General features: G+C 42.9%; 1 protein-coding gene across 1 annotated transcript; it reads left to right on the forward strand.

The window, feature by feature from the left end:
* The first annotated feature begins 22,972 nt into the window (after positions 1–22,972).
* Positions 22,973–110,162, forward strand: SMPX (small muscle protein X-linked). Its single transcript, XM_040423659.1, has 5 exons — positions 22,973–22,996; positions 52,039–52,096; positions 62,706–62,792; positions 89,246–89,399; positions 109,875–110,162. Exons 2-4 carry the CDS (start codon positions 52,058–52,060, stop codon positions 89,384–89,386), a joined length of 267 nt encoding a protein of 88 aa, XP_040279593.1. The 5' UTR covers positions 22,973–22,996; positions 52,039–52,057; the 3' UTR covers positions 89,387–89,399; positions 109,875–110,162.
* Positions 110,163–144,179: the final 34,017 nt, after the last annotated feature.

Here is a 144,179-nt window from a genome sequence, read left to right on the forward strand (position 1 = left end):
GTTGCCTCTGTTCTTTAATGGCACGGCCACCATTAATAATGTGTCACCTATTGGAAGCCAAGGAGAACTGTGGACTATTACTACTACTACTACTACTATTACTACTACTACTAGCTGGAGGGCTGGTGCCGCTACTAGCTACATTCTGACTTTTGGATAATGCTGCATGGGTCTTTCATTCTTTACTCTTTCTTTTCCAGACATTTTATTATGAGACCTATAAATGAAAAGTCACAGGTTTGGTAAACAGAATATGGCTTAGGCAGGGTGCTGAATCTGCTTAAAGAGACCAGTCCTGTATGGAGACTTACTGGAGGTACTCAATGGTATGGAGACATATTGACAATGCTCCATTGGAAATAATTATGCAAAGAGGTATTGCCCAAGCAAGAGGATTTTGACTTATAGGGAGCCACTTCAAATGAATGGAGTCGGTGAGTTGGTTCTCTTTCTGGGGACATACAGTGGATATAAAAAGTTACACACTCCTGTTAAAATGTCAGGTTTCTGTGCTGTAAAAAAATGAGACAAAGATAAATCATTTCAGAACTTTTTCCACCTTTAATGTGACATATAAAAACAAACTGAAAACTTTTAGGTAAAGGGAAGAAAAAATATAAAAATAAAATAATATGGTTGCATAAGTGTGCACACTCTTAGGCCTCATGCACACGACAATTGTTGTGTTCCGTTCCGCAAAATGTGGTTCCGTTGTTCCGTGATCCGTTTCCGTTTCCGTGTGCCTTCTTTTATTTTTGGAGGACCACCAGACATAAAGGAAGGTAAAAAAAAGTCTAAGGCCTCTTTCACACTTGCGTTGTTGGGATCCGGCGTGCACTTCCGTTGCCGGAGGTGCCCGCCGGATCCGGAAAAACGCAAGTGTACTGAAAGCATTTGAAGACGGAACCGTCTTCCAAATGCTTTCAGTGTTACTATGGCAGCCAGGACGCTATTAAAGTCCTGGTTGCCATAGTAGGAGCGGGGAGCGGGGGAGCGGTATACTTACAGTCCGTGCGGCTCCCGGGGCGCTCCAGAATGACGTCAGAGCGCCCCATGCGCATGGATGACGTGTCCATGCGATCACATGATCCATGCGCTTGGGGCGCCCTGACGTCACTCTGGAGCGCCCGGGGAGCCGCACGGATGGTAAGTACACTGCTCCCCCGCTCCCCACTGCACTTTACCATGGCTGCCAGGACTTTAGCGTCCTTGCAGCCATGGTAACCACTCTGAAAAAGCTAAATGTCGGCTCTGGCAATGCGCCGAAACAACGTTTAGCTTAAGGCCGGATCCGGATCAATGCCTTCCAATGGCAATGCCTTTCACACTAGCGTTTTTCTTTTCCAGCGCTGAGTTCCGTCCTAGGGGCTCAAATCTGGAAAAGAACTGATCAGTTTTATCCCCATGCATTCTGAATGAAGAGTCAGTCCTTCAGGATGCATCAGGATGTCTTCAGTTCAGTCTTTTTGACTGATCAGGCTTTTCAGAAAAACGTAGCATGCAGTATTTTTACCTCCGGCCAAAAAGCCTGAACACTTTGACTGAACGCGGATCAGGCCTTTTTCCCATTGACTTGCATTAACGCCGGATCTGGCGCTGTGTGTTCAGTCAAAACGGATCCGGCTTTTGCATGTTAAACCCGAAAAATGTGAAAAAAAAGTTAAAGTCCATAAATGGCGGATCCGTTTTTTCCAATGCATTTTTTCATTGTGATCAAAATCCTGATCAGGATTCAAATGTAATCCGTTTTCACACATTTTTCCGGATCCGGCGGGCAGTTCCGGTGTTGGAATTGAACGCCGGATTAAAACAACGCTAGTGTGAAAGTAGCCTAAGACAGGTTTGCCATGCAAATGATAGGAATAAAACGGACACGGACGCGCGGGCGCGGATGACAATCTTGTGTGCCTCTGCGTTTTTTCAGCATGGCACATTTTGACTTGGCAAGATTTGCCCACTCTTCTTTGCAAAAACACTCCAAATCTGTCAAATTGCGAGTGCATCTCCTGTGCACAGCCCTCTTCAGATCATTTTCAATCGGATTCAGGTCTGGGCTCTGACTGGGCTATTCCAAAACTTTAATCTTCTTCTGGTGATTTGGATGTATGCTTTGGGTCATTGTCATGCTGAAAGATGAAGTTCCTCTTCATGTTCAGCTTTCTAGCAGAAGCCTGAAGGTTTTCTGTCAATATTGACTGGTATTTGGAACTGTTCATAATTCCCTCTAACTTAACTAAGGCCCCAGTTCAATCTGAAGAAAAACAGCCCCAAAGCATGATACTGCCACCACCATGCTTCACTGTGGGTATGATGTTCTTTTGGTGATGTGCAGTGTTGTTTTTGGGCCAAACATATCTTTTGGAATTATAACAAAAAAGTTCAACCTTGGTTTCATCAGACCATAACACCTTTTCCCACATGCTTTTGGGAGACTTCAAATGTGTTTTTGCAAAATGTAGCCTGCAGTAAAATGTGTTTGAACTACACGTTATAATGCAGTAATAGAATGCATTCACTTAGATGGGTATAATAATGCAATTTTTGCAGTAGATGTGTTTGAACTACACGGTATATTGCAGTAATAGAACACTTTCACTAACACAGTTATAACAATGCAATTTATGCATTTAAATGTGTTTAAACTACAGAGTATATTGCAGTAATAGATTGTGTTCACTTATACGGATATAACACTGCAATTTTTGCAGTAAATGTGCTTGAACTATATGGTATCTTGCAGTAAAAAGAACATGCTTTTTGGAGTAAAAATAAAATACAATGAATAACATGGGTATAAAAGTGGTGTTCTTATAATTATGCTTTTGCCGTAACTACCCATTATCTTGTAGTAATATGCAATCCGTTAAATAGCACGCGTATAGAGATATCATTAACATAGTATTACTTTTGCTGTAATACACAATGCGTTTAATAACACAATTATAAAAATGGCGCTATTGCTGTGCTGTAACTACCCATTATAATGCAGTAATATTTAATGCATTTAATAACACAGGTATAAAAATGGCATTATTGCAGTATTGCTCTTTGCTGTAACTACTTATTCTCTCGCAGTAACACATTTGATAAAACAGGTATAAAAATGATGTTATTGCAATACTGCTTTTGTTGTAACTACCGGTGTCTTGCAGTCATATGCAACACATTCAGTAGCATGAGTATAATGCACTGATATGCCCAATTACAAATGGTACACAGATTTTTACAAGAAAATGCGCAACTACTCAACGTTTGGAGCAGAATGTATGCTTTTGGGGTGTTGTAATATACCTATGAACTATAGAAACTGGAGGTGTTATGCAGAAAAAATTAGTTTCTTTTTTTGTCTTACAGGATTTTGTAATGCATTACTAGCCGCCAGCAGCTGTATTAAACACACACTTTCTCTATATGCTTTCCCTGATCAAAGACCCTAAAATATACCCAATTATATCTCCCTATTCTCCCCTATAGTGTCCCTATCACACTACATTACTGGCTTATTTTAGTAGTAGCTTTTTGTTAGACACTGACACAAGAAATCCTTCTAGGTCGCAAGCTACACCAATTAGGGAAAGTCCTCCCTCCACTTCCTCCCATTGTCAAGTGTTCCTCCATCTTCTTCCTCCCTCCTGGTTTTTCCCGCCAATTTTCACAGCAAAATGGCTCTGGGCACCATTTTTACATCATTTGTCCAAAGCGAATCTCTAAATCTCATTTGCTGGATTACTTTTTCTGAAATTCGTAACAAATCCAAATTGTTTAGAATTTATTTGCTGATCTCTCTTCCCTTGCTTCAGCATAGATTGTGTCCCCAGGCGGCATGTGATTGCTGAGCCTCAGTGGTCATGTGCCTCTCGGAGGTAGGTGACCACTGAGGCCAGTGAATGGTTGGATCGATCCAGGCAATCAGACCTGAAGCAATGGGGAGTCTCCTGTCATTCACTAATTTTTTTCTTTTTTTTGTTTGTAACTTTGTAACTCCGTATAATAAAGTCATATTTCTGACCTTTGTAAAGTTATTATATGATATATATTTTTCAATGAATTAACAGAGAATTTATTCAAGGTATTCACTTTCAGGGGACACACTTTGGATTCTTTGGATTTTAACATTTCTAGAAGCAAATCCTATAGCTATGAATTCACGTGGACTGTAAGAGCAGGTGGCAGGTCTACAATAGGCCAGTATGAAGAAGTGACTGCTGTGGATATTGCAGTTCATTGCAGCCTCAGGCTGTTTATTTGACATATGTACATATAGGCATGGATGTTTTCCATAGAGTTTGATCATGTAAAGCCTCACAGCTGAAGCACCACGAGGTACATGAGAATGGTTCTATTTATCAAACATCACAAAGAGGAAAAAAATACACAGCAAACTAATGGGCTTGTATATCTTTCATACTACAATGGCAAACAACTTTCTCCCTGATATGCTAATCTGCTGAACAAAATGCAAGACTTTTTCCATGAATTCATTCCATAATGGTGCCATACACTGAAGCAAATATAGCAATCTGCAACGGCAAAGATGGAAAGCTCCTTATAGCAGAAGTATGCTTGTATGCCTAGAATATTGTGTTGCCAGCAAAGGTCAAACTGAACCAAGTGATGAATTCATTAAACATTATTTTTTGGATCATATTTCCCACACAGCTGTGAAGGGGCATTTTGCTAAGTCACAGCTATAAAAAGCCTGAGGATTAAGCGTTTCTTCAATAGTGAAACAAGTCTGGATAGCTCTACAGGTTCTCGATGAATCTGGGACTTACTCATATTTCACTTCATTGCAACATGATGTGGGTGGCAATGTACCCTTTAGGCTGAGTACTTTTGGATAGGAACGTTTAGAGCTAAAATTCAATTTGTGCCATCTGATGCCTAGAACAATATTAGTGGGTATCACATGAATCAACAACATGCAGAAAAGGCATTAAAATAAATGAAAATTGGGAACGTGCGGTAAAGTTAATGTCCACTTTTTATCAATATGTTGTTTTTTTTATTCAAAAACTCTGTGCTGATTAAAGGGGATCTCAAAGACCAATGGTCAGGGGGCCAGATATGGTGCAAAAAAAAAAAAAAAGTGTTCCAGAGTTCCAGCTACAGCATTGAACTTCCACCTCCTCTGGTCTCTGCTGGACTGGAAGTGTAAACAATGTCTTTTTTTTCTTTTGCCCAGCCCCCTGACTATTGGTTGTCTTTATAGCAATCTGAGGTTTTTTTTTCTGACACAGAGCTTCAAAGTCCTGGCACAGACATAGAATTTGAAGATAACATTCAGCAGCCCGTAGATGGAGCATGGACGCTTACTGCCCACTGCATACTATTGAGTTCAATGTACAAGCAGTAAGCTCCAAAGCTCCCTCTAGTGGTGGCTGCTGTTAGCTAGCATGTTGTGTTCTAGATTGATACTCATGTAAAAGATTTGGAACTCTGTATAAATGCTATAAAGATGATTTACAGTAAAAATAAAAATAAAGAAACCATAATCACCCTCACTAATCTCCTGCTGCTGCCGTTTAAAGACGATCTGTCACCACAAAATGGGGTGCTATCTGCAGGCAGTATATTATAGAACAGGATGAGCTGAGCAGATTGATATATAGTTTTTGGGGAAAAGATTCAGTAAAACCTGTAATTTTTCCATTTATATCTCTGCTTTTTCTACCTCCTGTGAAGAGCTATTGGTACAGGAGCTATTGGCTCAGCTTTTCCTGCTCTGTAACATGGTGCTTTCAGACTGCACTGCATTTTGTGGTGACAGGTCTTCTTTAAATGTTCTACAGTGTAATTAAGATGGCTCCAGTTCTCTTATTAAACTTTGGTAGTGGTGCTGCAGTAATGCAGCGGTATTGCACAGCTGCTCACAAAGTGGTATACAAGTTATACTGTATTTATTTGTTACTGTCCTTCACTTTTTTCCCACACTTATGCTGTTTCATCTGATCAGCGCTGCAATGTCCCAACTCCGTAATACCAAACCCTATTCTAATCTTACCTATCTCCACTGGGCTGTTTTCTTCCCTATCTCGGTATGATGACGGAGTCGTGCCCCGGCCTGTGGCACTTCTCCTCTTGTATTGTTATTTACGCTTCTCAAGTGCACAGTAGTGTTACTTGTAACAGGTAACAGGTACCAACTGAGGCCAAAATTGCAATCCGACGCATTTCGGAAAGAAGCGCGTCCTTCATCCGGGATCTCCGACACCATACCGAGATCTCTGAAGAAAGTTATAAGAACCCCTTGGAGGGAAATGGCAGACGAGCACACTCATCTGGATACACGTGCAAGAAAACATCTCCGTGGAGCTAGGTAAAAACTATTAGAATAGTGTTTGGTATTACGGAGTTGGGACATTGCAACACTGATCGAATGAAACCGCATAAGTGTGGGAAATAAGTGAAGCGCAGTAACAAATAAATATAACTTGTATACCTCTTTAAATTTTTCAGCCCCTCTTGCTCTTCACTTCTTGGCCCTGGCTTGACATTTCAGAAATGCCAGGAAAGACCCACTAATGGTGACCTGCCTTAGCCAGTGATTGTGCTGAGCCAGGACCAGGAAATGAAGAGAAGCCAAGACTGGGTTAGCATCGGAACGGCAGCAGCTGGGGATCGATGAGGGTGAGAGTAGTTTATTGTGGCCCATTTTACTAATGTCTTTCTCCAGAAATAAATGAGCACGGAATTTTGAACCAATTAAGAAAAAAAGGTATTGGACATTCACTTTAAGGTCCCATTGAGACAACCATAACAGCTGAATGTTAGGATCTGTATTAGGGCTCATGTGCACGACCATATGTATTTTGAGGTCCTCAAAAACGGATCCGCAAAAAATACGCCCAAATAGAACAGTCCTATCCTTGTCCGTAATGCGGACAATATTAGGACATGTTCTTTTTTTTTGTGGAATGAACATATGGAAACAGAATGCACACGGAGTTACTTCAGATTTTTTTCGCGTACCCATTGAAATGAATCCGCATACGGTCCGCAAAAAAACCTGAACAGACACGGAAATAAAATACGTTTGGGTGCATGAGCTCTTAAGCCTACAACACATGGAACCCATATGATTCTATTACATGGAAGTTAGTTTACCATAGAACCCTATATAGCCTGGGCCAGTTTGGGGGCATTTTAGCATCCTAAAAAATATTCATTGACAGTTATGGAGACCTGTGTTGCTGAAGGGCACTGTGTGAATGTATAGGGCAAGAGTTTGACTTTCAAATGTCATATATAATCAGTAACATTAGTATAGGGCCAGTAATGCATAGTGTTGGGTGCGAATATTCGTATAGTGAATATTAATCGCGAATATCGTCACTTCGTAAATTCGCTAATATTTAGATTTTTTTTTTTCCATCAGTAACCTCCCTTCTTGCTTGTGGGCCAATGAGAAGGCTGCAATGTCTTTGTCTGAGCTTAGCAACATCCCTAGCAACCAATAGGAAAGTTGCCTACCCCTTACTATATAAGAACCTCCCCAGCAGCCATTTTCTGCAGTATTTTGCAGATCTGAGAGAGACAGCAGTGTTATTGCCGTGCTCTCTGCTTTTCTGTGTCATTACATTAGTTAGTTAGTTAGTTAGCTTATATACAGTGGGATGCGAAAGTTTGGGCAACCTTGTTAATCGTCATGATTTTCCTGTATAAATCGTTGGTTGTTACGATAAAAAAATGTCAGTTAAGTATATCATATAGGAGACACACACAGTGATATTTGAGAAGTGAAATGAAGTTTATTGGATTTACAGAAAGTGTGCTATAATTGTTTAAACAAAATTAGGCAGGTGCATAAATTTGGGCACCACAAAAAAGAAATGAAATCAATATTTAGTAGATCCTCCTTTTGCAGAAATTACAGCCTCTAAACGCTTCCTGTAGGTTCCAGTGAGAGTCAGGATGCTGGTTGAAGGTATTTTGGACCATTCCTCTTTACAAAACATCCTTAGTTCATTCAGGTTTGATGGCTTCCGCGCATGGACAGCTCTCTTTAAGTCACACCACAGATTTTCAATTATATTCAGGTCTGGGGACTGAGATGACCATTCCAGAACGTTGTACTTGTTCCTCTGCATAAATGCCTTAGTGGATTTTGAGCAGTGTTTAGGGTCGTTGTCTTGTTGAAAGATTCAGCCCCGGCGCAGCTTCAGCTTTGTAACTGATTCCTGGACATTGGTCTCCAGAATCTGCTGATACTGAGTGGAATCCATGCGTCCCTCAACTTTGACAAGATTCCCAGTCCCTGCACTGGCCACACAGCCCCACAGCATGATGGAACCACCACCATATTTTACTGTAGGTAGCAGGTGTTTTTCTTGGAATGCTGTGTTCTTTTTCCTTCATGCATAACGCCCCTTGTTATCGCCAAATAACTCCGTTTTAGTTTCATCAGTCCACAGCACCTTATTCCATAATGAAGCTGGCTTGTCCAAATGTGCATTAGCACCACCTCAAGTGGCACTTTTTGTGCTGTGGGCGGAGAAAAGGCTTCCTCTGCATCACTCTCGCATACAGCATCTCCTTGTGTAAAGTGCGCCGAATGGTTGAACGATGCACAGTGACTCCATCTGCAGCAAGATGATGTTGTAGGTCTTTGGTGCTGGTCTGTGGGTTGACTTTGACTGTTCTCACCATTCGTCGCTTCTGTCTATCTTAGATTTTTCTTGGTCTGCCACTTCGATCCTTAACTTGAACTGAGCCTGTGGTCTTCCATTTCCTCAATATGTTCCTAACTGTGGAAACAGACAGCTGAAATCTCTGAGACAGCTTTCTGTATCCTTCTCCTAAACCATCATGGTGAACAATCTTTGTCTTCAGGTCATTTGAGAGCTGTTTTGAGACCCCCATTTGCTACTCTTCAGAGAAAATTAAAAGAGGAGAGAAACTTACAATTGACCCCCTTAACCTCTTAAGGACATAGGGCGTACAGGTACGCCCTTGTGCCCTGGTACTTAAGGACACAGGGCGTACATGTACGCCCTGTGTATTTTCGATCACTGCCGTGCGGCTGGCAGTGATCGGAACCCGGTGCCTGCTCAAATCATTGAGCAGGCACCTAGGCTAAATGCGCGGGGGGGTCCCGTGACCCCCCCATGTCGGCGATCGCGGCAAACCGCAGGTCAATTCAGACCTGCGGTTTGCTGCGATTTCTGAAGTTTCTGGTCCCCGCGGTCCCTGACCGCGGGGATCAGAAACTTTATATGCCTAAAAAAAAAGTTTTATTCACCCCCCCCCTGCACCCCCGAATGATTTTTATGGTGGCGGGAGGTGCAGGGGGAGGGTTGCGGGCGGTGCGGGAGGCGGGCGGTGCGGCAGGCGGGATCGCGATCCCCCGCCCGCCTCCCCTTGTATAATCGTTGGTGTCTAGTGGGGATACCAGGGTGCCAGCACATTGCTGGCACCCTGGTATAAACGGCTGACATCTGCGATGCGATGTCAGCCGTTTAACCCTTTCCATACAGCGGTCCGTACGGACCGCTGTATGGAAAAGGTTAACAGCGCAGGGAGCTCCCTCCCTCTCCCATCGGGGTGCTGCTGTGCCTTTGCAGCCCCCCGATGGGGAGGGAGAGAGCCCCCCGAGAGATCCCCTCCTTACCCTTCCCCGTCTGCGAAGTTCTGAGCAGTACTGAGCAGACAGGGAAGGTTCCCATGGCAACAGGACGCCTCTCAGGCGTCCTGCTGTCCATGGTGCTGAACAGATCTGTGCTGAAAGGCATAGATCTGTTCAGTGTAAGTAAAATACAGTGCAGTACAATATATATTGTTCTGTACTGTATTATACAGACATCAGACCCACTGGATCTTCAAGAACCAAGTGGGTCTGGGTAAAAAAAAAGTGAATAAAAGTGAAAAAAAAGTAAAAATCAAAAAACACATTTATCACTGATAAAAAATGAAAAAAATAAAATTCCCTACACATGTTTGGTATCGCCGCGTCCGTAACGACCTGATCTATAAAACGGTCATGTTACTTTACCCGAACGGTGAACACCATAAAAATAAAAAATAAAAAACTATGATGAAATTGAAATTTTGCCCACCTTACTTCCCAAAAAAGGTAATAAAAGTGATCAAAAAAGTCGCATGTACGCCAAAATTGTAACAATCAAACCGTCATCTCATCCCGCAAAGATCATATCCTACCCAAGATAATCGCCCAAAAACTGAAAAAACTATGGCTCTTAGACTATGGAAACACTAAAACATGATTTTTTTTGTTTCAAAAATGAAATCATTGTGTAAAACTTACATAAATAAAAAAAAAGTATACATATTAGGTATCGCCGCGTCCGTATCGCCCGGCTCTATAAAAATATCACATGATCTAACCCCTCAGATGACCACCGTAAAAAAATAAAAATAAAAACGGTGTAAAAAAAGCCATTTTTTGTCATCTTACGTCACAAAAAGTGTAATAGCAAGCAATCAAAAAGTCATATGCACCCCAAAATAGATGCCAATCAAACCGGCATCTCATCCCGCAAAAAATGAGACCCTACTTAAGATAATCGCCCAAAAACTGAAAAAACTATGGCTCTTAGACTATGGAGACCCTAAAACATTTTTTTGGTTTTAAAAATGAAATCATTGTGTAAAACTTACATAAATAAAAAAAATTGTATACATATTAGGTATCTCCGCGTCCGTGACAACCTGCTCTATAAAATTACCACATGATCTAACCTGTCAGATGAATGTTGTAAATAACAAAAAAAAAAACGGTGCCAAAAAAGCTATTTCTTGTTACCTTGCCGCACAAAAAGTGTAATATAGAGCAACCATAAATCATATGTACCCTAAACTAGTACCAACAAAACTGCCACCCTATCCCGTAGTTTCTAAAATGGGGTCACTTTTTTGGAGTTTCTACTCTAGGGGTGCATCAGGGGGGCTTCAAATGGGACATGGTGTCAAAAAAAACAGTCCAGCAAAATATGCCTTCCAAAAACCATATGGTGTTCCTTTCCTTCTGCGCCCTGCCGTGTGCCCGTACAGCTGTTTACGACCACATATGGGGTGTTTCTGTAAACTACAGAATTAGGGCCATAAATAATGAGTTTTGTTTGGCTGTTAACCCTTGCTTTGTAACTGGAAAAAAAATATTAAAATGGAAAATCTGCCAAAAAAGTGAAATTTTGAAATTGTATCTCTATTTTCCATTAAATCTTGTGCAACACCTAAAGGGTTAACAAAGTTTGTAAAATCAGTTTTGAATACCTTGAGGGGTGTAGTTTCTTAGATGGGGTCACTTTTATGGAGTTTATAATCTAGGGGTGCATCAGGGGGGCTTCAAATGGGACATGGTGTAAATAAACCAGTCCAGCAAAATCAGCCTTCCAAAAACCAAACGGTGCACCTTTCACTCTACGCCCCGCTGTGTGGCCGTACAGTAGTTTACGGCCACATATTGGGTGTTTCTGTAAATGGCAGAGTCAGGGCAATAAAGATACAGTCTTGTTTGGCTGTTAACCCTTGGTTTGTTAGTGGAAAAAATGGGTTAAAATGAAAAATTAGACAAAAAAATGAAATTCTCAAATTTCCTCCCTATTTGCCAATAACTCTTGTGCAACACCCAAAGGGTTAACAACGTATGCAAAATCAGTTTTGAATACCTTGAGGGGTGTAGTTTCTTAGATGGGGTCATTTTTGGGTGGTTTCTATAATGTAAGCCTCGCAAAGTGACTTGAGACCTGAACTGGTCCCTAGAAATTGAGTTTTTGTAAATTTCGGAAAAATTTCAAGATTTGCTTCTAAACTTCTAAGCCTTATAACATCCCCAAAAAATAAAATATCATTCCCAAAACAATTCAAACATGGAGTAGACATATGGGGAATGTAAAGTCATCACAATTTTTGGGGGTATTACTATGTATTACAGAAGTAGAGAAACTGAAACTTTGAAATTTGCAAATTTCTTTAAAATTTTTGTTAAATTAGGTATTTTTTGGTGCAAAAAAATTTTTTTTTTTACTCCATTTTACCAGTGTCATGAAGTACAATATGTGACGAAAAAACAATCTCAGAACGGCCTGGATAAGTCAAACCGTTTTAAAGTTATCAGCACTTAAAGGGACTCTGGTCAGATTTTCAAAAAATGGCCTGGTCCTAAGGTGTAAAAAGGCTGTGTCCTTAAGGGGTTAAATACTCTTTCTCATAATTGGATTCACCTGTGTATGTAGGTCAGGGGTCACTGAGCTTACCAAGCCAATTTGAGTTCCAATAATTAGTTCTAAAGGTTTTGGAATCAATAAAATGCCAACAGTGCCCAAATTTATGCACCTGCCTAATTTTGTTTAAACAATTATAGCACACTTTCTGTAAATCCAATAAACTTCATTTCACTTCTCAAATATCACTGTGTGTGTCTCCTATATGATATATTTAACTGACATTTTTTATCGTAACAACCAACAATTTATACAGGAAAATCATGACGATTAACAAGGTTGCCCAAACTTTCGCATCCCACTGTATATAAATATATTACAGATAGTTAGTGGGAGATAGTCAGTGTGGGTTATATCCTGATATAGTGTAGCTGATAGGTTCTGCTGTCCATATATACATGCTACATACATAGTGCTGTGATGTCACAAGTTTACAACAATACTTAGTGCACCAATCAGTAATAAGTAGTCAGACCTGTTAAAATGGGAAGTTGCACGTATTGCGCCAAAATATTTGCATCATTAGTGCCGATTTCGCAATCATGAATACATTGGAGCACTCTATCTGCATATAAAGCTATTGTAATGTTCTGCCGTGCCAACCATTTTCTCCAGTCTCAGGAAACTTCTAGCAGCTTGAAAAATGTAGCTATAGCGACCCACGCCTGTATTTCGCTCGCATTACGCGAATATTACATTGCCGATTTTTCGCGAACAAGAAAATAATCTCGAATTCGCAAATAAATGATGAATATTCTACCAAATTTTTGTGAAATATCATAAATTCGAATATTGCCCCTGCCGCTCATCACTAGTAATACACTGTGTAGTTTCTACCAAATATACTTTTTTATTTTAGTTTTTCTTTAACTGTCTCTTTAACTTTCTTTAACTGTCTCTTCTTGTGGATGTGTTTACATCTAAGACAACCCATATTTGTACTAAGTAATATTATCAAGGGGGTAAATACTTCCAGGGGTATTCTTCAATCTCCAGCTCATATCTAGAACTAGAAAATTTATAGGAGGTCCGTTGGGGCTGCAAATATATTTCTATCACAGCTTAAAGGGTTTGTATCATCTCAGACAATAGGGGCATATTGCTAGGATGCAAGCACGGTGTGCTCCCATTTATCTCGGCATCATCCATTCATCTCGGCATTTTCGGCGGCCCCATAGAAATGAATAGAGAGCGGCCGCGCATGCAAGATGAATGGGAGCACACCGTGCTTGCGTGGACTACGCTCCCATTTCTATGGGGCCGACGGAAATAGCAGAGTCAGTGCTTGGATATTTTTCGGTGGCCCCTCAGAAATGAATGGAGGGCGGCTGCGCATGCCAGATAGAGGGGACCCACACCTATCAGACAATGGGGGCATATCCTAGCAATATGCCCCCATTGTCTAAGATTTGAATACCCCTTTAAGAAAATACAATAGTATGATACAGTATAAAGGGGTTGTCTCATCTCTGCCTTTCATTGCAGAGATGGGAATAATCATTTGTTTGGCCATTTCTGTGACCCCTACTTCCCTGGCCAGTGTTTACTATGGTTATTCCTATCTTAGCCATGAAAGGCATAGATGGGACAAACCCTCTAAAGTATATTACTCAAACTGTAACTCAAAATTGTACTCAATGTACAGTCAGGTCCATAAATATTGGGACATCGACACAATTGTAACATTTTTGGCTGTATACACCACCACAATGGATTTGAAATGAAACGAACAAGATGTGCTTTAACTGCAGACTGTCAGCTTTAATTTGAGGGTATTTGCATCCAAATCAGGTGAACGGTGTAAGAATTACAACAGTTTGCATATGTGCCTCCCACTTGTTAAGGGACCAAAAGTAATGGGACAATTGGCTTCTCAGCTGTTCCATGGACTGGTGTGTGTTATTCCCTCATTATCCCAACTACAATGAGCAGATAAAAGGTCCAGAGTTCATTTCAAGTGTGCTATTTGCTTTTGGAATCTGTTGCTGTCAACTCTCAAGATGAGATCCAAAGAGCTGTCACTATCAGTGAAGCAAGCCATCATTAGGCTGAAAAAACAAAACAAACCCATCAGAGAGATGGCAAAAACATTAGGCGTGGCCAAAACAACTGTTTGGAACAATCCTTAAAAAGAAGGAAGGCACCAGTGAGCTCAGCAACACCAAAAGACCCGGAAGATCACGGAAAACAACTGTGGTGGATGACCAAAGAATTCTTTCCCTGGTGAAGAAAACACCCTTCACAACAGTTGGCCAGATCAAGAATACTCTCCAGGAGGTAGGTGTATCAAAGTCAACAATCAAGAGAAGACTTCACCAGAGTGAATACAGAGGGTTCACCACAAGATGTAAACCATTGGTGATCCTCAAAAACAGGAAGGCCAGATTAGAGTTTGCCAAACGACATCTAAAAAAGCCTTCACAGTTCTGGAACAACATCCTATGGACAGATGAGACCAAGATCAACTTGTAACAGAGTGATGGGAAGAGAAGAGTATGGAGAAGGAAAGAAACTGCTCTTGATCCTAAGCATACCACCTCATCAGTGAAGCATGGTGGTGGTAGTGTCATGGCGTGGGCATGTATGGCTGCCAATGGAACTGGTTCTCTTGTATTTATTGATGATGTGACTGCTGACAAAAGCAGCAGGATGAATTCTGAAGTGTTTCGGGCAAAATTATCTGCTCATATTCAGCCAAATGCTTCAGAACTCATTGGACGGCGCTTCACGTTGCAGATGGACAATGACCCAAAGCATACTGCAAAAGCAACCAAGGGAAAGAAGTGGAATGTTATGCAATGGCCAAGTCAATCACCTGACCTGAATCCGATTGAGCATGCATTTCACTTGCTGAAGACAAAACTGAAGTGAAAATGCCCCAAGAACAAGCAGGAACTGAAGACAGTTGCAGTAGAGGCCTGGCAGAGCATCACCAGGGATGAAACCCAGCGTCTGGTGATGTCTATGTGTTCCAGACTTCAGGCTGTAATTGACTGTAAAAGATTTGCAACCAAGTATTAAAAAGTGAAAGTTTGATTTATAATTATTATTCTGTTCCATTACTTTTGGTCCCGTAACAAGTGGGAGGCACATATGCAAACTGTTGTAATTCCTACACCGTTCACCTGATTTGGATGTAAATACCCTCAAATTAAATCTGACAGTCTGCAGTTAAAGCACATCTTGTTTGTTTCATTTAAAATCCATTGTGGTGGTGTATATAGCCAAAAATGTTAGAATTGTGTCGATGTCCAAAACATCCCCCAAAGGTGCACAACCCCTTTAAGCTTACTCTAGTGATCTCTTCCTACATCATCATGTCAGCAATCTCCAATCTATATTCAGAGGATGACTGCAAAGGGTCAATTACTGCTAAAAGGGTTAATTGAATGTTACCAAGTTGTGATTTGTTGTCAGAGCACTTACCTTTTTTTTAGCACTAAGTAAATCTAATAGCAATGTATAGGCACTCAAACGGTTAATATTGGCAGATTGGTTAGGTTACCAGGTGATGGACTTGGTCCAGCCCTGGTTATATAGTTAGTCTAGTTTGAGTAGAGCTACAGGAAGGACATGTGTGTGAGAGTTCCTGCAGACCAGACCCAAGTCCAGGGAATCTCTGTTACTGAGCCTTTAGCTGCCAAGGAAGCAACTTTACAACCAGAGTAGCCCTGGGATAAGGAGATAAGGGAATATTGCTTTAGCATCTGCCATATTTTGAGACGGACTGGTCATCCTGATCTTACATCTGCACCCCTCAATCAGGGAATTGCAGAAAGGTTTAACAAGAACAGTATAGCATGCCTAGGGTTACTTGAAGAGACTGTGAAGAAAGAGAGAGACTGTGAGTACTACAACTACCATCATTGTTGCTGCCTATACACAGCTGTTGGAAAAATGTAACTCTGTGAGATACTTTGGAACAGTGCCTTTTGCTTCTATATGTTCTACTACTCATACCAAACTGATCGCCATCAAGAGCACCCCAACTACAACCAGGGTGCTCCCCAAGGGAAGAAAGAGTGTGCTATCTAGTCACTGCATGGCGCTAGGGAGCAAAAGGGTGGAGCTAGATACCGCAAACTGTGAGTACTACTGCCATCATCTTAGCCACTACCACTCCTCTCACCCTCCCCTCTCCTCCGGGTTGCTGCACATCTTAAAACGGCCAGCCATAGGCTCTAATAATTCTGGCAATTATATTCATGTGCCGATCGCAATTCACATTCAGCCTCTTTAAGTGCTTCAATGTTTATTGTTCATTGAAGCAAATACTTAGGGGTCACTCAAAGGAGCGTCTGTGTGCTGTCCGAGTGTGGAACAGGCAGCACACGTACTAAATACTGACACATTAACGTCAATGGGCCAATTCACATGTCTGGTTTTCTTCACGGACCATCGGCCAGTGCAGAGAAAATCACAGCAAGCGCTATTGTGGTTGGGTTTTTATGCTACACTATGGGTCTTGTGCTTTCCATTTTGCATGAATGGTTGCAAGGAAAGCTGGATGAGCATGAAAAACAGATGACATAGTGATTCCAGACAAACAGGACACTGACTCCCAAATTCATTTTCAGCAGACGGCACATGGACAAGTTTTACATTGATTGTCTGAATGAGCCTAAAACTGAACAGTACATCTAGCATAGGCCAAATGCAACACCAGGTTGTTGGAAAGTGACCAAAATCATTCATAAGTAAGTTGCTTTTCCTGACACTCATATATTGTACAAAGTGGGGAGGTGCAGTGGTGTAACTATAGGGTGTGTGGAGGTATTAACCAAATCTGGACCCCAGAGCCTGAGGGAGCCCATTTGTATCCTGAATGGTGTGTGATATCTCTGTACAGGTTCTTAATAAATATACCGTTTGGCCTGAAGCCCATCAAGTATTAGGCTAGTTTCACACTAGCGTTGTGAGATTCGGCAGGCTGTTCTGGTAGGGAACAGCCTGCCGGGTCTCTGGATCCAGCATTGCAAGAAGCCACAGCATTCACGACTGGCCCCATTAAATTATAATGAGGACTGGTGGAGATCCAGCCACAATCCGGCAAATATGCCAAGAATCGGCTGGATGAAAACAGGGTTGGACCTCCATTTTAGTCAGTTCCGTCTGAGATCCGTTATTTTTGACTTCCCCCATAAAAAATATTGGATTTTTGACAGAAAAGGTTAAAACCTTTGCAAAATAAGCAGAACTAGTGCTCAAAATAAAGGACATTTTTTTTTTTTTTATCTCTGTAGTTGGGCAACTTTTGCTAGAAAAGCAAAGGTAAAGTGCGCACCATAGGGTAGTATGTTCACAACTTAATTAGAGTCATTTAGAGCAAACAAAATGAAGGCTCACCTTATCAAGTTGTGCTACAAATAGGCACAACTCTACCGTGCGTTTGTGAGTAAGGCGTGTCTGGTTCGGTGGATGCTGCCCCTGTATCCAGAAGCTTCAGGAGATAGAGCCCAATACTTCTCCAAAGGGATATATGTTATATAGTCGCTGGATCACAATTGGCGCAAGAAACCACCTCACCAAGCACTCATGTAGAGAATGAAAATTTTTCTTCTTTATTGCATATTCTTTTTGCCGTGTAAAAACAACGCGTTTCGGGGGTCTAGAGCCCCCTTCATCAGGTTAAAAGGCTTAAGGCTAAAAGGTTTATAATTTTTTGTCCTTCTGACAAATCAGAAGAAACTAGCCTGAACAACAACTGGAGTTACTACACTGATAAATCCATATAGCCTCAAAATCCACAGCTTCACAAAGTACATGAAAAAAGGGATTCATACAGAATTAATTTGCATAGCCAACTGTATAACATTCCCTAGTTATGCGAAGAACAAGGGCAAAAAATAATTATGAGCAAAGTTGAAAGTGCCACTGAGCTTAAAAAAACTTTTGATATGTCATAGAGACATATCAAAGATTTTGATCAGTGGGGGTCTGAGTGCTGAGTTCCCCACCAATCGTCAGAACGAGGAGAGACAAGCACTTTAATATCACGCTTTATTTCCTTGCTGCAGGAAACTGAATTGAGATGGACTCAGACTTCCTATTGGGCACGTCTCCTGCAGCAAAGTGATAGTGTGTGCTATGTGAGCACTTTTCTCTCTCCTTATTCTATTGGTCGTGGGGGTCTCGCCGCTTAAAGCCCCACTGATCAAAACTTTTGGTATGTTGGTATGACATATCAAAAGTTTTTTGAAAGCTCGGTGACCCTTTAAATGGTTTGTCCAACCCCCTCAGCAATTATAATTATGGTCCCAAAAATTCTCAGCTTAGAGAAAAAAATTTTTTTTCACAGAGGCACTATTCTAGCACCCAACGCTCCCTCTCCCAACGCTCCGCTCTCCCCTCCTCTTTCTGTTTCAGCACCGGCACCATCCAGCACCGTCCTCACCAGGCTCCTGCGATCCCCCCCGGTCGGCACCCATCACCCTCCTGCACCCATCACCCTCCAGGTAGGTTAGGGTCAGTGTTAGCGGTTTTTCTCAGGCAGGTTTATGATGGTTATATGATGAGGCATCAGACCTCCAACCCGTGAATATTTCCCTGTGCAATGAATATCCGGTTTGCTTCTGATCAGGAGATAAATTTCAACCCAGACTGAACTTAGGTTGTTAAATATCTGAAATCTTTATTTCCCAGCACATATTTATAGGGCTTATTGGGGATGGGCGCATATTGTCTCTCAAGATCCAATTGGAACAATCCTGGTATTTCTTAGCAGGCCTTGGGAACATGTTTGTCAAGATACAGTTGAAACTTTGTTAAACAATACTGGTATCTGCTATATACAATACATGAAAGGGTTATCTTACATTGAACAGGTTTACTCTACATGCTAATAAGTTGAATAGGTTATCATAGTTTTCTGTCATTGTATGTGAGGTGAGATGTTAAATAGCCTTTTGTTCAGGGAACCTGCTATTGTGTCCAGCACTGGCAGGGTGTGAGATATGTAAATTCGAGGTACTGCATTCCACAAGAGATGAGGTTTGTATAATCTATGTCTAATCTGTGATGTATCAAAAGTAAGATTTATGAAAAATCCCTTTCAGTCAGTGAGGGAGAGGCACCGTTAGGCAGGGATAGAGGGGAAAAGTTAGTTAGGAAAAAAAAAAACACTTTATCTAAATGTATTCTTTTCTAGCCATGAGACCCTAGACCCCCCCTGCCACTTGTATAATCCCCAACAGTCCCCTAGAGAACATAAAAAACTATGGCTCTCAGACTTTGGAGACACGGAAACAATTTTTTTTTACAAAAATATTAGTTTTAATGCAGGCATCCTCAAACTGCGGCCCTCCAGATGTTGTAAAACTATAACTCCCAGCATGCCCAGACAACCTACAGCCATCAGCAGGGCATGGTGGGAATTGTAGTTTTACAACATCTGGAGGGCCGCAGTTTGAGGATTCCTGCTTAGTGTCTCCAAAGTCTGAGAACCATACATATTGGGCATCGCCGCGTCTGTAAAAATCTTCTCTATAAAAATAACATTTAACCCAACCCCCCCGGATGAACAGCGTTAAAAAAAAAAAAAAAAGTGTAAAAAAAAAAAGACATTTTTTGTCACCTAACATCACAAAAAGTGTAATAGAGAGCGATCAAAATGTCATATGCACCCCCAATTAGTGCCAATAAAACCGCCATCTCATCCCGCAAAAAATGTGCCCCTACGATAGATAGTCGCCCAAAAAAAAAAAAAACTATAGCTCCCAGGCTATGGAGATACTAAAATAATTTTTGTGGGTTCCTAAAATGATAATATAGTGTAAAATCTAAATAAATTTTTAAATGTAGACATATTCGGTATTGCCGCGTCCATAAGAATCTGCCCTATAAAAATAACATTTGACCAAACCCCTCGGATAAACAGCGTTAAAAATATAAAATAAAAACGGTGTCAAAACACCAATTTTTTGGGCAAAATTTCCATTTGAATCCTTTTTTTCCGGTAATAAAGCAAGGGTTAACAGCCAAACCAAACTAAATATTTATTTCCCTGATTCTGTAGTTTGCAGAAACACCCCATATGTGGTCGTAAATGGCTATATAGCCACACGGCAGGGCATAGAACAAAGGGAACTCCATATGGTTTCTGGAAGGCAGATTTTGATGGACTGGTTTATTTACACCATGTCCCATTAGAAGCCCCCCCCCCCCCCCCCCCGATGTAGCCTAGACTAGAAACTCCAAAAAAGTGACCCCATCTAAGAAACTACACCCCTCAAGGTATTCAAAAGTTACTTTACAAACTTTGTTAACCCTTTAGGTGTTCCACAAAACTAAATAGCGAATGTAGAAACAATTTTAGAATTTAAATTTTTTGTTACCTTGCCTCAAAAAAGTGTAATATAGAGCAACCAAAAATCATATTTACCCTAAAATAGTCTGAAAACAACAACCACCTTATCACGTAGTTTCCTAGATGGGGTCACTTTTATGGAGTTTCTACTCTAGGAGTGCATCAGGGGGCTTGAAAGGGTACATGGTGTAAATAAACCAGTCCAGCAAAATCTGCCTTCCAAAAACCATATGGCGTTCCCCTTCTTCTATGTCCTACAGTTTAGCCAAATAGTAGTTTACGACCACATATGGGGTGTTTCTGCAAACTACAGAATCATGGCAACCCATCTTGAGTTTTGTTTGGCTGTTAACCCATTTTTTCCAGTAATAAAGTAAGGGTTAAAATGGAAAATTTTCCAAAAAATAGAAATTCCAAAATTGTTTCTCTATCTGCCATTAACGCTTGTGGAACACCTAAAGGGTTAAAAAAAAGTTTGTAAACCCAGTTTTGAATACCTTGAGGGGTGTACTTTCTTAGATGGAGTCACTTTTTTGGAATTTCTATTCTAGGGGTGCAACGGGGGGCTTGAAATGGGACATGGTATAAACAAAACCAGTCCTGCAAAATCTGCCTTCCAAAACCCATATGGCGTTCCCCTCTTTCTATGTCCTCCCGTTTGGCCAAACAGTAGTTTAGGACCACATATGGGGTGTTTTTGCAAATGACAGAATCAGGGAAACCCATATTAAGTTTTGTTTGGCAGTTAACCCTTACTTTATTACTGGAAAAAATGGGTTAAAATGGAAAATTTTCTAAAAAATTTAAATTCCAAAATTGTTTCTCCATCTGCCATTAACTCTTGTGGAACACCTAAAGGGTTAACAACGTTTGTAAACCCAATTTTGAATACGTTGAGGGGTGTACTTTCTTAGATGGAGTCACTTTTTTGGAATTTCTATTCTTGGGGTGCAACGGGGGGCTTGAAATGGGACATGGTATAAACAAAACCAGTCCTGCAAAATCTGCCTTCCAAAACCCATATGGCGTTCCCCTCCTTCTATGTCCTCCCGTTTGGCCAAACAGTAGTTTAGGACCACATATGGGGTGTTTCTGCAAACTACAGAATCATGGCAACCTATATTGAGTTTTGTTTGGCAGTTAACCCTTGCTTTGTTCCTGGAAAAAATGGATTATATTGGAAAATTTTCCCCAAAAAATCGAAATTCTTGCATTTTATGTCCATTTGCCATGAAGTCTTGTGGAAGACCTAAAGGGTTAACAATGTTTGTAAAATCAGTTTTGAATACCTTGAGGGGTGTAGTTTCTAAAATGGTGTCATTTTTGGATGGTTTCTATTACGTAAGCCTCACAAGATGACTTCAGACCTGAACTGGTCCATAAAATGTAGGATTTGGAAAATTTCAGAAAAATGTAAAAATTTGCTTCTAAACTTCTAAGCTATCCCCAAAAACAGGGCCGGTACAAGGCAGGGGCCGAAGGAGCGGGTGCCCTGGGCGCTACCATTTGCGGACAGGAGGGGGGCGCAGGTGAAGTGCCAGCAGTGTACAGCTTCACTGTACCACATTAGCCAAGCGCCACTTGCTGTGCTTGCTGTGCTGAGTGCGCTCCTGCACCCGCCTACACCGTCCACACCAGCCATGTCAGCGCTGCTCCTTCTCTCCCCCTATGAATTTTGTGCCGACTGCGCTCCTGGCTCGGGCTCCCTTTCCTCCTCTGCGTTTCCTCGCCCCCCCCCCCCCCATGGAGGATTCATTTGGTTGATACCACCGGCGTGCGCCGTGTGACGTCACGCGGCTCACGCCGGAGGCGAGGTGTGAGGTGAGAGAGGGAGGACTCGCGCAGCCTACAGGGAGCTGTGTCGGCGCGTGAAGAACAAGCCACGAGGAGCCTGCCTTCACTAGCTGCTACTCACACACAGACTGTAAAAAGTAAGAAAATAATGTAATACAAATAACAAACTAATTTTTTTCTTAAAAACGGGGGGGGGGGGGGGCGCAGTTTGCCATCTTCGCCCTGGGCACCAAATGGCCTTGTCCCAGCCCTGCCCAAAAACATCCCCAAAAAATAAAATATCATTCCCAAAATGATACAAACATGAAGTAGACATATGGGGAATGTAAAGTCATCACAATTTTTGGGGGTATTACTATGTATTACAGAAGTAGAGAAACTGAAACTTAGAAATTTGCTAATTTTTCCCAATTTTTGGTAATGAAAAGGAAGCAGCTCTCACATGGAGCACCACCTCCTCTTCAAACAACTGATCAGCGGGGGTTCCGAAGGTTGGACCCCCGCCGATCAGATATTACTGACCTATCCTGAAGATAGTTCATTAAAACCCTGGCACGACCCCTTAACTTTGTTATTTTTCCGTTCACATAGATGTATGAGGGGCTGTTTTATTTGCGGGACAAGTTGTACTTTCTAATTGCACCATTTACTATTTCATATGATGTAGTAGGAAGCTGAAAAAAAGGAAAACTGACCTGTTACCTTCATTTTCCAGGTCAGTTCAATTACAGTGATAGCACATTTTTATAGTTTTTCTTGTGTATTAATACTTTAAGACTTTGAGAAAAAGAAATATTTTCTTTGCTTCGCCATTAGAGATGAGCAAAGTTTAGAAAAATTTGATTCGTTCGATTCACCGAAGTTCACCATGAAATTCGAAGTAATACCCAAACAACTCTGCCTAATCATATTCTACTCACTTGGTGGTCCAATCTCAGTGTGAAGGCAGCGGGTGCCATGGCCACCAGGTGTCTGCGGTTTTAAAGAGCAGACACCCTGCACTAATGACTTTTAACCCTTCAGATGCCGTGGTCATCTGGGTGTGCTCCGGCTCCCCCTGGCGGGGATCTGGGGAACCGGGACATGTATGCAACAGCCCCTGTCCTCCTGTGTGATGGTACCAGAGATGGTACACAGCATTTAGGCTGGAAAACCTTCCTCAAAGCTATAAAATTGAGAGATTCACAACGGGGATGACCATAATGCCATGTGGATCCCTCCATAGTGTCCGGGATCTCTCCATAATGTCCGGGATCCCTCCCTACTGTGAACCTAATGCTATTTTGCTTTTAAAATTATTAGGGTTAAAACCAGATTCCGAACATGGTGGATAGATCAAACATGGCCACTGGATTATTGCAGCAACACTGTCCCTAGCAAATGAGCGCTTGCCATGTTTCTCCCTATGCTCAGCTCACAGGACAATTGCGAAGACCATGCCGGATGAGACTTCTATAGGGCTGTCACATCACAGGTGATGGCTACCTGTGGATTGGCTAGCTGCATGGCATTATGGGTGATCTTGTGTTCCTGGGCTTCTTACATTCACTTTGTAACAGGTGCAGCCACTATTTTCGGAAAACCTGATTCGTTACCACAAAGCGCAAGGAAAGTTGGCTTTCTTGCGAATCAACGTTTTCCTAAACTTCAGACCGAATTCCACTTCTAATGCTTCGCTTCGTTCAACACTAATCGCCATATTTTGACCCCCATAGCTTTTATATATTTATGCCTAGAGAGCTGTGTGAGGGCTCATTTTAAGCAGGGTGATCTGTAGTTACCATTGATGCCATTCTGGAGCAAAATGGCCTTTTTTTTTTCTGTTACGCCGTTATGCTGTTTGACACTGCCCATATGTCTCTGACATAATGGCATCAGTACAAATCATTACAGTTGAGGTCGGGCAGAGGCACCCATCATTATAAATTATTATAATGCTGTGCGGTCCAGTCAAAGGAACAGTGTTCGTACAGAAATTCACGCTCCCACACGGATGATGTGCAACTGTCACGCTTCGGTGTGGGAGGGAAACACCACACCAAGCATAGGAGGGAAGGGGGAAACAGGGAATCAGACCTGAAAACTAGGGAAAGAAGATGGACACCTCCTAGTGAAAACCCTAACCAAAATCCTGACTGACTACCAGTATGAACAGACCCCAAAGGTAGGTGAGTTCATATGCAGGAATACCTAGAGTCCTATCTAGCCCTATGGGACCCTAGTACTAATGGCAGGGACGAGACTACCTCTTCTTCCAAAAGGAAGGACGAACAGGAGTCTACTTAAGGCCTAATACAAACAATAGGGAAATGCAACACACAGAACCCAAACAAAATACAAAAGGGAAAGGAAAGACGTAACTTCAGCGAGGCTATGGAAGCACCAGGAACTCAGCCGAGATCAAACCACAAACAATCCACAGGCACAAAAGCTATAAACCGCACAGCATAGTGGGAGAAGCAACTATACGGAAGGTTAAATGACCACATAAGCAACACCTGGAGGCAAGGGGTGTGGCCATTAACAGAAACAACACAGACACCTGTTGATCCACAAGGAAAACCTGTCAGATTAAACCACATGTCACAGATCTCCTGCCACTCATTGTCCCGGGGAGGCCATATGTCTCGGTATGTCCTAGACAGTAATGTAGTGAAGACGCTCATCTGAAACTGGCTAAGGGAGCATTTTTTGCGGCTCGGATGCACACCCATTAACTTCAGTGGGGCCGTTGCTCTGTTCCGAGGCCCTGCAAAAATTATAGATCATGTCCTATTCTTGTCAATTTTGCAGACAAGAATAGGCATTTCTATAATGGGCCGCCCATTCCATTCCGCAAATTGCGGAAGGCACACGGGTGGCATCAGTGTTTTGCGGATCCACAATTTGCAGACCCTAAAACACGGCACGTTTGTGTGCATGAGCCCTAAGGCAAAGGAAAGGCCTGAAGGGTTGCCTCACAGGTGTTAGTCATGTTCACTCTTTCTATTATTTTCTTGAGGAAATACAGCTTAAGTTGTTTAACCCCTTCAGGACCAGGCCATTTTTTGCAAATCTGATAAGTCACTTTATGTGGTGATAACTTTAAAACGCTTTTACTTATCCAAGCTATTCTGAGATTGTTTTCTCGTCACATATTGTACTTCATGACAGTGGTAAATTTGAGTCAAAATATTTCATTATTATTTATAAAAAATACAAAATGTACCACAAATTTGGAAAAATTTGCAATTTTCAAAATTTTCATTTCTCTGCTTTTAAAACAGATAGTGATACCTTCTAAAATAGTTATTACTTTACATTTCCCATATGTTTGCTTCATGTTTTGGATAATTTTGTAAATGACATTTTCTTTTTTTGGGGCGTTAGAAGGCTTAGAAATTTAGAAGCAAATCTTAAAAATTGGGTTTGGGAAATTTTCTTCAAAATTTTAAGGACCAGTTCAGAGCTAAAGTCACTTTGTGGGGCTTACATAATAGAAACCACCCATAAGTGGCCCTATTTTAGAAAGTACGCTCCTCAAGGTATTCAAAACTGATTTTACAAACTTTGTTAACCCTTTAGGTGTTCCACAACAATTAAAGGAAAATGTAGATGAGATTTATGATTTTCACTTTTTGGGCACATTTTCCATTTTAATCCATTTTTTCCAGTAACCAAGCAAGGGTTAACAGCCAAACAAAACTCAATATTTATTACCCTTATTCTGTAGTTTACAGAAACACCCCATATGTGGTCGTAAACTGCTGTATGGGCACACGGCAGGGCGCAGAAGGAAAGGAGCGCCATATGGTTGTTGGAAGGCAGATTTCACTGGGATAATTTTAAGTTGCCATGTCACATTTGACTGGTGCACCCCTAGAGTAGAAACTCCCAAAAAGTTACCCCATTTTGGAAACTCCGGGATAAGGTGGCAGTTTTGTTGGTACTATTTTAGGGTACATGTGATTTTTGGTTGCTCTATATTACACTTTTTGTGAGGCAAGGTAACAAAAAATAGCTGTTTTGGCATTGTTTTTATTTTTGTTTTTTTACAATGCGACAATGCGGACGTGACAATGCCAAATTTTTTTGGTTGTTTGTTTCAGTACTATTTTAGCGTGCATATGACTTTTTGATCGCTTGGTATTACACTTTTTGTGATGTAAGGTGACAAAAAACGGCTATTTTGACACTTGAGGGGTTAGGTCATGTGATATTTTAATAGACCTGGTTGTTAAAGGGATTCTGTCACCTCGTTTTAGCTTATAGAGCTGCGGACATACACAGCTAGATCGCCGCTAGCATGTCCACAATAAAAGCATTGTCCTTTTATTGTGCTTAAATTTTTGTAGAGCCGGTCGTTACGGATGTGGCAACACCCAATATGTCTAGTTTGGAAAATTTTATTTTTTTCTTGAAACTTTTTTATTATGGAAAACACCTTTTTTTACTTTTCTTTTTACTTTTTCTTTTTGCCCCACTCTGGGACTTCAACTTCTGGCGTCTGATCCCCTCTGCAATGCATTACGATACAACTTTTATTGTAATGCATTGGCTGTCAGCTTTTATGCTGACAGCCTGCCTGTGAGACCCAGCCTAATGGCTGGATCTCACAGGCTTCCATAGAAGGCAAGCTCTGATGCCTATGGAAGGCAACGGGCTTGCCTTCTCTGCCATTGGGTCCATGCCACTGCAGCGTGGGAACCCGATGGGGAAGCAGAGGGCACCAGTACCCTCTGCATGCCGTAGTCAGCTTTGACCGCGGCATACAAGGGGTTAACACGCCGGCATCTGTGTTTTCACCCATGCCAGCATATGCAGCAGGGGCCCAGCTGTCAGTGTCTGCCGGCTCTGTGCCGCTGATCGGGCATGTCCACCAGCGCTGTACATGTATGGCGCGGGTCCTCTACGGGTTAAATGGGTTGGTCCATGAAAAAACATTTATCGCGTATCCACAGGAAAGGTTATAAATGTGTGATTGCGGGAGTTCTGACTGCTAGAATATGAACGTGGAGCCTGTGTCTGCCGTTTGAATTGACTAGTGATCACGTATGTGAACCACCACTCAACCAAAGTGCATTATTATTTAACATTAGGAAATATGGAACGGCAGTTTCCACTATTTTGTCCATTTTACAGAAATAAAAAGATAAGGCTGGTTTCATATCATGTTTTTACCATTTATTTACTGTATGCAAAAAGCGTATATGTCAACGGATGCCATGCAGTGGTATCCGTTTACCATAGAGTTCCAGTGTAGAGTTGCAGGATACAAAAGTGTGGTGTGCTTTTGTATCCTATTTTTTTTACAACGTATATGTTAAACGGATGACAAAAACATGATGTGAACCCAGCCTACGTTTTTACCAGATTTGTAATATAATTACCCAGTCTTGGGCAGTTAAGGAAAGCAGATTACTAGGAAGAAACCCACTCAAGCACAGAGAGAACATACAAACTCCTAGATGGATTCCAAACAAGGACCCTAATACTTCAACAGTCCTATGCACTTAAATACTGTCCTACACTTTGCTCAGGATCCAAAAGTCCAAAATCCACCTTTGACCACTGTTTATGAATCAATGCTCATACTTAATGGACCGTAAAACCAGTAAATGTATCAGGTCACAATCTACTGGAGTTTCATATCTTCACATTTCATACTGGATAAATGAATTGGTTTCAATGTTACCAGCATTAAAGCTTCAAACTAAACTTCAAATTAAGGCCATAAATCTCAGCACCTTGTCTGAGACACTTTCTCCTTCACTAGATGAAGGTGTCTTTTTCCTGGCTTTCAATGTTCTCAGGAAGGTTGCTTGCTTCAGGGTGATCAGCGCACAGCTCCTTTTCCTTCTTTTATTATTTTACACATTGTCATCTTGTGGCAATAAAAACAATGAAGGAGGTTTATGGATAAATTCCATAAGCAAATGAGATGCAATTTACCCAAATAATGACTGATACCCTAAAAGTTTTCATTCCAGTGAAAGGAAGGCATCAAGTGTTAAAGAACTGAGATACAGATAACAAATTTCCTATTCAGTAACATCTGCACGTAGTATAAAAATGATCTAATGTACAATAATAATAATGTATGTGTAGTTACTATAAATGCCTTAAAGAAGTTGTCTGAGCTACAGATATAGATGACCTTTCCTTAGGATAGGTCATCAGTATCAGATCCATGGGGTGGGGTCTGACACCTGGCACCCCCACCGATTGGCTGTTTTGGGCAGCTAAGGCACCAAAAACTATACAATGTACGGAGCAGAAGCAGAAAGCTCCACACACAGTATAGTTTCCAACTATGATGTACTGCAGCTCAGCTGATCGGAGCGAGTGCCAGATGTAAGATCCCCACTGATGTGATATTAATGACCTATCCTGAGGATAGGTAATCAACAGCTGTAGCCCAGAGCAATCCTTTAACATTAAAAGGGCTGTGCATTTCACACAGCAAAACCAATAACCAATAACCCATGGCAAGTACAGATGAAGCACATTGAGGGACATTCATCACGTCTGCTACGCCAGTTTTGTGGCATAAAATGATGCCTGTGTGCAACATTTGGTCAAATTTTGCAACATGGTGATCCTCACCGCTTTTAGAAGTGTAGTGAAAAGTAGGTCAGGATTAGGACATCTTTAAGTCTCATTTATGATGTGCAACTTTTTAAAAAGTTGCATCTCCAGGGCAGGCAACCCCTTGATGTACTTTTACAGACATAGGCATACACCACGTTGCACTTGCGCCAAATATATTATTACTAGACATGAGCGAAGTTTTAAAAAATTAGATTCAGCTGAAGTTACCGAAGAAATTTGATTCGTTATGAATTAATCCATCATGAATTGCTATAAATCAGGTATACCCAGGCCACTCTGCCTTAGGGTACGGCCACACGGATCGGTCATGCTGCGTAGAAGAACCGCGCGGCCAATTAGCCCGCAGCTGCCTTTCATGTAATAATGAAGACCCCATTTATAGTCGGTCTTCACTGTTGATGACCATGCAGCACCTTTTAAAGCACCTTTAAACAGGGGCTGTACCCACTTCTCCAACCCCAGTGGTCTCCTGTCCTACAATTGGGAGCCTTTCTTTTACCATTCGCTTTTCCTCCTTTTCCAAATCATCAATGAGAATATGTCATCTGGAACATCCAGCTCCTTCTCTCTCTGCATCTTGCTGAATTTTCTAGGTCATGGAGACTTTGAAGGATGATTTGGAAGAAGTAAAGCCAGCAAATGAGGAGGATGGTCATCATTAAGACCCGGCCCCTCCTAAGGGGTGCCGAATGAATAGTATTGGTTGTCACGCTGGCACTGGAATAATGAAGGCTTTCATCTTATTGGTATTGAATTACACTTACAGCTGATGTAGGAATAAGTAAATGTAGGAATAAATAAATAAAACTGATGCAGAATAAATCTCCCTGCAGTCTCCCTGCACTCTCCCTGCACTCTCCCTGCACTCTCCCTGCACTCTTTCTCTCCAATATTCTCCTATTACTTGTTTTCAGCAACACTGTCCTTAGCGCATGAGCATTTGCCACGTCTCTCCCTATGCTCAGCTCACAGTACAATGATGGAGACCGCGTGGGATGAGTGTTTTATAGGGCTGTTAGAGGGGACGGCTATCTGCAGATGGGCTGGTTGCACGCCATTATGGGTGATTTAGCGTTCCCGGGCTTCTTACTTTCACTTTGTAACATGCGCAGCCACCATTTTACGAAAACACGATTTGTTACTACGACGCACGAGGAAATTTGCATTTGTTACGAATCTAAGCTTTCCTAAAATTCCGCTTCAAATGCTTTGCTTCGCTCAACACTAATTATTACTGTGCGCCATGTCATAAATTTGGCTCAGCTTCACAAAGTGAAGACAAAATCACTGCTAATGATAAATTACGCCCATTGTGTTTGTGTTTTACCTGTACTTGCCATAGATGTGAGGCATTTCAGCCAAACCACGTACATTCCATAAAGTACAGGAATATTAGATGTCACCAAAAAGTCCAGTGACTATATGGGTCACAAAGGGGGTGTGTTAATGACTGTTATGCCGTTTTAATAGGGCTACCATATGCAGAGATCCGCAGAGGGAGAGCTGTGAGGAGAAAGGAATGGAAGTTGTAGCACAGATAGGAGTAGTAGTGGTTCACTGTGGCTCACTCCAACGCTCCCTGGGGCCTTGCAGCAATGAGTGGATGGTGCACTCTTTCATCTCTCGGAGCATACTCTGCTATTAGGGTTCCTGCCTAGTGTTAGAATGGGTGCCCTTGATATTAGGAAGATGGGGTCATGGCAGGAGGACAGAAGAAGGGGCCGGTAGGTGGATGGTGGAGTCGATGACCAAGCCCGTTTTGTTGCAATAAGCTCTTTCTTTACTGAATAGATAATGGGAGTATTGGTTAGTATAGCAGCAAAAGGCACAGTTCTGTGGTATGTTACAGAGTAGGATTCTCCCAATAGTTGTGTATAGGCAGGAGCAATAATGGTAGTAGTATTCTCACTTTAAACACACTTTGCAGCTTATCAAATAACCACAGGCATGCAATTCAACTCTCTTTGACTCTTTCTGCAGTTCTTAGACTGTGGGGTGCAGATATTAGATTTGGATGGCCAGTCTGACTCAAAGTGTGGTGGGTTCCAAAGGCAATTAACCCTTTCCACTAGCAGTAAAGTCTTAAAGAGGTTATCCAAGAGTATAAAGTGTCCCCCCATGTGCCGGGCCCCCTACATGGAAGATACTTACCCTGCTCCCCGCGTCGCTCCTGGTCCCCGCACCGCCGCTGCTGGTCCCTGCACCGCCGCTGCTGCTTCTCCCCATACATGGATAAAAACATCCAGGCGGGGGGGAGCAGCCAATGGCAGGCACGTACGGAGATGAGCCCCCCTAACATCGCGGATGACGCTAGGGATACTCGTCCCCATCCCTGTCTGCCATTGGCTGCTCCACCCCCCACCCCCCCCGGCACCAGATGTTTTCATCCATGCACGGGGAGAAGCAGCAGCGGTGGTGTGGGGACCAGGAGCGGGGTAAGTATATTGCATGTGGGGGGCCCGGCACATGGGGGGACACTTTATACTCTTGGATAACCCCTTTAATGCCATAAATGAGTGGCACCTTACCGACTAAATCCAGTGCATGGCATTGATGGTTCTTTACCTTCAAAAATGTCTGTTCTCTTTCTCTCAGGGGTAGTCTCCTAGTTAAGATTTTCTCTGATAGCTTTTCAGTCTCAGGAATAGTGTTTTCTGTACGAGACTTCTGTCTGTTTTCTGTTTGATTCCATAAATTGTGGCATGCTCCATTGGACCTCTATGTGCAGAGGTATTCACCCCTCTAGCCTCTACGGCAGAATATGACCATTCACACGGAATTTATGTCTGTACATCAGTGCACGGAAGTTGTTTGGCTCCATGCTAAATATAATGTACTGATAATGTGTCCTGGTGCTGATGCTTTGGGAGACTATTATAGCTAGCTCTCCTGCCTGACTACTACATAGCTCACAAACCACCTATATATCTATTCTATTTTTCTTGCTGAGATCATCAATGTGTCCAGATATGAGATTAATTATTGTCACGTTCTGGATTAACAGATTACCTGCCACAAAAAAAGTCCTCAACATTGCAAATAGGTAGTGAACTATCATTACAGGTGATACAAGCTTACCTATGAAATATTATGGGTAGAAATTAGCAAAGTTTTCTAAAATGCGATTTTCAAAAAAAAAAATTGCTTTGTGACTAATTACTTCAAGCGCATTTATAGCGGGTGCAATGACAGGGAAAGGCCTAAACCCTAAGATGCTACGTTCATGGCTGATCTTGGCAACTGAGATCCAAATTAAAGCATTTTAGTATTTGTAATTAAAAAAATTAATAAATTGTACTTACCTCATCCATTTGATCGCACTGGCCACTGTGGCCATCTTGCTTGAAGATCCAGCGCGAAATCTCAAGCGGCGCGTGATCGAATCAGCCGGCATGGTGACGTCATGCATCACCGTGCACAGGATCTTGAGCGGGATCTTCAAGCAAGATGGCCACGGTGGCCTCTTTACGATCAAATGGATGAGATAAGTACAATTTATTTATAAATTTTTATCGCCATTTCAGGGAAAATTTATTCATTACCATGAAGCACAAGGAAATTTCTAATTATGGTGTTCTGCTTGCCATTGACTTCTAGGTGGTAATTATCTAATATTTGATTTCTTCATAGTCCTATCTGATTCCCAGAACTCAATATTGGTAATTTAGGCCTCCTTCACATGCTGCTTTTTTTGTTAGTTTTGCAGTTGTTTTTAAAGTTCTATTGAGAAGCCTATGGAGAAATATACCTGCAAAAATACCAGACCAAACTCATCAGAGCCCAAACGGTGAGCTGTCAGCAGCCAACAAAGCTAGAATTAGAAAGCTCCATTCACTGTGTAGTGGCTGTGCCTGGTTACTTCACTTCAAGTGAATGGGAGCTGAGCTGCAGTACCTGAGAACGGCCACTACACAGTGGACAGAGCTGTCTGCTTGCGGCTCCATTGCTCACTTAGAACAGCTGATCACTGGGTTGCCTGGTATTGGACTCATCCTCAACTGGTCTGATTGTAATAATAAGTCATTACTATTTAGAGCTGGGACACCCCTATAACTATTGACTTTCAACTAACATCTGGCTGAAAAAAAATCTCAAAATCCACATAAAACACAGCTAGGTGTTGTTTAACACTGTGTAAAACAGGCCTAAATGTGCACTGATTCCCAATATCATTAATTACTACAAAATGTTCATAAATGGACTTTAAAGTAGATCTCATTCATTTAAAAGGGATTTTAATGTAATGGATGATCTATTGCCCCATGGATGATGGATGTGAAAGATGATAATGACACATGAGACCTGCCGTCCCGGTGAGTTCAGTGTTCGACAACAGATGTTTCTTCATTCTGCTATTTTCCACATTGAACTCCGCAAGACAAAGGATGAAAACTGATATGATGGATGAAAACTCTTTCGCTGCATTCATATTTAATCATTTGTCATCTGTTGCAAAAAAAAAACAGCACGGAGGCTCAGTGGTTAGCATTGTTGCCTTGCAAAGCCAGGGTCTTGGGTTTGTTGGGGGAATTTTTCATCCCCTGTGTGCAGAAAAGTGGCATCAAAAAGTCACAATGTTTTGTGTAAGCAGTGCACTATTTGTGCAAACATGTTGTGACTTTTAAGGGTTTTATACCACCTTAGCCAATTTTTTTCTAAAGTGGGTGGAGCTTAGCCAAGGAGTGTGGCCTCCACAGCCCAGTAATTCTACTCTAATTTGCACCAGAAACTGGCATATACTTTATTATACCTCACCACAGTAACTATTTCTTTGATCTCCTTTCTGATTTAGGGTCCATTCAGATGTCCGTAGGTGTTTTGTGGTCCGCAAATTGCAGTTGCGGACAAGAATAGGACATGTTCTATTTTTTTCGGGACTGGAATAGCGGATCCTGAAATGCGGATGCGGACAGCACATAGTGTGCTGTCCGAATCCGTTCCGACCCTATTGAAAATGAATGGGTCCGCACCCGTTCCACAAAATTGCGGAACGTATCCGGACCCAAGTTGCGGACGTGTGAATGAACCCTTACTTTGATGTCCGACATGCCAGGTATCCTAACCCTGAGACACTGGAGGAGACATAGTTAAATAGTTAATACGGTTCAACCAAGGGATAGGTGGGGATGCGAATCCCAGAAGGGAGACTGAGATTTCTACACGTTTTCATAAGCATTAATGTTGTTTACTTTCAAGAATTCATCTAAGGGTACTTTCACACTAGCGTTTTTCTTTTCCGGCGCTGAGTTCCATCCTAGGGGCTCAAATCCGGAAAAGAACTGATCAGTTTTATCCTAATGCATTCTGAATGGAGAGTAATCCATTCAGGATGCATCAGAATGTCTTTAGTTCAGTCTTTTTGACTGATCAGGCTATTCAGAAACCTGAATCCTGAACACTTTGACTGAATGCTGGGTCCGGTCTTTTTCCCATTGACTTGCATTAACGCCGGATCCGGCGCTGTGTGTTCAGTCAAACCGGATCCGGCTTTTGCATGTTAAATCCAAAAAATGAGAAAAAAAAGTTAAAGTCCATAAATGGCGGATCCTTTTTTTCCAATGCATTTTTTCATTGTGATCAAAATCCTGATCAAGTTTCAAATGTAATCCGTTTTCACACGTTTTTCTGGATCCGGCGGGCAGTTCCGGTGTCGGAATTGAACGCCGGATTAAAACAACGCTAGTGTGAAAGTAGCCTAAACCCTTTTTAAAACCGTCCACTGTTCCTACTGTGACCACGTCCCGAGGAAGTCTATTCCACAGATTCACAGTTCTTACAATAAAGAAGTTTTGATGCTTCTGGAGACTGAACTTTTTCTTCTCCATTCGGAGGCATTGCCCCCTTGTCTTTTGAGGGCATTTTACATGGAACAGTTTTTCACCATATTTTTTGTCCGGCCTATTTATATATTTGTACAGAGCACAGTCAAACAAACAGGAGGGCGAGGGCGCTATTTCTAGAGGAATGGGGCAAAACTATTGCCCTCATTGAGTCCAAACGGAGAGACTGTATATAAGACACAGATCCACTTCGTCTCTTTTTGGCCCAATACCATCCTCCAATTTCCTCCTCTAGGCAAAATGATCACCCGAACAATTCCTCTAAAGCGCAAGAGGGATCCGTCAGAGTTGTGTTTATTTTTGAAATGCCTTGCCACCATCTGCAGTTGTGTCAGATCTTCCTCATCCTTGGCTGATTCAATTGATAGAATGTGTTCTCTAATCCTCCTCCTAAACTGTCTTGATGTCAAGCCAACATAGATAAAGCTGCATGGGCAAATTGCCCAATATATTACCCCAATTGTGGTACATGTAATTGGGTGCGTGATTTTATATTCCCTATCATGTGCGGAATCCCAAAAATTTGCAGCCCTATCCATGTTGGTACAAGCCACACGTTTACCACACTCCTTATCACCCCAAGAGATTCCCATGGTTCCAAAGAGGCCTGGTTCATTACGGACATAGTGACTCTGGACCAAATTATCACGAAGATTCCTGGCTCTCAGATAGGTGATAGACGGATGCCGCGGTATAAATTGTTGTAACTGAGGATCAATTCTTAGGATCTCCTAATACTTATTGAGAGCCATACGCACCTCTTTCCACTTTTTATTAAATCTGGTAATAAACTGTATTTCATCGGTGTATTGCTTGCTTGCTTTCTTGTGGAGAAGATCAGATCTCTTAGAGGACCCTGCTCTCTGGTAGGCCCGTTCGATGCATCGTGCACCATATCCTCTTTGCTGGAACCTACAATGGAGATCCTCAGCATGTAATTCAAATGATTCCTCAGTTGAACAGATTCTCCTAGCCCGTAAAAACTGTCCAACCGGTATACTCTTAATGAGGTTACCTGGAGGTGAGGACTGTGCATGTAAAAGGGTGTTTACCGAGGTTTGCTTCCTATATAAGTCCGTTCCAATTCGTCCTTGTGAATCCACCCAAAAGACCACGTCCAAGAATTCCATGTCCGTTCGACCCACCTTTAAAGGTGAGTTTTATATTTTTGTCATTTTTGTTGAGTTCTTGTATAAATCGTCCAAGCTCCTCCTCGGTCCCCTGTCAGATGATCCGAATGTCATCAATGTAGCGTCCCCAATATTGGACCCTACTTGCCATCGGCAGGGGATCTGTCTGGAGGATCTCCCTCTCCCACAGCCCCAGGAACAAATTTGTATATGAGGGCGCACAAGTTGCCCCCATTGCAGTTCCTTGGAGCTGTAGGAGGAAGGACCCCCCAAACAAGAAATTATGAGTGAGGACATATTCCAACAAAGACAAAATTAATTTCCATTTTCTGTTACCCATACTGATGGTATGTAGAAAAAATTATGCCGCCTTGAGACCATCATGATGTCTAATGGATGTATAAAACGATTCCACATCGCATATAGCGATGATCATATCTGGTTCTAAATGGATATCTTCCACCTTCTTAAGTATGTCTATGATGTCTTTCAAATACGAGGGTAATTTTTCCACCAGTGGGTGTAGGAAGTGTACATATTTGCAAATGGGGTCGTTCAGACCATTCATTCCTGATTCAATTGGTCTTCCGGGTGGGTTCATCAAGTCCTTGTGCACCTTAGGGAGAAAATAAAGAGTCGGAATTACTGGTTGTGCAGACAAGATGTGGGAACATTGTTTCTCTGATATGATTCCTTCTTCCACTCCTTGATGGAATATCCCCTCCAATTCCTGTTTGAATTTTATCAGAGGGTTGAAGGTCAATATTCTGTAACAATCATTTTATTTAACTGTCTGTAGGCCTCCTTCTCATACATCCTAGTTGGCCATATAACAATGTTCCCACCCTTATTTGCAGGTTTCACCACCACATCCTTCCAGGGTTTCATCTCCCTCAGTGCTCTTCTCTCCCCCTCCGTACAGTTGTATATTCCACCCCCGCTGGAGATCTTTGATAATTCTGAAACAACAAGTTGAACAAAAAGCTCAACATTGGGGTAAAGTGACAGAGAGGGAAACTTTGTTGATTTTGGGGTTAAGTTTTTTGGAAACTCACCAGGTGAACTCATTTCCTCCTGTTACTCCAAAAGTGCGGTAAGTGTAGCCAGGGCCTCTTGTTCAGATCGGGTAGTGAAATTCGGATCTATTTTACAACTGAAAAGTTTCTTAAAAACAAGCTTTCTTGCGAAGAGATGTGTATCCTTTACTGTACAGAAAAAAATCTAAATTACATGTTGGTGAAAAGGATAGTCCCCTACCCAGTATCATGATTTGATCCCGGGTGAGCTGCTGGTTGCCCTTTGGGTGTCTCTTCCCTATAGGTTGCTGGGCATCGCCCATTTTACGCTTGGTAAATCTTTTAGGATATATACCTACTCCCTGAACAGGAAGGCCGCCATCCTCACTCATTGATGTCGTTGACAAAATTGATGTAGAGCGCATTCTCGCACCATTTTTCCAACAATATATATGGTTATTTTCCATATCCTGGAGATAGTGCTGAAATTTCTTCGTTTTAATGGTTTTAATCTGTCTCTTCTTATATCAAGAAGGCATCTTCCATCTCTTTCTTGTATTCCTCCAATTCCCCAGGGGTAAACTTCTGAGAAAGTTGTTCCTCAGTGGTAATAATTTCCGACTCCAACTGTGTCGATGTTTTCGTATTCAGTTCAACAATAAGACTCATTAGGGCAACTGAGCATAAACTGCAGGCTATCTCCCATTTTTTACAGAACTCCTCGTCATCTCTCCCATATGATTGGACTGTCTAAACCCATAAGCCTCTAGGTATCAGCCCCTTTAGAATATATTTCTCCAAGGTGGCTTTATTCCACCATAATTTCATCCTCCTGTGTAACATATGTTTTAACCACGCTCTTAGCTCCACAGTGCTCATCCGGCCCGGGTCACCACCCACCACAGCACCACCTGCAAACACTGCATCAACCTGGGAAGGGGTCCTTCTTCCTACAGCTCCAAGATACTGCAATGGGGGCATCTTGTGCGCCCTCATATGCAAATCTGTTCCTGGGGCTGTGGGAGAGGGAGATTCTACAGACAGATCCCCTGCCGATGGCAAGTAGGGTCCAATATTGGGGACGCTACATTGATGACATTCTGATCATCTGGCAGGGGACCGAGGAGGAGCTTGGACGATTTATACAAGAACTCAACAAAAATGACAAAAATATAAAACGTACCGTTAAGGTGGGTCGAACGGACATGGAATTCTTGGACGTGGTCTTCCTTATATAGGAAGCAAATGCCCTATAACATGCACAGTCCTCACATCCAGATAACCTAGAGTATACCAGTTGGACAGTTTTTACGGGCTAGGAGAAACTAAGGAATCATTTGAATTGCAGACTGAGGATCTCTGTGGTAGGTTCCAGCAACGAGGATATGGTGCACGACGCATCGAACGGGCCTACCAGAGAGCATGGTCCTCTAAGAGATCTAATCTTCTCTACAAGAAAGAAAGCAAGCAAGACACCAATGAAATACGGTTTATTACCGGATTTAATAAAAATTAGAAAGAGGTGCTTATGGCTCTCAATAAGTATTGGGAGATCTTAAGAATTGATCCTCAGTTACAACAATTTATACCGCGGCATCCGTCTATCACCTATCAGAGAGCCAGGAATCTTCGTGATCATTTGGTCCAGAGTCACTATGTCCGTTATGAACCAAGGTAATCCCTTGGGGTAATAAGGAGTGTGGTAAATGTGTGGCTTGTGCCAACATGGATAGGGCTGCAAATTTTTGAAATTCCACACATGATAGGGAATATAAAATCACGCACCCAATTACATGTACCACAATTAGGGTAATTTATTTGGCAATTTGCCCATGCACCCTTATCTATGTTGGCTTGACATCAAGACAGTTTAGGAGGAGGATTAGAGAACACATTCTATCAATTGACTCAGCCAAGGATGAGGAGGATCTGACACAACTGCAGACAGTGGCAAGGCATTTCAAAGATAAACACAACTCTGATGGATCCCTCTTGCGCTTTAGAGGAATTGATCGGGTGATCATTTCCCCTAGAGGAGGAAATTGGAGGAAGTTATTTTATTGGGCCAAAAAGAGACAAAGTGAATCTGTTTCTTAAATACAGTCGCTCCGTTTGGACTCAATGAGGGCAATAGTTTTGCCCCATTCCTCTAGAAATAGCACCCTCACCCTCCTGTTTGTTTGACTGTGCTCTGCTCTGGGTGGTCTCCCGGCATGGGTCTAGGCCTGGCATTTTTATCTTAACAGTTTATATTTTTATTATGAATTTACTGTATTTTGATTTTAACTGGTCTTTCATTATTCTTGTATCCTGTCACGGCCACGGTTTTGGCCGTGACTCCTTGGGAGCCGCATACTGTTGCCCGCGGTTTTGGGTTGTTGTGTCAACCGCAGCTTGAGGCATAATGTAGTTGGCCTCAGGTGCGGTTGCCGCGGACAACAGCTATGTGTGCGGTTTCCTAGGAGTTGTGTGCGAGTATGAATGCACTTTGGTATGTCTGTGTACACTCTGTGTTATGTCTGGTGTGCACGTACATCTTCCCCTCACTGTGGTTGCCCGTGGCAACGTATGGTCGTTGTTGTACATGTGGTGGCAGTGTCCCAGCCTTCGGGCTGACTCCCTGGACATGAGTGCCACCCATGTCGTTGCCTGCGGCAACAGCCACAGTGTATGTGTTGTTTGGACACTTTTCCTTTTTATGTGTGTTTCCCTTCTTTGGTGCTGGAAGGGTTAACTTCCTTCCCAGTGTGTGTGTGTGTCTCACTGGGTGTGTCCGACGGTGGGGTGTGGCTTCTTGGCCTATAAAGCCTCACTGCTTTTGCAGGTCTGCAGGTTGCTTCAGCCATGCTTAGCTGAAAGCAGCCTCCTGTCTTTACTACCTGCCAGTAAGAGCCACCCCTGTGGTCATACTGTCACGGCTGAGGATGGGGGAAATCCTCAGCCGTGTGGAGCCCGGTGATGTTATGGCTGCTTGGCCATGAAGACAGGATTAGGGAGCAGGTCACCTCCTAAAGGCATCCCTAACCTGACCCTGACTCCTAGCTACATGAGCCAACCTTGATGGTAGGAGGGCTCATGCTCCGGAACCTAGAAGTCCCTGTTAGCCCTCAAGATGGCCCTAAACTAGGAGCTGAGTAAGACAACCCACTCCTCCTAGACACGCAGGAGCAGGAGTCTCAACGGCCAAGCTGCTGGAAAAGGGGAGACATAAACAGCTCTATGGATATGGCAGGTGAACAAAGAGTTCCACCTACCTGCCACAGCCTTGCTGACTGGATCCCTGTGTAGGCAGGGTGCAGATCACAAACGCATCCCCACACAGGGACCCAGATCCATAGCTGCACAAAATCACATGTAAAACATCAAACGGACATCACACATAACTAGAAATAAACTTAATGAGACATTATGGTTATGACCACAGGGGTGGCTCTTACTGGCAGGTAGTAAAGACAGGAGGCTGCTTTCAGCTAAGCATGGCTGAAGCAACCTGCAGACCTGCAAAAGCAGTGAGGCTTTATAGGCCAAGAAGCCACACCCCACCGTCGGACACACCCAGTGAGACACACACACACTGGGAAGGGAGTTAACCCTTCCAGCACCAAAGAAGGGAAACACACATAAAAAGGAAAAGTGTCCAAACAACACATACACTGTGGCTGTTGCCGCAGGCAATGACATGGGTGGCACTCATGTCCAGGGAGTCAGCCCGAAGGCTGGGACACTGCCACCACATGTACAACCACGACCAAACGTTGCCACGGGCAACCACAGTGAGGGGAAGATGTACGTGCACACCAGACATAACACAGAGTGTACACAGACATACCAAAGTGCATTCATACTCGCACACAACTCCTAGGAAACCGCACACATAGCTGTTGTCCGCGGCAACCGCACCTGAGGCCAACTACATTATGCCTCAAGCTGCGGTTGACACAACAACCCAAAACCGCGGGCAACAGTATGCGGCTCCCAAGGAGTCACGGCCAAAACCGTGGCCGTGACATATCCCTTCAGCTAACACCTTTTGCTATATTTCAGAATTTTGGGCTTTACGCTATTATTACGTCCCTGGGACGTTAAGATAGGAGTGCCTGAGACAAGTTATGAGCTATCCAGCTATGTATGAGCAGTCAGATATTATTGGAGGGCCCCTCATGGTGTGGCCATTGGATTCGAACATTGGGGAATAGCGGGGAAGCGCTTCTGCGCGCCATCGGCCTGGGTCGTTTCTGATAGGATTAAACGTTTCTTTTCTTGCACTTTCACTGCATGTCACTTTTCTGCACTTTCCACTAGCACTTTATTCACTGCACTGTTATGCATTATTCAATAGTTTGTAGGTATTTATTTACTCATGAATTCACTAGTTTTATTTATTTATGTGTATATTATTACACCAGTTACACTATTTCATATAATGATTCTTATATTATGTATATGTTTTTATGCACTCATCAATGGTAATTTTTTATCACATTTTAGTGTATGTATATTCATGTACTAATTATGGTCGAAAGAAGCATGTACCTATCATGTTGATTAGATTTATATTTATATTAGAAGCAGGGACAATTTTAGATATTTGACAATAGGTATTGGGGTGGGTAGCTTAATAGCATCTAGTATATATTACCAAATATTCTTATCCCTCTTGTATTTGATCTTTTTTTTCTTCCTTTCATCTCCCCCCTTTTTTCATTCTATCTTTAGAACCTCATACAGTATATCTTGTTAAATACATGTCTTCTATTGGGGTTGAGGCCATGGTTGCCCTCAACCATGATGGCGCTGGCGCCGATATTCGGCTGCTTGGGAACTGATCTATTTTGTCATTATTGCCCGCCTCGCTCATGAGGGTGAGGTGTAGGCTAGGCCTTATGACTGATCTGCCTCCTATGACACTTTGTTGCAAAAACATCCATCGACGGGATGATTTTTGCATGCTGGCGATGTGGGGTCACGTGACGAGTTGTACACGTGACCACGGGAAATCCCACGAGATGTTGGCGTCTATCTGTTGTGATTGGAGATGGGGCATGATATGATAGGATCCCCGACCACCTTACAGATCACAAGTGTTTTCCATTAGAGGCCTCATTATTAGGATTCAGCCCAGGTATTTGGGGTATATATAGTAGGGTGTTTGTAGTGGAGGGATGTGCCCCCAAGAGGAAGCGAGGTGAAACGTGCTTCGGGGTTGGTGTCCCTCTCTTACTCCTGGTTTGTACTGGTTTTTGTTATGTTATTTTGTACTATTGTTTATGTGTCACTGTTTATTTTTTATGCAGGTGATTACAGTCAGGTCCATAAATATTGGGACACCGACACAATTCTAATATTTTTGGCTCTATACACCACCACAATGGATTTGAAATGAAACAAACAAGATGTGCTTTAACTGCAGACTGTCAGATTTCATTTGAGGGTATTTACATCCAAATCAGGAATTACAACAGTTTGCATATGTGCCTCCCACTTGTTAAGGGACTAAAAGTAATGGGACACAATAATAATCATAAATCAAACTTTCACTTTTTAATACTTGGTTGCAAATCCTTTGCAGTCAATTACAACCTGAAGTCTGGAACGCATATACCTCACCAGACGCTGGGTTTCATCCCTGGTGATGCTCTGCCAGGCCTCTACTGCAACTGTCTTCAGTTCCTGCTTGTTCTTGGGGAATTTTCCCTTCAGTTTTCTCTTCAGCAAGTGAAATGCATGCTCAATCGGATTCAGGTCAGGTGATTGACTTGGCCATTGCATAACATTCCACTTCTTTCCCTTAAAAAACTCTTTGGTTGCTTTTGCAGTATGCTTTGGGTCATTGTCCAGCTGCACTGAGAAGCACCGTCCAATGGGTTCTGAAGCATTTGGCTGAATATGAGCAGATAATATTGCCCGAAACACTTCAGAATTCATCCTGCTGCTTTTGTCAGCAGTCACATCGTCAATAAATACAAGAGAACCAGTTCCATTGGCAGCCATACATGCTCACGCCATGACACTACCACCACCATGCTTCACTGATGAGGTGGGTTGCTTAGGATCATGAGCAGTTCCTTTCCTTCTTCATACTCTTCTCTTCCCATCACTCTGGTAGAAGTTGATCTTGGTCTCATCTGTCCATAGGATGTAGTTCCAGAACTGTGAAGGCTTTTTTAAATGTCGTTTGGCAAACTCTAATCTGGCCTTCCTGTTTTTGAGGCTCACCAATGGTTTACATCTTGTGGTGAACCCTCTGTATTCACTCTGGTGAAGTCTTCTCTTGATTGTTGACTTTGACACACATACACCTACCTCCTGGAGAGTGTTCTTGATCTGGCCAACTGTTGTGAAGGGTGTTTTCTTCACCAGGGAAAGAATTCTTCGGTCATCCACCACAGTTGTTTTCCGTGGTCTTTTGGTGTTGCTGAGCTCACCTGTGCATTCCTTCTTTTTAAGAATGTTCCAAACAGTTGTTTTGGCCACGCCTAAAGTTTTTGCTATCTCTCTGATGGGTTTGTTATGTTTTTTCAGCCTAATGATGATTGCTTCATTGACAGTGACAGCTCTTTGGATCTCATCTTGAGAGTTGACAGCAACAGATTCCAAATGCAAATAGCACACTTGAAATGAACTCTGGACCTTTTATCTGCTCATTGTAATTGGGATAATGAGGGAATAACTTACACCTGGCCATGGAACGGCTGAGAAGCCAATTGTCCCATTACTTTTGGTCCCTTAACAAGTGGGAGGCATTATGCAAACTGTTGTAATTCCTACACCGTTCACCTGATTTGGATGTAAATACCCTCAAATTAAAGCTGACAGTCTGCAGTTAAAGCACATCTTGTTTGTTTTATTTCAAATTCCACATTTTTTTACACTGGTCTTGTACAATGATGATGCATAGATTTTGCACAGATTTCTCAGACATTGTAAAATTTATAGCTTGAGTTTAGGGGGGGGATTCTTTCTTGTGGCAGTATTTGTCCTGCATTGCTGCCATTATATGTATTTTGTCTAACATTATGTATTTATATTTTTTAAACAATAAAGACTGAATTTATATTATATGTGTGTGTTCAGATATTTGGTGAGATATTCCTGCACTAGTTGACTCCAGAGAGCAAGTGCATGCACGAACTACACAAAAATATCAATGTGGTGTGAAAGCGCCCTCCCTCTGTCAAACACCTGAGATCATGTGGTCACTATTTCAGAAGTAGATGACTCCAATCAGAGAAGATGGAACTGCACTGTAATCAGAGGCTGGTGGTGCTACATTGATGGGTCACATAAAGGCCTCCATGGACATTAGTGCATTGTCGGCTGAACCCACCGAGAACGGCAGTTTCGTCTGACAGTTTAATGTGTGTGGCGAGCTTTCATCTCTCCCCCCGACATCATCTGAATATTTTCGCCCTTTTGTTCTCCCTAGAGATGACCGGCAGCCAGTGGTGTCTGGCAACGCCTTTCTGCCCATTAAATACACTTATACATTTGGCTGAATGGAACATGGATGTGTATAGAGGAGTTGTCAGGGAGTCGGGACAGATACAGTAGCTGTTGGACGAACGAATGTTCATCCGACAGCTATTGAATGTATATGTCCGCCTTAGGCCTCCTGCACACGACCATAGGTGTCCCGTTGCTGTATTGCGGACCGCATTTGCGGATCCGCAATACACGGGCACTGTTCCGTGTGCATTCTGCATCACGGATGTGGACCCATTCACTTCAATGGGTCCGCAAATCCGGAGATGCGGAATGGTGCGGCATGGAACGGAGCCCTACGGAAGCACTACGGAGTGCTTCCGTGGGGTTTCGTCCCGTACTTCCGTTCCACAAAAAGATAGAACATGTCCTATCTTTTTGCGGAACGGCCGGATCACGGACCCATTAAAGTGAATGGGTCTGCGATCCGCTGCGGCTGCCCCATGGACGGTGTTCGTGCATCGCGGCCCGCATTTTGTTTGTGTGCAGGAGGCCTTAAGAAACCCAGCGATGCTGCTAAAAAGATACAGATGGACTGCAGCTGCCAACTGTGAGGAGAAGTTGTGCTGCAAGGCCAAAACTGAACTTTTGAGCTGAAGCCTGGAAGCCCTTGGTTATGCTATTGATTAGGAGACCTGCACCTCTAAAAAAAAATTGGCATTTCTCATTTAAGCAGAAATGAGATCAAGACTGGAGTATAAAATACCACTTTTGATAATGCTTTCCCCTTTTTTGCATGGTTTTCCTCCAGGTGTCCTCACGCACATCATAAATATACTGACAGGTTACTTCAGAATGTAAATTGTGAGCTCCAGCCGGGACAGACACTGATGTTACGGCCCCCATTCACATTAGTGTATAGCCGGCCGACCTGGCAGAACAGCAGGATTGGTCGGCAGTTTAATGTTTTTGGGGAGCTCCGACTGAAAACACCAGAAAATCAATACCATAAGTATCTCACATGGAATCATCCGTACAACTCCTATACCGCTAAAAAAGCTACCACGCAAGAAAATATTATAAACTTTAATACTTTATTAGAAATCCACATAAAACAGCACAATTAATTATAAAATACATAAAGCAGCAGACATGAGAAAACTGGAGTGTGACAATAAAAATGAGCTCCAGACATCAAGGGACTAGTATAATAACAGATAGCAGCATAGTCACATAAGGCTCACTGTAGCAAACATGCGTCCATATAATGCAGTTCACCGCTCAACACTAAAGCGTTAGGGGCGGTGATATACCTATGCATAGCCAAAGTGTAATGCTGCTAATAAAAATCACAAAAAATATCAAGATTACTGACCCAGCCTGGAGCGTACCGCCCGACGATCGTTTCGCTATGCGCTTCCTCACGGGGCATAACAGCATAGCCAATCATTCTCTCCTATATACCCCTCCATCGCAAAATCAACCAATGGGTAAAAGTGATATTCCCAGCCTATCAGTTATCGGGTCACTTGTTCCCGCTTCCAGATACATCCGGGATCTCATCCTGAATCAGTGATGCAGCCGGCTACGTCATGTATCACATGATCCGTCACATGGGATAACAATGTCACGTGACGGGTCACATTATCGGCTCCGCTATCGCGCATCACAGTGGTAAGGGAGAAACTCCTATTCTATATTTATCGGAGCACTCCTTCATATCTAGTTTCAATTGGTAAATGTTATAGTGTATATTGTATATCTCAATGGAACAGGATATCACACTTAACAATAAAAAATATCGGTATAAATATAAATAAAGAATTCATCAAAGAAGACTATAAAGTGCCATATAGTGCAGCCGGACCGAGAATACCACTCTCGGCTGTATTTACAAATTCAGGCACTGTAATCCAATAAGGTGACAAATGCCAATAAACAAGTGAAATGCCACAGATGGCATATAGTACAAATGTATCTATAACTTATAGCACATAGTGCGTGATTAGTGAACAATCCTAATAATCAATAATTAATTAACAGTTATTTAGCCCCTTCTATCCTCACATGATTATCTTTAAAAAATATCATAAGCAATATATATATATTTTCACCCATTATGTTATAATAGAACCATCTGATATCATAATCACAGAAAGTGTGAGTGCATGCAAGGAACAGTGGAAGAAGAGGGAAAGGGAGGGAAAGGGAAACCCAGTGTGAAGTGACATGAAAAAGTGCTCAGTGCTGAAGTGCAAAAGATGATGATATCAGAGTGGTAAATACATCATTTTCAATTCCATGAATAATCAGCTAATATATCATTCACCATACACGATAACAACATATAGAGTAATACTCCACTTAATATAAAAAAAGGCTGCATATAGTTCGCCTCACATCAGAAACAAATACAGAATAATAATAAACTAATAATAAATTCTAGAGAAGCTCCACCAGCAAACTACTGGAGCCCAGCCTATCAGTTACCAGCTGATCAAAAAGGAATAAATCAATAATGAATCAATCAGGCTGGCTCACAGTATTTTTGCATACACAAAATGTATTATCCCAATAAAAGTATCATAAAAATGTTAAAATATTAAACATAACCTTATTTCATATCAGCATATCAGCGTAAATACATATAGATACATATAATGCGGAGCTCACGCATACATCTATATAACTGGAGTATTCCAAATACATATGACCTCTTTGCTTTCAGTGTTAACGTCTATCTGCAAAAATTTAAAGGGTTTCTGTCACCCCACAAAACTCTTTTTTTTTTTTTTGGATAGTTAGATTCCTCATAGCGCGATATAGGAGAATATAATATTCTTACTTACTTTCATGCGGCCGATTCTTTATAAAACGAAGTTTTATAATATGCAAATCAGGGCTCTACCAGCAAGTAGGGCGTCTACTTGCTGGTAGCCGCAGCAGAAATCCGCCCCCTCGCCGTGTTGATTGACAGGGCCAGCCGTGATCTCCTCCTCCGGCCGGCCCTGTCAGTAATTCAAAAATCGCGCGCCTCTGGTCATTCGGCGCAGGCGCTCTGAGATGAGGAGGCTCGTCTCCTCAGCACTCCCTCAGTGCGCCTGCGCCGATGACATCACCGAAAGAGAAGACGTCATCGGCGCAGGCGCACTGAGGGAGTGCTGAGGAGACGAGCCTCCTCATCTCAGAGCGCCTGCGCCGAATGACCAGAGGCGCGCGATTTTTGAATTACTGACAGGGCCGGCCGGAGGAGGAGATCACAGCTGGCCCTGTCAATCAACACGGCGAGGGGGCGGATTTCTGCAGCAGCTACCAGCAAGTAGACGCCCTACTTGCTGGTAGAGCCCTCATTTACATATTATAAAACTTCGTTTTATAAAGAATCGGCCGCATGAAAGTAAGTAAGACTATTATATTCTCCTATATCGCGCTATGAGGAATCTAACTATCCAAAAAGAAAAAAAATTAGTTTTGTGGGGTGACAGAAACCCTTTAACTACTAGATAATCGTACGATTTTACCAGTTGGAAATTCGACTACTAAATAATCGTATAATTTTATGCGATTTTACCAGTAGTAGGAACCTAGATGGTTCGAAGGAATGTCCTCGTTGCGATTTTAAATGAGGAAACTTTGGACTCACCACCACAATACCGGCACCAAGGGACATCAGTTTAAAATACCATCACAGCTGATCCGCCTATGCCGGCATGCCCTACATAGTGCAATAACTTTGCTGCATGGAACTGAATTCTATACCGATCGAACTCTGCTTCATCGATTTCTGCCATTTCGACTGTAACGGACCGTTTCAGCAGACAAGGGGTTAAAATCCGTTTAGGCGATATGCCCCTTTTCTGAGAGACAGGACACCAACCTCCCGAACTGGATACAAAGTAGCACTCCAAACTGGAACCTCACGAATAGCTGCTAGCAGACGAACAGGAATCAGCTTACCCTCCTGGCAATCAGTCTCTAACAGCATACAGCGGATCCCCCCAATAACGAGACAAGGCTCCGTGTTGAGGGTCAAGCAGTGGTCTGAGGTGCTGGCACACCCAGCCTGGTTTTTATTACAGTTGTTTGCAATTACAGGTTCGCCCACAGGGAGGTATAAAACAACCAATCACATATCAGTTACATCCCACATATTCCCTCCCCTTATCCTGAGAGGAAACTCAATTACACATACAGTTAAAACATACTTTCTACCTAACTTTCATAACTCTAAAACCATACATCACATTCACATAAAAAATACATATTCACAATCAATCCATTCAGGGGAACAACATATTACAAAATGGCATGAATCAGACCAGGGGTTGAAAAGTTTGTAAAAGTATCTTTTGGGCCCTGGCTGGCAACATGGCAATCTGGCTCAAGCAGGTTTTACAGAGACAATACATCCCCACAATGCATCATGGTTCCCTCCTCTCTGCCCTGGAGATACCCGAGGCGTAATCCAATTATCTCTCAAGACAAAGAGAAATCACCAATACACATGTGGATATAACAGGACAGACATCACCATTTAAACACACAATGGGACAATGGCACAATAGAAACACACCCAGCATATTCCTCCCAAGCTGACAAGTTACACTTATTATAAATTGTTACAACTTTGTGAGTTTACATTGGCCATACATATAACTTACATCAATTTAAACAGTATAACTTGGGGACAAACCTATCCAAAATTTACTTGAATAGGTTCAGGGGTTTAAAAGTTAGTATGGGCCATAATCCTGAGGCAAGAGGCTGATAAACAGGCCTCTCCAAAACCCAGTGGCGAGGTTGGTTTCGCCACATCGACTAACCCAATTGGATCATATTATCGACCAATAAACCCTTTCCCTGGCTAATCACGTGGGACGCCACGTAGATCAACACGAGGGATCACTACGAATGAGGCGGCAGTGAACAAGTACGGGCTGAAGGCGTGATATCCACCATCTGGAAGCGCTGTTTGAGCGCAAAGTTTCCTCATTTAAAATCGCAACGAGGACATTCCTTCGAACCATCTAGGTTCCTACTACTGGTAAAATCGCATAAAATTATACGATTATTTAATAGTTGAATTTCCAATTTGTAAAATCGTACGATTATCTAGTAGTTTAATTTTTGCAGATAGACGTTAACACTGAAAGCAAAGAGGTCATATGTATTTGGAGTACTCCAGTTATATAGATGTATGCATGAGCTCCGCATTATATGTATCTATATGTATTTATGCTGATATGAAATAAGGTTATGTTTAATATTTTAACATTTTTATGATACTTTTATTGGGATAGCAAATTTTGTGTATGCAAAAATACTGTGAGCCAGCCTGATTGATTCATTACAGAATAATAATAGTTCATCCGATCTTGTCATCCCACCGGCTGAAGAAATTGCGTAGCAAGGCTGACACCACTACATAACTCAAGGATAACTAGAAGGAAGGAGAGATATGGCACATAAGCTTATAAATCAAACCACCATACATTATCACAATATAGCTAAAATAGACAACAGAAAAACAATTTGTTAAAAACATTTTTTATATACAGTACAGACCAAAAGTTTGGACACACCTTCTCATTCAAAGAGTTTTCTTTATTTTCATGACTATGAAAATTGTAGATTCACACTGAAGGCATCAAAACTATGAATTAACACATGTGGAATTATATACATAACAAACAAGTGTGAAACAACTGAAAATATGTCATATTCTAGGTTCTTCAAAGTAGCCACCTTTTGCTTTGATTACTGCTTTGCACACTCTTGGCATTCTCTTGATGAGCTTCAAGAGGTAGTCCCCTGAAATGGTTTTCACTTCACAGGTGTGCCCTGTCAGGTTTAATAAGTGGGATTTCTTGCCTTATAAATGGGGTTGGGACCATCAGTTGCGTTGAGGAGAAGTCAGGTGGATACACAGCAAGTAAAGAAAAACAAGTGGCCATCATTACTTTAAGAAATGAAGGTCAGTCAGTCAGCCGAAAAATTGGGAAAACTTTGAAAGTAAGGGCTATTTGACCATGAAGGAGAGTGATGGGGTGCTGCGCCAGATGACCTGGCCTCCACAGTCACCGGACCTGAACCCAATCGAGATGGTTTGGGGTGAGCTGGACCGCAGAGTGAAGGCAAAAAGGGACAACAAGTGCTAAGCATCTCTGGGAACTCCTTCAAGACTGTTGGAGGACCATTTCAGGGGACTACCTCTTGAAGCTCATCAAGAGAATGCCAAGAGTGTGCAAAGCAGTAATCAAAGCAAAAGGTGGCTACTTTGAAGAACCTAGAATATGACATATTTTCAGTTGTTTCACACTTGTTTGTTATGTATATAATTCCACATGTGTTAATTCATAGTTTTGATGCCTTCAGTGTGAATCTACAATTTTCATAGTCATGAAAATAAAGAAAACTCTTTGAATAAGAAGGTGTGTCCAAACTTTTGGTCTGTACTGTACATAACATCAATTATAAAGCCAGTCCTACCTGGTGGTTCAAAATGATCCTGGCACATTGAAGCAATAAGGGCAAAAACCTATAAGAATGGAGCAAAACTGTTCTTATCATTTAACCCTAACAGGGCCATAGTTTTCAATATGTAGATCCAACGTGTCTCTCGTTGGGCCAATAATCTCTTCCAGTTACCGCCTCTTGGGGAGATCATCACGTGATCAATCCCCCGGAAACGCAGTCCTGATCCATCAAATGTGCTGCCTTGAAGTGCCTAGGTATCGTCGTAAGTAGTTCCACGTCCGTGATATCCCTAGCAGCTTCAATAGACAGCACATGTTAACGGATGCGTCTCTTGAATTGACGAGAGGTCATCCCCACATATATTTTATTACAGGGGCAAATAGCCCAGTAGATCACCCCTATCGTTGCAATGGGATACGTGATTTTGAATTCTTTTTGGTGTGTGGCATCCCAAAAGATATCACTCCTATCCATATTAACACAGGCCACACACCTCCCACACTGTTTATTACCCCACTGGGGGCCTCTTGATCCAGGGATTAGGAGGGCCTGCCACATAGTGACTCTGTACTAGATGATCTTTAAAAAATTTTGCTCTCCTAAAAGTAATACTTGGATAGTCTTTCAATTTATCCTTTAATTGTGGATTTAGTTTTAAAATATCCCAGTGTCTGGATAGTATGTTGGTAATCTCCTTGCTTTTGTTACTAAAAGTTGTAATAAATTTAACATCCTCTACAGTATCCTTACGTTTCTTATCTTGTAATAGATTTGAGCGTCTGGACAGTCTTGCCCGTCTGTAAGCTCCGACTGACCCACGACATGATGAATATTTTTGCCCCATGCTTTTGTTCTCCCTTGAGTTAAGCTGCCACCATAAGTGTCTGGCTGCAGCTGTCTCTGCTTTCCACATGAAATACACATATGTGATCGGCCGAGCCAGGAGAGATCGCTGTCAGCCAACAGCTATTGTTGTACAGAGCCGAAGAATTTGTATAGTAAGTGCTGTATAAATGAATAAATATAACAGGTTACAAATCAGGTGTGAACACTGTCTGACTCTTACATAGAGCATAAAGGGTTTCCTTGGTCTGTTGAGCATGTAGTAAATGTGTGTAGTCTAATTTCCCACTGTTAGTCATTAAGCAGCGGAGCTCAGGTGTTCCTACTCCGTCTCCAACATATAATTAGTGGAAGTATCCAGGCAACTGGGAAGGTGAGATGTAGTGTATCATTGGCCATGAAGTGAATATCTATAATCTAATTCTTTTAACTTTGCAGGAAGATCTCAGCTTTTAACATGTCCAAACAATCGGCGTCAAATGTCAGATCTATCCAGGTATGTACAAACAGCTGGGAGTGAATAATATGTGTTGCGGGCACTGTATATTTGCTTCCGTTTGTCTAATGTTTGTAGGCAGTATTATATATGAATGTACATGATGCTGTGAATATAGCGTAGAGCGATGGGCTGCAATACAAACTTTTAATCCAGTTTCACTGAAAAAATAGGGGAGATGATTGATGGCTTAGTGCCATTTTATTGGAGTTAAAAAGTGACAAATCATGGAGCATGTCATATTTGTCCAGAACTTTTGCAGTTCAGGTTTAAAAAATTCCGTAAAATTGGGTTTACCATGAGAGGGTTTAGTCTCCAACTTTGCAATATATTTATGCATTCTGAAGCCATAAAATGTTGCAAAATTTAACGTAAATCTATCCTACTCATATCAGGCAAACATTTAAGATCTGATATTATGACTACAGATGAGTGAAGTTCGATTTGGCTGCTTCGCCAAATTTCACAAAGAAATTCACTTTGTGACCAATTACTTTGTCACAAGTCGCATTTCTTTGTTAGTAGCGGGTGCAATGACGGGGAACGATGATGGTTCCACCCCCTGTGATTGAACTGTTTATTGCTGATCGCGGCATCTGAGATGACCATTGAGGGCTGTTAGGGCTTAATAATTAAAAATACCTTATCCATTTGCCCGCGAAGAGTCTGCCGTGGCCATCTTGATTGAAGATCCAGCACAAAATCTCGCTTGGTGCGTGATGACGTCATCATTCTGGGCGGTGCTGTGATGTCATACGTCACTGTGCATAAGGTTTCGCACGGGATCTTCAATCAAGATGGCGGAGGCAGACTCTTCTTGTGCAAATGGACGAGATGAGTATACATTTTTTTTTTTATTTAATGCCATTTTAGGGAAAATTGATTAGTTACCACAAAGCACTAGGACATTCGGCTTCGCAGCAAATCAAATTTTCCCTGAAATTCGAATCAAAGTCCACTTTGTGAACTTCGATTCACTCAACACTAATTATTACAGACCAGAATTTGACACATTTACTAAGTGGTGTGCAGCTTTAAATAAATATAGTGCACTTTACTACAACAAACTTTTGTTTAAAGGCGTTCTCCGTGAATTAAGAAAATTTAAATATTTAAATATTACTTTATTATAAATACATTCCCAAATACCTTTCATTAGTTATAATGACTGGTTTTGTCTAGGGAGCAGTCATCATGGGCAATAAAATGGCTGCCATCCAGTTAGCACACACAAAACCTGTTCTAATCACACAGGAGGACAAGTTACTTCAGAACATTGAGGCAAAGAGCTGCCCCATCCTCCTCTCTTCTTTAAGTATTTAACTTTTTTCAGTAATTTTATTTTCTTAACTACTTTTTTATATTATAACTTTTTTTCGCAATGGCTCTATACAAGACAATAGAGAGATTTGGTAAGATATACAGTTGTGTTCAAAATTATTCAACCCCCAATGCTGTAAAGGGTTTTAGGGAATTTAGTGTTCATTTGTAATTGTGTTCAGAATGAAATCTTCCAAGGACTTTTTAAGGAACCAAATGCAACTAAAATGACATCAATTGTTTTTGTAATACAGTATTAAATGTTTTTTTTGTGATTTCTTCATTGACACAATTATTCAATCCCTTAAAGACTACCACTCTTACGAACAGAGGTTCATTCAAGTGTTTTCGATCAGGTATTGAAAACACCTATGGATGTCAAGGAGCAGCAATCAAGCATAATAAGCACCAATTAGGCAGATTTAAAAGGACTGTGATACTCAGCTCCTTCTAGACATTTACTGGTGTGTTTACAAACATGGTGAAGTCAAGAGAATAGTCCAGGAAGACAAGAGAAGAGGTGATTTCTCTTCACAGGAAGGGCAATGGCTATAAGAAGATTGCAAAGATGTTAAACATACCAAGAGACACCATAGGAAGCATCATTCGCAAATTCAAGGCAAAGGGCACTGTTGAAACGCTACCTGGTCGTGGCAGAAAGAAGATGCTGACTTCGACTGCTGTACGACTACCTGAAGCGCAAAGTGGAGAAAAGTCCCTGTGTGACTGCCGAGGAACTGAAAAAAGATTTGTCAGATGTGGGTACTGAAGTTTCAGCTCAGACAATAAGGTGCACACTGCTTAATGAAGGCCTCCATGCCAGAACTCCCAGGCGCACCCCCTTGCTGTCTCCAAAGAATAAGAAGAGTCGACTGCAGTATGCCAAAAGTCATGTGGACAAACCACAAAAGTTTTGGGATAGTGTTCTGTGGACTGATGAAACAAAATTAGAACTGTTTGGGCCCATGGATCAACGCTATGTTTGGAGGAGGAAGAACAAGGCCTATGAAGAAAAGAACACCTTGCCTACTGTGAAGCATGGTGGGGGGTCAATCATGCTTTGGGGCTGTTTTGCTTCTACAGGTACAGGGAAGCTTCAGCGTGTGCAAGCTACCATGAATTCTCTTCAGTACCAGGAGATATTGGATGAAAATGTGATGCAGTCCGTCACAAACCTGAGGCTTGGGAGACGTTGGACCTTTCAACAGGACAATGATCCCAAGCATACCTCCAAGTCCACAAGAGCATGGTTGCAGATTAAAGGCTGGAACATTTTGAAGTGGCCATCGCAGTCACCAGACTTAAATCCGATTGAGAACCTCTGGTGGGACTTAAAGAAAGCAGTTGCAGCGCGCAAGCCTAAGAATGTGACTGAATTGGAGGCTTTCGCCCATGAAGAATGGGCGAAGATACCCGTAGATCGCTGCAAGACACTTGTGTCAAGCTATGCTTCACGTTTAAAAGCTGTTATAACTGGAAAAGGATGTTGTACTAAGTACTAAGATTGAATGTCACTTGGGGGTTGAATTCAACTGATAATGATGTGAGCACAGAAAAGACATTTGTGGTTATTTCATTATAAATGTTATGTTATATTTGTCTGACTTACAAGTGCCTCTTTGATTTAATTGTAAACAAGATGACTGAAATGATCAAAATCAATGTCAAACTGGCCAAAACACTCAATTTCAGTGGGGGTTGAATAATTTTGAACACAACTGTATATATGCCATAATTCTTAGTTAAAGGGGTTGTCCGAGTGTTTAATACTAATGGCCCATTCTAAGGACAGGTCATCAGTATGTGATTGGTGGGGGTCCGATACCCAGCACCCACTTTGAAGAGGCCACAGTGCTCACTGTAGCTCCTCGCAACTTACCAAGCACAGCACCCTCCATTGTATTGCAGTTGTGCTTGCTATTGCAACCCGGGCCATTCACTTGAATGAGACTGAACTGCACCTAGGTCTTGTGACTGAGGAACATGACGTCACTGGCTTAGGAAGAGATCAGAAACTGAGAACCTATGCTAAGCGTAGGTCATCAGTATTAAACACTCAGACAACCCTTTTAATTTGCGCCATGACGTACATTCTCGGCAGTGTCGGCACCACATTTAAGGTGCTGCCACACATAGTTTTGCATTCCACTTTTTTTGGGCTGAACAAAAGCCTCAAAAAAACTCCAGGCTTTCTTTGTTTTTGTAGCATTTGTTTTTACATATTTAGTATGTTTTAGCACCTTTATCTAAGCCTTGCATTTTTTATAGGAAAGTGTGCACCCCCCTGTAATGTCACTTACTCTAGAGAGCTGTATGGGGAGAATACACAGTACAAAAAACACCATGCAAAAATTCCAATGCAACACACACTGGCACTAGTGTTTTTTCAACTAGGGGAAAAAAAGCAACTGAGGTCTACTGGACAAAAACAGCAGACACTGGGGCAAAAATACTAGACCAAGAGTATGCTGCGATTTCATAAAAATAAAAATTTGTTTGACCTAGAAAACACACCTCAAGGGTTAAACAAAAATGCAAAAAAAGATTGTGTGTGCTGCGTTTAACCCCTTATTGACACAACCATTTTCAGTTTTTTCATTTTCGTTTTTACTCCCTGCCTTCTAGGAGCCATAACTTTTTTTATTTTCCTTTCACATAGCCATATTGGGCTTGCTTTTTGTGGGACAAGTTGTTATTTCTAATAGAACCATTTAATATTTCATATGATGTAGTGGGAAGCTGGAACAAAATTCTAAATGGTTTGAAACTGGAAAAAAGCTATTCTGCCATAGTTTAATGGGTTTTGTTTTTACGGCATTCCCTATGTGGTAGAAATTACCTTCATTCTCTAGGTCAGTATGACTACAGTAATTACAAATTATTATAGTTTTTCTTGTGTTTTAATACTTAAAGAAATAAAACTTTGTGGGCAATTTTTCATTGATGGGGTGTGTGACTTTTTGATCACTTTTTACTCCAATTTTTTTGGGAGGTGAAGTGAATCAGCCATTTTGATTTTATTTCTATTACGCTGTTCACCATATGGATTAAATGCTTTTATGAATAGCTTTTTGACTAGCTAAGACATTTTTGAATGCAGCAATATCAATGATCTTTATTCTTTTATTGTTTATTCGTAAAATGGGAAAAGGGGGTGATTTGAGTTTTTATATCTTTTTTTTATTATATTTTTTAAAAACTTTTATTTAACTTTTCTTACCTTTATTTTTAATCCCCTTAGGGTAATTCAAAATGTGGTCATTTGATTCCTCTACCATAGACTGAATAGTTATAAGATTAGGTGCACTACTGTGGTGGATGCAAACAGTAACATCTGACTAACCCTCAAACTGATGTTAAAAATGAGACATTAGCCAGTATATCCTTATATTAAGGACACACCTGAGCCCGCACACCACGCCAAGGTTTCTCAAGTAGCACAGGAGAATGAGTGCTTTCTGAAAGGAACTTTGCTATGGCCTTCAGAAGGTCCTAGGCAACCAAATGGCTTCACTGATCTTATTGCGGGCAGGCGTTTTGGTAATTGGGAGTATGATGCTCCTGGTAAATGTCCATTTAGATGCCATAGTCGTAATTAATCATGGCATCCAAGGAGTTAAAAGTCTGTGATCGGACTTGTCTCTGATTATGGACTCTGCTACTGGGTATCTGCTGAGTGAGCTCAAGTTTTTTTTTTCTAAAAAGTGCAGAAATGGATTAGCAGCTTGGCTCATGGCTCATGCACACGACCAGGGGCGTAACTACCATAGCGGCAGACCATGCGACTGCTATGGGGCCCGGGGCAAGAGGGGGCCCAGTTGGGATGGTCTCCTCTTCTACTGGAGGTGAAAACTTGGTCAGGACTCTACCCTCTAAAGGAACAACTTTTAGCAAATGAAGCAGTGGAAAAATGGCCCAAGAGTCATTGAAAAGGGTTTAGGCAGAAACCTTTCTGTCCTGTGTGGGCGGCCTGGTTTGATCCTTGCTATGGGCCCTTACTTCTCTATGTACGACACTGCACACAACCGTATGTATTTTGCGGTCTGCAAAAAACGCATCCGCAAAATTACGGATGACATCCGTGTGCATTCCATATTTTACGGAACAGCTGGCCCTTCATAGAACAGTACTATCCTTGTCCGTAATGCAACGGAATTACGGACAATAATAGGACATGCTTTATTTTTTTGCGGAACGGAAATACGGACATACGGAAACGGAATGCACACGGAGTAACTTCCATTTTTTTGCGGACCCATTGAAGTGAATGATTCTGCATACGGTCCGCAAAAAAAATGGAACAGACATGTTGGAAACAAAATACGTTTGTGTGCATGATCCCTTAGTGAGTAAAAACGCTTTTGACTTGTACGGGTGCGTTGCAGTCTGATGCACACATTGATAACACACGGACTGAAAATACGCCCATCTTAATCAGGCCTAGCTAACATACCGACTAGGTAACAGTGACTGTGAAGGTGGGGCATGTCTGCTGCAAACTGAAGTAGTTGACGTGTATTACTATCATGTAACCTGAAAACACTGCAGTGATGCCTCACAGCAGACAAATCAAGAATACACAGAGGAGTATAACAATCTGCAGGGATTCCCTCATACTAATAGGATTAGGGCTTACCAATATTGTTGCCCCATTTGAATCCTGACACTGGCATCTGGAACTGAAACTCCCGCCACATTATCTGGAACTGAAAATCCCGCCACAGCATCTGGAACTGAAAATCCCGCCACTGGCATTTGGAACTAAAAATCCCGCCACGGCATCTGGAACTGAAAATCCTGCCACTGGCACCTGGAACTGAAAATCCCACCACTGGCACCTGGAACTGAAAATCCCACCACTGGCATCTGGAACTGAAAATCCCGCCATGACATCTGGAACTGAAAATCCCGCCACTAGCAGGGGGCTGTCTCTCAGGCTAAGTTCATTAGGTAAGTGAGCTCCTTCTTCATCATCATGACTGATGTAGAGACAGACAAGGATCTGACACAGCTTGTGAACTGAGCCACACAGCCAGCCACCTTCATAGACATTACCAACACTTGGACAACAGCCAAAGAACTTATGTTGCTGAGTGAACCCAACAGTATTTAAAAAAAAAAAGATTAAAGTTTATTAATACATTTTTTATTTAATGCAGTTAATTCAATAACTGAGTAATCATTGTCCTAATTGATTTGTTTTTTTACTTTTTTTTGCGGATCGGATGGGGACTCAATGGGGTCAAAAAAGTACCATAAGTCTATTCCGCAGCCCAGCAAAAAAAATACAACATTTACTATAGTTGTCCATTTTGCGGACAAGGATAGGAAATGTCTGTAGGAGAAATAAAATGGTGGCACACACTCAGCCAGTATTCATGTTGCGGACCGCAAAACACTTACGGCCGTGTGCATGAGCCCTTAACCTGAACCTGTCCCATTGATAATACAGTCCAATCTGCAGGAATCATTTTATAGAGTGGCAGGAGCTGAGCAGATTGTGTAGCTGGGGGTATGGCAACCACAGCAACTTTGCCTGTGCCAGGGTATTTAAATACAGGGTGAAGGCAGTGATTTGAACTTTTGCCCTGCATGAAGAAAAGCCTACGACTCTATTTTTAATTTTTTTTTGGGGGGGGGGGGGGGGAAGTGTCCGTTAACCCTTTCCTGACACAGCCATTTTCCATTTTTATGTTCTCGTTTTTTACTCTCTGCCTTCCCTTCAGTTAACATAGCTGTATGAGGGCTTGCTTTTTGTGGGACAAATTGTTCTTTCCAATGGCGCCTTTTAATATTGCATATGATGTAGTGGGGAGCTAGAAAAGAAAATTCCAAATTGAGTGGAATAAGGGGAAAAAACGCAGTTCTGCAATAATTATTTTTTCAGTTTTGTTTTTACAACATTCTCTATGTGGTAAACTGACCTGTGCCCTTCATTCTCTGGGTCAGTACGATTACAGCAGTACCCCATATTTATAGTTTTTCTTGTGTTTTAATACTTAAAATGAAAAAATACTTGAAATGAAAACTTATATTTTTTTTCTTTGCATTGTCATATTCTGACTCCAATAACTTTTTTTTATATTTATGTGTACTCTGCTTTCAGTGACGAAAAACTGCAAATTGGCTATTTTTTTTTTCTGGTACGACGTTCACTGTTAGGGATGAATACATTGATATTTTAATAGTTCGGGATTTTAGGATGTGGTAATGCCTATGATCTTTATTTTTTTTTATTTTTTTTTATTGTTTATATATTTTTTATTATGGGGAAAGGGGGGAATTTAAATTTTATTTTATTTTTTATAAAATTTAAAAACTTTTTAGATTTTTAAAATCCGCCTCAGGGTCTTGAACAAACAATCTTTAGATTATATATATCATATAGTCAGATTATGATGAATTCAGTCTTTTCCACCTGCAGGCCCCCATAGGAACTACAGTTCTCCTACCATGGATTTCTTCAGAGAGACCCAGGGTATTAGAACCAACCAACCTCAGGGGAGCAGTTCTAGCCCTGGGAGTGCAGTGCCCCCGGGGAAAGCCATTTCAGATGCTGTGGTCACAATTGACCATGGCATCTGATGGGTTAAATGTCTGAGATGGCCGTTAATGTCGATCGCGGACATTAGACCTGGGTGTCTGCAATGTGTAGGAGTCTAGTGGACAGGTCTTGCTTAGTGATTGACATCCTTCCCTATATGACTGTGTATACAGAGGTTCCTGTCAATCACTGAATAGGATCGCCCACTGGAGTCATAATGAGCAGAGATGTAAATGAGCACAACACAAGTTATACAGAATCTGCCCACAGATAGGACAGCATTTTCAGTGTGATGGGTTCACGTTGAGTTTGACATGGCAAAGTCAAGGGACTATTGTGATCTTGATGTGAGTGCAATAGTTTCCTATGTTAAAAAACCATTGAAACCTAGACAAAAAGGTGTTGTCTCATCAAGACAACCCAGTATAAATGAAATCAGCTGCCAACCACCCATGTTCTCTGCAGTGCCCCCTTCAGGTGAAGTTTAGTATTACTTGCCAGCCATTCACTCTTTTTAGTTGACATATAGACATTTAGTTGAATAGATATGGAAAGATTTTTATACAAAAAAAAGGTTCAGCAAAAATGAGCAGCAAAGCCAGAGGTTTGACTGCTGGTTTTATTCTCTTGTGTAATCTTTTTTTAATTATATTATCACAACAATATTTGAGGTCCTCACTACCTTTTGCACCATTTATTTTTAATTGCACAAGAACCAGTTAATTTTTGTCCTTGAAAACTCCTAAGGTAAAACCTAAGGCGTGAGAACACATCTTAAAATAGTATCCCTTGTAATTTTCCATATTTGCTGCTTCTCGTTCTATCTGATCTGGGACCCGCAGTGCTCATAACAGAACGATTATCCTCACTAATTGTGGCTCGGTGCACAGTTGCCATTTATATAATTTCCCAAAGGAGCCAATCACAAGAAATGGAAACGACTAGGTATTCATAGGGTACATTCTGATAATAATATAAGGTGATGTGTAATTTGGGGGGGGGAAGTAAATTTTTATTTAGAATATATTAACAGGAAGTCCTTGTAAAAATCAATGTCCCTTTAAATTGGCCCTGAAAGGACTGATCAGTAGAGCATCTCCATTATTAGGGGTGGTACACTTTTGGCCACTGCCACACTTGGCGGCTGGAGTAAATAGCCCAACCGCTCTTAGATGAATGCTACATAACCATATCTCCGTATTTTTATAGGGAATAGAGTTGAAAAGATGCCGCATACATGTGCAGTAATTATCCAGAGGAAGCCAATTTGTATACCTTGGCAACAAAGGGAAAAAGCTGAATATGTGGAGCTCCTTAAGGGGGTTATCCGGGAAACGATAATGATGACCTATCCTCAGAAAAGATCATCATAATCAGATCAGCGGGGGTCGGAGTCCTGGGAGCCACCATGCTCACCGGAGCTCAGCAGGCTCCCTGCATCTCTCCAAGCACAGTGCCATACATAATAGAGTGGCTGTTCTTGGTATTGCAGCTTAGCCCCATTCACTTCTATGGGGCTGAGCTGCAACTAGGCCATGTGACCGATGTAAAGTGACATCATAGTGCTTAAGAAAAGGCCACGGCACTCATGGAGCACCTGGCCTCTTCTAACAGCTGTTTGGCGGCGGTCCCCCCGATCTGATCTTGATGGCCTATTCTGAGGATAGGTAATCAGTATTAATTAAGGGATAACCCCTTTAAATGGTCAACTTGCAGAGCAGTTTTTTGCCACCAGACGTCAGTTACATGTGCCTTATTAGGGCTCATGCACATAGCAATCCAAACCCAAGTGTTGATGTTTGTGGGAAGATTGGGGGAGACAACTGTCAGCTGAACTAGCATGATGTCCTTTCAGGGCAGGACAATTTGTGGCATGTCTCTAGGATATGTCAGATGCAAAGTCAGACCTTTTTGTATAATATCAGTTCCTGACCTCACAAATATTAGGGAAAGGCTCCCAGAAGAGTGGAGACTATTATGGTCGTAGAATGGGCCCAACTCCATATTAATGACCACGATATTGGAATGGGATGTCAAATAGGTATGATGGTAAGGTGTCCATACACGTTTGCCTATATAGTGCCAGACATGTAGACAAGGCTAATACAAGGCACTTACTAATGTATTTGCGATTGTCCATATTGCTTCCTTCGCTGGCTGGATTAATTTCCCTGGTTACAACCACCCTACAATCCAGCTGCGGTGGCCATGCTTGTACACTATAGGTAAATATCCTGGCCTATGCAAACTCATGTGTGCAAGCATGGCCACCACTTCTGGATTGAAGGGTGGCCATAGCCATGAGCAGTGAATAATACGATGGAAAAATTTATCTAGCCAGCAATATGGACAATCACAATACATTAGTAAGTGCCTTGCATTAACTTTCTCTACATGATAAATGCCATTTGCTGAAGTGAGACCACCCCTTTAAGGCTAGGGCTTTACAGCAACACCGGTCACCCAACAGCCATGGCGGCCATAGATTCCATAGAAATGAATGGGATCACTACGTGAGTTGCAAAAAGAATCCAGCAGTGTTTTCCTATGTACTCACCGCTATTCAGTGATCCTGACCGCCGGTTAGCCCTAGCCCAAGATGGAACAATTTGGAAATGTTTCCACTGAAAATCGCCCATATAACATGAAATGAAAACTTTATGCTTTACTGATAATGATGCCAATTGTAGAACACTGTGCGTAAAGGTAGTGTCAATGTAACTAATGGACTGTCTTATCTTCTAGGCCAATCTCAATATTCCTATGGGAGCATTCCGACCTGGTGCCGGACAGCCACCCAAGAGAAGAGAATGTACACCTGAAGCAGAACAGGTAAGAACTAATGAGGGACTTCCATAGTAATAATATTTCACCACCATAGATATCTATGTATCACCACCAATAGAACATGAACAGTATGCGTTAGGATAGGTCACAGGATAGGTCATCAATATTCTGTTCCCGATTACGATTAGCATCCACTACTAGAGTTGAGCGAACACCTGGATGTTCGGGTTCGAGAAGTTCGGCCGAACTTCCCGGAAATGTTCGGGTTCGGGATCCGAACCCGACCCGAACTTCGTCCCGAACTCGAACCCCATTGAAGTCAATGGGGACCCAAACTTTTGGGCACTAAAAAGGCTGTAAAACAGCCCAGGAAAGAGCTAGAGAGCTGCAAAAGGCAGCAACATGTAGGTAAATCCCCTGCAAACAAATGTGGATAGGGAAATTAATTAAAATGAAAATTAAAAAAATAAAAATGAACCAATATCAATTGGACAGAGGTCCCATAGCAGAGAATCTGGCTTCACGTCAGCAGAGAATCAGTCTCTTCATGCCATAGCAAAGAATCTGGCTTCATGTCAGCAGAGAATCAGTCTCTTCATGCCATAGCAGAGAATCTGGCTTCATGTCAGCGCAGAATCAGTCTTCATGTCATAGCAGAGAATCAGGCTTCACGTCACCCACCACTGGAACAGGCCACTGTCACACATTTAGGCCCCGGCACCCAGACAGAGGAGAGCGGTCCCGTAACAGAGAATCTGGCCTTATGTCAGCGCAGAATCTGTCTTCATGTCATAGCAGAGAATCAAGCTTCACGTCACCCACCACTGGAACAGGCCACTGTCACACATTTAGGCCCCGGCACCCAGACAGAGGAGAGAGGTCCTGTAACAGAGAATCTGGCCTTATGTCAGCATAGAATCTGTCTTCATGTCATAGCAGAGAATCAGGCATCACGTCACCCACCACTGGAACAGGCCACTGTCACACATTTAGGCCCAGGCACCCAGGCAGAGGAGAGAGGTCCCGTAACAGAGAATCTGGCCTTATGTCAGCACAGAATCTGTCTTAATGTCATAGCAGAGAATCAGGCTTCACGTCACCCACCACTGGAACAGGCCACTGTCACACATTTAGGCCCAGGCACCCAGGCAGAGGAGAGAGGTCCCGTAACAGAGAATCTGGCCTTATGTCAGCGCAGAATCTGTCTTCATGTCATAGCAGAGAATCAGGCATAGCGTCACCCACCACTGGAACAGGCCACTGTCACACATTTAGGCCCCGGCACCCAGACAGAGGAGAGAGGTCCTGTAACAGAGAATCTGGTCTTATGTCAGCACAGAATCTGTCTTCATGTCATAGCAGAGAATCAGGCATCACGTCACCCACCACTGGAACAGGCCACTGTCACACATTTAGGGCCAGGCACCCAGGCAGAGGAGAGAGGTCCCGTAACAGAGAATCTGGCCTTATGTCAGCACAGAATCTGTCTTAATGTCATAGCAGAGAATCAGGCTTCACGTCACCCACCACTGGAACAGGCCACTGTCACACATTTAGGCCCAGGCACCCAGGCAGAGGAGAGAGGTCCCGTAACAGAGAATCTGGCCTTATGTCAGCGCAGAATCTGTATTCATGTCATAGCAGAGAATCAGGCTTCACGTCACCCACCACTGGAACAGGCCACTGTCACACATTTAGGCCCAGGCACCCAGGCAGAGGAGAGAGGTCCCGTAACAGAGAATCTGGCCTTATGTCAGCGCAGAATCTGTATTCATGTCATAGCAGAGAATCAGGCTTCACGTCACCCACCACTGGAACAGGCCACTGTCACACATTTAGGCCCCGGCACCCAGACAGAGGAGAGCGGTCCCGTAACAGAGAATCTGGCCTTATGTCAGCGCAGAATCTGTATTCATGTCATAGCAGAGAATCAGGCTTCACGTCACCCACCACTGGAACAGGCCACTGTCACACATTTAGGCCCCGGCACCCAGACAGAGGAGAGGTTCATTCAACTTTGGGTTGCCCCACAATATAATGGTAAAATGAAATTAAAAATAGTATTGAATGAGGAAGTGCCCTGGAGTAGAATAATATATTGTTAAGGGGAGGTAGTTAATATCTAATCTGCACAAGGGATGGACAGGTCCTGTGGGATCCATGCCTGGTTCATTTTTATGAACGTCAGCTTGTCCACATTGGCTGTAGACAGGCGGCTGCGTTTGTCTGTAATGACGCCCCCTGCCGTGCTGAATACACGTTCAGACAAAACGCTGGCCGCCGGGCAGGCCAGCACCTCCAAGGCATAAAAGGCTAGCTCTGGCCACGTGGACAATTTGGAGACCCAGAAGTTGAATGGGGCCGAACCATCAGTCAGTACGTGGAGGGGTGTGCACAGGTACTGTTCCACCATGTTAGTGAAATGTTGCCTCCTGCTAACACGTTCCGTATCAGGAGGTGGTGCAGTTAGCTGTGGCCTGGTGACAAAACTTTTCCACATCTCTGCACTGATAACCCTGCCCTCAGAGGAGCTGGCCGTGACACAGCTGCGTTGGCGACCTCTTGCTCCTCCTCTGCCTTCGCCTTGGGCTTCCACTGGTTCCCCTGTGACATTTGGGAAGGCTCTCAGTAGCGCGTCTACCAACGTGCGCTTGTACTCGCGCATCTTCCTATCACGCTCCAGTGTAGGAAGTAAGGTGGGCACATTGTCTTTGTACCGGGGATCCAGCAGGGTGGCAACCCAGTATTCCGCACACGTTAAAATGTGGGCAACTCTGCTGTCGTTGCACAGGCACTGCAGCATGTAGTCGCTCATGTGTGCCAGGCTGCCCAGAGGTAAGGACAAGCTGTCCTCTGTGGGAGGCGTATCGTCATCGTCCTGTGTTTCCCCCCAGCCACGCACCAGTGATGGGCCCGAGCTGCTTTGGGTGCCACCCCGCTGTGAACATGCTTCATCCTCATCCTCCTCCACCTCCTCCTCATCCTCGTCCTCCTCGTCCTCCAGTAGTGGGCCCTGTCTGGCCACATTTGTACCTGGCCTCTGGTGTTGCAAAAAACCTCCCTCTGAGTCACTTTGAAGAGACTGGCCTGAAAGTGCTAAAAATGACCCCTCTTCCTCCTCTTCCTCCTGGGCCACCTCCTCTTCCATCATCGCCCTAAGTGTTTTCTCAAGGAGACATAGAAGTGGTATTGTAACGCTGATAACGGCGTCATCGCCACTGGCCATGTTGGTGGAGTACTCGAAACAGCGCAACAGGGCACACAGGTCTCGCATGGAGGCCTAGTCATTGGTGGTGAAGTGGGTCTGATCCGCAGTGCGACTGACCCGTGCGTGCTGCAGCTGAAACTCCACTATGGCCTGCTGCTGCTCGCACAGTCTGTCCAGCATATGCAAGGGCACGTCGCATATGAGGCGGTGAGCGGGAAGGCCGAAGTTACGCTGTAGCGCAGACAGGCGAGCAGCGGCAGGGTGTGAACGTCGGAAGCGCAAACAGACGGCCCGCACTTTATGCAGCAGCTCTGACATGTCGGGGTAGTTGCGAATGAACTTCTGCACCACCAAATTCAGCACATGCGCCAGGCAAGGGATGTGCGTCAAACCGGCTAGTCCTAGAGCTGCAACGAGATTTCTCCCATTATCGCACACCACCAGGCCGGGCTTGAGGCTCACCGGCAGCAACCACTCGTCGGTCTGTTGTTCTATACCCCGCCACAACTCCTGTGTGGTGTGGGGCCTGTCCCCCAAACATTTGAGTTTCAGAATGGCCTGCTGACGTTTACCCCGTGCTGTGCTGAAGTTGGTGGTGAAGGTGTGTGGCTGACTGGATGAGCAGGTGGAAGAAGAGGAGGAGGAAGCTGAGTAGGAGGAGGAGGAGACAGGAGGCAAAGAATGTTGCCCTGCGATCCTTGGCGGCGGAAGGACGTGCGCCAAATAGCTCTCCGCCTGGGGCCCAGCCGCCACTACATTTACCCAGTGTGCAGTTAGGGAGATATAGCATCCCTGGCCGTGCTTACTGGTCCACGTATCTGTGGTTAGGTGGACCTTGCCACAGATGGCGTTGCGCAGTGCACACTTGATTTTATCGGACACTTGTTTGTGCAGGGAAGGCACGGCTATCTTAGAGAAGTAGTTGCGGCTGGGAACAACATACTGTGGGACAGCAAGTGACATGAGCTGTTTGAAGCTGTGTGTGTCCACCAGCCTAAATGACAGCATTTCATAGGCCAGTAGTTTAGAAATGCTGGCATTCAGGGCCAGGGATCGAGGGTGGCTAGGTGAGAATTTACGCTTTCTCTCAAATGTTTGTGAGATGGAGAGCTGAACGCTGCCGTGTGACATGGTTGAGATGCTTGGTGACGCAGGTGGTGGTGTTGGTGGTACATCCCATGTTTGCTGGGCGGCAGGTGCCAACGTTCCTCCAGAGGCGGAGGAAGAGGCCGAGGCGGCGGCAGCAGCAGCAGAAGAGGCCGAGGCGGCAGCAGCAGAAGATGTAGCAGGGGGAGCCTGAGTGACTTCCTTGTTTTTAAGGTGTTTACTCCACTGCAGTTCATGCTTTGCATGCAGGTGCCTGGTCATGCAGGTTGTGCTAAGGTTCAGAACGTTAATGCCTCGCTTCAGGCTCTGATGGCACAGCGTGCAAACCACTCGGGTCTTGTCGTCAGCACATTGTTTGAAGAAGTGCCATGCCAGGGAACTCCTTGAAGCTGCCTTTGGGGTGCTCGGTCCCAGATGGCGGCGGTCAGTAGCAGGCGGAGTCTCTTGGCGGCGGGTGTTCTGATTTTGCCCACTGCTCCCTCTTTTGCTACGCTGTTGGCTCGGTCTCACCACTGCCTCTTCCTCCGAACTGTGAAAGTCAGTGGCACGACCTTCATTCCATGTGGGGTCTAGGACCTCATCGTCCCCTGCATCGTCTTCCACCCAGTCTTGATCCCTGACCTCCTGTTCAGTCTGCACACTGCAGAAAGACGCAGCAGTTGGCACCTGTGTTTCGTCATCATCAGAGACGTGCTGAGGTGGTATTCCCATGTCCTCATCATCAGGAAAAATAAGTGGTTGTGCGTTAGTGCATTCTATCTCTTCCACCCCTGGGGAAGGGCTAGGTGGATGCCCTTGGGAAACCCTGGCAGCAGAGTCTTCAAACAGCATAAGAGACTGCTGCATAACTTGAGGCTCAGACAGTTTCCCTGATATGCATGGGGGTGATGTGACAGACCGATGGGCTTGGTTTTCATGCGCCATCTGTGCGCTTTCTGCAGAAGACTGGGTGGGAGATAATGTGAGCGTGCTGGATCCACTGTCGGCCACCCAATTGACTAATGCCTGTACCTGCTCAGGCCTTACCATCCTTAGAACGGCATTGGGCCCCACCAAATATTGCTGTAAATTCTGCTGGCTACTGGGACCTGAGGTAGTTGGTTCACTAGGACGTGTGGCTGTGGCAGAACGGCCACGTCCTCTCCCAGCACCAGAGGGTCCACTAACACCACCACGACCATGTCCACGTCCGCGTCCGCATCCCTTATTAGATGTTTTCCTCATTGTTCCCGTTCACCACAATTTTGAGAATGGCAAATTTGGGAATGCTTTTTCAACCCAGAACAAAAAGTCTGCTTTTACGGTCACTACAAATAACTTGACCAGCTAAAACTGTGCAGATTTGGTTGAATAGAGATGTGAGACCTGTTTTTTTTTGCGCTGTGTGACAGTTATAGGTTTAATCACAGAATGACACTTCTATCAGCACGCTAGCGTGTGTCTTAGGTTTTTCTGAATGATACTATCAATAACTTCAATGTAAGATTTTCTTTTTGGGATAGATTTCAAGTAGGCCTGAAATACCACAAACTAGTTATTTTCAGAATGGCAAATTTGGGAATGCTTTTTCAACCCAGAACAAAAAGTCTGCTTTGACGGTCACTACAAATAACTTGACCAGCTAAAACTGTGCAGATTTGGTTGAATAGAGATGTGAGACCTGTTTTTTTTTGCGCTGTGTGACAGTTATAGGTTTAATCACAGAATGACACTTCTATCAGCACGCTAGCGTGTGTCTTAGGTTTTTCTGAATGATACTATCAATAACTTCAATGTAAGATTTTCTTTTTGGGATAGATTTCAAGTAGGCCTGAAATACCACAAACTAGTTATTTTCAGAATGGCAAATTTGGGAATGCTTTTTCAACCCAGAACAAAAAGTCTGCTTTGACGGTCACTACAAATAACTTGACCAGCTAAAACTGTGCAGATTTGGTTGAATAGAGATGTGAGACCTGTTTTTTTTTGCGCTGTGTGACAGTTATAGGTTTAATCACAGAATGACACTTCTATCAGCACGCTAGCGTGTGTCTTAGGTTTTTCTGAATGATACTATCAATAACTTCAATGTAAGATTTTCTTTTTGGGATAGATTTCAAGTAGGCCTGAAATACCACAAACTAGTTATTTTCAGAATGGCAAATTTGGGAATGCTTTTTCAACCCAGAACAAAAAGTCTGCTTTGACGGTCACTACAAATAACTTGACCAGCTAAAACTGTGCAGATTTGGTTGAATAGAGATGTGAGACCTGTTTTTTTTTGCGCTGTGTGACAGTTATAGGTTTAATCACAGAATGACACTTCTATCAGCACGCTAGCGTGTGTCTTAGGTTTTTCTGAATGATACTATCAATAACTTCAATGTAAGATTTTCTTTTTGGGATAGATTTCAAGTAGGCCTGAAATACCACAAACTAGTTATTTTCAGAATGGCAAATTTGGGAATGCTTTTTCAACCCAGAACAAAAAGTCTGCTTTGACGGTCACTACAAATAACTTGACCAGCTAAAACTGTGCAGATTTGGTTGAATAGAGATGTGAGACCTGTTTTTTTTTGCGCTGTGTGACAGTTATAGGTTTAATCACAGAATGACACTTCTATCAGCACGCTAGCGTGTGTCTTAGGTTTTTCTGAATGATACTATCAATAACTTCAATGTAAGATTTTCTTTTTGGGATAGATTTCAAGTAGGCCTGAAATACCACAAACTAGTTATTTTCAGAATGGCAAATTTGGGAATGCTTTTTCAACCCAGAACAAAAAGTCTGCTTTGACGGTCACTACAAATAACTTGACCAGCTAAAACTGTGCAGATTTGGTTGAATAGAGATGTGAGACCTGTTTTTTTTTGCGCTGTGTGACAGTTATAGGTTTAATCACAGAATGACACTTCTATCAGCACGCTAGCGTGTGTCTTAGGTTTTTCTGAATGATACTATCAATAACTTCAATGTAAGATTTTCTTTTTGGGATAGATTTCAAGTAGGCCTGAAATACCACAAACTAGTTATTTTCAGAATGGCAAATTTGGGAATGCTTTTTCAACCCAGAACAAAAAGTCTGCTTTGACGGTCACTACAAATAACTTGACCAGCTAAAACTGTGCAGATTTGGTTGAATAGAGATGTGAGACCTGTTTTTTTTTGCGCTGTGTGACAGTTATAGGTTTAATCACAGAATGACACTTCTATCAGCACGCTAGCGTGTGTCTTAGGTTTTTCTGAATGATACTATCAATAACTTCAATGTAAGATTTTCTTTTTGGGATAGATTTCAAGTAGGCCTGAAATACCACAAACTAGTTATTTTCAGAATGGCAAATTTGGGAATGCTTTTTCAACCCAGAACAAAAAGTCTGCTTTGACGGTCACTACAAATAACTTGACCAGCTAAAACTGTGCAGATTTGGTTGAATAGAAATGTCAGGTCTATTTTTTAGGCGCTGGGTGGCAGGCTCAACTTGCCCCTGATGTAATATATGGCCAAAAAATAACCAGACTGTTGATGGTTAAATGCACTTCGGTGACACAGGCTCAACCTGCAGCTGATGTAGTATATGGCCAAAAAATAATCAGACTGTTGATGGTTAAATGCACTTGGGTGAAACAGGCTCAGCCTGCAGCTGATGTAGGATATAGCACAAAATAACCACACTATCGATGGCTAAATACACTTGGTGATAGCTCGTGCTGGCGCACCACAAGTCACAAAATGGCCGCCGATCACCCCAGAAAAAAAGTGATCTAAAAACGCTCTGGGCAGCCTCAAAAAAGTGAGCAAGTCAATAATAGCACTTCAATGATCCACAGCTGCAGATCGATCACAGAATGAAGTCTTTTGGAGGAGTTAATCTGCCTAATCTCGCCCTAACGTCGCAGCTGCAACCTCTCCCTATACTGATCATAGCAGAGTGACATGCGGCGCTACGTGACTCCAGCTTAAATAGAGGCTGGGTCACATGGTGCACTGGCCAATCACAGCCATGCCAATAGTAGGCATGGCTGTGATGGCCTCTTGGGCCAAGTAGTATGACGCTTGTTGATTGACTTTTACGAAAATGTTCGGGTTCGGGTCCGTGTCACGGACACCCCAAAATTCGGTACGAACCCGAACTATACAGTTCGGGTTCGCTCATCCCTATCCACTACATGTGAATATGTAGAGAAATAAATATGGGTAGAATATTAAGTATATGTGAGGAATAAAGAAAGATTACAATACTGATATATGGTCACCATGTGATCTCCAGGAAGAAAAAAAAAATTGAGAAGATGGAATTCCCCCCCAGAGTGGTTTGGCCCAGCCAATTTGGGTCTGTGACATTTGCAGCCTCATTAATATTCACTTCAGTGCAGTGATCAGTAATGAAGCTTTGTGGATCGGTATGAGTTAGGGGAGGGGACTCTCTCCCAGGAAATAAGCATTTACTCGGGGGTAATAAGGGGCAGAGAATTATTACTGCTGTGATTGTTAAACGGCGTAAATAAAAAAGATAATAAAAATTGTGTGCCCCATCTGTGTTGTGAAATAATTTCTACAGTAAGATTCCTAGAATTTGTCATTAATGGGAACTTTTGGTGGACAATTAACCCTTTGGCTACCGAAGGTTTTTTCGTTTTTGCATTTTCATTTTTCTGCCCTATTTTCCGTGAGCCATAACTTTTGTATTTTTCCGGTCACATAGCTGTATGAGGGCTTATTTTTTGCGGGACAAGTTGTACTTTCTAATGCCACCATTAATTATGACATAAAATGTTGTGGATAGCGGTATAAATTCCAAATGGGGTGGAATTGGAAAAAAAACGCAATCCCTCCACCGTTTTTGTTCCCACGGCGTTTTGTTTACGGCAAAACTGACCCATGCCCTTTATTCTCTGGATCAGTACGATCACCATATTCTGACCCCCATAACTTTTTTACACTTATGTCTACTGAGCTGTTTAGGGGCTATTTTTTTGCAGAACAATCTGTACTTTTAATTGATACCATTTTGGAGTGTGTGTGAATTTTTGATCAAATTTTATAAAAAAAATTTGGGTAAGAGAAGCAATGAAAAAATGGCAAATCGGCCATTTTGACCCTTTTTTCCATTACGCCATTCGCCGTATTGGAATTTTTTTTCTATTTTAACAGTATGGGCATTTTGGTCGCGGTGATACCCATGATGTTTATATTTATTGTTATTTAGGTATTTATTTTTTAATTATACGGAAAGGGTGGTGATTTAAACTTTTATATATTTTTTATTTTTTATATATTTTTTTACATTTTTTCTTATTTTTTGTGATCATTATGTGCCTCATATATTAGCTTATTACATTTTTTTTATTTTTTTATTTTGGTTTATCAGGAATTTATTATTAGCTTATTTTGCTCACTTTATGCTAATTTCTTATCCTGGCCTGCCATCTGGTGGCCAAAATAAGAATTGCAGTTTGAATACTGTTAGCCTACTCCGTTAAGGCTACCAGTATTCAGCGCAACTACCTATGCCCAGATTGGACACACGGGGCATAGGTAGAAAGCGTTTTTTGCTCATTTAGGTGCCGTGATCTCACTTGATCACGGCATCTAAAGCATTTAATTACCGCGATCGGCATTATTGCTGGTCACGGTAATTAACCGCAGGTCTCTGCAGTATGAAACAGCAGAGATCTGCCGGCGATGATGCCCGCTGCACGTTTGAGCGGACGGCATATTTATACACCAAGCCTAGGGCTATATTATACATGTACGGCGCTAGTAGCCTAAGGGTTAAACCTTTCCCTGCCAAGGATGTATCTCATACGTCCTTGAAGGGTGGCACTTTAGTACCCAAGGACATATCTCATACAGTACCTCCATGCTACTGATGGCTGGTTCTGAGACTGTATAGCAGCTAGAGATACCAGCCAGGGCTTGTTTTAAAGCTTCCAAAGTAAACTTTAAAACAAGACTTAGAAATGGGTCCCAGTCAGGGCTGCATATACATGTAGCTTTGATTCCCCTGCATAACGGAAATGGAACGGATCCGTTTTGCGGCCCATAGATTTCCATTATGACGGAATGCCTCTAAAGACATTCCATCATAGAATTGCATTATAGTCCGTGTTAACGGAATCCATAACGCAATTCACGTTTTACCAGTAAACAAAGCGTGAACGAATTTCTAAATATGAAATTCGCTCATCTCTAGTTATAATATGTTACTTTTGAAATTTCTAGCTCCAATACAGATTTTTAGTTTTTACAATTTCGGGTATTTTAGACATGCATGAACCTCTGCACATTTTGAACTTTTTTATTTCTATGAGGCCTTATGCATCTAATATTCTGAGTCATACTTTTAGCAGCGAACATTTTACAGCTTAATGTGAAAAGGCATGAAGGCGTCTGTGTGTATAAAGTGCTAAGTGGCATTTTGGCCATGTGCCAGGTGTGTACGTTCATGAAAAGTATGGGTATAAACTTTTAGAATGATTTTATGTTTTGTTTTTTGTTTTTACGTTTATGCAAATTGTCCAGAGCCCCCTGGTTGCAAAAGGTTAAATGGAATATTTCATCCAAAAATGACATTTAAATCAGGGTTTTCTTATAAACATGTTTTAAATATTTGATTTATTTTTACATTCTTAAAAGACTATCCATATAAGAAAAATCTTGGAATATTCCAGTTTTTACCATGGTCACTAAAGCAGGCAGAGTAGGCTGAAGCTTTTTTTTTTTTTGTAGTTCACTTGTCAGCTTTTCTGTACAGACTGGTGCAGGGCCAGCAGAGGGTAAGGGGCTTTAATGACAGTTCTGTTGTACTGCTGAAAGTCTAGGTAGGGTAGGACAGCAGTACTATGCACAGATACGGCTCTCCCCTGTTAACTTCTGGTCTCTGGGTGGAGGCAATAATCAGTAATTTCCTGGGGGACTGTAATAATCTATAATATTTCTCCATCAGCCGCTGTAATAAAGTTGGTGCATATTCTGTCTGCCTAGTCTAGCTTAAAGCTACATTTAATACACTAATAATTAATTTCCCCATTATTTATCTTCTATATACTTAAATGGTCTCTGTACATTTGCAGTACTCCAGAGGACTACTGCAAAGGATAATTTATTGCCAAAAGGTTTAATTTAATGTTACTAAATTAAATGTTATGATGTAGGTATTGTTGAAACACTCCTTTATAAACAATGTAAACCTAATAGCAATGTATGGGCAATATAGATTTGGCAGACTTTTTAGGTTACTAGGGTCATGGACTGGGTCTTTCCCCCCAGTTTGTTAGGAGTCTAGGCTCAGCAGAGCTTCAGGAAGGACATGTGTGTGAGAGTTCCTGCAAACCCGGCCCAAGCCCAGAGAAGGTCTGTCTCTGAGACCACAGCTGCCAGAGAAGCATCTCTACTGCCACAGTACCCCGGAAAAAAAGGGATCAGGCGTCCATAGAAGGCTCAGAACTATCCAGGTCGTACAGAATTTCAACAGCAATATATTCACTCATTTATGGCATTGAGACTTGGAAAAAGCTGTGGAAAAATGTATTGCCTTCAGCACCTACCATACTTTGAGATGGACTGGCCAGGGAATTGCAGAAAGGGTTAACACAAACAGAATAACACGCCTGTGATTGTTTAGAGAGACTGCAAAGTGTCTTTAGAGACAGAGAGAGACAGAGAGTACTACAACCACCATCAATGTAGCTGCCCGTGCACCGCTATTGGGAGAATGCTATACTGTGATATCCTTTGGCGCTGTGCCTTTTGTTGCTACATATACTACTACTCCTATCATCAATCCAGTAACGGAAAACTTTATTTATTGTAACCAACGGGCCCGATTATGGACTCCACCATCTGCCAGGACCCATGACTCGCACCCAGCCAAACTGTTCACCATCAAGGGGACCCCCAACTACACCAGGCAGGAGCCTCATCACCTGAGTATGCCCCGAGGGAAGAAAAGGTCCACCCTCCAGTCACTGCACAGCCCTGGGGAGCACTAGGGTGGAGATAGCCACTGTGAAGCCTACTACTACCACAACTGGGCCCGAATATTTTGCTTCTTTTACGTCTGTTTTTCGGGCATAAAAGCAGTGCATAGACTGCCGGAGGATGACGAAGTTATGACGAGGTGTGGGATATGACAATCATACATTTATTTTTTTATTTACTTACTTTTTCTGTTTACTATACCCCTTTGTAAGGAATTGCATAGTTTACTTCATTATTTATACTACAAAAAAAGGTATACTGAAGGGCTGGTTCTATGGAGGCTAAAAGAACACTCTTGCCCAGATGAATAAAGCCCTATTACTAGGCTTGTGAGATTTTAGGGCTAGGGCTATAACTTTATGTGAACAGGCACTTGTATATAATATGGGAGTAGATGAGACCTGCTATAGAATATTTATGGCCACAGTGTGTCAGTATAACCCCACAACAGGGCTCAGACGTTGGCCGACACTACTGCATTATAACTAGCAGTGCTGTCTCCAAGTCAGCTCAGGTTTCCGTGGCAACAATGTTAAATCGTATTTGGTCCTATGTGTAGTAAGTAGCCTGTCAGTTTACATAGTGTAGGGGAAAGTATAATTCTATGGATTATCCACATTTCTGTGAAGAGCCAGTAATGGTCACATTTATCTGCAATATCTTTCGACCCCCTTCCTCCTAGGACCACTTAAGGTGAGATGGGTATAGATGGGCCCTCGGGCCTTGAGGACTTATGGCATCCATTATGATAGACATATGCAGTAGGCACAATAAATGAGGAGTTACATAGGGATTCCCCCCAAAATTTGGATTTCTGATCACGAGAGAGCAGGAATTAAAAGGGTTTTCCGAGATTTTATAACTGATGACCTATCCTCAGGATAGGTCATCAGTATCTGATCGGTCTGACACCCAAGATCCCCGCTGTTAGCGCCGTGCCCTTCTCACAGCTTCCCACAGACCAGTGACGACACGTTCATCGGCCATGTGGGCTAGGAGCAGCTCAGCCCCATAGAAGTGATTGGGGCTGAGCTGTGATACCAAGCACAGCCATTATACAATGTACGGCGCTGTGCTTGGTAAGCACAGAGAAGGCAGCGGCACTCACAGAAGCGGTGCTGCCATCTCAAACTGTCCCCAGCTTTGGGATGATCGCCGGAGGTCCCGGGTGCCGGAGCCCCACCGATCAGATTCTGATGACCTGTCCTGAGGATAGGTCATCAGTATAAAAATCTCAGAAAACTCCTTTCACATAATGCATGATCTTGTTGTGTAACCTCGGTTATGCCTCGCACTACAGAACTATATACTGGCGTAATATACTGCTCATTTCATCTGTATTTAGCTCTGTATTTTATTGTGTTTGTATTATTGCTTTTTATCCCAGGTGTGAAACCCTCCCCAATCACACCTTGTTACCAGGGAGGACACAGATAGCTGAGGGCCCCATGAGAGAACAGTATGTGGGCTCCTTGCTCTCCAGTCATAGAGCATCTCTCTCTAACAATTGTAAAACTATGAAATTCATTAGCTAAGTCCCGTACATTCAGTCTAATACACAGTGGGATGCTGCTTATTGCATTCGTAGGACTTGACCAGTCTCAGACATAGATGTCATATGGCTAGGATATGCTATCAATGTCAGATAGGTGAGGGTCTCACCTCTGCCGGTCACGCACGTGCAGCCACCCTACGAGATATCCAAAAATAGCTGAGTGCCGGCTTGACTATTTCCTCCAGTGGTGAATGGAGAGGTGTTCTCTCCATTCACCGCTATGGGACTTCCAAAAATAGCTGAACGCTTTTTGGAACCCCCATAGCGATGAATGGACAGCAGGCTGTGCATGCGTGATCTGCTCTTCTTCATTTCAGGAGCTCCTTTCTGGAGACAGGACCTGGTCCCAGAGGTGGGACCTGCACCTATCTGACATTGATGGAATATCCTAGCAATATGCCGTCAGTGCCTGAGATAGAAATATCACTTTAAGGTGGTCCCCTTACCTGCTGGACCCCCGTGAAGCTGCACAGGTTGCACATATGGTATGTCCACCTCTACTGATGACCATCAATGTAAATCTCAGAAAACCAATCTAACTTTTATTTTTATATACAGTATTAGAGAATTCTGAGTTATAGAGGTGCCCCCTGGTCAGGAAGCTCATCCCTTGCCCATAGCGCAGAGCGGTTACAAAGGGCAGTGGACTTTTCCTGTATTACAGAGCCAGCCTATTGATTTGAATGGTCTCGGTGTAATTCCTAATGTCTCCTGTGGTGGCACTGCAGATATTTTCAATACCATTGTGGTTCTTGTTATTTATTTTTTTAGAAACCAGATATCTCATTTAACCCCTTAGGGACCAAGCCTGTTTGGGCCGCCTTTATGACCAACCGTTTTTCTTCCTTTTTTTATGGTCTCGTTCCAAGAGCTATAACTTTTTTATTTTTTCATCTATATAGCTTTATGAGGGATTGTTTTTTACGGGACAAGTTGTAGTTTTTAATGGCGCCATTTTGGGGTACACATAACTTTCTGATTAACTTTTATTAACTCTTTCTGGGAGGGAGATGGGGAAAAATAGCAATACTGCCACTGCGTTTTTACATTATACATTTTTTGGCGTTCATTTTTCGGTACAAATAACATAATATCTTTATTCTCTGGGTCAGTACGATTACAGTGATACTAAATACTTATAATTTTGTTTACATTTTACAACTTTTTTTGCAATAAAACACCTTTTATTAACCCAAAAAATTATTTTGCATTGCCACTTCACAAGACCCATAACTTTTTTTTATTTTTTTATGTGAAATTGTGTGAGGGCTTGATTTTTGAAAGACAACTTGTATTTTTCATGGGTATGATTTTGGAGTAAATGCCGCTTTTTGATCGCTTGTTATTACGTTTTTTTTCGGTGGAAACTAAGAATAAATTCGAAATTCTGTCTTTTTTTATTTTTGATTTTTTACGGCGTTCACCATAGGGGATAATTTATGTAATATTTATGTAGTCCCGGTCGTTATGGACGCGGCAATACCAAACATATGGGGGATATTTTCTTTTTGCAATTTTTTTCATTGAAAAGCGTATTTTCAATGGAAAAAAAGGCATATTTTTTTATTTTATGGAATTTTTTTTATTTAATAAATGTGTATTTTTTTTCTATTTTTTTTACTACTTAATAGTCCCACAAGGGGACTATAATATACAGTATTTTGATTGCTTTTAAAATGTAATGCATTATCTCTATAATGCATTGCATTTCAATAGCAATGCTATTCGAACATTGACCAGCAGGCTGCGCCAGAGAGGCACAGCCTGCTGGAAGTAACTGAAGACAGGCTCGGGCCCTCATCGGAAGCAAGGTAAGCTTCCCAGCACATCAGCACCCCGCGATCGCATTTTCGGGGTGCTGATGGGAGACAGAGGGAGTCCGCTCCCTCTGTCACCACTTTACATGCAGCGGGCGCCATTGCGCCCGGCATGTAAAGGGTTAAACAGCCCGGATCGGCACTCCTGCCGTTCCGGGCTGTTAGAGCAGGGACCCGGCTCTCATGTGAGAGCCAGGTCCACGCTCCCCGCTGCACGGGGGAGCCGCGCGGTGCTTAAACTGGGCCGCCGTAAAAACGCGGCGGCCCAGCCTAAGGCCCCTTAGTGACCGCCGTAAAAACACGTATGGGTGGTCACTAAGGGGTTAATGACAAATTCAGCTCTACTGCCCCTGTATTTAGTATAATCTGGTATATGTTTAAGGGGCATGTTCCATCTGAACAGTTATGGCAGATTTTTAGGATATACCATAAATGTCCAACAGGTGCATTCCCAGCTCTGGGACCCACTCCTTTCCTAAGAGCGGGGCCCCTACATGGACATTGAGCACACTGGACTATTTATGGAAGTCTCATAGCAGTGAATGCAGATCGAGCTTTGCATGCGTGACCACCCTTCCATTCACCACTATGGGACTTCCGAAAATGGCCAAGGACGCTTGTTTGGCTGTTTTCTGAAGTCCCTTAACACTTAATGGAGAGGTGGATGTGCATGTGCAGCCTGCTCTCCATTCACTTTGGGGCCCCTTTCCTGATATAGGAGAAGGTTCCCAACCTGCTTTTTTTGGCATATCCTATCAGCATGCTATAAATATCCATATAGGACAACACCTTTAAATCGGTTATCTCATGATTAATATAAAAAATGAAAATCATGCAGTACATGCCTGCCTTTTTCTAGCAAAGCTCGAACAAGCCCTGTACCCACCATTGATTACTCCCATTGCTCTGTTAGATTTATATCAAGCTTGACAGCTCAGAAGGCTTATCTCTCTCAGGGGGTGTGCCCTTTCTGCTGCAGCTCTCTTCCTATCAGGGGTGTAACTACCATAGCGGCAGACCATGCGACTGCTATGGGGCCCAGAGCAAGAGGGGGCCCCCAGTCTTAGTTGGGATTATCTCCTCTTCTACTGGAGGTGAAAACTTGGTCAGGACTCTACCCTATAAAGGAACAACGTTTAGCAAATGAAGCTCTGGAAAAATGGCCTAAGGGTCACTGAAAAGGGTTTAGGTAGAAACCCTTCTGTCCTGTGTGCGGGGCCCCAGTTTGATCCTTGCTATGGGGCTCCTTACTTCTATATGTACACCACTGCTTCCTATCACAGCTTATCAAGCAGTTGAAGGATAGAACTGTGCAGATGCGTCCACCTCAGCGAGGTTGACAGAGAAATAAGAAAAAGAACAGCAGGTGGCGCTATACAGATACATTTTATTGAATAACTCAGTGGCTATACTCATTTTTAATTACATGCAATTATAAAAGTATTCAGATCCAGGGGTTGGTTTGAAAACCATGGGGGTCGTTTATGAATAGATATATGCCAAGTTTTGGCATATATCAGTCACATATTCACTCGTAAAGGGAATTTGCGGCCGAATATTCTTCCCTATTCACGCCACATATGCCAGTTCTAAAAAAGGGGGTGTGGCATTGGAGAAGGGGGCAGACTGGCCTGTCTCATTGATGATTTTCTACGTATGTTTTAGGCATAGAAATGACCTAATCTAAGCCACCAAGGGAGCTGGCATACATCTATGCCGAAGGTGGATGCGTTTAAGTTATGTAGAGGCTGGCTGGCACCTCTACATTACTTTGGCGCATTAAGCGCCAGCGCAGGAGTATTAAGACTGGTGTCTAAAAGGCCGGTCTTAATAAATGACTCCATGTCATTTTTGTGGGACAACCCCTTTAGGTGTATACTCTCCATAATACTACTCAAGCGCTCAAGCTTTTCTAAAGAAGACTTAGGCCCCTTCACACGGGCATCGCGGGTGAGGGCCGGATGCGTTCAGGGTGCATTGCGGCAAACCCACACCAGTAGGCACGCAATTGCAGTCAGTTTTGTCTGCGATTGCGTTCCGATGTTCAGTTTTTTCCGCGCGAGTGCAATGCGTTTTGCATGCGCGTGAGAAAAAACTGACTGTGGTACCCAGACCCAAACCCGGACTTCTTCACTGAAGTTCGGGTTTGGGTTAGGTGTTCTGTAGATTTTATTATTTTCCATTATAACATGGTTTTTAAATACAGAATGCAAAGTATAATGTCAATTGAGGGTTAAAAAATAATAAAAACATAACTCACCTCATCCACTTGATCGCGCAGCCGGCATCATCTTCTTTCTTCTTCTTTCAGGACCTGCAAAAGGACCTTTGACATAATCGCGCTCACCATGTGGTGACATCAGCGCAGGTCCTGCTAAATGAAGATAGAAGGATCTTGTATCTTCATTCAGCAGGACCTGCGCTGACGTCACCACGCGGTGAGCGTGATTAAGTCATCAAAGGTCCTTTTGCAGGTCCTGAAAGAAGAAGAAAGAAGACGATGCCGGCTGCGCGATCAAATGGATGAGGTGAGTTAATTTATTAATTTTTTTAGCCCCTCAAGGCACATTTTACTATGCATTCTGTATTAAGAATGCTATTATTTCCCCTTATAACCATGTTATAAAGGAAGATAATACAGTAAATAAACTTTAATTGGGTCCGGGGTCGCTCATCCCTATCATCTCCTAGCAACCATGAGTGAAAATCGCACCGCATCCGCACTTGCTTGCGTATGCTTTCGATTTTCACGCAGCCCCATTCATTTTTATGGGGCCTGTGTTGCGTGAAAAAAAGCAGAATATAGAGCATGCTGCGATTTTCACGCAACGCACAAGTGATGCGTGAAAATCACCGCTCATGTGCACAGCCCCATAGAAATGAATGGGTCCGGATTCAGCACGGGTGCAATGCGTTCGCCTCACATAATTTAGGTTATGCAGAGGTCTTGAGTGCAGTAAGTTAGGAGATTATAAATGGAGGCTGCAGGCTTACATTCAAAATGGAGCTTATTAGCTGCACATAACAACCCGGGTAAAAAAAAAAAAAAAAAAGAATCTGCTGTACACTGTATATGATGATCATAAAATATGCCAAATGTAATTATCCTGGCTGCAAACTGGGCGACGGAAACCAATATCCTGTCAGGACATGAGCAGGCTCAATAAATGTAATATTCATATCAAGTAAAGAAAAAACATCATCACAAGATGAGAATATATTGAATTACAATCATACTGAGGAATCGGAGGTGCATGAATGGCGCCGGCCGGGAAAAGCAAATCAACTTCATATCTGCAACTAAATAGATTTAAATGCTCCTAAATAGGCTAAAAAATCATGTTATCCTGACGCATCTGTTTTAGTAACTACTTGTGTTTCCATGTAATAACCATTGTGAAACAACTTTTCATATCATTTTATGTTGTGCCATCCCTCTATCATTCCTACCATACGTTTATGAATACATTGCCAGCAGTCTGCACTGGACTTGTGTCCCTGCGTAGTCTGACACGGACAGCACTGTATGGATATGGTTAATCTGTGCAGGGACATACACCCAGTTGTCAATTCATTCATAAACTTCTGATAGGAATAGTAGAGCAATGGCACAACATAGAGTTATATGAATAGATGCTCCAAAATTGTTATTACATGGCGAATGCCATTTTTACTATGATAGACATGCCAGGAGAGGTGACAGCTCCTCTATAGGCCTCATGCACAAGGCCATTGTGCGGCCGTTCCGTGCATTGGGGACCGCACTTTGCGGATCATTCAATTTGAATGGGTCTGTGATTCGTCTGCACCGTAAAAAAAATAGAACATGTGAATGGGTCTGCATCCATGATGCGGGGAGCACACAGCCGGTGCCCGTATATTGCGGACCTGCTGTTTGCGGGCCACAATACGTCAGTGAAGGAGACCTCTGCATTTACATGCTATCTCCTCCACAGTATGGGAAGGAATGACCGCTAATGCCATCACTCTTCCCCATACAGACTTGTTGTTTGCTGGTAGTAGATTCCCTTTACACTGGCAAATAATCACTAACGAGCGCCCCTATGAACGCTTGTTAGCGATCATCTGGCCAAGAATCAACCCGTGTAAAGGGCCCTTTAGGCCACTTTCAGACAAGCATGTTCACTTCGCTGGGCGGTATTTTCCTGTCCCTGACATTCGGAGATCCTGCGCATGTGCCCGGCACCCTCGCTCGCCGGGATCACATTGCGCCAAGTGAATACTAATGAGATGGGCGTGTCTAAGGATCCTGCAGTTGGGATGCGGCTGGGCACAAATGCGGCACAAAGAACGCCCCTTGGGCAGAAAGGACAGGTGATTATAAGGATTATTTTTAACGTTTTACAATGCGCACAGGGATAATACTTATATGAATTGGAAACTTATTATAAGACCTAGGGGGGCATATAAAGAGCTAATTATGCTCAGAAGGCCTGTCAGTGTCCCTTTAAAGCCACATTTTAGTAAGCATTCTGTATTACGAATGCTATAATTTTCCCTTATAACCATGTTATAAGGGAAAATAATACAGTAAATTGACTTTTATCAACGCGGATGCGTGCGATTTTAACGCAGCCCCATTCATTTCTATGGGGCCTCTGTTTCGTGCAAAAACACAGAATATAGAACATGCTGCGATTTTTCACACAACGCACAAGTGATGCGTGAAAATCACCGCTCATCTGGACAGCCCCATTGAAGTGAATGGGTCCGGATTCAGTGCGGGTGCAATGTGTTCACCTCACACATTGCACCCGCACGGAATACTCGCCCGTGTGAAAGGGGCTTAATGGTTTCACTTCATTGTAGCAACACAAATTAAAATATACAGTCAGGTCCATAAATATTGGGACATCGACACAATTCTAACATTTTTGCCTCTATACACCACCACAATGGATTTGAAATGAAACGAACAAGATGTGCTTTAACTGCAGACTGTCAGCTTTAATTTGAGGGTATTTACATCCAAATCAGGTGAATGGTGTAGGAATTACAACAGTTTGCATATGTGCCTCCCACTTGTTAAGGGACCAAAAGTAATGGGACAGAATAATAATCATAAATCAAACTTTCACTTTTTAATACTTGGTTGCAAATCCTTTGCAGTCAATTACAGCCTGAAGTCTGGAACGCATAGACATCACCAGACGCTGGGTTTCATCCCTGGTGATGCTCTGCCAGGCCTCTACTGCAACTGTCTTCAGTTCCTGCTTGTTCTTGGGGCATTTTTCCTTCAGTTTTGTCTTCAGCAAGTGAAATGCATGCTCAATCGGATTCAGGTCAGGTGATTGACTTGGCCATTGCATAACATTCCACTTCTTTCCCTTAAAAAACTCTTTGGTTGCTTTTGCAGTATGCTTTGGGTCATTGTCCATCTGCACTGTGAAGCACCGTCCAATGAGTTCTGAAGCATTTGGCTGAATATGAGCAGATAATATTGCCAGAAACACTTCAGAATTCATCCTGCTGATTTTGTCAGCAGTCACATCATCAATAAATACAAGAGAACCAGTTCCATTGGCAGCCATACATGCCGACACCATGACACTTCCACCACCATGCTTCACTGATGAGGTGGTATGCTTAGGATCATGAGCAGTTCCTTTCCTTCTCCATACTCTTCTCTTCCCATCACTCTGGTACAAGTTGATCTTGGTCTCATTTGTCCATAGGATGTTGTTTTAGAACTGTGAAGGCTTTTTAGATGTTGTTTGGCAAACTCTAATCTGGCCTTCCTGTTTTTGAGGCTCACCAATGGTTTACATCTTGTGGTGAACCCTCTGTATTCACTCTGGTGAAGTCTTCTCTTGATTGTTGACTTTGACACACATACACCTACCTCCTGGAGAGTGTTCTTGATCTGGCCAACTGTTGTGAAGGGTGTTTTCTTCACCAGGGAAAGAATTCTTTGGTCATCCACCACAGTTGTTTTCCGTGGTCTTCCGGGTCTTTTGGTGTTGCTGAGCTCACCAGTGCGTTCCTTTTTTTTAAGAATGTTCCAAACAGTTGTTTTGGCCATGCCTAATGTTTTTGCTATTTCTCTGATGGGTTTGTTTTGTTTTTTCAGCCTAATAATGGCTTGCTTCACTGATAGTGAGAGCTCTTTGGATCTCATCTTGAGAGTTGACAGCAACAGATTCCAAATGCAAATAGCACACTTGAAATGAACTCTGGACCTTTTATCTGCTCATTGTGATTGGGATCATGAGGGAATAACACACACCTGGCCATGGAACAGCAGAGAAGCCATTTGTCCCATTACTTTTGGTCCCTTAACAAGTGGGGGGCACATATGCAAACTGTTGTAATTCCTACACAGTTCACCTGATTTGGATGTAAATACCATCAAATTAAAGTTGACAGTCTGCAGTTAAAGCACATCTTGTTTGTTTAATTTCAAATCCATTGTGGTGGTGTATAGAGCCAAAAAATGTTAGAATTGTGTCGATGTCCCAATATTAATGGACCTGACTGTATGTATTTTTTATTTATTTTTGTTTATTTATTTTTTGTTACTTTTTTTGTCCCACTAAGGAAATGTTAAAAGGTGGTCCTTTGAGCACTTACATAATACACTGCAATACTCCCATATTGCACTGTGTTATGCCTGTCTGTTTCATAATGACAGGTAGACTAATGCCTCATTCACAGGTCAGTGTATTGGTTTCCATCACTGATTTTGAGCCAAAGTCAGGCGCAGCTCTAAAAACAGAACAGGTGCAGATCTTTCCCTTATACCTTATGTCTGTGGAGGCTCCACTCCTGGGTTTGGCTCACAATCATTGATGGAAATCACTGACCAAACACTGACGTGTGAATGAGGCTTAATAGGCTCGCACACATACCAGACCTGGCTTTCATTAGGTCCCCAGCTGCCACTGCACCACAACCCTGGTGCTCAGGCAAGTGAAGCCTTGCTCTCATTTTTGCTACAAGAATGTTTCTTTTAGGAACTTGCAAAAAGCTAAATGTATTATATAAGAAGAGCTGGTGACATCAGTCACACATATGGAAGTAAATGTTTCTGTATTATGAGAAATTAAAGGGGCTGTTCCAAGTTTAAAATGTATCTTCTATCTCCAGGATAGGGGAAAACAAATGATTGGTGGGGTCTGACCGCTGCGACCTCCACCAATAATGAAAATGGGGGACCTCTTCCCTCAATCTGTTAGTACAGCAGGCATGCACCCTGTTACTCCATTCATTTTCTATGGGACTGCTAGAGATAGCTATTTATGGTAGTCCCATAGGCAATGAATGGAGCGGCATGGCACAAGCTCAACCTGTCGCCTCATCAGACAAGGGAACGCTGTTCTCTGGATCGGTGGGGGTCTCAGCAGTCAGACTTTCACCAATCATTTAATTATTCCCCATCCCGTGGATAGAAGATAACTTCAAAACTTGGTACAACCCCTTCAATTAGTGATCATGATGATATTTTTGGACCCATTTTATGAAAGAATATTGCATAAAGTCTCTTCAATCTTCAATGGTTGTTTATTGGTTGTAGGAATCATCTGTCCAGTAAATGTCAACGGCCTTTATAATGTCATTCCTCAAAGCTGATGTAATGTGCCACCGCTTCCCTGTATATGTCCAGTCATTATACACCTTAAATAAAGGAAGCCCCGTGGAGCTGATCATTTCTGGGACTCACGTTTACTAGGACTGCAGAACAGTTCTGACAGATATATCTTACTTGCTGTCAGACGTACCCTCTAGGAGCACAAACTCTCAGATACAATCTAAATCTGTCAAATATATCTTTAGGGTTGTCAGATCTCTCTTCAGCGGGGATGTACGAGGACCTTGACAAACACTTGATGCATGTCTTGAGAGGAGGAGATAGTTTGTTTACTTAGCGAGACTTCCCAGACTCTTTTACAGTCTTGTATGCTTCTCCCACTAGGAAACGTTATACACTTCATGTTCAGTTTGTAAAAAAACTGATAGAACATTTCCAAATTCGAGAAAGTGTATGATAACCGGGGTATGCAAATCAGCTGTTAGCAAGCTCCGCCCTCCGCTCCTCTAATGCCTCCTGATGTATGTCAGCTATCCTGGTCGACCTTTTAAACAGGCCTTGAGACATGACTTGGATAGTAATTTTATAGGAATTCTCATTGATGTGAAACCAGGGCAGTAGGGTCTTAGTGAGGGTCAATTTATATTTACTGATATAGCAGGTGCCCTATTTCTGTCGGTCTGTCTATATGTCCAATTGATTCCAAAAAACACTAACCTTAAAGGGGTTTTGATAGGGGATACAGTAAATAGCTAATCCCTGGGAGTCTAACTGTTCGGACTCCCACAGATCACGAGAATGGGGTTCCCGCTCCTCCATTCTGATGGAGCAGCAGGTCGTGCACCCACACGGCCGCTCCATTCATTCACTATGAGAGCCCAAGGAGATAGACAAGCTCTGTATTCGGCTATCTTCGGTGCTCCCGTAGAGATGAATATAGTAACAGTACACTTGTTTGAGCTGCCGCTCTATTCATCTTGAGGGGCCCCAGTGGTCAGACCCTCACTGATCCAATAGTTATCCCCTATTCTATGTATAGAGGATAACTAGATATAATCTGAATATTTTACAACTCATACCGTTTTAACTGAGTTTTTGCTGTCCTTTAGGGCCCATGCACACGAACGTATTTGTTTTCTGTTACGTTTTTTTACAGGTCCGTATGCGGAACCATTCACTTCAATGGGGCTTGAAAAAAACGGAAAAATTACTCTGTGTGCATTCCGTGTCCGCATGTCCACATATTCGTTCCGCAAAGAAAATAGAACATGTCCTATTCTTGTCCGTTTTGCAGACAAGGACAGGCATTCTTCCAATGGATCCGCAAAAAAAACGGATGCAACACGGACATCACACAGATACGTGTTTTACAGACCGCAAAATACATACAGTCGTGTGCGTGAGCCCAAACAATGAGCTTTATATCTATATTACCACAGATACTAAGGGGTCCTGAAGTGCTATTTTTATTTCCCTATTGCAGATAGTCCACTGTGCAAAATCAGCATCATACCTTTATTATTTTCTACTCTCCCTGATTGTAAATCACTGTGCACTAGTAGAGTATGAGTAGAATTATCATCACTATATTATAAAATAACCGGTCACACCATGTCCAAGCGTTGATCTTGGTAGTAGGATGCGTACCCTGTGACTATCAATTATTACAAAATTTCACATTCCATTATAGTTGTTGGTAAATACAGAATAATGCATATTTTTGTGATAATAATAATAATAATAATGCAGATTTCCTAAAGCTGAACTTGTAAAATAGGCTAAGGCTTTGCAGCCTTGACAATGTGCTGGCACACAGTGAACTATACGGTACACAGACGGAGAATGGCTGGATAAATAATGCATAAAGTATTTGTGTAATGAAGTGCTGCTCAAGGAACATTCAGCCGGCTGACATGGCTAGCTAGGCATAATTTATTTTTAATGGCGCTTGAACTTGCATTTTAAACATCCCAAGATTCTGTTTGCCATAGAGGATTTTATCTGGCCGAGACAAGCTTTGTTGCCTTCACAATATCCATTATGAGGGATTACCTGCATTTTTGTATTATAGAAGTTATTGTGCTTGATGAAATTACCAATTTGCAATGCAGAATCCTCCCTATGTAATTTAAAGGGCATCTGTCAGTAGATTTGTACCTCTGAAACTGGCTGACCTGTTACATGTGGCAGCTGAAGGCCTCTGTGCTGGTCCCATGTTCATATGTGCCCGCATTGCTGATAAAAATTATGTTTTAAAATATGCAAATTAGCCTCTAGGAGCAACGGGGGTGTTGCCATTACACCTAGAGGCTCTTGTTCTCTTTGCAACTGCCACACCCTCTGCACTTTGATTGACAGGACCTGTTGTGATGATGTTTTCCCTACCTGGCCCTTTCCATCAAAGTGCAGAGGGCACAGCAGTTGCAGAGAGAGCAGAGCCTCTAGGTGTAATGACAACGCCCCCGTTGCTCCTAGAGGCCCTATATTGGCATATATTAAAACATCTTTTTTCTCAGCAATGCGGGCACATATGTACATGAGACCAACACAGATGCCTTCAGCTGCCAAGCACACATGTAACAGGTCAGCCAGTTTCATAAATACCAACTGAGCGCAATTTTTGAGATTATTTTTCAATCCCATAAATGTTTCCAAACATTGTACATAAAGATTAAAAACTAAATCGCCTTCTTACATATTGTTGGGGAAAAATATATCCATAAACCTTAGTTAAATGGGGTATTTCAGCCAAAAGCATTTAAAGTCGTTGTCTGGGATTTTGATATTGATGACTTATCCTCAGGATAGATTCAGCTCCCAGCAGCGGTGCAGATCAATTGTTTGAAGAGGCCATGGCGAGCGCCACGGCCTCTTCCTAGGTCAGTGACGTCATAGTCATCAGTCACATGGCCAAGCCGCTGCTCAGTCCCATTCAAGTGAATTGGCCTGGGCTAAAATCCCAAGCACAGCTACTATACAGTGTACTGCACTGTGCTTGGAGAGTGCAGCACTCTTCATGGCCTCTTCAAACAGCTGAACGGCGGGGCTGCTGGGAGTTGGACATCTGCTGATCTGATATTGGTGACTTATTACCCCCAACTGCACAACCATGATTAGGAGGAGTTGGAATAGACTGGTGGTTGAGCATGTCAAAGTGTATGACATGGATGGAAACAATTACAGAGCTTGGCTATATCTGTCGGTACCTGTTTTCATCAGTGCCATAGACTGACATGCTTGACCGAACAGTCAAAGCTGTCGCAATAATATTTTATATATGTATATCTCTTGTCTTTAGAGTAATCCAGATGTTATACCAAGTGAGGAGAAGAAGCAACTCCCTGGAGCTGTGAAACTTCCTTTGCCTGCAGTCAACCTTTCAGAAATTCAGAATATAAAGAGTGAACTTAAATTCGTACCAAGAGCTGAGGAGCAGTAGTATCTACTAAAAGGTGAGTTATTGGAGCATCTGACTCTTAAAAAAAGGTACCTCCATCAACTCTATTAATTCCTATTTAATTTATACATATGTTATTGCGTGGGTAAAGGGGTATTCCAGTTGTACCAAGTTATCTGTAACAGCGACCTGTGCGGCGCTGTTCCCCCACTCATCACCGTGGTCCCGGGCACCGTGCTCATCTGTGATCTCTACTTCCAGCCTCTGTTGCAGCTCTGGACTCTGCCTGTGCAGTTGGTATTACCTATGTGGATTCCGCTCCACAACTAACCTGGACACTGCTTGTACTCGGCTGCTGATGTGGCAGTACGCATCACTCCCTGGGTGGGGCTGAGTCATGTCATGATGTGATCTCATTAACCTACCCTGGCTCTCCTGCAGGTATTTAAGTGGCTCAGCCCTTTACACAGACGCCTCAGAGTCAAGGTCCTAATCTTGTGCTAAAGAGCTTGCTTACCACTCCTGTTCATACTTCGTTCCTGGACTTCGTTTATCGTCTGATCCCTGCCTGCTTGCATCGCCTCTCCCATTGCTGACCCGGATTGTCTGACCTTGTTCCTGTGCCGCCTGCCCTGAACCATTGCTTGTTCTGACGACGTCTCTGCCTCTTCCTCCGTTTCCTGTCTTGTTGCTCCTGGTAATGACCCTGCCTGTCTGACCACGTCTGTACTGTCGGTACCTTCGCAGGTACCTCCTGGTCTGCCTGGACCAGCTGCCACTGTGGTTTACGCTCTGGAATAGCCCCTGGCAATTACAGACGGTCAAGCCTATCCTCCCCTCTAGAGTATTGCCAGTCAGTGGCACAGTGGGTTCACATCCTCTGATCCGTGACATTATCCCCTATCCACAGGATTTTGGATAACTATTAGATGGGTAGGGGTCCTGCTGCTGTGACCCCCACCTGTCACGAGAACGTGGATCCCGTACACCACAGCTCCCCAAAATGAATGGAGCAGAAGATCAAGCACTGCACTGCCGCTTCATTCATCTCAATGGAAGTGGCGGAGACAGTGCTCAATGTTTTTCGGAATGCCTGTAGAGATAAATGGAATGTCAAGGACCTGCCAGTTTATTCCTTTTGAAGAGCCCTGCAGTGTATGGGGTCCCCGTTCTTGTGATCAGAATCTAATAGTTTTACCCATTTCCCCAAAAGTCAGTTTTTGTGCAGGAGTAGAGCGGAGCCCATGTGCTGTGTCAGGATCACCTAGACTGAGCTGAGGGAGAGCTGTATGAGAGCTGGTCAACTGCACTCAGTTTGTTAACTGGAGATGTTCAAGTGTTGCACCTCTGTGACAGCAAAACCATGGTTCTTCAGTAATGAATTGTTTCTTGCATCCCTCCCAAAAAAGATCACGCATGACAATATTATGAGTTGTACAGAGACATAATATAGCATCCCTTGAAGTCTATAGGACCATACTATACCACATTTTTATTTTATTTTACCTGTTAGAAAGGTACAAATGTAAACTGTAGTAAAAGTAATCTTTTCATCTTTGACTGTATTTGTGAGTTATAACCTCCCTTCTGATCCTTGGCTGTTTCATATCTCTCCAAATAACAGGATCTTATGTGTGGACAGGAAGCCAGTTTCTCTATGTATTCCTATGTGACCCTCAATGTCAGTCTTTGGAATGAATAGAGAAGTAACTGACTTCCTGTCCTGTGTCAGTTGCATAGGCAGAGTGTTGGTCACATGACACAGTGTCACGGTCCCTCCTGTGACCTAGGTTAGAAGATCTAAGAGACTAGCTGCACGTTAGGTTATCTGACAGCCTATCTGTTTTCACTTGTTGCAGTGTTGTTGTTGGTAATGACCACACCTCTTGTCTCAGGAGTAGCTTGTGGTCATTACTGCTCCTCTATTTAGTCTGGACTCACACTTCATACCATGAGGTTGATATTATGTGCCTGGAGTTGGAAGAGCTGGTGTGAGTTCCTCATCGGTGTTCCTGCTCATCCATTTTCTATTGAAGATAAGTGTACTTCCCTTTGTATTTTGTTGTTCCAATTTGCTCGTTGTTTACTAGGCCTCAGGGAGATGCTGGTTCGCTCATCTGGGAAGGAACCCGTGGTCTCAGACCCAGTCACTACTCCTAGGGATTTTCAGGGTTTCTAGGGCCTAGGTTTCCGGTGTATGAATATTTCCACCTTTAGGGTCTATTCATACTGATAGGAGTCAGGGCTAGATTTAGGGTTTCCTAGATGGTGACCTCTTCCCTTTCCCTAGCTGTGAGGCTTAGTTTCAGGTAATTTTCCTTCTGTTGTCATTCTGGTGTTCTTTCCCTCCCCCCACTTTGTTACACACAGCTGAGGCTCACAAGGGCGGTTATAACTCACAAATACAGTCACTGATGAGAAGATAACCTTCATTACAGTTTACATCATGTACCTTTTTAATGGGCCAGAGAATAAATATTTTTTGGGAGTGTTTCTTGAATGGATTTTGTGGGAGTGCTTCTTTAATGAATTTTGTGCTGTACAGGGGCATCATATGGTTTTCCTGTTTTAGCCATTGTTTCATGCCTGGATTATTTTATAAAGTCAGGATGCGGGGAGTGTTACCCTGGTGTCAGGCTTTCCGGTACAGGTAACTGTTAATCCATTTAGAGAAAAAAAGCTTAATTAAGATTTTCAAGGGCATAGAAACAGGTGTGCACTTAGCGTGACAGTGACAATGAGACAGTCCTGGTATCTTAGCAATAGCATGTAACTGGCAGACACTACTATCTTCAGTGCCAGACACAGAGATTGATAGCTTATGCCAGGTGACTCACTACATGTCAACACTATATCTATGGCATGGTCCTTGGCAGCTGTGGCTGAGAGTTTTATTCTTACTTTTAGTCAGCAATGTATAAGACACTTATCATAAAAACAAGATATCAGGACTCTGCAGCTCGTAATAGCGGATCCAAAATGTAGTTATTACTTCATACCTTGTTAAAGTTGTTTATGTCTTTACTGGTTCTTCGTTGGTCGTCGGTTTTGTCAGGTGCATTGTTGTTGTTGAACTGGCTCACTCCATGCTTCAAGGTTCATGAAGATTCTGGACCACTGTGCATGCCAGTCAATTAGCATTTCTGAATCATTTGGAGACTGGCATATTAGGTTAAAGGGGTTGTCCAGGATTTTTTATTTTTTAATTATGTTTTATTGAAGTAAGTTCAGGGGTCGGTGCCATTACTGCGAGGTTTGCTGGGAGTTGGCAGGATCCTGCAGCTCTGTAGTATGGAAGGTTGGCAGACTGGGGCCTTCTTGTGGCATGGTTAGAGTAATTACAAGGTGTGGTCCACTCTTGAGCATTGTGGTGCTGGGGAGTGTCAGCTGCCATGGTTGACAGGAGAGATGTACATGCCAGTCTCAGTGACCATCATGGGAGTGCTAATTTGTTGGGTCACCCATGTGGTCTGAGGCTGGTATATAGAGTATGGCAGGGTTAATTTCCTATCAGTCAGGCGATGAATCACGGCAGCAGTAGAGACAGCTGTCTGACCATAAGTGACTTTCAGTTGAGTGGACCATTACGAGAGATCCCTGGAAAGACCACTGTTGTAGGTGTGGATTATGTGGCCTGTAGGAAACCTGCTGCAATGACCTCAATCCCACCAGTGTCAGACTGGGATGCCTAGGGCCCACCAATAAAGTTTATTTTGGGGGCCCACCGTATGGATACATTCAATTATTACCTGCTCACACAGCAGCAAGATGCTACCAGATGATTGAATATTGGGGTCACTGCAGCAACTTTCAGAGGTAGGTCCTGGGGAAAAGAGGATACTGGTAGCTTTCCTCTATACCTAGAAGTCATCTCAGCTCTGATTGTGTCTATAATAAAAAAACTTTTCTATAATAATCTATCAAGTTTTTTATATGAACATAGCCTGGTTGAGGTCACTTTTGTTGAGGTGCTGTACATTGAATATATGTATATAGTGCAGTAAGTATACTGTGTTATGTGCCACTTGTGCAGGGGGTGGGAGACTAGGGGCACATCTTTCTCAGGGGCCCACTGGGGGATTCACCTGTACCCATGTGCGCCAGTCGAAGCCTGTATCCCACTGATGAAGAACTTGATCCTCCTGGACTGTAAAATTTGATTTAAGTAGTTTCTGTGTACCCTCCATCCGTCGGTTACCTCTTCCCCGTAAGAGACTGTTTACCCTCTGAACCTGTTCCTTGCACTTCAGCCAGTCACTGGTTTTTGCCTCATTTCACAACAATATCAGATTGGTGGAGTTCTGACTGCTTACACCCTCACCAATCAGCTGTGATCGCCAGCTGCCGATGCTGGAACCAAACCAGTGGACAGAGTCAGCAGCAGAAGGCTCTGTTCACTGTGCAATGTCCATACTGGCTGACTGCCACTAAGCTCCCATTCCTTTCTGGCATCCATTTGGCGGCTTCCAAAAGCAGCTGATTAGTGGGAGTACCAAGTGTCGGACCCCCATCGATCTGCTATCGATGAACTATCCATTGCAACTTTAAACCATGGCACGTATGGGTAAAGCATGGCAACTAGCTGTAATCTTCATGCAGTTACTGCAACTCTGCAGCAACTTGTATGAATACCCATAATATATTATCATGAACATTCCAGGAAATTGTTGGGGGCCCACAGAACAAGTTCATATCCATTATAATTTTATTTCTTCTTTGCACCCACAGTTCATGTCATCAAAAAGGATTAATACATTGAGAATCAATTAGCAGCTTCAGATATTGGTCCTGTCTGAATGGGTCTTTGCACCTGCATTTACTAGGGAACCTCTGGCCCTCTAGTGGCCCAATCCAACCCTGCAATAAAAAAAGATGTAGAGCAATTTATTAGGGAATTGCTTTGTGAACAATTTTGTTCCTTTATTTTGAGTCGTTCTCTTTTCAGTAGTAGAGATTGGATGGTAAACTACACAACTGCAGGCATTTCACGTAGGGCAGCCTGTACTCTCCTTACGCAATGCACACACGGGTTGTCACGATCTGTCAGCTACCATAACAGCCTGAGGATACAGAGAATATGGGATGTTGTAAAGAGCTCCTGTATAGCTTATTGTCAGATCTCCCTTGCTTGCAAAGGGAGAAATTGAAATAATACCATTCTATTAGAGATTGTAATACAAGCAATTGCAAAAAAAATAATATTATAATTTAATTGGTGGAGCTTTTTTGACCATCTCATTCTGCATACATCATAACTTAATTAAGAGAACATCTACACAGAGACATTATCAGATGCACAAATTCAGCGTTCGCTCAGGACATAGCAAACACAGAATTTGCTTTTGAGCCTCACAGTGTGCATGATCTTCTGTATATTGGCTGTCAATGAAATGTTTCTTCTCAGTTCAGTGATTCTTAAAGCATGATGCTGTCTTCTCTAGATTGGAGGCATGGACAGGATTTTCAATGTTTGATTCTGTTTCAATAAGTGCGTTGGCAGATTGTCAAGTCTTAAGGCCATTGGAGAGACTGATCCTTATCCTGTGGAATGATAGCCTAATAGACCGGCATCACATACGCAGGATGACATTTTTTAAGGCTTACTGTCTTAGGGCAAGTTAACATATGTGTTGGAGACTCTGTTCGGGGCCTCCATTACAGATTCTGTTAAAAAGCCCAGATGAAAAGGTTGCGTGCAGGTCTTTTTCATCGGGTAAAAAAACTAGGATTCCAAATGGAAACTGAATGGACCCCATTGTAATCAATGGAGTCTGTTTAGCTCCATTCAGATCAGTTTTGTGCCCTATCCAGCACTTCTGATATTTCTGTTCTTCTGCTCCTCTAACGGAGAAGAACAACAGAAAAAAATTGGTGGTGGGAATCTGGCCTAACATCTATTTATTTCTGCAAAAACTATGGGTCATCATTGTGTGCCAGTTACCCATGAACCTAATTTTCAGTTTAAAGTGAGTACATCATAAAGGGTTGGTCCCAGAATCACAGGTCATCAGGTCTTGATAGGTCATCGGTATCTGATCGGTGGGGGTCCAACACCTGGAACCCTCTCCAATCAACTGTTTGAGAAGGTCTTCTTGCAGTTTACCCTAGGACAGTGATGTCATGTTGATTGGTCACATGGCCTGGGCGCAGCTCAGTCCCATTCAGCGAGAGTGCGGATTAGCTGTGATACCAAGCACACTCACTATACAGTGTATGGCATCGTGTTTGGTAAACTGTCAGCAGCCCTCACAGGAGTGCCATGGTCTCCTCAAACAGCTGATTAGGGATCAGTGGCAGGGGCGGATTAAGTGCATGATAGGCCCAGGGCTGTCTAATCAACTTGGGCCTCTCCCTCCATTTTAGTTTTTGTATGAAGAGGCTGCTGTTCTTCGTGAGCACCACAGTCTCTTCCTAGGCCTTAAGACATCTCCAGACTAAAAACAAATACCCCAAATTACCCCAAATTGGCTCCTAAACTGAAAAACTTGGTAGCCAAATTTAAAATACATATAATTATAACAAAAAAGATTTGGAGGAGAATACAGCACCACATACCTCTTACATCCAGGGACATATCCTGTCATGTAGACCTTCTCTTTCCTCTTCTCCTCTGTTAGACCGCCATGACAAATTCTTTTAGCCGCATCTTGTCTCTACAGAGTTTGCAATAAAGACACGTTAGATTTCTAGATGTTTTTATTTTATTTTATTATTATTTTTTTCCCCATCAACCTCCCCATCTTAGTGTCCCCACAGTGTTATCCTGCTGCCACTCCCAATACTGTGCCCGTTGTGCTCCCCAATGCCCCAGGTACTATACTGCTGAAAAAATTGTGACCCCAGTAGACATAATTGGGGTCATTTATCAAACTGGTGTAAAGTAGAATTGGATTTCCAAAAGAGCTGTCAAAAATGAAAGGTGGAATCTGATTGGCTGCTATGGGCAACTAAGCCAGTTCTACTTGACACCAGTTTGATAAATTACCCCAAATGTCCCTATAGTGTCCACAGCAATTATAATAATACCACAGTATATTGTGCTCCAGATCCCTGTATAGTGTCCCCAAAAATAATAGAATTGCCCCTACAGTGCCTCCGTAATAGCAAGGACCCCACGCTGCCCCATATAGTAGTTTCCCCCACACTACCCCCAATAGTAATTTTCGCCCCCATACAATAATTTCCTCCACACTGCCCCCATATAGTAGTTTGCCCCCATATAGTAGTTTGCCCCACACAGTAATTTTCCCCACACAGTAATTTCCCCCACATAGTAATTTCCCCCACATAGTAATTTGCCCCACACAGTAATTTCCCCCACACAGTAATTTGCCCCACACTGCAGTTTCCCCCACACTGCAGTTTACCCCACCCTGCCCCCACACAGTAATCTCCGCCACACTGACCCCACACAGTAGTTTCCCCCACATTGCCCCATAGAGTAATTTGCCCCAACATAGTAATCCCTCCCATGATAATTTTCCCCCACACAGTAATACCACCATAATATATTTCCCCCACATAGTAATTTGCCCCCATACTGCAATTTCCCCCCGATGTACTGTCTCTTCACATGTCCTCCTGTGTCCCACCCCATGTCCTCCAAAGTTGGCACATAAATTAAAAAAAATAAAAACAAAAGCTAAATACTCACTTATGTCTAGGTGCGCGATGGCAGGCACGCACACTTCACTGTGCTGCGTCCCGGCACAGGTGCGCGCGATGACGTCATCACGCACGCCTGCGCCGGGAGTTCACTACCGCATAGGCCTCAGGCTTACTAGGTCTAAAGCCTATGGCGGTGATCAGCGGCGGGGCAGGGAACTATGTGCTTCCGTACCCCGCCGCAGTATGTGGGCGTTCAGGTTGGCGTCGGGCCCCCAGCGGTGCCGGGCCTGGGGCTGCCGACCCGACGGTCCCTATTGTAATCCGCCACTGATCAGTGGGGGTACTGGATGTCGGACCCCCGCTAATCAGATACTGATGACCTATCCTCAGATTAGGTTACCAGAATCTCATCAGCGGGGGTCCGACACCCAGGACCCCCACTGATCACTGATCAGCTGTGTGAGGAGACCATGGCACTCATGTGAATGCTGCTTCCTCCTTACAGCTTACCAAACACAGTGTAGGTGTAGGACCTGAAGAGCATCATTGCAGTCAGCGTTGAGCGAATCGAGCTTCAGATCAGAGATCCAAAGTTGATTCGATCAAACACTTCAGTTTTAATGCTGTCTCCATACAGCATTAAAATGTATCCCCCCCCCCCCCCCCCCCCCCCCGGGTAATTCGGTAATCACTTCTACGTCTTTAAAAACATTTTAAAATAGCAATTCGAAGTCGGGTTTGTTACCAAACCGGACTTCACATTCCAAATTTTAAATATGTAGAACTGAATACCGAATTCATTCACCAAAGTCTCGCGCGACTTCAACCGAAGCAAATTTTGCCTCCACTGACAGGTCGCCGTATAGCATTGAAATATAGTGTTTAAACGAATCAAATTTGGATCTCTGATCCGAAGCTCAATTCACTGAACACTAGTCATCAGTATAAAAAAGTTGGAAAATCCCTTTAAGTGTCTGAGTCTAAATTAATCTAAATGAGTGAAATAAATCCCAGCGGGTGCTTGTAAGCAAACTTCAAGGTTTTATTATTTCATATTACATCCAATAAATACATGGACGCGTTTCAGCATATCCAGCTTTCATCAGTTATATTGTGGTCTTGTGTCCTCCCCGTACAGGTGCGCCTTTGGTCCAGGTGCCGGCTATTTCTTAAATTATTATAAAGACTGGAGCTGCAGTGAACATTATGACTTATCATATTCCATGCAGCTCACCAGAGTGTGTGAGGTCTCGGGGTCAACCAATCAGCTGATAAATCCTATATTCTAGAGTGGCATAAATCAATGCCAAAGCATTATAGAAAATAGTACAATGATGGAAGATAGCCTTTAAATCCTACTCACTCTAACCTTGTAGACCATCTTGTGATCAGAGGGATGTCTAGTATTTTTGCTACCTGAAACTTGTTTCCCTCTTCTAAATTGGAGTTTGCTGCACTTCTGAAGCCTAGGCAGACCTAGCCACCACTTATAGAAAAGTCCTGACCTTGCCTCTTGGATGGTGCACCCCTGACTGCAATGATGCTCTTCAGGTCCTACAACATAGTACCTGATCATCATTGCAAGTTTCCATATGTGACACCGATGAAGGCGAACAAGCTCAAAACAGCAGGCTGAACAAGGGTTTATGATAATATCTAGTAAATTGGAAAGAAGAGGGATGATTGGCTGTTTGTGAGGTATGGACTTCATGCCTCAGTCATCATACATCATTTCCTTTCAGAGTTTTTTTTTTTTTTCATCATCATCATCTCTGTTGCAGATGTCGTTTTCCCAGAGTCTCAAAGTCTCAAAGAAGGCCTCTGAAATTGCTAGCAAGAGGTGACCTCTCTTTAATAACCACAGTGCACGTCCACCAGCAGTGTGGATGCTGAATACTGAACACTTCAATGCTGCACAGCCTATTGAAATCTTTAAAAGACATATTTTCACCTGACATTTGTGCTGAATTGCCACGTGATGTTGGTTAACTTTGTAAAAAGACCTATTGATTGTAGAAGTTTACAATGGCTGTAATTGTATATCAAACAGTGGATAATCCTGCAATTGATCCAAGGTTAAACATTCAAATCAAGGATTTTTGAAGAGGCATGAATAAGATTTTCTAGGGCTAGCACCCAACCATCATCCAGAAGCTAAGCGGAATAAACATAATAGAACAGGGTTCAGCATACTTTGACACTGCAGCCGCTGTGAAACTACAACTCCCAGCAGGGGCAGATTGGCCATAGACCTTACAGGGAAATTTCCCTGTGGGTCGATGCCCAGGGTGCTGCTGGCAGTATTTTGTGATGGACTGTGATATTTGGCTCTGTTGGGGTGGTATAATGTGCCACAATATGGTATTGTTGGCCCTGCCTTTCATCAATGTGGACCCAACTACAAAACGGGGCCACTTTTAGTATTTTTTCCAGGGCAGCTTTAAATTCTCATTCCGCTCCTGACTCTCAGAGTGCATATTTGCTTTTCTGTTCTTGTTTCTCCAGCTGGAGTGTCGGGGTTACTCTGATGGAACTTAAAGGGGGTTTTCTGGGATTAGACATCCGAGGCATTGATGTTCATTGGCAGCATCTGGTATTCCAGCTCTGCCCCCATTAAAGTGAATATATCGGCTCCAAACTACGGAAAGTGCTGTATAGTGTCAATGACGTTGAATCCGATTTATTTATTTTTATCTTCATACGCACTTAGGCTATTTTCACACTAGCGGCAGCCTTCTCCAGCAGGCTGTTCCGGCAGGAGAACAGCCTGCTGGATCCATGCTACAGCTAATCCACTGTGCCGCTGGCAGTCCGCTCCGGCACCACTCACTATCTCCGGCCCGCCCACAGCGCGGCAAACATGCCGAGAGGCAGCCGGAATAAAACGACAACATGTCAGAGTTTTATTCCGGCCGCCTCTCGGCATGTTTGCCATGCTGCGGACGGACTTCCGGCTGCACGGTACACTAGCGATAGCACGGATAGCATGCCGGAGAAGGCTGCCGCTAGTGTGAAGCTAGCCTTACATGCTGTCACTGTTCTTCCACAAACCGGCAATAAAATGCATCGAGAGGACTCCCGAGCTTATGCACATAATGGAGAGGACTCAAGGAGGAGCACAGTGTGAAAGTGCAAGTATGAAGATAGAAATGACATAATCGGACTTGGCATCACTTACGCTACACACTGCTTGTGCTAGTTTGGGGAGTGTTTTGGCTGACATATTCCAGTTGTAGATGAGTAGTTATATCAGACACAGGTCTGATTACACGGGAGCGTGCACGCACAAGCTGCCCTGGAAATTTCTGGAGAAAAAAATGCAACCCTATTTTCTAATTCTTAACGACCCTTTTAATAGTAAAAATGTGAGATAGCAAGCCTGGAGCTGACACTATAGCAGTAGCTCCTGGAAGCAAGTTTCCTGCAGTGATCCCTCTAGTAACCCTAGGATCTATCCCAAGCTAATGAGCCACATTTTAAAGGGACAATATCAGAAAAGATCTGCACAGTTTTCCATGCTATTAGTTAAATAATAGAGAAGGCTATTGTGCAGCAGGGCTGAAGATCAGCTGGAGGCATATGCACACCAGTATCAGCGTAGTGTCCCTGCAATCTGTAAAGAAAAAACAGACACCCAGCTGCAAATCGTGAAATACCATCAGACTTCAAGTATTGCTGCACAGATTTATTTCTATCCACAAGATGCTAGTGTAAAAACAGCGCATAATAGAAGTTAAAAACACATGGTAACTCATAACCCATTTTAAAGGGGTTGCCTCATCTCTGTCTTTCCTGGCTTCCACGCGCCTCTCAGGGCTTTCCTAGCCTGCTGGGGGTGGTGCTGATAGGTTTGATTGAAGCTACAGATGAGCAGGGAAGGGATAATGCAATCCCACCCCCTGCCTGTGCATGCACGCTCCCGTGTTATAGATCCTACCAGCTGCGGGAGAATGTGACCGAGCACAGGCGAGGTGGCTGTGGTGGGAGTCACTGCGCATGTGCATGAATATGTGCGCGCTCGTTCCTGCAAATCCCGGCCACCAGAGCAGCCGGCCAAAGCGCTTTCCATGCGCCTGCGCAGCCACCGCTGATAAGCAATTTGGGAGTCTTAGCTGGGGAAAAAGAGTTCACAGAGGAAAAATGGAAAACAGAAGTAAATGGCAAAATCAATCATCACGCTGCAAGGAACAGAATGACTATTGATTAATGAGGTGAGACAACCCCTTTAAGTTTCACCTCTTAGGATTAATCTCTTTAGGATAGGCCATCAAAGTCTTGAACCTGGAACTCCTTTAAAGCTTTTTAGATTTGTTAATAAAAGATTTTCAAAAATGGAGGTATTTACTTTTGAGTTTTTAAAACTTTCCTGGGGGCTGCTCATTTGATGATGCACACTTCCTTCCTGCATTGTCTGTATAAGACAGTTCAGCAGTGTGTATGTGGCAGCTAAAATAGGTGTAACTCAGTTGACAGAGAATTGTCCTTGATTATTTGTCTCTAGAAAGTGGTGGGGAACAGTCCCCTACCACAGAGACCAGGGACTGACAGAGGAGATGCCGTTTTATCTGTGTGTATAGTGTTACTATTCTGTTTTACTTAGGTCTCCATCAGTACTATAGAGCCGTTATTAACTCACCAATTGTGTTGATCGAGCACCAAAGTGCTCGGGTGCTCTGGCCGAACACATCGGGATGCTCTGGTGCTCTACCGAGCACCCGAGTATAATGGAAGTCAATAGGAGAACCCGAGCATTAAACCAGGCACCCTTTTCTCTGAAGAGGGGAGGCTGCCTGGTTCATAGAAAAAGGTCAGAAATTGATGGAAACACCACTGAAATGGTTCGGGAACAGCACAAGGAGGATGTCTGGATGCATCTTGGACTCCCAGGTCGCTGCTGGGAACGATGTTCTCCGAGTAGTACGCCACTTCTACAGACTACACACAAAACCGAAGATGAAATCAATTTTAGAGGAAAAATAGTTAGGAAACATTCTTTCCTGTATATTTACTTGTATATAAAGTGCAAGTGTTGTCAAAAATTACAAGGAAGAGGCACTCCGATACAACCTGTATGTCATATAAAGGAGGGACTCATTCACTTTGTGGTACAATTGTTCATGTAGTGAGACTCCTACACTCATAAAGCCTATGCACTAAGTGAAAGGGCTTCCAAAAATTACAAGGAATCGGCACTCCAATACACCCTTTTGTTACACATAAAGGAGGGCATCATACACAGCCTTGAAAAATTATGATTGATGGCCTGCTGGTGACTCTCAAAAACATTTGAAGCAAGGGCCTGCTGATCTGACCATCTAAAACATTATGAGCGAGGGCCTGCTGCCGCTTTGGTGACTCTAGATAACCTGGGGCTGATCGCACGTCCCCGTAACGGCGATGATCCATTTGGATGTCTGCCCTATCAACTTTAGATGTTATTTTCAGCACCAACCATGGTGACCACGGGTAATGGGGAATCAGGGTTCGAGAAACGGAGAGGAAGCCTGAGAAACGGCTACAGCTACCACATCCAAGCAAGGCAGCATGTGTGCAAATTACCTATTAGGTATAATAAGGTGAGGGCTTCCAGGTGAGCTGACCCTGTAAAAGATTTTAGGTGCGGGCATGCAGGTGAGCTGACCCTGTAAAATATTTTAGGTGCGGGCCTGCTGGTGAGCTGACCGTGTAAAAGATTGTAGGTGAGGGCCTGCTGGTGAGCTGACCCTCTAAAAAATTGTATGCGAGGCCCTGCAGATTTGCTGACCCTGTAAAAGATTGTAGGTGAAGGCCTGCTGGTGAGCTGACCCTGTAAAAAATGATATGCGAGGGCCAGCTGGTGAGCTGACCCTGTAAAAGATTTGAGATGCGGGCCTGCTGGTGAGCTGACCCTGTAAAAGATTGTAAGTGAGGGCCTGCTGGTGAGCTGACCCTGTAAAAAATTATATGTGAGGGCCTGCTGGTGAGCTGACCCTGTAAAAGATTGTAGGTGAAGGCCTCCTTGTGAGCTGACCATCTGAAAAATTATATGCGAGGGGCTGCTGGTGAGCTGACCCTGTCAAACATAATATGCGAGGGCCTGCTGGTGAGCTGACCCTGTAAAAGTTTGAAGGTGAGGGCCTGCAGGTGAGCTGACCTCTAAAAAATTATATGTGAGGTCCTGCTGGTGAGCTGACCCTGTAAAAGATTGTAGGTGAAGGCCTGCTGGTGAGCTGACCCTGTAAAAAATTATATTCGAGGGCCTTCTGGTGAGCTGACCCTGTAAAAGATTTTAGGTGCAGGCCTACTGGTGAGATGAGCCTCTAAAATATTATATGCGAGGGCCTGCTGGTGAGCTGACCCTGTAAAACATTGCCCACTCCTCGCTTGTGAATAGCGGAAGCTGACTGGAAAGGCGACGACCATGTTGCAGCTGGTATTCCACTACTGCCCTCTGCTGCTCACAAAGCCTTGCCAACATGTGGAACGTAGAGTTCCAGCGCATGCTCACGTTGCACAACAGCCAGTGAGCTGGCAATTTCAACCACTGCTGCAGCGTTGACAGACCGGCTGAAGCTGTCGATGACTTTCGGAAATGTGCACACACGCGGCGCACCTTCACCAGTAGCTCAGGGAAATTGGGGTAGGTTTTGAGAAACTGCTGAACCACAAGTTTGAACACGTGGGCTAGGCATAGTATGTGTGTGAGCTTGCCGAGCTCCAAAGACGCCACCAAGTTAAGGCCATTATCAGACACAACCATGCCTGGTTGTAGGTTGAGTGGCGAGAGCCACAGCTCAGTCTGGTCTCTTATCCCCTGCCACAGCTCTGCGGCGGTGTGCTGTTTGTCCCCTAAGCATATCAGATTCAGCATGGCCTGTTGCCCCTTCCCCACTGCAGTGCTACACTGCTTCCAGCTACCGACTGATGACTGACTGGTGCTGCACGCGAATAAATCGGAGGTGGAAGTGGAGGAGGAGGTGGAGGAGGAGAAGTGGGGTTTAGAGACACTAACGTAGGGGCTTGCGGAAACCCTGATCAACGTAGGGCCCGCAATCCTTGGCGTCGGTAGCACCTGTGCCATCCCAGGGTACGACTCGCTCCCGGCCTCCACAACATTCACCCTCGGAAGTGGATGTGGTCGCTAATGGTGCTTGCGAAGGTCCAGGTGCAGGGCGGGAGGCATCCGGGCCTGCACCTTCGACAGGGGATTGGCCAGCACGTAACACAGGGGAATAGGAGGCAGTGGTGTGACCCCCAGACAAAGAAGGCGTTCTTCCCACTTATTATGGTGCTTGGATGTGCAAATAAATTTAAAAAGGTATTTGGGATTTGAAAACGTCACACATGCGATATCCCGCAGGTAATGTCAATGCTGTCACCAGCGGCTAATGAAAAATGACAGGGAATGTCACAGGTATTTGGGATGAGGAAACATTATACAGGAGAGGTACCACCGGTAATGTCACTGTCCGCAGCGTCTACGCAAAAAAGTACACTGTATGTAACAGATCAATTTTTGAAGCGCACACGTTACACTGCAGATGTGGCACTGGCAATGTCACTGTCCGCAGCGGACACCGTCTACGGTAAAAGTACATTGGATGTCAGATATTTTTTGGATGCGCACACTTTACACTGGAGATGTGGCGCAGCAAATGTCACTGTCCGCAGCGGACACCGTCTATGGAAAAAGTACACTGGATGTCACAGATTTTTTTGGGATGCGCACACTTTACACTGGAGATGTGGCGCAGCTAATGTCGCTGTCTGCAGCGGCCTAACTATTGTATGCTATTTTGCGCAGGATGCGCTAAAAATAGATATTGCTTCCACACACAATAGTCCTTACAAGGACTTTAGGGTATGTAAAGTTTTAGCTATTTAGTGCAGTTTGCGTAAAAAAAAAAGATATTGCTGCTGCCACACACAATAGTCCTTAAAAGGACTTTTGGGTCTGTAAAGTTTTAGCAATTTGGCGCAGGTTGGGCTAAAAATATAGATTGCTGCTGCCACACACAATAGTTCTTAAAAGGACTTTTGGGTCTCTGAAAAGTTTTGGAGGTAAAAATATTCTTAATTCACTCCCTACACTGTCTGTCCCTTCCTCAGCACAGGTCTCCCTAACTAAGAATGAGCCGAACATGCTTAATCGGGTGCTATATAGCACCCGGGGACGCGTTCCGGCCAGCCAATCACTGTAATGCCAGCAGCCAACATGGCTATGGCATTACAGTGAGGGCAGTACTTACCTGCACGTTTATTGGTTGTCTGCCATCTGCGCTGAACAGTGAAAACCGGGACTCCATGAACAGAATGCCTCTCCAACGTGCGAGACGCCATTGAATGTGAGAATTTGCCCACTCAAGTCGGTTACGACGACAAACTGCAGTCAGGTCCAGACCATGATGAGGACGACGAACATGCAGATGAGCTTCCCTGAGATGGTTTCTGACAGTTTGTGCAGAAATTCTTTGGTTATGCAAACCGATTGTTGCTGCAGCTGTCCGGGTGGCTGGTCTCAGACATGTGGACGTCCTCTGAAACGCCTTTGGAGACAGCTTATGGTAGAGAAATGAACATTCATTGCACGGGCAACAGCTCCGGTAGGCATTCCTGCAGTCTGAATGCCTCCCTCAAACGTTGCGACATCTGTGGCATTGTTGTTTGTGATCAAACTGCACATTTCAGAGTGAACTTTTATTGTGGGCAGTCTAAGGCACACCTGTGCAATATTCATGCTGTCTAATCAGCACCTTGATATGCCACACCTGTGAGGTGGGATGGATTATCTCAGCAAAGGAGAAGTTCTCACTAACACAGATTAAGGGTCCATTCACACGTCCGTAATAATGGGTCCGCATCTGTTCCGCAAATTGTGGAACGGGTGTGGACCCATTCATGTTCTATGGGGACGAAATGGATGCGGAGAACACACTATGTGCTCTCCGCATTCGCATTTCCGGAGTGCGCTGCCGGTCTTCCGGTCCGCAGCTCCGGACATGTCCGGCCAAGAATAGGCATTTCTATGGGGGGGCCGGCTGGGTGTATTGAGGATCCCCAATGCCCTACGACATGTGAATGGAGCCTAAGGCTACATGCACACGACCGTATGTGTTTTGCGGTCCGCTAATTGCGGATCTGCAAATTGCGGATCCGCAAAAAAAACTGATGACATCCCTATGCCATCGTTGTTTTTTTTTTTTGCGGATCCATTGTAACAATGCCTAAAACGGACAAGAATAGGACGTGTTCTATTTTTTTTGCGGGGCTACGGAATTCTTGTGGAGCGCCTAAAGGGTTAAAAAGTTTGTAAAATTTGTTTTGAGTAACTTGAGGGGTGTAGTTTCTACAATACGGTCATTTATGGGGGGTTCCACTGTGTAAGCCCCTCAAAGTGACTTCAGACCTGAACTGGTCCTTAAAAAGTGGGTTTTGGAAATTTTCTTAAAACATTTAAGAATTGCTTCTAAAATTCTAAGCCTTCTAACGTCTTAAAAAATTTAAATGACATTTACAAAATGATGCCAACATAAAGTAGACATATGGGGAATGTTAAGTAATAAATATTTTATGAGGTATCACTTTCTGTTTTAAAGGCAGAGAGATTGAAATTTAGAAAGCATTTTTTTCAAATTTTCGTTAAATTTTTGATTTTTTTTTATAAATAAAGGTAAAACATATTGACTCAAATTTACCATTAACATGAAGTACAATGTGTCACGAGAAAATAATCTCAGAATGGCTTGGATAAGTAAAAGCGTTCCAAAGTTATTACCACATAAAGGGACACATAAGATTTGCAAAATTAGGCCTGGTCATTAAGGGGGTAAATGGCCCGGTGTGGAAGTGGTTAAGTACCCTGAGATGGACAGACATAGGCTGAGGAAGATTAGGATGTGCATGTGCTAGCACTTTAAGAGTTTAACCTTGGAAAAGGCTGAGTGTGACCCTCAAACTGTGTGACATTTAAGGTACAATATAACCCACTGATTACTCATTCAAGAGGAATGTTCATCAACATAACTAGTATTGCCCTAGTCAAGTGTTTCTTTGTTTTTAGTGATTGTTACTATTTACCATTTGGTTCCATTACTATAGTCAGATTGGTATGTAGGGATTAGACAAGTTATATTTGACAAGTTTATTACACATTGAACTTTATTTTCATCTGTATGTAACAAGGGCATTAGGACATGACTGAACATCCTGCCACATTCTTATATGCGGTGGCCCGCCACGTAATTCACTAGGACTGTATGTACTGTTAGTATGTAGGCTCTCATTAGCTCACAATACCCATGGCACTCCTTTGTTATTTTTATAAGAGACATTACATAATTAGTAAAGTTAAATAGAGACAGAAAGACTGAAAAAGTCAACTCTGTTAACGTACTTTGGTCTTTTTGCTGATGGATACCTGTACACTTGATGTGGGTAGAGGTATCCAAGCTAATTAAACAAGTTGTGTACTGGATGTTTCGGTTCACATTGGTGGCATGATGTCCGTTTTTTACAACAACCATGACTGATTTGGCAGATCTATTATTGTCTGACATAATCTGATATGTTACCTGTTTCCCCTATTGAGTTATGATAGATCCATCAGGTCCACTTTGTTTTTACTGGATATATAATGCAGCTAGCTATGCAGTGAAACACGGTGGAGAAGAAATAATGCAAGTGTGATCAGAGCCTGACAGTTCTGTCTCCTGAGGTATGGGAGTTTTTTGGGAAGGCCAAATACTGAAATAGAGATAACAAAAACTAATAAATCCTTAAGGAATTAGTAAACTTTTTTTTCCATGTAAGGGAGATGGAAGATTTGTCAGAATTTGTAGATAAGACAGAGAATACAAGGGGAAAACTTGGCTAAGGGGATGAAAAGAACAGATAATGATGGATCATAATGAATTCCTGATATCTGTCATATAACGCGTAAAAAGGAGCTATGACAAAAGTGTGATGGTTCTAAAAAGTCGATGGGTTGACTTTACAGGGGTTGGCCACTTTCTGGCTACTGTTGATGAATGTGTTTGTAAGATGTTTATAGGCTATAAAACAGCCTATGCGGCTGCATTTCAGAAGGTATGTATGACCCATTATTGGCTAAGTCTTTTATGCTGTCCAAACGGAGGTCCTGTCTATAAAATGGCTACTGATGGAGGGTCATGTGACCAGACACATGACTCAGTCTCCTCCATTCAAATACATGTTACCCACCATCTGCGCTTGCACAGTTGGCAGTTTAGTGCAGGTGCAGTGTGTTTGAATGGTGGAGGTTGAGTCATATGTCAGGTCATGTGACCCCTGTTGAGATGTGGGTGTATATGCAGTTATAAACATTCTTCAATCATTTTTTGGCAAAAAGAAACACATATTTATTGTGAGCAAAAATAAAACAAAAAAACTAAATAACAGCAACATAAACAATCCTCAGGGGTATTTGCAAATACCTTGGTAGCAAGTAGCTCCCCCAGTGTCCAGCTAACACTCTGAACTGAATATGGAACACTAGCACATTACATCGGTGCCCTTAAAGGGGTTGTCTGAACCCAGATTATGTTGAACCCAGACATAATCTCTTCTTCACCCAGGCAGCCCTCTTAGTATTTCATGCTCCGATGCTCTCCATTGCCCTGCGCTGAATCGCGCAGGTAAAGGGCTTTTTCAGCAGATCCGGTGACGTACTGGGTCTCTGGGAATGCTAGGAAGAGGCTTCTGCCTAGCAATGAGCCCGGTGATGTCACTGGCAATAATGGGGTTTAGCACTGCCCTAGCCTTTAAAACAGTGCTAGAGCCCACCCATTAGTTCAGTGACATCACCAGGAACACTGCTAGGCAGAAGCCTCCTCCTCGCAGTGTAAAAATATATGCGAAACAGCCCTTCGCTGTATGAAATGCTCCGATGCTCCATTCAGAGGGGCTGCCTGGGTGTAGAAGGGGTTATGTCCGGGTTCAGCTTTGAACATGGACATCCCTTTTAAGAACACAAGACTCAGGATAACAGTCTTAGGGCTCATGCACACAAATGTAAGGGCCCCATGCCCGTGCTGCGGACCGCAAATAGCAGTCTGCAATATATGGGCACTGGTCATGTGCACACCATGCTGCGGATGCAGACCCATTGACTTAAAGGGAACCTGTCACCAGTTTTATGGTGTCCTAACTAAGGGCAACATAAATAAGTGACTGATTCTCTTAGCAAAATGCTGGGTCACTTTCTTTAATTGACCCAGTCAATCTGCCAACATCTTGTATTAAAAAGCTCCAGCTGATAATGATGAGTCCTGACTCTCCCCGCCTACCTGCTGCTGATTGACAGTTATTTTCCATATGAATCAGCAGCAGGTGGGCAGGGGAGTGGCTATAGCTGTTAATTAAATAAACGCTGGACTCAATGACATCACGCTGGACTCAAATCAGTTCATTAGCATGCGGCATGCGGCATCTTTGTGTGTATATTATGAGGTAACCATCTGTCACACCAGTAAGTGAATACATCTAAGGCACTTTTTTGTAGTTAATGATTGTATATAATTAGTTAGATTATAATCAAATATCCACATGACAGGCTCCCTTTAAATCCTCGTTCACAAAATGGACAAGAATAGGACATGTTCTATTTTTGGAACGGACATACAACATGAAATGCACATGGAGTCATTTCTGTTTTTTTCAAACCCCATTGAAGTGAATGGTTCCGCATACAGATCTGTAAAAAAACGGAACAGAAACAGAAAATAAATACATTTGTTGCATGAGCCCTTAGCCAGTAATAGTAAATCTGCCCCACTGTATTCTGCATCATTTAACCTATCTTGCATGAAAACAATGTAATAAACTGTTATGGTATAGTGCGTTTTTGAGGAATGTATTATATGAAAAGCTGCAGTATTCAAAGATATATATGATATATTTTAACATGATATTATTTAATTTTTAGGTTAGGCGGAGCTGCTCTGCTAATAAGATCAGATGTGGAAGACTGAAGAATATTTTTTATATTTGTATAAAGACTGTAAACTACCGATATGCTGTATATTTCCATGCTGCAGCAAATAACTTATTTTTACAATAATATTGTTTTTTCCTAGGCCAGATTTCTTACAAAGTATTCACGATTGCCCCAAAATCTGGATCATATATGCTGTTTTAGAGAATAACAAATAATGTTGTGTCAAAAAACATAGCTTAAATTCAAGTTAATAATAAAACTGAATTGTACATGTTATTTTCTTATATTCTTTATTATTTCAAGGAAAACAATAAAAACAATGGGTATACAATAAAAGTAAAAGTAGATGGTCAGAGATTTTGACATTGATCCTCACAGATCATAAACCTGTAAAAGATAGAAAAAAATAGAGATATTTGTAATTTAAAGGGGTATTCCCATCATCAGTTTTCATACTTATCTGCGTCCATCGCGACGTTCACTTCCTGGATTCAGTTGGGTTTGATTGCCGACTCCTCCCGGCCGGGCCGCGCTTGCGCAGAAGACTGAAGTTTTTCTCCCGGCCGGGCTGCGCAATGTCCTTAACGCGCACGCCGCCGCGCATGCGCCATAGTGACTTATTCCTGGCCTGTATAGTACAGAGCCGACGTCCACGTTCGTGGCTCTGTACTATACTTGCCAGGAAGAAGTCATCATGGCGCATGCGCGGCGGCATGTGCGTTCAGGACATTGCACGGCCGGGAGAAAGGCGAGAGGTGGCCGTAACCAGGGGAGACGAAAGACAACAATCAGGTAAGAGGGGACTTATTTTCTCAAAAAGGGTGGGAATTGGGTAATAAAATGAATTTACAAAAATGATCACTGTCAAATCATTAACAGATTTAACAGTGATCATTGTGATGGGAATACCCCTTTAATGTCCTAGGTGACATAACACGGTCACGTTTTCGAAATTGCTGCTGTGAGACTTTATATAATATTCGAAGCAGTACTATTGAAGCCTCGTAAAATACACAGATCCAATGGAGAAAGGCGGTGGTGGGGGACAGAAAATGAATTAGAACACAAGGGGAGATATATTAAGAATGGCATTTCATATACCAGTCTTAGGCCTAGTTCACACGAAAGTTTTTTTTGCGGGTGTACGGGCCGTTTTTTTGTGTTCCATATACGGTCCGTATACGGAACCATTCATTTCAATGGTTCCGCAAAAAAAACGGAATGTGTTCCGTATGCATTCCGTTTCCGTATTTCCGTTTTTCCGTTCCGTTGAAAGATAGAACATGTCCTATATTTGGCCGCAAATCCCGTTCCGTGGCTCCATTAAAGTCAATGGGTCCGCAAAAAAAATGGAACACAAATGGAAATGCATCCGTATGTCTTCCGTATCTGTTCCGTTTTTGCTGAACCATCTATTGAAAATGTTATGCCCAGCCCAATTTTATCTATGTAATTACTGTATACTGTAAATGCCATATGGAAAAACGGAACAGAAACGGAAACACAATGGAACTCAAAAACGGAACAACGGATCCGTGAAAAACGGACCGCAAAAAACTATAAAAGCCATACGTTCGTGTGAACTAGGCCTAAGGGAGAGTTCACATCTCCGTTTCATTTTCTGTTCTTCTGATCCATCAGAAAAAGAGAAGAAAAAAACCTGCCTCCTGTAAATAAAAACAGATCCTGTTGCATCGGTTGGCATCTGTTTGAGCCATTTCTGTCTGAGATCAGAACTTTTTGTTCTGCAGAGCTTTTTTTCTAGAAAAACGGATCTCAGATAGAAATGGCTCAATGCAGCAAATGCAATAGGATCCTGTTATTTTTCTTTTTTTCTGTTCTGATGGATCAGAACAGAAAATGAAATAGTGATGTGACCCCCCCCCCCCCCCCTAAACTGAAATTCATCAGATGGAAATGCTCCAAAATTATTACTCCCAATAAATAATTGTATTCTACATGAAATTATAATTCTAGAACGTTTATTCTTATGACTCCATGTTCAGCTATTTTTCTATTCTTGCTAGAAGTTTATGGATAAAGGCACAGATGGGAGTTACCAGTTGGGGGTGTGTCCCTGCACAGTCTGTTAATGTCCAATCAATGCTGCCAGATGATACAGGGACACACCCCAACTGGTAACACCCATCTGTACCCTTATCCATAAACTTATAACAAGAATAAGAGAAGAACAGCACAACATAAAGTCATAAGAAATGGTTCTCCAGAATTTGGGGAATGCAAGTTGCTACTAAAAAATACAAGTCAAGAGAGATGAAAGGTCCTCTTTAATAAGTGTGTTTGAACCTCAAGAATGACTTACAAGGACCAAGTCCAGGTTTAAAATGTGTTTTTCTTTTTTAACCTGAAAGCAAATAAAAGTGGACCTTGATTCAACAAAAATCCCCTGATGGGTCCATTGAAGACAGCACTGCAGCAGATCGACTTTTCTACACTGCATGCAATTTAGTAAGGTTCAAGCCTCTTGGTGCATCTTGGACTACTCTGAAGGCAGAAAATGATATACCTGCCTGTTCTGATCCGGCATAGGCATGCTACAATTATTGCAATATTTTCTGCTTAGATTTTACAATGCTAAATATGTCAGAAACTTACTGACCCCTCCATCGTTAACCTTATTAGTGCAAATGTGGTGTGGAATTTTTATATGCCGAAATACTGGCACAAAATCATTGATACATTCCTTTATAAGGTTTTATATAATGGAGGTTTTTCGTTTTTGGGGTAATCTCAGACAATCCAGACAGGTATGAAGATAAATGGTTATCACAGTAGCATCAATGGCATTTCAATTTTATTATGGTAAGGGCTCCATGACAATATAGTATTTGTGATACTTGAGCAAACACGTTCACATTGGGTCGCTGTGCAAAAGCTGAATGGAGTTTTATCCTGTTTCTTCAAACATGAAATCCCTGAGCGGCATAGTTTGGACAATGCAAAGGAGTTCATTTTCCGGTGTTCCTTGAGAAGTATTAAAGCCTTACTATGCAGACAACCTGGGACAGGTTTGCCATAATATTCACACAGGACACCTACAACTAACTTCAGCATTTCAGAAAAAAACATATGGGGTCATTTATCAAACTGGTGTAAAGTAGAACTGGCTTAGTTGCCCAAAGCAACCAATCCGATTCCATCTTTTTATTTTCCAAAGGAGCTGTCAAAAATGAAAGGTGGAATCTCATTGGTTGCTATGGGCAACTAAGCCAGTTCTAATTTACACCAGTTTGATAAATGACCCCAATAGTTTTACAAATGAGCTGGGCAAAGGGAGAAGAGTCACAAGGGTGGCTCCACGCCACCTTCTCACTTGATTGACAGGTGTATAGGGAGAGATCTGTCAAACAAGCTGAGTCCTACGGTGAGAAGCTGGCAGGAAGTTGACCCCTTGACTCTTCTCCCCATTCCCAGCTAATTTTTACCAACCTGTCTCTGAATGCTGGCCATGATTGAAGCAGCATGAAGCTCCTGACAGGTTCCCTCTAACAGGGAGCATCAAGGTAAGGTTGGTGAGCTTGGTCGCCCTTTTGCAGTTACTCTGTATTACATATGACAGATTAAAGGCCCCCGATTAGTCAAATAGAATGAAGTTTCTTATGAATGCTCATTCCCGATAAATGGCCTTTGTAAAGGTGCCACCGGTCACCCTATGAACGAGCAAACACTCATTCATCAGGTGAAGTGATCGCTGACCCTTAGACCTCTTGCATACGAATTTTTTTCTTTTCCGTTTACATTCCGTTTTTTTTGCGTTCCGTAACCGCTAACAGAACTATTCATTTCAATGAATCTGCAAAAAAACCCGGAAGATACTCCATATGCCTTCCGTTTCCGTATTTCCGTTCAAAGATAGAACATGTTCTATTATTGTCCGCACAATGGACAAGGATAGTACTGTTCTATCACGGGCCAGCTGTTCCGTTCCGCAAAAAACTGAATGCACGCGTACGTCATCTGTATTTTTTGCGGACTGCAAAATACTGAAAAAGCCATACAGTCGTGTGCAAGAGGCCTTATAGAGTGGAGGTGATTGCTACATGTAAATGCAGCTCTCTCCTCCTCTGACTAGCAGGCAATTATTGGGAACGAGCTGTTCCTTCCCAATCATTGCCTGCTTAATCGGCGTGTGGTGTGTAAATGTGCCATTAGTATACAGTTAGGCCCCTTTCACACGGGCGAGTATTTCGCGCGGATGCGATGCGTGAGTTGAACGCATTGCACCCGCACTGAATACTGACCCATTCATTTCTATGGGGCTGTTCACATGAGCGGTGATTTTCACGCATCACTTGTGCGTTGCGTGAAAATCGCAGCATGCTCTATATTCAGCGTTTTTCACGCAACGCAGGCCCCATAGAAGTGAATGGGGTTGCGTGAAAATTGCAAGCATCCGCAAGCAAGTGCGGATGCGGTGCGATTTTCACGCACGGTTGCTAGGAGACGATCGGGATGGAGACCCGATCATTATTATTATTTTCCCTTATAACATAGTTATAAGGGAAAATAATAGCATTCTGAATACAGAATGCATAGTAAAATAGCGCTGGAGGGGTTAAAAAAATAAAAATAAAAATTTAACTCACCTTAGTCCACTTGATAGCGCAGCCGGCATCTCCTTCTGTATTCTTTCTTTAGGACCTGGGTAAAGGACCTTTGATGACGTCACTCCGGTCATCACATGGTACGTCACATGATCTTTTACCATGGTGATGGATCATGTGATGACCGGAGTGACGTCATCAAAGGTCCTTTACCCAGGTCCTAAAGAAAGAATACAGAAGGAGATGCCGGCTGCGCTATCAAGTGGACTAAGGTGAGTTAAATTATTATTATTATTTTTTTAACCCCTCCAGCGCTATTGTACTATGCATTCTGTATTCAGAATGCTATTATTTTCCCTTATAACCATGTTATAAGGGGAAATAATACAATCTACAGAACACCGATTTGGGTACCAAACATGCGTTATTTTTCTCACGCGAGTGCAAAACGCATTACAATGTTTTGCACTCGCGCGGAAAAATTGCGGGTGTTCCCGCAACGCACCCGCACATTTTCCCGCAACGCCCGTGTGAAAGAGGCCTTGTGTGTGAGAGCTTTGACAGCCTTCTTACTGTTGTCGTTTCAGTGAAACTTGATAGCTGTATGGAATTTCAACATCATGCAACTCTAAGACAGTTTAGTATATTATTTTTCTTTACAATATGCAATAAAATTCTGTAAAAGTCTGTATAATTACTGCTTCTTGACACATGATGCATGAGGGGGCATCTCAAACACTTTTAGATTGTATATATGGAATGACCTGTGACCACAAAAAGCAAACATCTCCAGATCAAACCCAGAGAAGGCAAAGTAGATGAAAATAATTGCAATTACTGAACAGAAAGCTCTATTCTCTGATATAAACATGGCCATTATAACCATACAGTGTTATAAAAGTGCAACTCGTTGCTTTCTGCTCAGAATTTCAATGAAAGCGAATCTGTCACAAGTGTTATGCTGCCTTATCTGAGGAGAGCATATACTGGTGACAGAGACCCTAGGCAAAACATTAGGTCATTTGATTAAATTTGACCCAGTCGTTTGTTAAAATCACTAATGAGCAGCTCCAGCCAAGCTGAACACTGGAGTGTCCTTAAGGCCCCTTTCACACGGGCGTTGCGGATTGGGGCCGGATGCGTTCAGGGAAAATGGTGCGATTTTGACACTAAAACAAGTCAGTTTTCACTGCGTTCCATGTTTGCGTTTTTTCCGCGCAGGTGCAAAACACTGTAATGCGTTTTGCACACGCGTGAGAAAAATCGGCATGTTTGGTACCCAGACCCGAACCCGGACTTCTTTGCAGAAGTTCGGGTTTGGGTTAGGTGTTGTGTAGATTTGATTATTTTCCCTTATAACATGGTTATAAGGGAAAATAATAGCATTCTTAACCGCCTCACGTCCGCCCATAGGATATAAACGTCCTATGGGTGGACGTCTATTTCTGACAGCACGTTTTAAAACGTCCTGTCAGAAATAGCAGCTGCACGCTAATCGTGCAGCTGCTGATCGGGTTGCCCGCTGTCAGTGACAGCAGGGCAACCCTAAGACAAGGCAGGGACAGTGCCCAGGTGTCCCTGCCTTCACGATCGCTGCAGACACAGCGCTCACCGAGCGCTGTGTCTGCAGAGCAGGAAGCGCTGTGCGCTTCCTGTTCCGGCCCGGCGGTCATGTGACCGCCGTGACCGGAGTGTGCAGGAGCTGTGTGAGGTCTCTCAGAGACCTCGATCAGCCCTGCTGTGAGGCTGTACAGCGCTAGATTGCTGCTGTACAGCCTCTATAGGGGTGCATTTGTCCTGTAACTGGGGCTACTATCTCAGCCCCAGTTACAGGAGAAATCAACTGTGAAAAAAAAAAGAAAAAGTGAAGCAAATGTCCCCCAGAGGTCTTGTATGACCTTATGGGGGACGAAAAGTGTAAAAAAAAATAAAAAAAATAAAGGGTTGAAAAAATAAAATAAAATAAAGTTTCACATGTAAAAAAAAAAAAAGTTCCCAAGTTAGGAATAAAAAAAAAAAAATTAAAATAGAATAAATAAAGTAAAATAGACATATTTAGTATTGCCGTGTCCGTAAAAACCAGCTCTATAAAAATATCACATGACCTAACCCCTCAGATGAACACCGTAAAAAATAAATAAAAAAAACTGTGTCAAAACAAGCAATTTTTGTCACCTTGCATCACAAAAGGTGCAACACCAAGTGATCAAAAACGCGTATGTCCCACAAAATGGTACCAATAAAACCGTCACCTCATCCCGCAAAAAATGAGCCCCTACATAAGAAAATCTCTCAAAAAATAAAAAAACTATAGCTCTTAGAACATGGAGACACTAAAACATAATTTTTTTGGTTTCAAAAATGCTATTATTGTGTTAAAGTGAAACAAATAAAAAAAAGTATACATATTAGGTATTGCCGCGTCCGTAAAAACCAGCTCTATAAAAATATCACATGACCTAACCCCTCGGGTGAACACCGAAAAAAAAAAAAAAAAAAAACTGTGTCAAAACAAGCAATTTTTGTCACCTTGCATCACAAAAGGTGCAACACCAAGTGATCAAAAATGCGTATGTCCCACAAAATGGTACCAATAAAACCGTCACCTCATCCCGCAAAAAATGAGCCCCTACATAAGAAAATCTCTCAAAAAATAAAAAAACTATAGCTCTCAGAACATGGACACATTAAAACATAATTTTTTGGTTTCAAAAATGCTATTATTGTGTAAAACTTTAATAAATGAGAAAAAGTATACATATTAGGTATCGCCACGTCCGTAACAATCTGCTCTATAAAAATGTCACTTGACTGAACCCCTCAGGTGAACGCTGTAAAAATAAATAAATAGAAACTGTGCTAAAACAACCAATTTTTTGGTCACCTTGCCCCATAAAGTGTTATATTGAATGATCAAAAAATCATATGTACCCAAAAATAGTACTAATAAAACTGGCACCTTATCCCCTAGTTTCCAAAATGGGGTCACTTCTTGGGAGTTTCTACTGTAAGGGTGCATCAGGGGGCTTCAAATGGGACATGGCATCTAAAAACCATGTGGAGTTCCTTTTCTTCTGCGCCCTGCCGTGTGCCCATACAGCAGTTTATGACCACATGTGGGGTGTTTCTGTAAACCGCAGAATCTGGGTAATAAATATTGAGTTTTGTTTGGCTGTTAACCATCGATGTGTTAGAGAAAAAAATTGATTAAAATGGAAAATCTGCCAAAAAAGTGAAATTTAAAAATTTGATCTCCATTTTCCTTTAATTCTTGTGGAACGCCTAAAGGGTTAACAAAGTTTGTAAAATCGGTTTTGAATACCTTGAGGGGTGTAGTTTCTACAATGGGGTCATTTATGGGGGTATCCACTATGTAGGCCCCACAAAGTGACTTCAGACCTGAACTGGTCCTTATAAAGTGGGTTTTGGCAATTTACTTAAAAATTTGAAGAATTGCTTCTAAACTTCTAAGCCTTCTAACGTCCTAAAAAAATAAAATGACATTTCCAAAATGATGCCAACATAAAGTAGACATATGGGGAATGTTAAATAATAAATATTTTATGAGGTATCACTTTCTGTTTTAAAAGCAGAGAAATTGAAATTTAGAAAATTGCGATTTTTTTAAATTTTTGGGTAAATTTGGGATTTTTTCATAAATAAAGGTGAAATATTTTGACTCAAATTTATGACTATCATGAAGTACAATGTGTCACGAGAAAACAATCTCTGAATGACTTGGATAAATAAAGGCGTTCCAAAGTTATTACCACATAAAGTGAGATATGTCCGTTTTGCAAAATTTGGCCTGGTCAGGAAGGGGGCAAAGGGCCCAGATGGGAAGTGGTTAATACAGAATGCATAGTACATTAGGGCTGAAGGGGTTAAAAAAAAATTAAAAATAATTTAACTCACCTTAATCCACTTGATCGCGCAGCCCGGCTTCTCTTCTGTCTTCTTCTTTGAGGAATAGGACCTTTGATGACGTCACTGCGCTCATCACATGGTCCATCACATGATCTTTTACCATCTGACGGACCATGTGATGAGCGCAGTGACGTCATCAAAGGTCCTTTTCCTGTGCACAGCAAAGAAGAAGACAGAAGAGAAGCCGGGCTGCGCGAAGAAGTGGATTAAAGTGAGTTATATTATTATATTTTTTTTTTTAACCCCTCCAGCCCTATTGTACTATGCATTCTGTATTCAGAATGCTATTATTTTCCCTTATAACCATGTTATAAGGGAAAATAATAATGATCGCGTCCCCATCCCTATCGTCTCCTAGCAACCATGCGTGAAAATCGCACCGCATCCGCACTTGCTTGCGGATGCTTGCGAGTTTCACGCAGCCCCATTCACTTCTATGGGGCCTGCATTGCGTGAAAAACGTGATGCGTGAAAATCACTGCTCGTGTGCACAGTCGCATAGAAATGAATGGGTCCGGATTCAGTGCGGGTGCAATGCGTTCACGTCACGCATTGCACCCGCGCGGAAAACTCGCCCGTGTGAAAGGGGGCTAACAGTTCAGAAGCACAGGAGGCCTCATAGTCATTACCCCTGGCCAAGCCCTGAACCCTCCCCCACAACTGATTGGCAACTTTCTTCTAAGTCTACTTTCACACTGGCGTTTTGGCTTTCCGTTTGTGAGATCCGTTCAGGGCTCTCACAAGCGGTCCAAAACGGATCAGTTTGCATTCTAATGCATTCTGAATGGAAAAGGATCCGCTCAGAATGCATCAGTTCAGTCTCCATTCCGCTTTGGAGACGGACACCAAAACTCTGCTTGCAGCGTTTTGGTGTCCGCCTGATGAAACTGAGCCAAACGGATCCGTTCTGACACACAATGTAAGTCAATGGGGGCGGATCCGTTTTCTATGACACAATCTGGCAACAATAGAAAATGGATCCGTCCTCCATTGACTTTCAATGGAGTTCATGACTGAGCCGTCTCGGCTATGTTAAAGATAATACAAACGGATCCGTTCTGAACGGATGCAGACGGTTGTATTATCTGAACGGATCTGTCCATGACAGATCCACACAAAACGCGAGTCCATATGAAGCTCAGTTTGAGGTGTTTGTATCAAAAATAAAATAAAAGGATCCTGGGGGAGAGCTTGATGTCTTCTGTGAAACATGGCAGAGGAATTGCAGTGGTCATTGGTGCAGGTACAGTGGGTGATTAAGAGAGTATATAACAAATATAATAATGATCAAGAGATCAAGAAAAGTTACCACATCATCTCATCCCCAGTGGTATATATTTCATCTGACGCTTTTTTTTTTGCAAACTATGCAAAAATGTTGGTGAAGAACCATGGTGGCAGATGAATAGAACTGGTCAGCACTGGTCAGTAATGTGGTAAAATGTCTGATGACCGCATGAAACATAGATGCTGCTTGGTTAAACTTTCTTTTTTTTTACTGAAACACTCGGTAACAAAGTGCAACTAATATAATAAATCCAACATCATGCACAGTCCCTGAAAAGGTTATCACTGCCTATAATTAACCATATGTAAATTCAGTGGAAATAATCCACCACAGATTATGTGGATTCATGTTAGCTACATGCAGATTTCTTACAACGGTGTGTAGATGAGAACACAACCTTAGGCCCCTTTCACACGAGCGAGTATTCCGCGCCGGTGCAATGCGTGATATGAATGCATTGCACCCGCACAAAATCCGGACCCATTCATTTCAATAAGTCTGTGTACATAAGCATTGTTTTTCACGCATCACTTGTGCGTTGCGTGAAAATAGCATGTTCTATATTCTGAGTTTTTCACGCAACGCAGGCCCCATAGAAATGAATGGGGCTGCGTGAAAAACAAGTGCGGATGCGGTGCGATTTTCACGCATGTTTGCTAAGGAGACGAGGGACGAGCAACCCGGGACCCCATTTACTTTATTATTTTCCATTATAACATGGTTATAATGGAAAATGATAGCATTCTTTAATACAGAATGCTAAGTAAAAGGTCCATTGTGGGGTTAAAAAAGTATTAAAACATTACTTGACGTCAGCAAAGGTCCTTTTGCAGGTCCTTCAAGAAGAACAAAGAAGAGTATCCTGGCTGCATGATCAAGTGGATGAGGTGAGTAATGTTTTTATTATTTTTTAACCCTCAGTTGACATTGGACTTTGCATTCTGTATTAAAGAATGCAATTATTTTCTATTCTAACCATGTTATAATGGAAAATAATAAAATCTACAGAACACCAAACCCAAACTTCAGTGACGACGTCGGGGTTCGGGTCTGGGTACCACATTCAGTTTTTTTCTCATGCGCGTGCACAACGCATTGCACTCGCGCGGAAAAAACTGAACAACGGAATGCAATCACAGTCAAAACTGACTGAAATCGCGCGCCTACTAGCGCGGGTTTCCCTGAAGGCACCCGCATCGCATCTGACCCTCACCCGCGACGCCCGTGTGAAAGAGGCCTTAGGCCCCTTTCACACGGGCGAGTCTTCCGCGCGGATGCGATGCGTGACTTGAACGCATTGCACCCGCACTGAATACAGACCCATTCATTTCTATGGGGCTGTTCACATGAGCATGATTTTCACACATCACTTATGCGTTGCGTGAAAATCGCAGCATGCTCTATATTCTGCGTTTTTCACGCAAAGCAGGCCCCATAGAAGTGAATGGGGTTGCGTGAAAATCGCAAGCATCCGCTAGCAAGTGCGGATGCAGTGCGATTTTCACGCACGGTTGCTAGGAGACGATCGGGATGGAGACCCGATCATTATTATTTTCCCTTATAACATGGTTATATGGGGAAAATAATAGCATTCTGAATATAGAATGCATAGTAAAATAGCGCTGGAGGGGTTAAAAAAATAAATAAAATTATTTAACTCACCTTAGTCCACTTGATCGCGATGCCCGGCTTCTCGTCTGTCTCCTTTGTTGAACAGGACCTGTGGTGAGCATTAATTACAGGAACAGGACCTGTGATGACGTCACTCCGGTCATCACATGATCCATCACATGATCTTTTACCATGGTGATGGATCATGTGATGACCGGAGTGACGTCACCACAGGTCCTTTTCCTGTAATTAATGCTCACCACAGGTCCTGTTCAACAAAGGAGACAGACGAGAAGCCGGGCTTCGTGATCAAGTGGACTAAAGTGAGTTAAATAATTTTTTATTTTTTTTAACCCCTCCAGCGCTATTTTAGTATGCATTCTCTATTCAGAATGCTTTTATTTTCCCTTATAACCATGTTATAAGGGAAAATAATACAATCTACAGAACACCGATCCCAAGCTCGAACTTCTGTGAAGAAGTTCGGGTTTGGGTACCAAACGCATTACAATGTTTTGCACTCGCGCAGAAAAATCACGAGTGTTCCCGTAACGCACCCGCACATTTTCCCGCAACGCCCCCGTGTGAACCCAGCCTTAGGGTACAGCCACATTGTCAAGTTTTGGAAGCCAAAAATCAGGAGTGGATAATAAAAGAGAGAGGAGAGGGTATGTTAACATGACGATTTTGGACAACGGGTGTTCCCGTAACGCACCCGCACATTTTCCCGCAACGCCCGTGTGAACCCAGCCTTAGGGTACAGCCGCATGGTCAAGTTTTGGAAGCCAAAAATCAGGAGTGGATAATAAAAGAGAGAGGAGATGGTATGTTAACATGACGATTTTGGACAACCTGGAACCTGGTTGCTATAATGAACTGCTTTATATTTTTTTAGTTTTTATGCACATTTTATCCAATGTATTTATGACACTAGGGGCCCACTATAAGAACATAAGGAAAAAACTGCTGACATCTCAAATGAGGTCATATAAACAACATTATCTGCTCCACTAGAGGATGTCATTGTAACATCACTGCATGAGGTCACAATGACCACAATCCTATACAAACTGCGGTTCAGGAGGCAACTTTTCACACCAGAAGACAATGCCAAGGAGAATTGATGAGCCAGGAACACTCAGGTTTTTAAGGTTCTCAAATAACTGGGTCAGTGCATTTTATAACACACTTCCAGGCTGCTGCAGAACCTCTTTAAAATAGAGTTGTTTGTTTGTGTTACCTTTGTCAGTGACTTAAAGGAACTTACTTTTTCAGAATAATGCATATCACCAATGATGGCATCAGTCTTCCTAAATCAAAGAATTGACTGAACAGGATTGGGTTTTGCCCAAAATGCTGGACCCCACACATAGACAAGTGACAAAATAAGGCCTGTTTTAAATGACATCCAAAACTAGATCCAGACCCACTGGCATATTTCCTGTAACTCCATTTCAATAATTAAGTTGATTGCTAGGGTCATTCAATTGGTAATTTTATTCATGCAACAGATTGCAAACTTCTCAGTACTGTTCTCTCTTACATGGGACATGGGATCCCAAATGGCACTTGTGTTTTCTTCCTTCTCATATTCACAAAACTACAATAAAAATATGTAATATATGAAGACAGCTTCTGCTGTAGCAGACTGATCTAGCAGACCCTCTTGCAAAAGAAAAACAGGAGATGCACTGGTTGGTTAATGTGAAGATCTCCTAAGACTTGGGACAAAGAAGAGTAGGGTTGATTTTGGCAGACAGTGCTACTGCACTGGTTTTATATAAGTAGACACCTCTAACAATTGCGTTCTGACATTAGAAATTATTCAAATACACATGGTACATGATGTACATAGCTAGAAATTGTGATTCTACATTGGAATAAAAATCGGCGCATGTGAACCCACTGCCATGTGACCAACCTCCTCTAAGGGCATTGTCTTAGTGAACCCCTCATTCTTCGCAGTACACCTGATGGTGGGGATAGACTTTCCTGAGGGGAACACCAGGTCGCTACCTCTTGAGGAGGCACATGGTCCAGGCGAACCAGGGGGTACCAGAGGTATAGACATAGTAACCAAGAACAACAGTGCAGGACTGAGGGATGGGGCAGAGCCGATGTCAAACAAGCAATAGGTCAGGGCAGGCAGCACAGGTGCAAGTCAGCAATACGGATCAGCAACAGGAGAGTTGAGGCAAGCAGGCAGGGATCAAACAGGTAGAGGAGTCCAGAAACACAAGCACGGATCAGGTAAACAGGCAAGAGATCACAGCAAACTGTGCAGGACCAAGGATCTTGATGCTCAGGCACCTGGGAAGGGGGCTGAGCCACTATATATGCAGGAGGGCTAGGATTGGTCAGCACGGTCACATGTGCTAACTCATAAATCAAGTGATGCACGCCGGTCCTTAATAAAGTGCTACAGGACACAACCTGAAAGCATGCTGTGCCCAGGGCTAGAAGGCAGTGGATTCCAGGACAGACGATGCATGCAAGGACAGAGCCCAGGACTGCGGCAGTGAATGGAGAAACACCGGCAGCAGATCACCTCCAAACATGAAGCCAAGGACCGCGGCGGTAAGCAGGGGAACATCAGTAGACAGCAACAAATATTACAAGTTACGCAAATATTCGCTGTCACAATGTAATGCTATCTAGTCCACTCTGCTGTGTCACCCTATGTTCAGCTCTACCAGGTTAACATCTCTGCTTAGTCTGATGTCTTATTCTGATAAGACTATGTTCACATCTGCAATTGGTAAATTAGTTCTCTGTTCCTGTAGAGTAGTGGACTACTGGAATGGCCGTATCGAATATAGCTTGACACCGCTGAGCACCATCAGATCTCCATTCAATAGAGCATGGAGTGGTATTTTTCTGGCAGAAAGACGAAGTTTATGAAGGAAACTGGCTTGGCCCCCACCGGATCTCATTATAGTGAATGGAGATCCGTCCGATCTCCATTCACTATAATGAGATCCGGTGGGGGCCTGGTGGTGTCCTGTGCTGGATACAGAACAGACTATTTAATTTCTCCTCTGCCGGAACAGACTACCTGATTTACAGAACTGGGATATGAACCTAGCCTTATCACAGAATTATAAACAGGATTCTTTACTGTAAAAGCAGTGAGACCATGGAACTCTCTGCCAAAGAAATAAGCAATGGTTAATCCTTTCTCATTAAAAGTTCTGAGCTCAAGATGAGCCTGGATGCCGTTCTTGAACTTAAAACTATTGCAAGTTACATGTACAGCATTGGTGGAGATGGGTTATTAACAGGACCGTCTTTAATATTCATTGAACCCTTGGCAAAAATTTACTTGGGCCCCCTGGGTTCCGCCTTCCCACACCCTAGCAGGCAATCACAGCCTCCACCACAACACACACACAAAAAATCCACACACCTGGTAGAGTACAGTGAATGACTGTAAATACTTTCTGTTCTGAAGACTCCAGCGGCTCAGGATCAGTGCTCTGGGCAGCTGGGCTCAGGCTGGAAGTGGGCAACGCTCTGCAGGAAGGAGACTGGGGCTCGGCTCACCCTAGCATTACAGTGCACCCCAGCACCCCACAGTATGCAGTATAGCACCCTATAGTATACAGCACCCCACAGTATGCAGTATAGCACCCTATAGTATACAGCACCCCACAGTATGCAGTATAGCACCCTATAGTATACAGCACCCCACAGTATGCAGTATAGCACCCTATAGTATACAGCACCCCACAGTATAGCACCCTATAGTATACAGCAACCCACAGTATGCAGTATAGCACCCTATAGTATACAGCACCCCACAGTATACAGTATAGCACCCTATAGTATACAGCACCCCACAGTATGCAGTATAGCACCCTATAGTATACAGCACCCCACAGTATGCAGTAAAGCACCCTATAATATTCAGCACCCCACAGTATGCAGTATAGCACCCTATAGTATACAGCACCCCACAGTATGCAGTATAGCACCCTATAGTATACAGCACCCCACAGTATGCAGTAAAGCACCCTATAATATTCAGCACCCCACAGTATGCAGTATAGCACCCTATAGTATACAGCACCCCACACTATACAGTACCCCACAGTATACAGCACCCCACACTATACAGTATACAGCACCCCACAGTATATACAGTCATGTGAAAAAATTAGGACACCCTTTGAAAGCATGTGTTTTTTTGTAACATTTTTAATAAATGGTTATTTCATCTCCGTTTCAACAATACAGAGAGATTAAAGTAATCCGACTAAACAAAGAAAACTGAAGAAAAGTCTTTTCAAGATCTTCTGTAAATGTCATTCTACAAAAATGCCTATTCTAACTGAGGAAAAAGATAGGACACCCTTGCCCCTAATAGCGAGTGTTACCTCCTTTGGCTGAAATAACTGCAGTGAGACGGTTCTTGTAGCCATCTACCAGTCTTCGACATCGGTCTGAGGAAATTTTACCCCACTCCTCAATGCAGAACTTTTTCAGCTGTGAGATGTTTGAGGGGTTTCTTGCACGTACAGCCCTTTTCAAGTCACCCCACAGCATCTCAATGGGATTCAAATCTGGACTTTGACTTGGCCATTCCAGGACTCTCCATTTCTTCTTTTTCAGCCAATCTTTGGTTGATTTACTAGTATGTTTTGGGTCATTGTCATGTTGCATGGTCCAGTTCCGCTTCAGCTTTAATTTTCTAACTGATGGTCTCACATGTTCTTCAAGCACCTTCTGATACACAGTAGAATTCATCGTGGATTCTATGATGGTGAGCTGACCAGGTCCTGCTGCAGCAAAGCAGCCCCAAACCATGACACTTCCACCTCCATGCTTCACAGTTGGTATGAGGTTCTTTTCTTGGAATGCTGTGTTTGGTTTACGCCAAACATGTCCTCTGCTGTTGTGTCCAAATAATTCAATTTTGGACTCATCTGTCCAAAGAACATTATTCCAGAAGTCCTGGTCTTTGTCAACTTTATCGCTGGCAAATGTCAGTCTGGCCTCGATGTTTCTCTTGGAAAGCAAAGGTTTCCTCCTTGCACACCTCCCATGCAAGTTAAACTTGTACAGTCTCTTTCTGATTGTAGAGGCATGTACTTCTACATCAACAGTAGCCAGAGCCTGCTGTAGTTCTCGAGATGACACTTTAGGGTTTTTGGATACCTCTTTTAGCATCTTGCGGTCTGCTCTTGGGGTGATCTTGCTGGGGCGACCAGTCCTGGGCATGTTGGCAGTTGTTTTGAAAGCCCTCCACTTGTAGACTATCTTCCGGACAGTGGAATGGCTGATTTCAAAATCTTTTGAGATCTTTTTAAATCCCTTCCCAGACTCATAGGCTGCTACAATCTTTTTTCTGAAGTCCTCTGACAGCTCTTTTGCTCTCACCATGGTGCTCACTCTCACTTCAACAGTCAGGAGCACACCAAACTAAATGTCTGAGGTTTAAATAGGGCAAGCCTCATTCAACATGCAGAGTAACGATCTACTAATTATGTGCACCTGGTGTGATATACCTGTGTGAGATCTGAGCCAATTTAAGAGGGAATACATGTGAGGGTGTCCTATCTTTTTCCTCAGTTAGAATAGGCATTTTTGTAGAATGACATTTACAGAAGATCTTGAAAAGACTTTTCTTCAGTTTTCTTTGTTTAGTTGGATTACTTTAATCTCTCTGTATTGTTGAAACGGAGATGAAATAACCATTTATTAAAAATGTTACAAAAAACCACATGCTTTCAAAGGGTGTCCTAATTTTTTCACATGACTGTAGTAGAGCAGTGTAGCACCCCACAGTATACAGCACCCCACAGTATACAGCACCCCACAGTATACAGTAGAGCAGTATAGCACCCGACAATATACAGCACCTCATAGTATACAGCACCCCAAACTATACAGCACCCCACAGTATACAGTACAGCAGTATAGCACTCCACAATATACAGCACCCACAGTATACAGCACCCCACAGTATACAGTATACAGTACCCCAAACTATACAGAATACCGCACCTCACAGTATACAGTAGAGCAGTATAGCTCCCCCCAATATACAGCACCTCACGGTATACAGCACCTCACAGTATACAGTATATAGCACCCCAAACTATAAAGAATAAAGCTCCTCACAATATACAGTATACAGCACCCCACAGTATACAGTAGAACAGTATAGTAGCTCACAGTATACAGCACCCCACAGTATACAGCACCCCACAATATACAGTAGAGCAGTATAGCACCCCACAGTATACAGCACCCCACAGTATACAACACCCCACAGTATACAGCACCCCAAAATATACAGCCCCCCACAGTATACAACACCCCACAGTATACAGCACTCCATAGTATACAGTAGAGCAGTATAGCACCCCACAGTATACAGTACCCCACAGTATACAGCACCCCACAGTATACAGTAGCTTACAGTATATTAGTATAACAGCCCCTGTCACCTTTTCCTGATGTATTCTTCACACAAAAAAGCTCCACAGTTAAGGCAAACTTCTCCTGCAGCAACACTCCTGGTAGAAAGGACCTTTGATTACCTCATAGCCATGTGACCAGTAATATTGCTAGGTTACTGGTCACATGATGATGATGTCATCTAAGGTCCTTTCTCCTAAGAGAATCACAGCTCTCACAGTTCGCTGCCTGGAGTGCCGGTGTTCTGCCCGATTTCTATTCCTTGCCAAAAAGCTATACCAGAAGTGACGCGACCGCTCCGGAAGTGACACAGCCGCACAGGAATCAGCTGGAGGAGGGTGTGTGCGGCGCTGCGCAAGCGCACATCCACTGGATTAGAAAAAAAATCATTGCAGTGCAGCGGGAGAAGGACTTCATGCGCAGATGCGAAACCGTACACCACGCGTGCGCACTTAGGGGTAGGAGCAGTTCATTCTTACTGCAGAGCGGAGTGCACAATATCGAGGTCACCACATAGCAGAGCTGAGTGCGGGATATTACCCCAATATCCAGCACTCAGCTCTGCAGTGTCCCCCAATATCCCGCACTCAGCCCTGCTATGTGGTGACCTCGATATTCTGCACTCAGCTCTGCGGTAAGGATGAACTGCTCCTTATGATTTGTGCGCGGGTAGGGAGATCTGATGGAACATTTTGCGCTGGAAAATCTACCTACCCCTAAGTGTGCACGCGCGGTGTACTGTTTTGCGCATGCACCTGAATTCCTTTTCCCACGGTGCTGCAATGATTTTTTGCTAATCCAGTGAATGTGCGCTTGCGCAGCGCCGCACACACCCTCCTCCAGCTGATTCCTGTGCGGCTGCATCACTTCCGGTGCGGCCGCGTCATTACGGTATAGCGTTTTGGCAAGGTATAGAAATCTGGTAGAACACCGGCAGGCAGGCATGGCATGGCAGCACCCCCCTGTGTAGCTGACAGCAAGACACCCGGGCAGTGGCTAGCAGGGCTCAAGAGGCAGCTGCCCCTTTTGTCCCTTGTTAAAGACAGCCCTGGTTGTTAATCCAGATATTTGTTCTACTTACTGTAGTTGGAGTCAGGAAGGATTTTTTTTTTAACCTCCAATATGTCTACTACATCATAAGGATTTTTTTTTTTTGCTTCCTCTGGATCAACACTGTAGGGTTATAGATTAGACCTAATGGAATTGTTTTTCCAACCGTATGATGAGTAAGAACATACAATTGATGACATCCACTTTTGACCTTTAATCTTGAAAAAACAATAGTTGATATTTCTATATAATGACTGTTTAAGCCGTTTTCCTCTTCTTGATCTGAATGAACATTAGTGTCTTTATCACTTGCAGGGATGATCATTTTACCATGCATTTATTTGAAACAGATGCATCAAGTGATCTGCGGCTATTTATTCATGTGAGAGTTTAGCGTGCGTTTATCATTTGAAGAAGTGAATTTATATTCTGAAGGCATCTGACTCCACTTTGAATAAGACTTGAGTGTTCACATTACCTTTCATTTAATGGCGTGCATTCTATGCTATATTAGGAGTCTGTACAAGGGCACATGAGCTACATGAAACACCCTGATTCCATAGACAATAAATTGGTGCTTTTCTATCTGTTTATCCCTGGTCTTACATTTACTCAGGGGCGGACAAAATGCCTGTGCAGCTGGTTCAGCTGCACAGGGACTAAGCAAGGGAGGGGGCCCATCCTAGTGCCAGCAGAGGTGTTTATTATCATATTTTTCATTCCCTACCTCTGCCCAACAGGGTAACCTGGGCACCTTGGTGTGGAGGTCGGGAGGGGGTGGAGTTTTGGGCAGGGGGCGGGCTGATTAGCACTTACTGCGAATCTGCTGCTGGTTTGTGTCTACACTCCATAGCTGAAGGACCTTCGATGACATCATAGTCATGTGATCTTTTCAGCAGTGGAAGTGGAGGTAGGACCTGTGATGAGGTCACCGTCGTGACCAGTGCACAAAGTGAGTGAAGGGAGAGGAGTGAAGTAAGGAAGATAGGTTATTTACATGGGACTGTATCATATAGAAGACTGGTGGGAGACGACTGATGTTATTTACATAAGAATGCATGGTATAGAAGACTCGAGGGGGAGGACGGCCATTATATTTTATGGGGGCACTACAGAGATGATTATAACTCCGGGGGTACGGCAGGAGGTATTATAATTACAGGGGGCACAACAGTGAACAGGCAGTGGTGGAGGGCATTACTACTACTGAGGGCTCTATAGAAGTGCCTTATAGATTATAAGAGGTGCCCTATAGGGAGGCACTGTAGGGAGCCTTATTACCACTGGGGATACAATTTGGGGGACCCTTCCATCTGGCAGTGAGCCCGGTGATGTCACTGGCACTAATGGACATGCTTTAGCCTGTAAAATGGCTAGGGCAGCGCTAAAGTCACCCATCAGTGCCTGTCTGTGTTGGGCTCATGTTCATATATGCCTGCATTATTGAGATTTTTTTTTTGCATATATGCAAATGATCCTCTTGGAGCAACGGGGGCGTTACCATTTCACCTAGAGGCTCTGCTGTCTCTGCAACTGCCGCTCCCTGTCTACTTTGAAAGGACCTGGCAGTGAAAATGTCATCCCACCGGGCCATGTTAAAGTGCAGAGGGCGCGGCAGTTACAGAGAGAGCAGAGCCTCTAGGTGTAATGGTAACGCCCCCGTTTGTATATAATAAAACATCTTTTTTCTCAGCAATGCAGGCACATAAGAACATGGGACCAACACAGATGCCTTCAGCTGCCAAGCGCACATGTAACAGGTCAGTCCTTTTATTGTCCAAGTTAAGAGTCCGGAGGGATAACTGAAGGCCCAGGGAGCATTTTACCATCAGCTATGGACTTCATTGGGGGGAAAAAGCTGGCACTAAAGTGCCTAGGGCAGCATCAAATCTAAATATGGACCTGGCTCCACAGCAGTAGCAGGATGTAGTGTCACACATCACACTGCTGGTCTGTGTATGAGGAGGAGCGGTGCAGCCGGGAATCTGCTGTGCTCCTCCTTCTACACAGACCAGCAGAGCAATGTGTGACACTACATCCTGCTACTGCTGTGGAGCGCCAGCGGCTGAACTGTGATCATGAGGAACTTGGTGAGTATATTTTTTTAACTTCCTGTGAAGGGGGCACATATCTGGACATAACTACTATGTACTGGCACAATGGGGGAATAATTACTATGTAGGGGCATTAAGGGGACTGGGTGTGTATAGATATGCTTTGGGCAGAGTTAGAGGCGTGATCTAGTATGAAAAAAAAATATATATACATATTGTTAACATATTCACAAGATGTTTTTTATTTGCACATATATGTTTATATTTGTATGTGTGGTTTTGTGGCGGGGGGGGGGGGGGGGGCCGGGAACATCTTTTGCACAGGGGCCCTTTGCTGCCTGTGTCCGCCCCTACATTTACCCATAGGCTAAGGCTACTTTCACACTAGCGGCAGGACGGATCCGACAGGCTGTTCACCCTGTCGGATCCGTCCTGCCATTATTTCGCCATGCCGCCGGACTGACGCTCCGTCCCCATAGACTGTAATGGGTACGGGGGGCGGAGCTCCGGCGCAGCACGGCAGTGGAAGGCGAGAGGCCGCCGGGCTAAAAGTACTGCATGTCCGACTTTTTAGTCTGGGAAAAAATAGCGGCAGGACGGATCCGACAGGGTGAACAGCCTGTCGGATCTGTCCTGTCGCTAGTGTGAAAGTACCCTAAAAACATATGTAGCAGCTTTCACCATAAGGTTATCCAATATTAGCTTACTAAATATATGAATATTGATGCAAACATGGCCTAGTGTTTCCCGATTTTTTTTAATGGAAAAATTATACAAATCCCCTGCCCACCTCTAAATAAAATAAAGCACTAAATGTGTGGCATCTGCACATATGCACAAAACACTACTGAAATGATATTCTTAGATCCAAGGGTGCAGTTGGGGATAAATCACTTATGTGGATTAGGGGTAACCACTAGTGTTGAGCGCGAATATTTGAAAAGCAAATTTTTATCTCAAATATCGCAACTTTTATCTCAAATATCGCGAATATTTAGAATACAGTGCTATATATTCATTTTTCGAATATTCGTCATTTTTTCCATCTGAACACATGATTCCTCCGTGCTTCTTGCTTGTGGGCCAATGAGTCATTGGCCCAAAAGCAATTTAGCAGGGAGGAAGCATGACTTCAGATGTAAAAAAATGACGAATATTGTAAAAAACTAATAAATAGCATTATATTCAATATAGTGCTATATATTCGTTTTTTAGAATATTCATAATTTTTTTCCATCTGAAGTGAACACTGAACACTGGTCCACAAGCAAGAAGCAGGGAGGATTCATGACGAATATTCTAAAAACGAATATATAGCACTATATTCTATAGTCGTTTTTGACCCACGCCTGTATTGATTGCGTAATATTTGCATATTACGCGATCATTACCTTGCCGATTTTCGAGTAAAAAAAAAAAAGAATGTAGAATATAACAAATATTCAAATTCGCGAATATTCGATAAATACTCTACAAAATATTCACGAAATATTGTGAATTCGAATATTGCCCCTTGAGTGCGGGGCTTTTCCCTTTTTTGCACGCTGTCTGCTTGCATACCAACATGATGAGGCGCCGTATACACTAACAAGATATCATGGCGGGGCATAGAAACAGCCTTTAATGGCAGCTTGCCATACAGAACAAACAGCCACTGCTGTCTGTTCACATGTTACTGGTATGTGGTGTGTGACAATGAGATGTGACCAGTGATAGGTGGTTGGGAAGCAGTTTTCCCAGTTAAGACTGATTTACAGCATACAGCTTTTGCTGGTTATAACACTAGTGAATAACTCGAATAATGGTATAATTCTTTACTGAAATACATGCAGAATCGGACTGGTTCACCAAAGTACCAAAAGATCCTCCGGTGGCCCCTGGTTCTGACACAATAATAAGGCATAAGCTCTAACACTGAAGTTTCGGAACTGACCTGGGAACCAATAACCAATAGATATCCTATTAAACCTTATAGATGATAAGTTGTGAACGTACAATGATAACATAAATGTCTTAATGGGGTTCTTAGGGAATAATTAAAAATGGCCACAAACAACCTGTCCTAGAATGTGAGTGGGGCTGGTAGAGCTGCCTAGGTGGTGAGGGGTGGGACCTCACTGCACACAACGCTCTGGCACTTGGTGAGCATTTTTGTCAGGCTGCTCAGCTATGATGGCATATCACAGGCAGGATCTCATCATTACTATCTATTGTAAAGCAGTGCAGTGTGTAGTCACCCCCCCCCCCCACCCTACCCCCAGGTAACTCTACAAGTGGTGGCAACCAATCCTGCTCCCATGCTCACATTCTAGGACAGATAGCTTGTGGTCATTTAAAATTATTCTCAGAGAACCCCTTTAAAAGTGAAAGTGCATGGTCCCTCATCATTTCCTCTGGTGGGCCCAGGGAACTTCAATCTGATGTTGAATACATTTAACACCTGGCTGATGTATTAATTTATACTATATCGTACATATAAAAACACATTGGTCACCTATATAGATGCCAATTTATTTTGTGTGTTTCAAGTTACAAAATGAAGTAACGTTGCTACATTGTGACGTCACCACGCTCACCACGTGGGAGAGCGCACATCGCAGGTCCTTTTGCTGGTCCTGCGGAATGAAGACAGAAGAGACAGCTGCAGCGCGATCAAGTGGATGAGGTGAGTGTTTTTTTTTTTTTTAACCCTAAATGGCCATATTTTCTTGCATTCTGTCTTAAGAATGCTATTATTTTCTGATATAACCATGTTATAACCTAAAATAATAAAATCACCTGAACACTGAACCCGACTTCAGTGAAAAAGTCAGGTTCGGTGCAGTTCAGGATCGCTCATCCCTACTGCAGATAAGGAGTCCATATTGCTACTTTTTATTTTCCTACTGCCCTTCCCCCCTCCCATTCCCCTGCCGTCAGCACTCAAAGCTCCACTGAGATAGATTGTCAGGATAGCTGCGCATGCGCGCATGAGTCTTTAATCGCAGCTTTGAGTGCTGACATTGTGGAAATGGGAAGCAGTAAAAAAAATAAAAAAAAGGGTGATCTGCACTATTTATGTATTACTGCAAATAATAGTCCAAAATTGGGGTGACAGACTCCCTTTAAGCCAAACAATCATACTGTTGAAGTGGAATTTAACAAATATGGCTCAACAATTATTGTTTTATTAGTAGATTTGTACAGTGAACTTTGCTCCATCTGTCCTCATATACTAACAATATGATTATATTACATTTTGCATCTTTTTTTGTATCATTTTTGTATTAACACTGCATGTGATATGTCAGGAAGTTAGATAATTTACACGCCTGATGCTTGTGGAAAAACGAGATGGTAACCAAGTAGGATGTTCCACCAACGCAGACTTTTAGACGGTGACTCACTGATGTATAATTTTGGAACTCTTCTGTCTGATGTATCTCCAGGGCAAATGAACACTGAGATACATGTGGCATTTAGATGTTCCTAAGCTGACATAACACAAACTGACAGGACAGTTTAGTTTTATTTCTTTATCTGAAGGACAAATCAGACCAAGTTTTAATAAGAATCTATTGTCTTGGGAAGTTATTCTTGTAAGATATGTTTCCGCATCTTTTAGGCAGTTGTCTCTTATTTTTGTATGTTTATCATGTGTTCCTGCATACAGTTGCGTTCAAAATAATAGCAGTCAGACATCACTAACCTGATCAATCACTGTTTTTGGTAGAAATGATATTTATACATGGCAAATAATTTACTAGCAGGTGTAGTAGAGTAATAGAAATCCAACAGACCCAACAGTCATGACATGCATGCTGCTGATTCTGTGTAATTGAATCACTAATTGAAAGGGGCATGTTCAAAATAATAGCAGTGTGGAGTTCAATGAGTGAGGTCATTCATTCTTTAAAAAACAGGTGGCAATTATTGCCCTTATTTAAGGAAGGAAGGCAGCAAATGTTGTACATGCTGGTTACAGTGCATTTCTCTCTGAAATTCTGAGGAAAATGGGTTTTTCTAGACATTGTTCAGAAGAACAGCGTACCTGGACTAAAAAGTTGATTGGAGAGGGTAAAACATATAAAGAAGTGCAGAAAATGATAGGCTGCTCAGCCAAAATGATCGCAAATGCTTTAAAATGGCAACCAAAACCTCAAAGATGTGGAAGAAAGCAAAAAACTACCATTCGAATGGATAGAAGAATAGCCAATATGGCAAGGACTCAGCCAACAATCAGCTCCAGGAAGATCAAAGAAGGTCTAAAGTTACCTGTGAGTACTGTTACAATTAGAAGACGCCTATGTGAAGCCAAGCTATCTGCAAGAAGCCCCCGCAAAGTCCCACTGTTGAAAAAAAGACATGTGCTGAAGAGGTTACACTTTGCCAAAGAGCACATTGACTGGCCTAAAGAGACATTTTGTGGACTGATGAAAGTAAGATTTTACTTTTTGGGTCTAGTGGCCGGAGACAGTTTGTCAGATGACCCACAAACACTGAATACAAGCCAAGCATCAGGATATGGGCATGTTTCTCATACTACAGTGTTGGGCCTATTTATCACATACCAGGGATCATGGATCAGTTTGAATACATCAGAATACTTGAAGAGGTCATGCTGCCTTATGCTGAAGAGGAAATGCCCCTGAAATGGGTGTTCCAATGAGACCACGACCCCAAACACACCAGTAAACGTGCAATATCTTGGTTCCAGACCAACAAGATTGACGTTATGGAGTGGTCAGCCCAATCCCCGGATCTTAATCCAATAGAAAACTTGTTGGGTGACAACAAAAATGCAGTTTCTGAGGCAAAACCAAGAACTAGAGAAGAACTGTGGAATGTAGTCTAATCATCCTGGGCTGGAATACCTGTTCACAGGTGCCAGAAGTTGTTTGACTCCATGCAACACAGATGTACAGCAGTTCTCAGAATCAGTGGTTATACAACTAAATATTAGTTCAGTTATTCAAAGGAAAGCAAAATCTTCAACGATTTTTCTGTTTATATAGGACATGTATTAAATTTAGTTAAGGAGTTGTCTCATCTGAGAAATTAGTAGCATATAGCTAGGGTATGCCACCAGTGCCAGATAGATGTGGGTTCTAGAGGTGAGACCCAAACCTATCTCCAGAACGGGACCCCCGAAGCGAACCGAGAGCAGCCCTCCATTCATTTCTATGTGAAGTGTTGGTTCAGCTATTAACGGCAGTCCCATGGAAATGAATAGAGTGGTGGCTGCTCTTGTTTGGTGTGCTCTCCATTCATTTCTATGGGACTTCCGAAAATAGACAACCATACTTGCTTGGCTTTTTTTGAAACTCCCATAGAAATGAATCAACAGCAAGGCACACATGCGCAGTGTGCTCTCCTTCACTTTCTGAGTTTGACAGCATAACCTAGTGTTATGCCATCAAAGCCCCAGATGAAACAGACCCTTTAACATTAGTTGCTTTAAAAAAACAATAAACAAAAAAAAGTTTTATGTTTCTAACATTTCACAGTTCCAGAATCCTAACCTTTTATTGAGTCATTAGTTATCATTAAATAACTATTACGATTAATGGTTCGCAATTATAGATTGTAAGAACCACACACCACACAAAAGATGCTAGGGTGGCTGCATTAGCTAAATACATTCATACCTTCCCTCGCCACAATTATGAAAAATGCTGCTTAACTCCTTTCCTCACATTCACAGTACCTATAAGGCAGATGTCAGGTCTTTAAAAATGGTACTCACTAAAGAGCTGACTCTTTGAATACATCGCTGTACAGCCTCTTTGTGCAGTATATGCGGCATCGGACTCCATGTGTATGGAGATATTCTTTTCTAAGAGCAACACAATTGTATAAGAGAAAATACCCCTATACAATAGAACATTCTGCTACTTTTTTCTGTTGGATTTGTACTGAATAAAACAGAATTAATCCAAATATGCCTCTGTATGAAATGGCAGCATACAGTTGAACAGTAGAGGACTCAGGCAGCTCTATGAAAGCCAGTGGGTATCAATTGTGTTGCGTGAGTGTGACCATGACCAGGTAGAGAGCGCAAGGCAGGGAGCCTCCTAGTTACCGGAACAGGTGCTGCTTTTTATTTTTCCTCATCCTTACAATGTGAATCCAGTTGAAAGCTATGGTGGAGCAGAGAGCCTTTGCTTCCTGCCACTCCACTTACTTTGGTAAGCCATCACCTACATTAGGCCTGAGGTCTAGCAGATGTGCGAAGTTTGGGCTAACAGAAAGTCAGGAGCATCCAAAAGGTGTCACAATGATGCCACTGCATCATGCCGCCTGCGCAGAGCAGTTCACAGATAGTAGGAGGAAGTGGCTGCTCATTTTTGGAACGGAATTGGCTGATTTTCAGTTTTTTTTTTGTTATTGGTGCATCACTAGTCTAATAGAGCACAGTGGGGGACATTACTTGTCTAATGAAGCATAGTAGGACATTACTAGTCTAATGGAGCACAGTGAGGACATTACTACTCTAATTGCATACAGTGGGAGACATTATTAGTCTAATGGAGAACAGTAGGAAAACTTCTAGTCTAATGGAGCACAGTGGGGGATATTAGTAGTCTAATGGGGCACAGTGAGGGGTATTACTATTCTAACAGGACACACTGGGGGGTATTAATATTGTATGAGTCCTAAAAACGGACGTTAATGTTGTGGCAAAAAGGTGGACATTACTATTTTATGGCGATAGAAAGGGGACATTACTACTGTATAGAGCACAAAAAGGAACATTACTATTGTATGTAGGCACCAAGGGTGATATTCCTACAATATTGGGGAACATTCCTACAGTATGGGGGACACAAAGGAGAGCATTACTGTTGGGGAATAAAGGTAGACATTACTATTGTATGGAAATACAAACGGCAAAATTCTATTGTTTGGAGGGACAATTACAGACATTACAGTTGCAATGGGCACAAAGGCGAACAAATTATAAAAGTGCTAGAAAAGTGAGGAGCTTAAGATACCTTTGCACTACGCTCTACAGGCACGAGTTATTACCAAAGGAAGTCTATTCCAATTAGAGAGTTATTTGATATAACTGTATTGTCTTTACTGATATAGCCTTCAGAGTGTATGTGTAGAACTGTCATTTACTACAATTTGGTTCTTGGTGGTAATTCTGGTCTTAGTGGTTTCTATTCAATAACAGTATGGCGATGTTATTCAGTCATTGTGTGGTGCTGGATTTCTTTCAGTAACTGAATGGTGATACTATTTGTTACATGTATAATGGTATTATATTGTATGACTTTGGGATGTATTATCATATATAAACAACTGTATTTTTAAGGGGGCCCTATATCTTTATAGACAATAGCAAAACCACTAGGTCTCATGCGTCTAGACAACATGGCGGTGGTGGTGGTAGGCCTCTTGAAAGGGATCCGGTTCAAAATTTGTTCTGAGGCCCATAGGATTCTAGTTGTGCTCCTGATGAACACCCTTTTAGAACTTTTGGGAAGATTTGTCGATAGAATGTTCCCATTTGAGAGAGTATTTCTTACTGTAAATGCCTCAGCATACCTATACATTACAAAGACGGTCAATTGATGTTAATGAGAACCCTTTCCTCTTTATCCAATAGTATCTTTTCAGGGAATAATGCTACTTTGTGTTCGGTTCTCTCACAGTTTACAGGTAATTACTGGGAGGACTAACAATGGGGTATCCTCTGTCATGTTGTCAGGGGGTTCATCTAAGAATTTGTATAATAATAGCAAACAAGGTATTGAAAATAAAATGTATAATAAGATTTTATTCTGGCTATCCTGACAATATCTACCACATGGACGTAATTATAGGGGATACAGAGAAAATATTCACATCTGAACCCTGAGTTCTGTGGGGTTCTAAGACTCTTCTACGACACGAGAAGACACTTCTATTACAAGTGGCACATGATACATATGAGCTTCTGTTACAGATTTTGCTTTGGAGCTTAGAATCTTGAAATTATGCCTCTTGTTCTGCAGATGTACTGTATGTGTAGATCAGCTCGGTAGTTTGTCCAAGTCCATGGCTGATATTCATCTTGTTTATTTGCCTTCCCAAAGTCACAGCTGCAGGAGGCATGCTTCAGTTCTCTGAATTTCTGCTACAATCTCACATATTTGTGATAATTAAATTAAGAAAAAACCCAGCGGGGAATGTTACCGCCAGAACAAAACATAACTATAATTACAAACTTCAAAAATGTTAGAACAAACAGCAAGAATAATGCAAACAGTAATAAATATAAGAAATATTGAATGAGGGACTTCAGTAACTCAGTAACTTTGGTATCATGTGTTAACTACACTTCTGTTAACTTCTGGTATATGACATTCTGAGGTCCTCTAGTACTCTGGATTTCTATTTCTTTTCTCCCCACCTTACACCCCCCACCCCCCTTAAACTGTTTAATGCAATGACAGCAATAGCAAATAATGTCAGAGTGACACTGACATATATAGGTATGGGTAAAAACATGGTTGATGGTGTTAACAAATAGTGTGTTAAACAGACACTGAGCTGTTGCATGTGTTATTCTTTCTCATGTTAGAAACTTTAAAAAAAAGGGCAATACAATGGTCATTAGGGCACACAGACTACCCGACGGAGGTATGCGATTTTGTGTGTTCCTTGTTGGAAATATTGCTGACCTGCAACTACTTCCGTTTTGAGGAATTTTACATGCAGTGCCGGGGGACCGCAATGGGGTCAAATATGGCCCCAACGTATGCAAATATATACTGTACATGACATATGTGGAAGAGTCGTTTATATACCCATCCGCCCTTATCCACCCCCTTACCCAGCAGGTAAGGGGGTGGATAAGGTATATAGATGACATCTTCCTAATATGGACAGGGACAGACGCCGATTTTCAGTAGTTTCATGACTTCTTGAACAGTATTCTTGTGCAACTTAAATTTACGAGGGTAGACTCTACACATTCCTTACAGTTCCTTAATACTTTAGTTTTCGTGACAGCTGACGGCCTACAGACAGACCTGTATGTGAAACCGATGGACTGGAATAACATGCTGAGGTTCGATAGTGCCCACCCTAAGGGTATGTTGGAATTTCTTCCTTACAGCCAGCTGCTTAGGACGAGACGTATTGTTTCAGATGAGGAGTTGGCAGATGACAGACTACGGACGATGGGACATAAGTTTGTCGATAGAAAATACCTCAAGAATTTGGTTAAGAGACACCTGGATAAAGTTAAACAACAGGCACGATCGCAGCTATTGAACACACAGAATAAAAAAAAACGGACAATAAAAGGGTACCATTTGTATCTACATTTTCAACAATGAGTTGACAGATAGCAGAAGTACTTAAACGTAATTGGCAGACTTAAGCACGGTCTTTTTCAGACATAGAGGAATTTCAGTCCCCACCCTTGATGTCCTACAGGAGGTCGAAAAACTTGGGTGACAGCCTTATACACTCCGAACTACAGAGCCCAAAGGTGATGCAGAGGCGTAGGAAGGGTTGTTACCCCTGCCCCAACTGTTGTAATTGTAACAGTATGCTGAATGAGGGTGTTTTTTTTCATCCCCGTACTGGTAAGCAATACAAGATCAGGGACTTTTACACCTATACCTCTGATTTTGTCATCTACATGTTACAGTGTCCGTGTGGACAGTTTTATGTGGGTGAGACTACGCAGGCTTGTAAATTGAGGATAAATCAACACCGGTACTCTATCCGGAAACTTTTTGTGAAGAAACAGATTCAGTCTTGGGATCTCGAGGGGGAACTTCCAGTTCTGGAACATTTCTACAGGTGTAGACACAATGTGGCACAGTTGAGGTTCAGAATCATTGATGGTATTCCCCCACTATGTAGAGGGGGGGGATCAGGAACAGCTACTGAAGCTTTTGGAGCTTGATACTCTTGAACCCAAGGGTCTTAATCAGGAGTTCAAGGTGGGCTCCCTTTTCTGAAATGCCATACAGGATCTTGGGACAATGTCATTGTTTTTAATGTAATGTAAATATTTATATATTTTTTCTTTTTACATTTCACAGGTATTTTGGTGTATCACACGTCAGAGCCTTAGAACTGTATGCAGACGCGGACGTATGCAATCAAGGAATCGGCCAAATGAATAATTGAATACATCACTTGACCGCTGGTTTAATGCAAAAAAAAGGGGGATTGTATTATTTGAATATATTTCTTTATTAATGGTGGACCCCCTTGTTCCCCTCCCCCTCTTGATCTGGTGGTAGACAAATTTATTGGGTGGAGTGGATGCTTACTTGTGGGTATTGTTTTTGGGGTAACTCGGGTTGCAATAGGGGTGGCACTAGTTAATCCCATAGCAGCAGACTGTTTGAGTGGTACCTTGTATGAAAGGGACATAGGCAGGGGAGGGGTCCTTACCATAAGAATAAAGGGGATTGGACCCACACGTTGCCTGAACTAGGGCGACTTACCTCCCTATTGAGGAGGTGCCTCAGTCTTTTGGTTTCCCCGAATGGTCTATGCAATATGCTGTAGCTTACTCCCCGGCGGTGGGATTCATTGGGGTCTGTGCTGTTTTATATTTGGTCCTCTATATGGTCCTCGGGACATTCATGTGCCTTTATAGTCCCCTCCCCCTCAGTTGTGTTTGGGGTTTTGCACCCGATGGTCCCCATACCCTTAATACCTGATGTTGTCTTTTCCGCTAGGTTAGGAGGGGTTGGGTCTACACAGGGGTCATTCTTTAGTTGTTTTACTAATATACTCCCTTGCATACCCAGTAGGGTCAATGTATGAATGGATACCATTGTTTTGATGGACCTTTCTGTATAGCTGGTCCTTGGTTGTAGGTGCGTTAGATATTCTCTGCTATTTGTACGTTTATTTCATAATGTTGGGTCAGGCGAGGGAGAACATAATAATCATGTTATGGATCCCTGATGTGTTTATAATGAATACATGCAGGCAAGGAGGAGGTCCGGAGGTTGTCTAGATACCACGACGCATGTAAACATGTGGCAGATCAGGTGACTGACATCAGCTATAGCGTCTTCATAACGGCCTCCAGTTCTGGTCACGTGGTTAACGAGAGGACAACGTGAGCGGATGTAGTTTTGCCTTCCTAGTATACGTAAGCCGTGCAGGCGCAGTAACGTGGCGGGGATGCTGTTCTTCCCACTTGATTTAGTTGACTGTTTTTTAGCTCAGCTCTGACGTAAGTGTTAAATAATGTATGCACGGATTTGATTTATGTGAAAAGTATATAATTGTGTCACTGGAGTTTGATGTAATGGTAATATCGTGTAAGGGGAGGGGTTGATCTTCTCTTGTGTTAATTTCCCAACCAATCCCTATTCAGAGGGGTGTGTATATGTATTGTTCACTTGTATTATCAACTTGTAGCTTGAAAAAGACTTTTGGGTCGAAACGTTGATTTTGTTCAGTGTTAAAAATACACGATTGGATTGAAGACTGGAGTGTACGTTTTTTTCCAACTTTTTTTGTTTTTTGACTTGCCTGATAACCGTGGAAAATGATCCCTCTTCCTCCTCCTCTTCCTCCCGTGCCACTTCCTCTTCCATCATCGCCCAAAGCGTTTTTTCAAGGAAACATAGAAGTGGGATAGTAACGCTGAGGACGACGTAATCGGCACTGGCCACGTTGGTGGAGTACTCAAAACAGCGCAACACGGCACACACGTCCTGCATGGAGGCCCACTCGTTGGTGGTGAAGTGGTGCTGTTCCGCAGAGCGACTCACCCGTGCGTGCTGCAGCTGAAACTCCACTATCGCCTGCTGCTACTCGCACAGTCTATCCAGCATGTGCAAGGTGGAGTTCCACCTTGTGGGTACGTCGCATGTGAGGCTGTGAGTGGAAAGGCCGAAGTTACTCGGCAGTGCAGACAGGTGAGCAGCATCAGGGTGAGAACGCCGAAAGCGCGCACAGACGGCCCGCACTTTCTGCAGCAGCTCTTACATATCGGGTAATTTTTCAGGAACCTCTGCACTACCAAATTCAGCACATGCGCCAGTCAAGGAATGTGCGTCAAACCAGCTAGGCCTAGAGCTTCTACGAGATTTCACCCGTTATCGCACACCACCAGGCCGGGCTTGAAGCTCAGTGGCACCAACCACTCATCGGTCTGTTGTTCCATGCCTGTCCACAGCTCTTGCGCGGTGTGGGTTTTTTCCCCCAAACAGATGAGTTTCAAAACAGCCTGCTGTCATTTCCCTCTGGCTGTGCTGAAGTTGGTGGTGCAGGTGTTACACTGACTGGATGAGGAGGCGGTAAAGGAGGAAGCGAAGTAGGAGGCAACGAGAAACGTCCTGCAATCCTCGGTGGCGGAAGGACATGCGTCAAACTGTTGTCCGCCTAAGGCCCAGCAGCTACTACATTTACCCAGTGTCCAGTTAGGGTGATATAATGTCTCTGCCCGTGATTACTGGTCCACGTATCGGTTTGCACAGTGCACACCTGGTTTTGTCCACCACTTGGTTGTGCAGGGCAGGGATGGCTCGCCTGGAAAAGTAGTGGCGGCTAGGAACCACGTACTGTGGGACAGCCAACACCATAAGGTTTTTAAAAGTCTCCGTCTCCACCAGATGGAATTACAGCATTTCAAAGGCCAGAAATGTTGAAATGCTGGCATTCAGGGCATGGGTAGGGGGTTCTTCCTCTTTCTCTCCAGTGTTTGGGGGATAGACAGCTGAACGCTTCCATGGGACAGTGTGGAGATGCTTGGTAACAGTGACGGTGGTGGAGGTGGTGGTATTGCTGCCATATCCTCTGTTTGCGGGGTGGCAGGTGCAACTGTATTTACAATTAGTCAGTCAGACTATTAATTGTCTTTTCTTTACATATGTCTTATTCCCATAAAACTTAACTTTTAATGTTGCTTATTAAGCTTACTAACTGACCATTAAACTTCTTTAAAACTATCAGTTGTGTCACCTTTTTTGTTAATATTCTGTCATTCACACTGGTAGTAAGGTACTATTTAGGTATGACTGGAGGCTGGCAGCCACTTGCTGGCTCAAAACTCTTCCAGTATATTCCCCTCCTATAATTTATGTGGTATCACATTCTAATTACAAGTCTTCACTTCTGTGTTAAAACCTATTCCCTCAAACTCTGCCCCCCAGGTGCAGGTGCAGGTGCAACTGTCACTCCAGAGGGGGAGGAAGAGGCTGAGACTGCAGCAGAAGAGGGAGCAGGAGGAGCCTGAGATCTTTCGTGGTTTTTGAGGTGTCTACTCCACTACAGCTTGTGCTTTACATTTAGATGCCTGGTCATGCAGGTGGTGCTCAGGTTTAGAACATGCATGCCTCGCTTCAGGCTCCTATTGCACAGCGTGCAAACCACTTGCATCTTGTCATCAGCACATTGTCTGAAGAACTGTCGCGCCAGG

Source organism: Bufo bufo, chromosome 3 (assembly GCF_905171765.1).
Source record: "Bufo bufo chromosome 3, aBufBuf1.1, whole genome shotgun sequence".
In the NCBI taxonomy this organism is placed as follows: domain Eukaryota; kingdom Metazoa; phylum Chordata; class Amphibia; order Anura; family Bufonidae; genus Bufo; species Bufo bufo.

Coding starts and splice junctions, on each gene's coding strand:
- SMPX (XM_040423659.1), top strand. CDS start 52,058: ATGTCCAAACAATCGGCGTCAAATGTCAGATCTATCCAG. Junction 52,097..62,705: donor CAAATGTCAGATCTATCCAG/GTATGTACAAAC, acceptor CTTATCTTCTAG/GCCAATCTCAATATTCCTAT. Junction 62,793..89,245: donor GTACACCTGAAGCAGAACAG/GTAAGAACTAAT, acceptor TCTTGTCTTTAG/AGTAATCCAGATGTTATACC.